We start from the raw sequence: 144,179 nt of genomic DNA, 5'->3' as shown, positions 1-144,179 counted from the left end.
CCTCTGATGGGGCAGGAGACAAATGCTGAGTAAACACTTGGAAAGAATTCACTGGGCCCATTCTCACAGTGATGAGAAAGGGCCGACTCTTTCTTACAGGCCCAAAACTGCTCAGCCCATTAAAGTACGCCCCATGTCCCGTGAAAGAGGGGCCTATCGATGATGAAAACATGGATTATCTCATTTCACTCTCCTTGTATCAAACAACTGCGTACATTCTGAGTGCACTTGGTCTGACACGCAATTACAAAAACAAGGAGGTTTAGGGAACGCGCCAATTGTTCCTGACATTTACAGATGACCTTGTTCTACTGGGAAAAACATTTGTTTCTGGCATTTGGCCCCTTATCTTGCCATTCGGAAAAAAACTCTATTCAAAAGGCTATTGTGGTGGATTGTAATGGCTGGGATCTGCCCGTCTGACTTTACACTCATAACCAATAATTTGAAAGGACACTAAGCAACACGCAGTTAATAAGCACCACAAAGGGCTAATTACTAACACATTAAATATAAACATTGACCGAAGCTATATTTTATAATTAACAATAGAAATGATATAAATATATATATATTATGCAACTGTTACCCAAAATCTCCCAATCGCCATAGTTGCATGATAAATAAAGTGAAGCGCTGTTTAGGCCACGCCCACTTTTGCTACTTTTCTCAGGGAACGCTCCAATTTAAATATTCGAAAAAGTGTAAACAACATGGTCTTAAAATGATTGTTCTGTTTGAAATACAGACTTCATAGCTTTATTGATACACACAGGGCAGTCACAACACCGCGGAAGTGGGAGAACTAATGTATAAAAGTGAAAATTTGTCCGTCTGTCTTTCTATATAAATCCACAGTTTACAAGGGAAGATTGTGAGATTTTACATATGAGTGTATTAAAACACGGCTGGGGCAACTAAAAAATTCCAACTCAAAATGAATTACTGTTAATTTTTTATGAATTCAAAACCTAAATTTTTGCTGTACGCTCATTGTGGGGCCTTACGGCATATGGATAGGGCCTCATAGTGAGCGTTTTGTGTTGTCATGTTTTGTCAGGCTTTAGGGGTATATTCAATGATTTTTGCTCGCTGTGACAGCGAGCAGTGCTGACTGCTCGCTGTCACAGCTCGCACAGTCAGTATTCAACTGACCCCTTGCGCACGGCGTTTCCATGTCGCTAGGTTTTTGCAGCGACAGAGAAACTGCATTTTTGGCCATTAAACAGCGAGGCTCGCAGCTAAATGCAGCGGGCTCCCTGCATTAGCCGCGAGCCTCACTGTTTTGGGGAATCCTCGCTGTCCTCTGACAGTGAGGATTCCCCCGAAACGTAGAATAGGGTGAGCGGCCGGCGTGGGGGTTAAACGGCGAGGGTCATTTGTTTTCGGCGATCCCTGCTGTTTAACCCCCTCGCCGGCCGCATTGAATACGGCCCTTTTCCTGGCATTCTCAGCTCTCTACTATACCAAATTACGCTTTGAGATTGGGGGTTGTATGTAAACAAACTTTGTTACATACATATTACTTCAGAAATGATTTTCACAATGTTCTATTGTTTTGAAAATGTAGCGAAGATTATACTGTGTGTTTCATATTTAAATTTATTTTTGTAAACAAACATTCTTAAAATCCCAGGCAACGCAGGGTACTCCAGCTAGTTTGGGCTAGATTCGGTAAAGCAAAAAAGCAAGTCATTTTGTGTCTGGAAGACGCCATGTTGCAATGTAAGGCTGGTTTCACACACTCCGGCTCCTGCCGGACGGTGAAATCCCGCACGGCCAGGGAGCCGTGCCGCACACAGTACTTTATCATAGAGGGGATGGCCACAGCCCGGCAGCCGTCCCTTCCAGTGGTGGGATCCGGCTGCAGCCGTGCGGCCGGGCCGTGGCCGTCCCGTGTGAATGGACACAATAGTGTCCATTCACAACTAATGTGTGCGGCACGGCTCCCTGGCCGTGCGGGATTTCACCGTCCGGCAGCAGCCGGAGTGTGTGAAACCAGCCTTAGGGGAGAAAATGCATTTATACTGTTTCTGTGCAGGGTAAATACTGTCTGCTTCTGCATGTAGCCCACAGTTATTAGACAGCTTTATTTTTACACTTCATACTTCCCAACTTTGGCCGCAGTGGAATCATGACCTGCTCCACTAGAGGTGCGTCAGAGTCCGAAGGAGTACGTGGCCTCGAGAGGGGTGGGCGTGGCCTTGAGTGGAAGAGGTGTAGACTAACGCAGGACCCCCATTTTCATCATTTTGGGGGCATGCCACCACTCTGAGAGCCAGATGTATCAAGCTTTAAAAAGTGATAAAGTGGAGAGTGATAAACAACCAGCCAATCAGCTCCTGCCTGTCATTTTTGAAATGGCTGCTTATCACTGACATCATGCCCCCGTGGGGGGACTACCCCAAAAATCGGGTGTCTCCTGGAGCTTCTGGGAGGCTAGGAAAGTATGGTGAATCTCATTGATTAACATGGCTCTACCCAGTGGTTCAAAAATATAATTTGGGCCCCCCTTCTTAATTTCAACCCAAGTTCACAATATGCAACATGGCAGTGGGTGACAGGGAGAGGCAGAGGATGACAGGGAGAGTCAGGGGGAGGCAGTTTGTGACATGGAGAAAGAGTGGGTGACAAAAAGAGGGTGACAGGAGTAGCAGTGGGCCCCCTAATCCTCCAGGGACCAGGGCTCTTCAACTGCTGCACCAATCAGGGCCGGATTAAGCCTTCAGGGGGCCCGGGACACTTTAGACGGGGGGGGGCCCTCCTACTTGTCAATACTGGCCGCAAACTGATAATATTACACTGTCAAAACACAGAGTAAAGGCAGTATAAACTTGGTCAATGGGTAACTGCAGGGGGGGGGGATTAATATATATATATATATATATAAATAAATATATCTCTAGGAAAACGGAAGGACAGGGGGGGCGCCTCATAGTATATATATAAAATATTACATGAAAAGCCTGTGTTTTGTGCTTCTGTACCTTACTCTGTAGGAGCCCTGATAGGCCTCTGATTAAAAGCCCTCCCATGACGAGGCCGCTGCTGCTATCCTCCAAGGGCCTGAGAAGCATATGATGAGCTCCACCAAGCAGAGCTCAGCACAAGTCTCTCAACCTCTGACCTCTTGTGCAAAGTCTGATGGGACTTAGTGAACTCCCAGTAATGCACTGCACACTTGTGCAGTCAGTGTGCCCTGGCTCCTTGTGCTCAGCACCATTAATCATTGTCACATTGGCAGATAGATGAAGCTGCAGCACTACCCCACTCCCATGCTTGAAACCTTTAGCAAATTTTTTTTTTTAAAGTACATGCCAACCACAGGGGGCCCAGGATAGAGGAGGGCCCAGGGGTACTGACCCCCTGTATCCCCCCCCCCCCCCCCATTAATCGGGCCCTGGCACCAATGGTAGCTCCACCTCTGTCTCTGCCCACTGCAAGCTGATGCCATAAATTACAGCACTGAAAAGCTGGGGGCACTGCCCACCTGTGACTGTCCTCCAAGTTCTTTCTTTGATCATTGTGACTATGTTGGTAGTATGAGTAAAACACACACTGTCACACTGTGAAACGTGACATGAAAACATATTTATGTGGTCTCAGATCTCATTTCTATCAGTTCATGTACATAATGTCCCTTATTCTGGTTCACTCGCAAAGGCAAATTCCTTCTCTAATGGAAAAAACCATGTGCACTGCAGGTGGGGCAGATGTAACATGTGCAGAGATAATTCGATTTGTGTGAGTTATTTTGTTTCTGTGCAGGGAAAATACTGACTGCTTTATTTATACACTGCAATATAGATCTCACTTTGAAGTAAAACCCCATCCAAATCTAAGAAAGAATTTGCCTTTGCGAGTGAACCAGAATAATAGTCTACAGTATGTGTGGCCCTATAACAGGCCACTTCAGTATTTATCTTATTGATAGGATTAGAAAGGAGATTGTGATCTTCAAAACCACTTTTTATCTTTTAAAATAAAAAGTTTTAACGTTATTATTATTATTATTATTATTGTTATTATTTTTATGGATTTGTACCATTGTGAAAGGTTCCCTGAAAAATAATGCACGTCCAGTGACTCTTGGTTTCAACCCAAGTAGAGAGCAAGTATGGTCCCGTAAAGAACTGGGCAGTGTGTGACGGGTGGCTCAGGTCATCTGACCTGTTAATAGCCTATGGCGAGCCTGCTCACCAGCTATTGGAGATGATGTCAGAGGAGGTGTCGCTGCAATATCCCAGGTTCAGGTTGCAGTTTGATTGTGTTTTAAGAAGGCTTCAGACCTGGGCCGGCACTGCCCATATCAGCGGGAGGAGCCTAAAAATAAAAGTGGAATTACTACAAGATAAATAACTCAAATGCAAACAAAAATAATGTATAGAAAAGATAAATAAGTTTAGTAAGGTCATTTTTTAATGGTCTTAAAGCAGAAAACTAAATATAATAAAATCAACTAAAAAGTTACCTTTTATTGAAATTTCTATATTTATTAAAAAAAAAACTCTGAAAAGGTAAACACAAAACTGGAGTATGAAAGAGCAGAACAAAGTCTGATTTAATAGTACATAAAAACAACTAAAACCCAGTAACCATCATTTCCACAGAGCAAACATGCAATTTTCCCACCCGTGTGTCTGGCATGTGAATCTCAGGGTAAACAAATGCAGTTTAATCTCCTAATGCTCTATTAAAAGGCTGCCATTCAACTCTCCAGGTCACATTACCTTTCAGACGGCAGTCAGGTTTGACATGTCTGTGTAAGTGCTGTCAGCCATCTACGTCCGATTCAGCAAATGTCACATCTCCGACTCTCTGGAGATGTTGCTCTGTGTCACAAGTTCACCTTTAATAAAACACAATAGATGCTAAATAAACCAGAGCTATAAATTTCTTAATGTAGAGTAAACTAAGGCAACCTTTGGCTTTCCAGCTATTGTGAAATCGCGAGCCCCAGCATGCTCTGCTAGCTTACACCAGAGGTCAGCAACCGGTGGTCTTTGATCCTTTGGAATGCTGGGAGTTGCAGTACCACCAGAAGCAGCATTGCCATTGGTGCAGCAGGTGCAGTGCACCAGGGTCCCTGGGGACTTATGGATCCACTGCTGCCCCTCTCACCCTCTTCCTGTAAACCACTGTTTTCCCCTGTCACCCTCTGCCTCTCCCTGTCACCTACTGCCATTTTACAAATTATATTTTTGCACCACCCACAAGTTCCACCACTGAGTACAACCACAACAGCTGGAGAGCAACAGATTGCTCAACATCCTTGAGAAGTTATCCAGTTAGGGGACCCACACTTATTTTCAAGGTAAGGTGTATAGTCCATACTCGCCTGCAGGAGACATCAGGTTTTTCAGGAAGTCCCCCAAAACCCAAATAGTGTGCATCGTGTGTTTGCCACTGGCTTCCACCCTATAGTTCACATTGGTGAAGAAGCCATGAAATGTTTTAATTATCGGTACGCCCAAAAGCAACTAGAGGGAAGGTCTGAATGACTGAGTCAGTTCGGTAAAGGAACGGAGACCAGTGGGACTTATAAGGTCTGACAATCTTTTAATACCAGCCTTGGCCCATACGGAGAGAGATGATTAAGAGATTGAATTTGGCGGTAAATCTGGGTGAAATTATAAGTGCATGGGTAAAGAAAATTGGCTAAAGGTTGATAAATACATTACATATACATTTTCCAACAACGCAAAGTTGGGTCTAATGTTGGGTGTTTGAGACGTGGGATTTTTAGGAGCCATGGGAGTATATGAGAGCGAGGGTTGTAGTGGAGCCTGCGATCAGTGGCCACTGTTTAACAACAGGGTAACGCGACATTTCAATAACCCCCCCACCTTGCCGCTGCCTCCTCTAGCATCCTCAAAAACTGTCCGCAGTATGGGGGCAGCCATTTTCCAAGTGTCACTGTTTTTAATTAGCAGCAGTAGCTGGGAGAGCCGGGACCCGCAGACAAATGCGCCAGGGGCACACGGCAGTGAGTAATAATAGCCCCGCAGACAATCCCCCCCCCCCCCGCCGGCACCCACACCTTCTCAGCACCTCCCCGCCACCGCGGGGGCTGCAGGGCTATAGTTACACCACTGCATAGTAATAACTGATAAGGTGTGGGAGTTGAAGAACCCCCCTCTTCCCGTCTTCTGATTAAGATTGATATAGCCAGCCTATGACTTGTTGTAACCCAGACAAATCGATCCACCGTGGCCTGAAGCTCCCTGAAAAAGGCGTCAGGTATGGCGATGGGTAGTGCCTGAAGAAGGTACAGGACCTTTGGTAATACATTAATTTTTACAGTGTTAACTCTACCCAACCAGGACAGTCTGAGAGCTGACCACTTATTAAGATTTGTCTTAAGCTTATGTAGTAAAGAGAAGAAGGTGAAGTCTATAAAGATCAGCAACATCGCGGGACAGAAGAACACCCTAAAGTGCGTTGGGTGCCATATAAATAGAAAGGGTCTACGGATCCCCTCTATCCCGTGTGGTGGGGTGGATACATTTAATGCAATAGATTTAGTTTAATTGATCTTGAAATTGGGAAGGGCGTTAAATCTAGTGAGTTCGGACATAAGTGCAGAGAGTGAGGTAACAGGCCGCAATCATTTGCACTTCATATATTCTTTAGTGCCAATGGCGAAACTCCCGCCAATGGAGTCATCTGCCGCCGGGCGCTAGCCTTAAAGGGGGCACTGTCTCCATTGCCTCCCGATGTTCCGTTGTCCGCCGGGACCCCTATGCTGTGCCAGGACCCGCTCATTCATTATACACTGAGCCGGGTCCCCGCTCATTATATAAGCACGGGCTCCTGGCTCCTTTCTCACTGCTGCTGAAGCGGGTCCCGGTGCAGTGCATATTGAATAACTATTCAGATTTAGAGGCAGAGAACCAAGGGTTGGGGGGGGGGGGGGGAACCAAGGCACGTGCCCCCCTGTCATTTAGGATTTTTTTTTTTTTACCAAATTATCCCGCCCGCTGAATAATGGACTCTGCCGCTGGCTGGCCGCCCATCTACCCAGAAAAAGGTCTGCACATGGTCTCTGCTGCTGAGCTCCTGGGCACTGTAATTAATTGTAAGTAACAGCCCCTGAGATGAGGTTTAGACGTAATGTTGTTGGCTGGCTGCTGGGGAGGGTGCAGGGGGGGGGGGGTTGAGAAGTGCCTTGGGGATATGGGGGTGATGATAGAGGATCAGAGCTGTGGGTGCAGGGGGGTGACAGATAAGCAGTGCAGGGGGGCAGAGAATGGGACAATGGAGCAGACAGCGCTGTAGGGAAGGGAGTGGGACAGACTGAGGAGCAGTGCTGTGGGGCAGGGTGGGGGGCAGACTGAGGAGCAGTGCTGTGGGGCAGGGAGGGAGACAGACTGAGGAGCAGTGCTGTGGGCAGGGAGGGAGACAGACTGAGGAGCAGTACTGTGGGGCAGAGAGGGAGACAGACTGAGGAGCAGTGCTGTGGGGCAACGAGTGGGACAGACTGAGGAGCAGTGCTGTGGGCAGGGAGGGGGACAGACTGAGGAGCAGTGCTGTGGGGCAGGGAGGGAGACAGACTGAGGAGCAGTGCTGTGGGCAGGGAGGGAGACAGACTGAGGAGCAGTGCTGTGGGGCAGGGAGGGAGACAGACTGAGGAGCAGTACTGTGGGGCAGGGAGGGAGACAGACTGAGGAGCAGTGCTGTGGGGCAGGGAGTGGGACAGACTGAGGAGCAGTGCTGTGGGCAGGGAGGGGGACAGACTGAGGAGCAGTGCTGTGGGGCAGGGAGGGAGACAGACTGAGGAGCAGTGCTGTGGGGCAGGGTGGGGGACAGACTGTGGAGCAGTGCTGTGGGGCAGGGAGGGAGACAGACTGAGGAGCAGTGCTGTGGGGCAGGGAGGGAGACAGACTGAGGAGCAGTGCTGTGGGGCAGGGAGGGAGACAGACTGAGGAGCAGTGCTGTGGGGCAGGGTGGGGGACATACTGAGGAGCAGTGCTGTGGGGCAGGGAGGGAGACAGACTGAGGAGCAGTGCTGTGAGGCAGGGTGGGAGACAGACTGAGGAGCAGTGCTGTGGGGCAGGGTGGGGGACAGACTGAGGAGCAGTGCTGTGGGGCAGGGAGGGAGACAGACTGAGGAGCAGAGGCAAATTTTCCACCATGCAACCTAGGCAACTGCCTAGTGCCCAGCAGATCCCAAGGGGCCCCATAAACATACCCTGGTCATCAGAGGAGCATTGCGCAATTACCGCGTGAACATTGTGACATCACATAGACCTGACCACACTCCGAATGTACTTTGATAGGATAAAAAATATTTGGACACAGAAAATGATTCACTGTATGTGGGCAGTCAGGTTACTTTATCAGTAGACCCTGCACACACCAAGGCCGATGCTGGCTGCAATCAGCAGCAAAAATATAGTGCTACAGTGGTTTGAGGAGGGCCCCAAACTGGTATCTTGTCTAGGCTTCCATGAGGTTTTAATCTGCCTCTGTTCCTGTGTGTATGAATATATCACCATAAAGCTGTCACTACAAGGTATAGTATATTGTGTGCGTGTGTGTGTGAATAAGGGGGGGGGGGGGTTTATAAACAGTCATCGTGTATAGTCCAAGATGCACGGTGTGGGTGCGAGGCCACCCAGATGCATGCGTGCAATGAAAGGCATGCTACTGTGCACAAGTGCTAGAGCCGTAAAGTGGGCTAATGAAGATTTTGATAAAAGTCAGTGGACAATGAGTTTATGGAACAAATTTCATATAATCTCCTGTATACTGAGCTGCAATGGGCAAGCCCTATCTATACTGCTGTAAATTTAATATAAATATGCACTTGCACACAGGGGAGCTGAGAGGCTTGATGTCTCGGCCTGGCGGGGGTCTGGGTCAGCTGCTGAAGGTGACAAATGCCTCCCTGATTTCACCATGCCGCAGTACCTAGGCCCAATTACGCTCCCAGTGACCCTATTTGCATTAGCCTTGGTCAGGCATATCCACACTATAGCCCTTCAGCTGTTGTGAAACTACACATCCCAGCATGCCTTGCCATAGTTTTAGCATTCCCTATTAGAAAAATGGTGGCAAGGCATGAAGGGACTTGTAGTTTCACAATAGTAGGAGGGCCATAGTTTGGACATGCCTGCCCTAGGTTGACTTGGGGATAATCCACCTCTGGTCCGCGGTGGGACCATCACTTTACTTCCATCTTTGGACAAGGCATAGGAAAGCGATTTGTGGTAATGTAGCCAATAGACTGTAACATCTAGCACAATCTAAAGATGACCTTAACCCTTGGGACCCAGTTACGAAAAGAAGAGCTGTTCTGAGCTTGGCATGGTTCATCATTATGCAGCCGCACTTTTATTAATTATGCCATCTTATGCTGGCCACACACCAGACCAACTTTTCATCCAACCGTCCAACTAGATGGTTGGATGGAATACAAATCTGCTACTGGATGGGAGCAAATGACAAAGAGCAATTTGCTCACAAACCCAAGAAAATGGACAAAAACATTCAGTGCAATTAATTAAATCAAACAGATCAAACTACATTACTATGTCTGAGCGACAGGTTTTGTACCAGATTTTTATTCCATCCAACCAACTAGTTGGATGGTTGGATGAAAGTTGGTCTGGTGTGTGGCCAGCATCAGAAATGAGTTGCTTGGTAAGCCCTGCATAGCCCGGTCTCAGTGACGGTATGCAGTCATTAGATCTAGTGTCTAGGTTGACAGTCATAAGGGCGACCACTATTGGTTGACATGGAAAAGGTTGACATGTGGTTTCTTTACACAAAAATGTTGCCGACATGTGTCGACAGGCGGTATTTCATACCCTGCCATCTACTACAGCTTGGAGGGAGAATATAATAGTGTGCCGAGCGCAGAGAGGCACCGTGCACAAAGCTTGGCGAGCCAGGCAAGGGGACGCAATACACTTAGACGGTGTCCATAGCAACCTATGTCGACATAGACACCAGAAAAAAAAAAAGAAAACTCATGTCGACCTTTTGACTGTCGACCAACAGTGATCGATCTTATGACTGTAGACCTAGACATCGTAGATCTAGTACAGTGGTTCTCAACCTTCGGTCCTCAAGGACCTCCAACAGTGCACGTTTTCCAGGTCACCCGGCAGGTGCACTCATTATTCACTGACACATTTCAAAGATCTACAGGTGGAGATAATTACTTCACCTGCGACTCTGTGAGGAGACCTGGAAAACATTAACTGTTGGGGTCCTTGAGGACCGAGGTCGGGAACCACTGATCTAGTATTACCATAACCCTCAGTGACACATCTACAGCCACGGCAGCGGCGTAACTACATTTTGGGCGCCCCCCCCCCCTGCCGTTGAAGGGAGGGTGCCCAGTCACTCACCCGCCCCTCCGCCCGCCGCCCCAACCCCCGCAGTCTTACCTATGTTCAGTACGCGCTGGTCCCGGCTCCCTTCTTCTGCTATGAGGACCACCACAAAATGTCTGCCCCCATACAGCAGACAGTTTCAGAGAACTGAGTGCTATATGGGGGGCGGCCATTTTGTGGTGGTCCTCAGCAGAAGGGAGCCGGGACCAGCGCATACTGAACACAGGTAAAGACTGGGGATGGGGGGGTTTGCGGGGGTTGGTGCGGCGGGCGGCGGGGTGTAACGTAACTATAGCACTGCAGCCCCCGGCGCCCGCACATGCATAGCGCCCCCCGCGGTCGCGGGGGCTGCGGTGCTATAGTTACACCACTGAGCCACGGACAGGCAGTACAGAAGTGACCTTAGTATGTGACAATAAGTTACTGTAACCCGTATCCATGTCCAGCTGCAGGCAATTTCTGTAACTCTGGATTCCCAAGATCCATATTCAGTTCATGTGACTGACTCTGCGGAATGCCTGACAACTCGAAAACCATCACCTACTGCTGCCGTCCCAGACTGAGGTGGCCAGTGTAAGGACTGCTTACTCAGTGTGGTTCCCATGCTGATCACACAGCACACAATTCATCTGGCCAACGCTGTTGTTTTAGAGTGACTTTATGAATACCGTAAGGATGGGAAAAGACACATTGAGGGTAACTGGGCCGCAGCCTGTCTCATTCCTCCTGGAAACCCCCGAACATTTTGTTCTCTGGTAAACTCAGCTTTACGGCTACTAACCCACTGAGTGCCAACATCTATGAGAGGTGCAAAATATCCGCTAAAAAGGCCAGCGTCGCTCACATTTGTTACATAAATTCAATTAGGGGTGAAATTTAGCAGGATTAGAGATTTAGAAAGTGAGGGATTTGGTAAGAAATCTCCAGTTTTTTTACAGCGGCAATCATTTACATTGCAGAACTAGATTGTTTTTTTGAAGTGTAAATGATTGCCGCTTTAAAAAACCTGGAGATTTCTTACCAAATATCTCACTTTCTGAATCTCTCATCCTATTAAATTTCACCTTACAATTTTCAAACCTATTTGAGAAATTTACTTGGCACTCTAACACCCCTTTCACACTGCACTTGTTAAACGGTATATTGCCGTTTTTTCCCACTTCAAAACATTTAAGGCTGCAGTGGGAAAGCGCCAGAGTTGATTTACCGGTTAAAGATAACCGGTATTTCAAAACGTTTAAAAAGCAGAGTCCTACACGTTTCAGAGCCGTTTCTTATGCAGTGAGAATGGCTATTAAACGGTATTTAGTAAAAACAACAGATTACAGACCTGTGATAGGCTGTCCCCTGCATTCTGCCTTGAAACGTGTTCAGAGGATTAAACGGGTTGACTCATGTGAATGGTACTTAAACGGTATTTAAAACGGTAATCTAGTGCAATGTGCAGGCTCAGACCCGTTTTAAATTCCGTTTCAAAATACCGGTTTTTGAAACGTTTTGGCAGTGTAAAAGCGGTATAACATTTCTTTTGACTTTCAATGCTTACAGTATCTTCTATTATGTTATTTAAAGCAGTAAATGCTTCTTCTTAAGATTTATTGTAATTATTATTTAAAATAAGTCATAATGAGAGGTTAATCTATCTATTTATCTATTTTATTCCATAAGATTGGGACATTCACTGTTTTGTCTGTCTGCCTGCCTCATCTATCTTGTACCTATCTTATCTATTGTTTTTTATCTATTGGGTCTGTTTAATAAGCTTCAGGGAGAGATACAGTGCAGAGAGATAAAGTACAGCTCCTAACTGCCATATTATGGCTGCGTTTGAAAATTGACAGGAGCAAATAGGTTGGTACTTTTATTTCTAAGCACCTTATCTCTCCCCAAGGCATACTTGCCTACTTTCAGTTTCCCCAGTTTCAGAGAGATTATAGTTGGTTATAGAGTTTTGCAAAGCGCCCCATTGAGGGGGCATGTCAAGCTCCACCCAAAGGGCATGTCTAGTTCCATATATGGAGAGATTGTGAAAAGAGATTGTGAATGTGGCACCTGCTACATTGTGGGGTGTACTGCTACATCTGAGAGGAATCTTTTATAATTACTTATATAAAATGTAGCTGACCCCAAAGCAGTTAGTAAGAGCTACTATACTTGGTAAAGTGCTGGGAAATGGTGCTGATGATTCAATGTAAATGTATCTGTCTCTCATTCCTTTTTTCCTCAAAAATGTAACAGTGTAATGTGGGCTAGGTGAAATGAGGGAGATTGCTAGACTAATGAGGGAGAGAGGGAGATTGCTGCTATTTCAGGGAGTCTCCTGCAGAATGCAGTGGGGGAGGTAACTATGATGTAAAAGTGTAATGTACTATTGTAAAGCGCAACGGAATCTGCTGCGCTATATAAGAAACTGTAAATAAATAAATAAATAAATAAATAATGTGGGCTAGGTGAAATGAAGGAGATTGCTAGACTAATGAGGGAGAGATTTCAGGGAGTCTCCTGCAGAATGCAGGAGGGGAGGTAACTAAGCCCCAAGGCTTAGTAAATACCCCTATGTTATCTATCTATTGTCATCCCAGCTGCACTAATATATAATATCGGAGGTAATTCAGATTGACTTTTTAAGCAGCGAAAATTTGCTTATCAGCAAGCCTTCTAATGCCGCATGTGAATGCACGCCACTTGCTGCGTTCCAAACATCCCCACTACTTAGCGAATTAATGTTTTCCCCGCCTCCATCCTGCCATCCCCCCTCCGCATGAATGTCAAGGCGACTTGCATAGTTGCCCGCACCAAAGCCCTGCACATGCGCATCGGTGCCTATATATGTGGGACAGAAGGAGTCAAAGGTTCTCTTTAGGGACAGGTGCAGCCGTACCTTGCATCCTGGGTGGCACCAGCAGTTGCACCGTCCTGGGTACCACCCGGTCTCTCTCATCCTTCTCATATTTATCTATTTACCTACCGATCTCCAGAGAAGTACCTGGCCCTCTAAGCCCCTGGGCATGCCAGACAACAGTAATTTGATCACGTAACCATTAATATATACATCACATACATAGATCTCTATCTCACATGGATCTCTCTATCTCCTATCTATCGATCTTGCAGTAAAATGACACAAAGACACAACATTCCTTTCTTATCCCACAGATCTGCTATCATCAAGTGTGTTTACCTGGCAGATTAGGCTGACAAAGTATAAGTATATTTTTAAGCAATTCTAAATGAAAGTCTCTTACTCTGATGACTCAAAGCTTTTGTCTGATTTAAAACAACATGACCCTCTCCAAGATTCTCCAGGAATCCTGAGGTCTGACAGCTGCCTCGCCGCTTTCTCATTGTGTTTGCATACATTTTCCTACCAGTCTAAGGGTGCATACACACTGTGCAATTTTTTTGACCAATTTGGTTGAAAGACATTTCCATTGAAACCAGTGTCCTGGACTAAAGATGTTGATGAAAGATATTGACAACAGACGAAAGAAGAAAGATCTAGCTACAGTTTATAGGCTCTTTTTGAAAGATATTCAAATTGAGCTGCATGAACAGTTGACGAACAATCTTGATGAACAACTGGCGGGTATGTGCATCATCATTCATCGTTTGTTTGTTGACAATATCTTTTGTCAACATCTTTAGTCCAGGACACTGGGTTCAATGGAAATGTCTTTCAACCAAATTGGTCAAAAAAATTGTACAGTGTGTATGCACCTTAACTGCTATGCACAGAAGTCCACTTACAACCGTGGATGACGAAGGAACACTGCAACCTCCTCTCCTCAGTACTTTCTGGGGGTTATCGCAGCCTTGCGAATCCACCAAACACCGCCCGCCTCCCCTCGAAGCGTGTGTTGCCGCGCATAGGCTGCAAATGGATGATCAACATAAACCCTAATTCGAATGCTGCAGGTAACACCCACTACTTTTGATGGTCAATAGATGTGGAAGGTGCACGCACATAAAAGTGACTTTCAAGTGACTTACATATGCGTGCACGCTGGGATGGAAATGGGCGGGCCCCCCGCACCCGCCATGAAGCGCTGGGCGTTCCCATATGGTGATTGGGCTGCCCGGCGCCCCACGCCTGCTATGTTGGGTGCATGCACCTGCGCAGAAATGCGCACTAACAAAACATCGGTCCCCATGCGAACAGACTAAAATAAGGTCCTCTATACTATCTCAGTATGTTCTGCTGCTGTTCCACCTTATTTCTATTATTTGAGCTTGCTGCAATGTGCATGGAATATGTTGTTTATTTATTATATAGCGCACACATATTCCGCAGCGCTGTACAGAGAATATTTGAACATTCACATCAGTCCCTGTCCCAGTGAAGATTACAATCTATATTCCCTACCACATATACACGCTCATTCAATCTAGCGTTAATTTTTGTTAGGAGCCAAATAACCTACCAGTATATTTTTGGAATGTGGGAGGAAACCGGAGTTCCCGGAGGAAACCCACGCAAGCACGGGGAGAATATACAAACTCCGCACAGTTAGAGCCATGGTGGGAATCGAACCCATGACATCAAACAATGCCGTTTGATGTCCTCCATTATCTTTACATTCAGGAAAATGGGGGATTTAATTAGCGCGAGCCACGGGAGGACATTAATATCATTAACAAATGTTGTATAGCAATATCGGTACTTATGTACTAACTGGGCTGCCGATTTTGAAATCGGGTCCATCGCATCGCATCGGACCATATCGCATGCGATGGACCCGATTTTTCCATAGGATTCAATGTTAAAATGGACTGAGTCCATTTTAACATGGAATTCAATGGGAAAAGGGGTCCTTTTCATACCCCTACTATCCAAGTGGGCATGGAGTTGGATATAAACCTGTGGTGAGCGTAGCGAGCCACCGAGCCCGAAGCGTGGCGAGCGGACACAGATTACCGTCCGCTCGCCACGCTTCGGGCTCGGTGGCTCGCTATGCTCGCCACAGGTTTATATCCAACTCCATGCCCACTTGGATAGTAGGGGTATGAAAAGGACCCCTTTTTCCCATTGAATTCCATGTTAAAATGGACTCAGTCCATTTTAACATTGAATCCTATGGAAAAATCGGGTCATCGCATGCGATATGGTCGGATGCGATGCAATGCGATATCGCAGTGCCGGCGCTACCCACTCAGCAGCTCCTGCAAAGCAGGGAGGCGCCATGCTGAAAAGGCGCTGTCTCCCTCCCTGCTCTGCTAAAGCTGCCTCAGTACTCACTGTCACTGCCTCCTGCATGCCACCCACAGTGCCTGTCTGACAGCAGGCAGGCGGCAGTATAAACAGCTGTTCCCTGCACGTGAGTGTACACAGCCTGCACGCCGCCCACAGTGCCTGTCTGACAGCGGATGGCAGAATGGAGAGGCTGAGCTGCTCCCTGCACCGCGCACACACTGTCCTCCTCTTGCGACCTGCGCCCTCTTCCTCACGGACACTTGCGCTGATGCATGTAGCGCTGTCTGTGAATGCCTGGATGACACGATATGTCCGGATTCGCGCCTGTCAGCTGTCAATCAAATGACAAACAGGCAGCAGTGCCGCCTCCCCTTCCTTCCCTCTTCTCAATGTACTGTGCCAGTGCCACATACTTTTTGTACTGCTTTCGGATCGCATTTCACACTCATTGCATGCATGCCCATAACGTATGCGATTCTCGCACTGTGTATGGGCACCTTTAGTGCCTGCAACATTTTGTGGACACAGCACTGAGATGGTGTATGCATACATGTATGTATATGCACCCGAGATCCTCCTTAGGATCACATGTTGCATACGCTCACACAATCGGGCTGCAGCTTGTTGCAATGGCAATGTGAAAGGGCGCAAAATGTATGGTTTGCAGGAGGGCGCCGGTCACCCTAGCACCGGCCCTGCGATATCGCATCGCATCTGATTGTATGCCTTAAGTTAAGGCATACAATCAAAAAATTGGCAGCCCAGATAATACATAAGTACCGCAATATCCACTATTTGTGACGCGGCTGGATGCTAACAGGCACATACAATCATTAAGACCGGACAGACAGGATGCGAGCTCAGCGGGACTGGAAACCATCCCAATGCGGTTCGTCACAGGGACTTCGTCCGCGTCCCGGTGACCATCATGGATAGTGGGTGTTGCTATACACTCCTGCGGTGAATACCATTCATGCTGATTTTTTTAAAGTAATGTGTATGTGAGCTTTTTACCTAAAGTAAATTAGCATTAAAATATTGCTCATTGCGCGCACCTTCTGTTCTCTTTCCACATAAAATGCCCACTTGGGCGCTGACATCTAAGGTGAAGTACCGCTAGTCTCGGCAGACCAAATTACTCCTCAACCGAAAGTGAAAGCAAAATTAATCAGTGAAGCCACAAAAAGAATAAGACAAAACATAGTCAATGATTCATGGTCAGGGCAAGCAGCAAACAACTTAATCACACCAATCAGAGGAGCCTTCCTGATGGTTTGTGTCCTCTACTGTTTGTATCATATGCCATGTCATCTTTCTTTCAGCCATGTTCCGGTTTCACTCTATTGTTACTAATTGTTTGATTTGCGTTTAACTTATGGACATTCTACAATACAAATATATATATTAAAAAAATAAATCAGATGTCAAAAACAAAAGCAAATTAATACAACTGTATCCTGGACCCTCGTTGCCTATTTAAAGAACTATGACCCAATCAAACACCACCCAATCAGGATTGAATGTAAAAACAGCAGTTGACTCATTGGGGGTTGTCTAAGTAATCATGAGGAATATACAATGGTTCAGAACTTTCTTGTAGCGATAGCATTGCGCTGGGCGTCGGTGTCTGAGGTCTTGATGAGGTAGGAGTCATAGTTTGAAATGCAACAGTCTTCCGTACCCTAATGCAGAAAAACGTACACTTAGGAGGAATTTTATTAAGAAGGCCGATTACAGCCGTTTCGTGTATGAACGAGTAAGACCGTAATCGGCTCAAAAATACAAACAGAGAATACAGCTGATTTACAAAGCTGCCGTTTTCTCCAGATTCATATTTTCCAACCGTGAAGTGATTCGCATTTGGCTGCCATGTTCCCCAGCAGCCAATAACGGATGAGCACAGGGATGCCTGCATGAATCTGACTGATCTGTGCAGGCTTCAGCCAAATATGTCTGGAAAATGAGGTGTATTTTCAAATCAGATTTCAGCCGAATTCAGCAGTACGAACGATTGTAAATTATCCGATCAGATAAAACTCTATGACCATATATGGCCGAGTTCTATCGATGGTGTATTCATTTGTACAGCCAAATTCGACTGTTTGTAAATTTGCCGGGCAACGGGTCCCGGCCGTAGATCAGATCGAATGGGTATGAATGGGTGCATTTGTACCAGTTCGATCTTAGTACATTTTCACCTACAGATGGGCGGGTTGGTTGGTTGGATGAGTGATTTGAAGAAGCTTTGATGCCTTCAAACAAATGGTTAGGTAATATTTTAGCAGAGACCACAGAGTGTATTGTGTCCAATGAATATTGTCTGCAGTACCGTTTCAGAGGCTTACAATGTACAAAGAGCATCAAATATATAGAGAAACTGATGCACCAGCCTGTTAATCCTAAATACCATCACGGGTCCTTTGAAACCAGACAGTGTTCAATTATATCTCTGTTTTACGCACTTCACTGACACGGCCTCCGAGCCAGCTCTAGAGTAATTGCAGACTAACAAGAGCCTCATTGATTCAATAACATTTTAGCAGCGAGTCTGAAAAAAGCCCCAGCAAGACTCTTACAGTATTGTCCAAATGACCTCACGTTAAGATCTTTTTTTTTCCTTTTAATATTGTCCTCAGACGGCAAACTCAACCTGCATTTCTAGACTGACACAATATTGAGGGTAGTGATGACAGCTTCCAGTTCAGCTCAGGAATTAAGTGGCATATCTTAGTTCCAAACAGATCCATTCACGCTCTTAAGGGAACAGGCACATAACATGATCCTAAAGGTCACTAACAGACCAGGCACAAGCGCCTTCTTACATATTAGAAATCAAAGTACATTATTAAATAGACAAAACAAATTAACAGGGCCCTATTGTTGATTCCTAAAATTCGGTTCCCAAAATTGGAGTCAACCAGTTTATATTCACGGTTTAGATCAGGCATGTCCAACCTGCGGCCCTCCAGCTGTTGTGAAACTACGCATCCCAGCATGCCTTGCCATAGTTTTAGCATTCCCTAATAGCAAAACTGTGGCAAGGCATGATGGGACTTGGAATTTCACAACAGCTGGAGGGCCGCAGATTGGACATGCCTGGTTTAGATCAACACATGGCTCCATATTTCCATGCTGTATGGTGGATTCCATAGCATCTGGGTAAGTTCAGGCAGTTTATAAGCAACTCGTTCTTTGTAGTATGCAACTCCAAATTAATAGGCAGCCTATGGGGCTCTGAACAAAATCCCTATGTCCGATGGTACTTTAAAGTCCTGCACACACTGGACATTAACAATATAGTCTACAGCCACGAGCTACAGAGTGTACACGCTGAACATGCGAGTCGTTGGTTATGTAGCCAAAATCGTCCTGCACGTTCAGCCAGAATCAGGGGTTGCCAGCATCATTTTGCGGGCGAGCTAAGCCAGTGGCTGCATACTTGGATGCCATTGGCTGCCCGCTGAAGCCTTCCTTTAATAATGCACAACATTGTCAAAAACACAGTTCTCACACAGCACTTAGTAGAACAGTTTAGGAAAACTGGCCGGCCATTAATTGTGGAGGATAAATGTCCTGCCCGGCAGTAATGCTATTACCTTCTGTATTAACCTTGTACATTTAATTAGGTCGAAATGACCTTTTTTTCACAATATGCCATGGCGGCACACATATTGAGCACATATGGTAGTGCTGACATTGCAAGTTTTTCCTTGCACCTCTATGACTGGATGCAGAGTTGAATGTACGCCCATTGGCAGGGTGTATATTGCAGCCTAGGGCCAGTAGGTTATGTACAGTGAGGGAATGCTGATGGGATTGCAGACTGTGCAGGCAGCCTTTAATGTACATACAACTGCAGACATTTTCCACAACAAGGATAGTCTGGTGCCATGGGCACTGATGATAACAGAGGGTGTCACACCATGGGAATAGACTGGTGAAGTTCCCTTGCAGAGGTGCACATCTCAGCATATGAACACATAGCATTTAGCATTTAAATGCAATGTATGTAGAAGAATCGATCGGTCGTGGATGAACAGGCTCAAGGAAACAGAACACCATTGATGCTATATATCGTTACATCACTACAGGGCCTGATTAATGGTTCTAGGTGCCCTAGGCTAATATACATGTAGCTCATGCTGCTAAACACACGTGTATGGACGCTCAGGGACTCGCCAGTCATACTGCCCATGTGCATGTATTGAAGGGTATACACCTGGCATGTAGGATCTAATGCTTTTGGTCTGGGAAGGAGACTTTGGCTTTAGGCTGCCCAGCTAGCGCTGTAGCACAATGTACATAAAGTATTGGTTCCATCAGTAAGTTACATTGGTACAGCCATCTGGTGGCCACCGTAAGAACTTTACCTCCACACAGTACATCGGGACAGGTGATAGCCAACAAGCATGGAATATTTTAGGCCTTCATTTTATTCCTCGACTGTCACCTGCAGACCTGGTGCCCTAGGTTGCAGCCTAAACAGCCTATTGGTTAATCAGACACTAGTTAGGAGCTGATTGGCCGCTGTGTTATCACCTTCTACTTTATCACTTCACCAGAATTAATAAATCTGCCTTCAGGCCTCCATACACTGCGGCGACTTGTCCCCACACCGCATGTGAGAAATCACACGCAGTGTTCCCTTGATCTTCCCTTGCTGGGATTGCGTATTATATATTGCATGTGACCCAGACACCAGGGAGCTGCAGGGTCACTTGCAGGGGTATCGCACGCAATGCTAGCATGCGATACCTCACACAAGGGTATGAGGGCCTTATATCCATTAATTATTTTCTCATGACAAAACGATGCGTACCTTATAGTCATATACATTTATCAGTCACAGAGAACCCAATATATCTGATGCGATAGATGAATCAATGAAGACAGATATATATATATTAATTGATTGAGAATCACCAGCAGATTGACACAGTACAGTCAGCACAGCGAGACCCAGAACAGGTGAGTGACAGAAGTGCAGGTTCTAGAACTTAAAATTCTTCAGTGATCTGCAGTCAGCTGCTTTAGCAGCTGGGGTACTTTACCAGCTTCTCCATTGTTTGACAAAGGGATTTAAGCTTTAAACCTTTATCTTCAGGGCCTTATGAACAATAGTTAAACTACTTCCATTAGTAGCCTTGTCCATTAGTGCTAGCACTGCTCACTGCCGAAATATAGAGGCAACGGCTGCTACTTTTAACCTCTCGGTTGCCTAAAAAGCATTTAAAAGGTTAGGGATAACCGGTGTTCTATTTAGCAATGCAAAGGTGAGTATTGTACATTCTGCAAACAGGCAGAAAGGAAGAAACATAAAGGAGAGATGGACGGTGTGACTGCGTGTCTGCTAATGGCCTGTGTCATTCTGACATAGAACATCACCGGTCTTATGGGAGCATAGAGGACGTGTAGCCAGGAAGCCAGGGGATACAGTCATTGGGTCTCCAGCAAGTTGTTAGACAGTCATTAGGTTGACATGTGTCTAGGTCGACATGCAGGAAGGCCGACATGAGTCTAGGCTGACATGGGTTATGTCGATAAGGTTATTAGGTTGACATGGGTTAGGTCGACAGTCAAAAGGTCAACATGGGGGTTTTCTCTGTTTTTTGAGTTGACATGTGCCGACAGGCGGTATTTCATGCCCTACCATCCACTAGGGCGTGGTGGGAGAATAAAATAGTGTGCCAAGCATGGCGAGCGCAGCGGTGCACTTTAACCTGTGTCCATGTCGACTGTGTCGACATTCGGGTAAAAAAAAAAAAAGTGACCTTTTGACCTAATGACCCTGTCGACCTAATGACCCTGTTAATCTAGCCCATGTCGACCTTCCTGCATGTCGACCTAATGACTGACTAACAACTTGCTGGCGACCAACTGATCCACACTCGAAACTCCGATATACTTTATTTGAAACAGTGATTCCCAAACTTAACACTAGGCGGTGATGTAACCTACATGAGTGTTGGTACAAATGTAATTAACTGGCATACTTTTGATAACTGGCAGTACTATTGATTGACGTATTCAATGGGTGAGATTTAATAGGATGCGAGATTCAGAAAGAGAGATTTGGTAAGAAATCTCCAGTTTTTTTAAAGCGGCAATCATTTACACCAAAACTATTTTGATTTTGAAGTGTAAATGGTTGCCGCTTTAAAAAAAAAGATGAAGATTTCTCACAAAATCTCTCGCCCTATTAAATCTCACCTAAGATCTGACGGTATTTCCCAACAGGAGAAATATCTGCACTCACCTATTCAATGGTGCTGTTAAGGACAGCATTGAAGGGTGTCAGATCCAACTTTTTTTAAAGCCGGATCCATTTTGTCGGAAAAAAATTGTAGATGGTTTTTTGACAATCCACGGCCGTTTTCACCGAGCCCCAGAACTTTCCGACACTCAACAGCCGGAACATTGAATTCCGACTGCAGAATTACTGTCGGAACACACAAAAATGGTTCAGGGTTCCGACAGTCGAAATCCCATATTAAATACCCCCCTACATGACATGCATAGTTTTTAACTTAAGGTAGTATACACAAGAGCAATATTAGGATGATTCACTGTGTTGGAACGCCAGGGGCGAAATGTAATAGGGTGCGATTTTTAGACTAAAAAAAAATCGCACCAAATCGCACCTTTAAAAATCGCATTTTTTGCAGCGAATTCGCATATGTAATGAGATGCGAATTAGCGGCAAAAAATGCGATTTGCCGCGATTTGCCGCGATTTTTAGTCATGAAAATGTGCGCATTTTCAGTCATGAAAATGTGCGCATTTTTATAAATGCGATTTTGTGCAAAAAAAAAAAAGTTAAAAAAAAAACGGCGTGGGGTCCCCCCCTCCTAAGCATAACCAGCCCCGGGCTCATTGAGCCGGACCTGGTTCCAAAAATACGGGGGGACAAAAAGCATAGGGGTCCCCCGTATTTCTGAAACCAGCCCCGGACTCTTGGACCGGTCCTGGTTCCAAAAATACGGGGGACAAAAAATCTGGGGGTCCCCCGTATTTTGAAACCAGCACCGGGCTCCAACAGCCCGCGGTGTCATGCCACAGCCGGGGGACACTTTTTATACAAGGTCCCCCGGCCAAAACATGAGCACCGTGGCTGGTCAGCCTTGGACGGGGTACCTGGAGGAGTGGGGACCCCCCCAATAAAGGGGTCCCCCCCCAGGCTTCACCCGTCCAGGGCTGAAGCCCGGGGCTGTCACCGGCGTCCGTGGCCAGTGGACGCCGGCCTGATAGGGTTAAATCCATCATACATATCATTACATTGCTTTTTACCGGCGAACTACAAGTGCCAGCAGACCTCCCCCGCATGCTGGGACTTGGAGAACCACAAGTCCCAGCATGCAGGGCATTAATGGGCCCGCTGGGACTTGTAGTCCACCTGTAAAAAGAATGTTTATAAAAAACACACACACAGAGAAGTACAAGTTTATTACACACACACACCTCAATTTTACACCAGCATACTTACCATTCCTGGATCCAGCGCTGGTCTGGCTGCTTCACAGCCGGCTCCCCCCGCACTGACAGGCAGCGGGGAGAACCGGCTTTCTCCGTTGCCTGTCACCGGCTTTCTCCGTAGCTTCTGTAGCGCTGTCCCAGTGCTACAGAGGCTGAGAGCGTGATTGGCTGAGCTACAGTATGCGTCTCCATGGAGACGCATAGCTCAGTCCTGATTGGCTGAGCTATGCGTCTCCATGGAGACGCATACTGTAGCTCAGCCAATCGCGCTCTCAGCCTCTGTAGCACTCGGACAGAGCTACAGAAGCTACGGAGAAAGCCGGTGACAGGCAACGGAGAAAGCCGGTTCTCCCCGCTGCCTGTCAGTGCGGGGGGAGCCGGCTGTGAAGCAGCCAGACCAGCGCTGGATCCAGGAATGGTAAGTATGCTGGTGTAAAATTGAGGTGTGTGTGTGTAATAAACTTGTACTTCTCTGTGTGTGTGTTTTTTATAAACATTCTTTTTACAGGTGGACTACAAGTCCCAGCGGGCCCATTAATGCCCTGCATGCTGGGACTTGTGGTTCTCCAAGTCCCAGCATGCGGGGGAGGTCTGCTGGCACTTGTAGTTCGCCGGTAAAAAGCAATGTAATGATATGTATGATGGATTTAACCCTATCAGGCCGGCGTCCACTGGCCACGGACGCCGGTGACAGCCCCGGGCTTCAGCCCTGGACGGGTGAAGCCTGGGGGGGGGGGACCCCTTTATTGGGGGGGTCCCCACTCCTCCAGGTACCCCGTCCAAGGCTGACCAGCCACGGTGCTCATGTTTTGGCCGGGGGACCTTGTATAAAAAGTGTCCCCCGGCTGTGGCATGACACCGCGGGCTGTTGGAGCCCGGTGCTGGTTTCAAAATACGGGGGACCCCCAGATTTTTTGTCCCCCGTATTTTTGGAACCAGGACCGGTCCAAGAGTCCGGGGCTGGTTTCAGAAATACGGGGGACCCCTATGCTTTTTGTCCCCCCGTATTTTTGGAACCAGGTCCGGCTCAATGAGCCCGGGGCTGGTTATGCTTAGGAGGGGGGACCCCACGCCGTTTTTTTTTTTATAAAAACACTTTTACACATTTTTATTAACAGAACCATGCACAGATCTCAATGATCTGTGCATGGTTCTGTCAAATTCGCCTGTCAGAACCTGGTCTATTTTTTTTGCGATTTTTGGTAACATTGACCAAAAATCGCACCCTATTACATTTGCGAGTTGTATACTTTATAATGGGAAAACATCTGGATGCGAATTGAAATGTGACTAAAAATCGCACTTCTAAAAGTGCGATTTCGCGGTAAAAAGTGCGATTTTTTACCGCGATTTTCAACCTATTAAATGTGCGATTTTCGGAAAATGTGCGATTTCGGCCGTTTTTGACCAAAAATCGCACATGTCTAAAAAATCACACCCTATTACATTTCGCCCCAGGTGTCTACATGCTCTATTGTGTCCGCACAATTGCATGCCCTCCCAGGTCTCATGCAACATCTTCTGGTCAGCCACGGTACACCGGCCAATCAGACGATATCATATGCAGGGCTGACCATTGTGATGAGGGAAGGGACCAGGTAGCATGTGCACAGACAGACAGACAGACAGACAGACAGACAGACAGACAGACAATCTCACATGGTCCACGCCAAAGGGAATTTGGCCCAACAAATGGGAATGTGACTGGTCTTCGCTCTAATATTTACCCAGCCTTAGAGATATACTGCATATATACCTGTCCCTCCCGCTGGAGGAGTCTGTGTGATGTGGCTGTGCCGGACCGCCTAGAAATAAATATCACTGACGGTGTAATGGTTAGCATTACTGCCTCACAGCACTGAGGTCATGGGTTCAATACCCACCATGGCCCTTACTGTGCAGAGTTTGTACAAGGTATATTCTCCCCGTACTTACGTGGGTTTCCTCCGGGTACTCCGGTTTCCTCCCACAATCCAAAAATATACTGGAAGGCTAATTGGTTACCAACAAAATTAACTCTAGAATGTCTGTGTGTGCGTGTATATGTGGTAGGGAATATAGATTGTCAGCTCCACTGGGGCAGGGACTGATGTGAATGTGCAACTATACTCTGTAAAGCGCTGCGGAATATGTGTGCGCTATATAAGAAACTGTTAATAAATAAAATGTTACACAGACTTCAGTGGTCCCAGCATTTAATTACAGCTGTGCCACTCATTTAGCTTACATCACCACCTAGTGTTCACTATGGGAATCTACATTTAAAGAACACTAAAAAGCTTCTGCAGATCTGGTTTCGTGTTCTAACATTTCAAAACCATGTAACAACCAAACGCTCAGAAACCTCATTAGATTTGGAACATTTGCTAAAAACAATTGTAGATCGTGAAATTCCATTTCTGGCAAAACTAACCATCATTTATTGCAAGTTAAAAATATATTTTATATAGAAAGGAAAATGAAACAAATGTAAGCCCAATAAAACCCTAGGACTCTAGTTACACAGAACACTGCACCCACTAACCACAGCATTGCGCATGTTTTAGTTTGTCTTGGACAAAGGTGTGAAACCGAATATATACCAAGCGAGCATGGCAATTATTAGGGATTTTAGGAGCGTTGCCCAAAGCTTGTAACCAAAAAAGACAAGACTTGGGAGGTACAAATGGTCCGCATGTGGTTTAAAGTTATATGCACTAAGCTGTTACTGAAGAGCGGTGGCGGTAGTAATAATAATAATTTTATTTATATAGTGCGCTTTCTGCAATAGGACTCAAGGCATTAACAGATAGAATGAATGTAATACAGTACAGGAACAATGAAGTACAGAAAAGCTTTTCATAAACTACACTTAATGGAATTACGGAAATGCTTGTGAAAACAGGAAAGTCTTGAGTCTTGTTTTCGAAGGACTCTAGAGTGGGGGTCTCTGGAACTGTGCGGGGAAGTGAGTTTCACAGTATCAGCGTAGATATTTCCAAAAGGAATGAAAAAATTAAATATGAAAAGCTTAGAACTACCATTGTTCATGGTATCCATGGCTGACAGAGGTAAATTTACTAAGATCGGAGTTCTATTGAAGATGAGATGTTGCCCATAGCAACCAATCAGATTCTACTTATTTATTTAGCATCCTCTAAAACAGGGCTGGGCAACACCGGCCCTCCAGATGTTGATGAACTACACATCCCAGGATGCTTTGCATTAGTTTTGCTATGTGGCCATGCTGAAACTGATGCAAGGCATGCTGGGATGTGTAGTTCATCAACATCTGGAGGGCCGGTGTTGCCTAGCCCTGCTCTAAAAGCTAATAGATAGAATCTGATTGGTTGCCCATAGCAACATCCCATCCTATCTTAGTAAATATACCCCATAATGTCTAGGTAGACAGGTCAACATATGGCTGACATAAGCAAATAATCAACATTTAAAAAGGGCGACATGAGGATTTTTTCGATATTTGGGAATATTGTAGTGTACTGAGCGCAGGCCACGTGACTGGTCGGGGTACACTAATTGGGGTTCCACATGCTCAGGTGTCAGCATGGACACAAAAGAAAAAGTGTCCAAAACATATGTTGACCTTTTCGTGTGTTTATCTTTTTCCGGTGTCGATAAATTGGGGTCAAGGTAGACACTGTCAATCTGCCGTACCACACAAATTGTACACAAAGGGCTGGATTCACTAAGCCTTTGCCTCTCACTGGGGTTTAACCTTGAAATTGGAGTGCACACACCCCGCACCCATTTAACGATACTCACCTCTCCATTGGTCCTGCACCAGGGGTGCAGCGCAAGAGCAATAAAGGTGTCCCTGGGAATGTGGCACAGGCGCCATTTTCCTGGAGACCTGCACAATACCAGAGTCTCTGCACCATCGGTGAGGAGGGGGACCAATCAGAAACCTGCACACAGGGCCACGCCTCCCTTAAAGCGTCTCTGTTTGCACCTAATATTAGTCATGACAGGATTAAGGCCTGTGGGTGTCCCCAGGGCAAAGTTGCAGGGGCCCTTATCAATTACAGGCAGCTATGCAGCCTCAGACCTAGTCGTCACTCCGCCAATCTATTTTTGAGGCTGTACAATAAAAAAAAAAAAAAAAGGTCACCTGGAAAGGAACATCTGTATGGCCCATTTTAGAACTTCACTGCCTCCAGATAATTGTTACATTGCTGCTGTAAAATAACTACTTTACCCAACATTTCTCTACTCAGGGTGGTGCACACTAAAACATGCAAATTAGCCACTTTAACCAAATCACCCCACTGTACTGTCTCTGGCTCCTGTCATTTAAGAATGATTTTCTACAAGCCAATGATCAGACTCGTGTTCAGAGGGAAAAGATAAGGGTCGGTGCGTGTGCCTCAACAACAGTCCACGGCCCGCCAAGCAACAAGATATACCACCATACAGTCACCCCCAAAACATACCCTCTGGGAATGTTCTCAGTCCCTAGAAAGTTGGTGGGTTCTTCAATATCAGCACTGCACCTTCATGACACAAGCACGCACACATGTAGGGCCCACCCTTTTGTGCATAAGTAATAGCCCAGTAATAGCCCAGTGGTACTACATGACAAATAAGAGGTTTAGTGACCGACTGCTGCGGTCTAAGCAGAGAGGACAGAGGAACGTGAACTGGCTTACCCCAGTGTGCTGGACAGAGACAATAGAGAATAAGAGTGACCCCATATATTGCACTACAGATTTCTTGTTTGTGACAAGACATGTGGTCGGTATAGAAAAAGCTACGCAACTATGTGATAGGCTACGCATGTTGCAGACACCCCAAAAACTCATTTGAAAGAAATGGGTAATTTTAATCAACTAGATAGGACACCCGGAAAACAGAGACTTATCATAAAAGCTTTGCAGATTACAAAATCATACATCATCATAAAATTGATCTTATATATAAAACAGCTAAAACAAATAAAAACTCTAAAACAATTGAACATTTTATTTTTTTGTACTGAAGAGAATTGACAGAAATATTTCCACAACCGACGATAAACAGTCATGTATGGAGATTCTACACCCCAATAATTTACTCAATAATAGTGTTTTCACCTGGAAGTCCTATGTAGCTGTACAGATAATGGAGGACACTTCTGGCCCAAAAGAATGGTATAAAAACGGCAATGTTGCACATATTAACCAAATGAATGCATGTATTATTCACTGAATAGTAATACAGTGAAGTACATTGTTGGTGTGGATTATAGCACCTGTCCTGCAGTTCCCTGCACTTACTAAAACCCCCTAATAATTCGTCTTCTATGATTTGTCAGCAAAGTTCCGTTTCTCCACTTCTCCTCTCAGACACGGCAGTGCTGTGTTCCTGAAACATGTATCTTGGCCTTAATGTAGAGATTTTACTGAAATATAAAAGTGTAGAAAAAGTGGAGTTTTACATTTAACCATTGTGTCTAGATGGTTTGAGAAGCCGAACATGTGCAGAGCAGAATCGATTTACCTCAGCACGCCTGAGTATTTACAGAAATGTTCTACCTGGGTCTGTAATGCCAGAGAAAACATGTTCCCGGTGACTATTATACAGGTCTACATGGCTGAAGGTGAATGTACAAAAATGGTTTATACATACTCAAGTCACACACACACGAATAAGCTCCAAAAACAACATTATTACATTTACAGGAGACGAACTGAAGAGAAGCCAACTGTGACATCCATAGAAATGATCTTAATTATGTTCCCTTAAAACGGTATGTGTTTGTGTATGAAACAGAGGACTAGGAGACAGATATAGGACAGGCACTAGTCCTAAGTCAGCGAGCCCCGCGAGGGGACGCGGAATACGAGCCCGAAGCGTGGCGAGCCCCGCGAGGGGACGTGGAATACACTATATAAAAATTATAATGGCATGCGATGCGACGCAATGTTAAAATTGTATACTCAGCCCGGGGAAAGTCTGAAATCGGATCGCGATGGGAGCCGTGATAATACACAAGTACCGAACATTTCATTGGGTACACATTGCCTACAGAGTGCAGGCAACTATTTTGTGGTCTGGACCATTAATAAGACTAGAAAAAGTGACATCACCGAGGCATACTAAGTATTGGGCCTCATGCCTTAGTACGGATTAAAAACAATATTCAAAACAGTTTGAGACAGACTGTGCCCAACTCATGTTCTTACAAATTCACTCTCCATTTTATTTCATGTAACATAATTTAACACAGAAATCCAGCTTACAAACAATGTATTGATTACAATAACTGATCAAAGGAAATTAATCAGTCAGAAGTCTTGTCCAGCAATAAATTAGACTAAAACACATACAAAATAATCAGGACATTGCCTTTGCAACCTGAGGTTAAGAAGATCCAGCTTTTACACCTACAGCCCTCGGGAATCACTATAAGACAACAGGTAAAATCTCCCCCCCCAGGTGAAAATCTGCCACTGTGTGAAGCCAGATGCAGTCAGAGAGACTGCACAGGCTTCACTGTGACTGGCAGTAACTCCTATTGGAAGTCTGACCTGCCAGTCACCCACTGGGTGGTGATTCCTCACATTGGGAGGTGTTCCCTCCCTCCCTCCAGGTTGCCTCTGTTGAGCCGGATGTGATTATTGGGTGAGTCACCTACACACTAGGAACTAGCGATCCTACTGAGGCTGAAGACACAAAGTGGATGTCCCAACACTGCGTCGGAAATACAGAAATTTAAAGTATTTCAATTATTTTTGTGAAACCCTGTGCTTCCAACCTGTGCATTCTTCTAACATGAGTATCAAACGAGAACAATTCTTAACTTAAAAGAATGAACAGGAGCTGATCTTATACAATGGCAAGGAAGACATGGCAGTATGACCTTACATTACCAAAACAACCTGCCCTTATGAATAATGTATCCGCCCAGTTCTGGTAAAAATAGTGAATTCATGGAGGTGTTTGGATTGAATCTTATTTGCACATAGATCACAGGTGATGATTCATGTTCGTTTAAAGGGCACCTAATCCCCAAAATACACGAGTTGGTCGATATCAGAGAATAGCAATTAGCTCCTGCAACATAAATTGGGAAAGGCAATGATAAATGACAAGACACTGCCAGCTTAGGGGGGTATTCAATTATTGCTGATTTTTCAACCTATTCAATGAAAGTGTTTTCATGGTAAAAAAAAAATAAAATAACATGGATCGGCGACTATCCGCTTATTTAGTTGAAAACTCTGATGTTTTCAACTATTTCAATGCCGATTTTACAAAAATGAAACGGCATCGGTGGAAATACGCCGCAATTGAATATGGAAAGTCCAGTTTTATTGGGTAGCCGGAAAAAAAAAACCAGACTAATTGTATACCACCACCCACCCCTTTAAACTTCACACTCTATTGTCCCTTTAAGACAGACGGGCTACAAGATCAATCAGGGGTGTTACAGATGAAAAGTTAGGAGGGAATAGAAACCACGGACCCCGTAATCTGAAAATCTTGTTGTAAATGCCTTATTTGATATTAAAATGGCAAAATCTGCATCTCATTAGTAGCTCTTTTATGTCAAATCATCTTATCTTTTAGGTATAGTGGTCCTCTAAATATCCAGGTGACTGGCCAGTATCTTACATAGATTAGGAAAAATGGGTCAAAGATTCAGACCAACAAGTATAAATTAATGTGATTAGTCAAAGATTTTTAAGATTTTGTAATTTACCAATCTCCCCAATGCATCACCGATCACCAATGTCCGCTACTTTTTTTAAAACATCGATCGGAACTGACAGAACGGGGAAATCACAGCTCTGACAGATGGCCTGCGTTGGAATGCCAACCTTTTCTCACCAGAAAGTCACTGCATTCTAAAGTCGCACATTTTCAAAGTACAATCACGATGTGGAGCCGGCAGTTCCATGTTACACATTCATTTTACATAAGAGAAGCAGGCATTGTCAGATGGCTTCACAAAATAGCCTGCCAGACAATTAATGAGCTGCACCTAAGAACAGGAAGACATCTCAGAGAGTCACTGGTTTCTCTGGGGTAGATGTATGAAACAGTAAATAGGAAGAAGTGAGCCAGAGGAGTGGCCCGTGGCAACCAATCAGTACTTGAGTAAGATCTATCGTTTGCATACTATAAAATTATACAGAGCAGCTGATTGGTTGCCATGGGCCACATCTCCTCTGGCTCACTTTTCCTCCCTTGTCACTGCTTTTTACATCTAACCCTAAAGGTGCCCATACACGTTACAATTATTGTATACAATATCGCATCTCGGTTTTGCGATGAGATCTAGTACAAAAAGTATGTGCTGCACATGAGATCTAGTACAAAAAGTATGTGCTGCACATACTTTTTGTACTAAATCTCATCTCATCGCAAGACTGGGATAAGATGAGATACGATATTGTATACAATAATTGTAACGTGTATGGGCACCTTATTGTGTGATTAAGTGCTTGTACATTCTATGCTGAGAAAACAAAGAACATGGAATTAAGTTACAGTCGGTTTATTTTAAAAACGGTGTGCATTGTACACATTGCTATAAAAGGCCTAACGAAAAAGCCTTTATGAATCAGTAGATATGACACTTACACTGTTACATGAACTAAGATTGGTGGCAGGAGTTGTTTAAAATAGATCTCAAGCCTTTACATAATGTGCAAGGTTCCAACAGGATGGTCATAATAATGTAAATATTTGAAATTGCACAACAAAGTTTTAGGTGTAGATAATGTCTCCATGTAATAGGGGCAGCCATATTGGACGCCCGATCCAGTAATAATGATCAAATGAACCGCTTCGTGAGAACGCCACCCAGCGATGTTACTTTTCCACGGCACGTGCTCATTGTTGTAAATAACCTAGCTAGGATCTCTTGGAGCACCCATTCAGACCACCCGAATGCTGCTACCGCTGTGTGTTGGTGTGCTGCAGTGGGTGTGCTGCAGATGAGCTTTCATCTCTCTGCACTGGAGGAACGGAAGAGAACAGCATCCCATGACTTATTGTAAAAAATTATTTGGTCAGTTTTGCAATAGTAATAAATAGATGAGGTTTTGTTAGATGTGTAGATTAAAACCCCGTTACTACCAAAGCTTTGCTATGCATTGGGAAGGACAACACAGCAAGAGGCTCAGTTATAGGTGGGGAACAATGGATAGAAACCTGCAGGCTGAAACAAGTAGACACAAGTGACGTAGATGTAAACAATACATTTAAACCCAGAATTACAGTGTTTCCAATATAAAATAAAGAATAGAAAACAAAAACAAGTATATATGAAGTAAGCACAGGACACACTATATGCCCATATGACTTGTAAGTATCTCCGTGGAACCTGGTCATCCTTCCCGGTCAAAGATTTCTTGGACTTTTAGGAACACCTGGAACAGAAAAGTGGGCAAGAGCTATAACACCGATGTCATTGAGTCACTAGTCACATTATCCACCAACTCTACCATTGACTTTCACATGTGGCCCCAACACAACAGCTGGACAAACACATGACAATCTGGTTGTATGCACAGAGTGGTTCAAGTAAGGTATAGTGTAACGCTCTCAATTTCAATCATATTCCTACTAGGCCACAGAAGGTAGATTACTGCTTCCCCTCACAGCCACTACACTGCACCTCATGTCCGTCACACTGCGCAAACATCATTTGTTAAGACGGCGGGGCTGGAGGAAACATGCTGCGTAGTAAGACTTGAGGTACACAGTGATAACGCCATGTCAAGGAAACAGTGCTGGCTTTGGTTCACTGCCTGTGGCCAGACGGATAGTTGCTCATCTGTCCTGTCGTTATCAAAGGCAATGCACCGATCCCAAACCTGCTTCTGCTCTGGCCTGAACAGTACACAGGTGGGAGGCTTTGTTACCTTACTTGAAGTTAATTTAAAAGTGGCACTTACAAAGAGAAAAGCCAGTCATGCCTTACAATTAATGTTAGTGGCGCTTTAAATTTTCGCTTCAAAGCCGCTGCATCATAAACACAGCCCTAAAACTACACAACTACGGCCTTTACATTCTAGCAGTCTGTACATTTCACAAACACGTTAACAATCTTCAGACAATGACATAGAAGACCAGAAAACAAACAGATTTGTCACTCCGAGACAGATGTACTAAGCTTCAAAAAAATAATACAGTGAAGAGTGCTAAACTACCAGCCAATCAGCTCCATTTTCAAAAGCAACATGTAGCATTACTGTTCAATGCTGGTTGGCTGGCAGTTTAGCCCTCTCCAATTAGTACATCTGGCCTTTGTCTTTTTACTTACCTGATCTACAGAATGGGAGGCATCAACTTTCCGGACTTTTCCCCTTTTCTCGTACAGGTCTATGATGGGCCGGGTGGACTGAAGGTATGTCTGTATCCTGCAGCAAAGAGAAGGAGACGCTTAGTTATACATGAATAGGTTTATTCTCAAACATACATCTCTACAGGGGAATCTGGATAATTGAGCACACGCCATGTCTAGATTATGGCATAAAATAACAGCATGCGCTTATGGGGCCTACACACGGGGAGATTTCAGCCCATTTTCTAAAGCAATCTGATTAAATAGTTTAGAAAATGGCCCTGCATCGCTCCATAGTGATAATGACAGGCAGCGGTCACTGGACAGTTCCCACCAGGGAACACTGACCCATTGCTCAGCACACATCGATGTGCAGCGGAGCAATCTACATCTACTCAAATCGCTCAGCAGTCACTCCGTGTGTAGGCCCCTATTAGAATGATCTATATGCAGATCCCTTAGAGATGCACCACTTGCCTATATACAGGTGGGTAATTATTTATGGGCTAACACAAGATAGATAAATGGCAGATTATCACTTCCCCAATACATCAATAGTCTCAAAACTATTGGTTTAGGTCACAACAGGGCTTCCCACACTATGGCCCTAATTCATACTTGACCACACATGTTTTTTCTCAAATGGGCAAGACCATGCTGCATTGCAGATGGGGCAGATGTAACATGTGCAGAGAGTTAGATTTGGGGGAGTTATTTTGTCTCTGTGCAGGGTAAATACTGGCCGCTAATTCTTACACTACAATTTAGATTTCAGTTTTTAAACACTCACTACCCAAATCTAACTCTCTCTGCACATGTTGCATCTGCCCCACCTGTAGTGCAGCATGGTTTTGTCCATTTGAGAAAAAAAATGTGCTTTGCGATCAAGTCTGGATTAGGCGCAATGTACAGAGCACAAACTCCTTAATAAGGAACGTGACCAGCTGTAGTTACCGCTTTTCTAAGCTCTCCCTGTTGTCATCACTTCTTCCGCTGCTCTTCCCTCGTTCCAAACAGCGCCCGATGCAAGTCTAAAGGTAAAAACACACACATAAGCTGGTTCAGACATTACTAGAGGAAAATAGAAAATGTTAAGCAAACACCAACCCTGTTGGAGCATGCAATTGATCCATATAAAAGTTACAAAAAAGTATGATCATAGCTTCCTACACCTTCCAGGACAGATAACAATAACTCAATTATACAGATCTTATCTTGCCTGATCAAGGTGCTATGAGGCTTGATCTAACCCAGTGGTGAGGGAACTCGGTCCTCATTACCCCACGCAGTGCATGTTTTGCAGGTCTCCTCACAGAATCACAAGTGAAATAATTAACTCCACCTGTGGACCTTCTAAAATGTGTCTGAGTAATTAGTACACCTGTGCACCTGCTGGGTTACCAGCAAAACATGCACTGTGTAGGGTAATGAGGACCGAGTTCCCGGACCACTGCTCTAACCCATAGGCTTCTAGTGTTTACATGAAAGTGCAGAGAATTTGGAACACTCATCCAGAGCCAACGTACAGAACATTGGGCCTTATTCTGGTTCACTCTTAGAGGCAAATTCCTTCTCAAATGGGAAAAACCATGTGCACTGCAGGTGGGGCAGATGTAACATGTGCAGAGAGAGTTAGATTTGGGTGGGGTTTTACTTCAAAGTGAGATCTATATTGCAGTGTAGAAATAAAGCAGCCAGTATTTACCCTGCACAGAAACAAAATAACTCACCCAAATCTAATTATATCTGCACCGGTTACATCTGCCCCCCTGCAGTGCACATGGTTTTGTTCATTTGAGAAGGAATTTGCCTCTGAGAGTGAACCAGAATAAGGCCGATTGGCACAATGAGGTCAGTTCCTGCAGGACACGGCGAGCACGTATCCCACGCACTCACTCACTTCGTCGTGAAGATTTATCACTGACCAGCAGGCGGCTACCTTCGCCCAGAATGTAAAAGGATTTGTTTTATGGTGCCTGTTCACATTACAGTTTACTGTGCAGCTGTGTTTAGGTGACATGTATTGTCCTCTGAACATGCTCACGAGATCCATCCATTCAGAAGCTGCACTACCATCCACCTGGCACTTTGCTCTCACATTCACTGCTGGGTTGTCCAGAGACCTCTCACCCATACAGACAAACCTGTTACCCATCATGACAGATCAATTTCCAATCTGGGTGTTGAAATCACTAAAACTGGACAAACCCATGTGTGACCAAGCATAGAAAAACACCCTGAAAAAGGTGAAGATCTTCTATCAAGTGACATTAGATCACAATGCTTTGAGGCATATTATAATATCTACAATTTGCTAAACCATAAGCTCAAGAGCTTTATTTAAATTGCAGAATTTGAAAGTTCCATGTTGTTTAGATTATCAAAAAAAAAAATGCAGCAGCTAAGAACACAAGTAGCTTTATAGACACAACAAGCAAGAACATTAACAATGCTTCCTTTCTTCTGGCATAGCAGACATCTAGTAACTGCCAGTCGGTGGATATACCCAGATATTACACAGCTCACACTAGAGAGAACAACCAATTACATGAGATCCATGCTGGTGACTCTTACATGCACATTTGCATATTAATACAAGGTGCCTCTTCATACTTGTTAAACATGTTTTGGTGACCAGCTAACATTTATAATATTCATAGTCCAGAAACTGAACTCTAACCACTTGTACAACTGAAAGCCTTGCTGTAAGACCCCATTGCGGCTTGCTAGACAGCTGACCGGTTAAACCTGAAAATCTGTGTATCCTACCTCATTATCACAATCAAAGAAGAGGACAAATGACACCTCTGCCTTGCCAGTCATTGTCCTGTCCCAGCCTTGTAAGTTGTCCTCGTTTCTGGGGAAACCATCGATGAGGAATTTATTCTTGTCGGCATTGGTTGCCATGGTCAGCTCCATTGCCTGCAAGGTAAAGTGAGTGTAAGGGAACAACTTCTGCTCTACACTGTATAACTAGCAGCCTAAACTTAATTCAACAGAAAAATGTACAGCCATTCCAGAAAAGAACAGTCTGGCAGTCATTTACCAATGATCGCATTTGTAATACAACCCAGGGCACTAATAACGTGCACAGATTGCACCGCATAATGCGATCATATCGAGTGAAGTCTCACCCATCACCTGAAGGGACTGGGGCTCCGAAAACAGTCTGTCCCTGCGATGTGTTGAGTGCAAGTCCGGGGCTTTTCCGCATGTGTGGTCATGGTGACCACCATGCACAGGGGCCAATTACGGCAGAGGGATACTAGGGAACATTGCCGGAACTACATATTTACAGTGTTTAGCCCATAGACAATGGGCTACTGAAATTTGAAGATTGTGGTAGCCTACACCAGGAAAGCTTCACATTCCAGATATTGTAGTGTTCATTCTAGCACCCGCCATCTTTGAAAACACATGCAGTTCCTCTTCCCTGCCTGGGGTGTCGCTGTTTGCGGTGGTGTTTCTAGCACAGGTCTGGTTGGCATCAGTGCTGATATACAGACCACACTGTGCTAGAAGCACTACAGCAGACAGCGACACCCCAGTGAAGAGGAACCGCATGAGTTTGCAAAGATGGCGAGTGGTAGAATGAACACTATATTGGTAAATTGGGCAACACCACATCCCCCACAGACACATAGGGTTGCTGCTGTGACAAATGGCTACATTGTGGCTATACAGAATATGTGTGTGGTGTTTTCAGGCACAAAGCCACATATATTGCTTGATAAATGGGCCCCTTAGGGAGCATAAAATGATAGAACTACAAGGAGATACACTGAAAAGAATGGTCATATGGTTTCTCTTCATAAAGAACATATCCATAGAACAGTTTCAGCAGATGACGAATGGACTATTCCACTTTCTGATTTGTGAACCGCGTCTACCTGCTTTACAAGTCTAAGCATGCTGGGAGTTGCAGTTCGGCGACACAGACAACTTCATCTTCTCATGGTAGACAAAGACACAATCACATTTGTTGTAGATAACAGGGAAAAGAAGCACGTTCACCTAGATGGCATAGCTGTACGGAATACATGGAAGGTCTTACTGAAAGCAGAAGTGTAGGAGTCATGTTTAGCAGCTATAAAAAGCCTCATGGAAAGAGGACGCAAATGTCTTGGGAGCGTGAGGTAAAAGGCCTTTTATCTTAATGTAGAAAGCAAACTTGGCTAACCCATGACTTTCCCGTATCAATCTTCATCTGTAGGAGCATAGAACATTGTGCTGCTTCTAGATACTGGATAACGATAATCAGAATAACATTCTATTACAGTCTATTTGGGAGGACCATGAAAAAGCATGAATGTGATAGAACAAAATATGGGGGTGATTCAGGTTGGTTTGCAAAAGCAAACTCCTTTAATGGACAAAACCATGTGCACTGCAGGTGGGGCAGATGTAACATGTATAGAGAGAGAGTTAGATTTGTGTGAGTTATTTTGTTTCTGTGCAGAGTAAATACTGGCTGCTTTATTTTTACACTGCAATTTAGATTCCAGTTTGAACACAAATCCACCCAAATGTAACTCTCTCTGCACATGTTACATCTGCCCCACTTGCAGTGAACATGGCCTTTGCCTACTAGAGAGAGATTTTGCTTTTGCGAGCCACCCCGAATTAGGCCCTGTGTGTCATGTATTATAGTGAACTATTTAGGGATATTTCTATTTGTTTGTCATCTGTGTGAACATTTTTGTTTTAAATATATTTAGAGCAATTTACCAACATCGGTGCAAAAACTCTTAAGAGCCGGACATTTGGTATCATTGTTCTAAGCCCTCAAATGTAATGTGAAGCTGGGTACACAGCAAAATAAATTGTTTAAATGCAAATTGGAACAATAGATTGTATGGATGGTGTAGTGTGTATACCAGATCCTGCATGCATGGGGGTCATTCATGGCATCTTTCCATCTCACAAGCTGCACGTCAGATGAGATGATGTAAAGACTGATGGCATACAGTTTGTAATGATGCATTGCGCCATTATATACCGGATCGCAGTGTTTTCAGCGGCACATCGTATCGTTACATTACAGAGTCTACGAGACACATTTTTCTAGTGTGCACTCAACTTTAGATAAGGGCATCGGATCCTTTGACCACGAGTAACCTGTATCACATAACACGGTCTTAAAGCAGAAATATACAGCACAGAATTCTTCTCCTGTACCAATGATCACACAAGAATTGTAATGCAACAACTGAAACATTTCTATAGTTAAACCACTAATGCGGAAGGTTCTTCCTCTCATTATCCCCTGTATCCAAAATGCTACAGCAACTGGGACTTGCAGGGTTTGAGCTGTGAAGTGGTTACAGACAAGGATTCCCATCCACACAGCCCCGCCAGTCACCCACTCCAGTAATTCTTACCCTTTGCAGCAAGCTGATTGTAATCTCAACCGGAACGATCTTCCCGTCCTTTATGTAGGTCTCAATGAGCTCTCCATACTGAGAGCCTGGCCTTTTCCTTTCATCACGGAGCAGGTCCCCGGCCGACAGATGGGTATAACCGTACTTCTACAAATTGACAGGAGTTTAAAAAATAAAATGATCATAATGTCTTAAAGGAAAATAAAAATATACACAAAGGGCCCTGCAGCCATGGACATCAGAATTATGCACCAACAATGTAAGTATTCCCATTTTTCTGCCACCCCATCACAACAACTGTACTGTGGGAGAGAGGGGGGGGAAGGGGGATCGTATGTGCGACAGCAGCCTGAGTTAACCTGACCTTACACAGACTTGTAGTCTGGGGGCATTGTGATACCAAGGAAACTGCAAATGCAAAGTAGTCCTTGGCCTTACCACACCAGGGAATTCAGGGCAGCACACCACCCATACCCCGCGTACATTGGTATCATTGGTACAGCTTGTGATAGACCCCTCAAAGTCAATGTGAGGCTGGGTACGCACCAACATATAATGTTCAAATGCAAATCTCAACAATAGATAGTATGGCTTGTATATTGTGTATACCAGATCCTGCATGCACGGGGGTCATTCATTGCACCTTCTCATCTCATGTGCTGCACGTCAGATGAGATGATGTATGGGTTATTGGGTAGTCACTATGAATGTTGACACATGAAATAGGTCAACATTGCTAAGGTCGACAGTAGAGATTAGTTTTTCGTGTTTTTTTAACCCAAATTTAGACGTAAATGGACATGGACACTATCAGTGCCCCGCATCACCTTGCATGGCTCGCTGCACTCGACATGCTTCAGACACTACTATATTCTCCCTCCACACCCTAGTGCCTTGATGGCTAACCATAACACTCAAGCTGTTGTTGAACTACACATCCCAGCATGCTCTGCATCAGATTTAGCATGGCCAAATAGCAAAACTGAAGCAGAGCATGCTGGGATGTGTAGGTCAACAACAGCTGGAGTGTCAAGGTTAGCCATCAAGGCCCTAGTGGATGGTAGGGTGCAAAATACGGCCTGTTTTTTTTTTTTTTACGTGAAAATTCATGTCGCTCTTTTGAGTGTCGACCTAATGATTGTGTCGACATTCCGACCTTAGCCATGTTGACCTATCCCATGTGTCGACCTTTAGTGGTATGTCTACCTAGCGACCATATACCCCTGGGCGTGTGCAGTTTCTCAGGAAAATGTGGGTTGGCTTGCACAAGCGATCCAACCTGAATAAGGCCCGTATTTGAAAATATTAGTGTTCATCCTCACACCCTGCAATTCATCAGATAGAAAGGCAGATTTTAATTTTGAATGCAAACATTGTAAGCGTGATGTATTGCTTCAGCTACTGTATAAAGTTCTGCTCTTCAAAATTAAACATGCAGCTAACATTGGGCCTTATTCTAGTTCACTCTGACAAAATCCTTCTTAGATGGACAAAACCATGTGCACTGCAGGTGGGGCAGATGTAACATGTGCAGAGAGAATTAGATTTGGGTGGGGTTTTACGTCAAAAGTGAGATCTATATTGCAGTGTAAAAATAAAGCAGCCAGTATTTACCCTGCACAGAAACAAAATAACTCACCCAAATCTAATTCTCTCTGCACATGTTACATCTGCCCCCCTGCAGTGCACATGGTTTTGTCCATCTAAGAAGGATTTTGTCAGAAAGAGTGAACTAGAATAAGGCCCAGGGTGCTAGAATGAAAACTAATCTAACATTTGCTCAAGTGTGGTATATTATTAGGTAGATAATAGTCTAGGAAGGGGAGAAAAGGTTGACCGGCACAAGCTCAACACAAAAATGGCTACACATGAAGAGATCGACATGAGGTTTTTCCTATTTTGTTTGCTGTCAATCTGTAATTTTGAGCTCGCGTTCCGCTTCGCTCACCATGATTTGGGTCTGGTGCCCCTCTCGGTGAACGCTTAGATTAAAGTCTCTCCCTGCTTCTGGGAAATGTGGCTTTTCCCTGTAATTTGCACATGCAAACGGTTTTCTTTTATGTGTTTCATGTGGCTGCAGCACCAGACCTGTCATTAGAGTCTGAGGATGAGACAGGATTTAACTTCCCAGATTCCCACATCTAAAAATGGGCTTTTTCTTCTCAAGAATGGAAAACGTTATGGGGCTTACAGATCCCAGCAGCCGTCGACACTGATTCGATATTGACGGCCGCCGGTAGCGTATTGGTGCATCGCTTTGCTCGGCCATGCTTCGGGCACACTATTCTATTGTCCCTCCACGCCCTAGTGGATGATAGGGCATGAAATACCGCCTGTCTGCCCCCCAAAAAAAAAAAAAAAGGTGAAAAATTTATTTTGACCTTTTGACTGTCCACCTTCCCATTGTCCACCTTCCCATTGTCCACCTAATGCATGTTACATCTGCCCCACCTACAGTGCAACCTGGTTTTGTCCATTTTCTAAAAAAATAGCTTTGAGATCAGGTCTGAATAATCCGCAATGTTCGATAGTGTGGTGTGTACACCGTGCAAATTCAGAACCAGCGCTGAAAGTACCAGGCGGGCGTAGCAGCACTGCTGCCACACACATCCCAGTATGTTGTCAGTAAGTTCTCTTTTGCCAAGTGTTACAAAGTTACTGGCAGTTACAGTATATCCAGCTGCATGGAACATTCACTTGGGAGTTGTGAAAATAAGGTTCTATGGCCTAAAGCAAATTGTACTGCACTGGCCAGAATGAGTGCTTGTAGTATGTGACAACCAGGCAGATTCGTGGCTGATTCCACTGCTTCATGACAGGTTCATGTGTCATTCCTGACACACCCTGCTGTCTGCACAGAGGATAAAAGTGAACTTTGCAAGCAGGAATTAGTGCTGAGAAAACTGATGGCTTGATAGCTGCAGCCCTTACAAGTGTGTTACTGTAAACGGTACTTGCTAATCTTTGCTGACACCGCTTACGCTACGGAACTTGTGTAGCACCACTGTCGGTTCGCCTGAACTTTACTAAAGGTAATAGATGGTGGCGTTGACACAGGAGGGTGGTGTACTTCCTCGACAAAAATCCTTACTTAGCGGTTAAGTAGCGGCTAACGTAACTGGTGTAGCGATGGCCGCAAAGATGAGGAAGTGCCCTATAAACTACCAAGTGACAATGTAAAGATAATTAAAGGAATACTCTTTTGCATTACGCCGTTTTGCTTTGTTATTTAGTGTTGTTTTGATCTGATGCACGTCATTATAAAAGAAAAAAAATGGAGACTACTTGAGTATTGTTGCAAATATCATTAGCCATGATCATTTAGAAAGTAATTTTATAACCAGTGCATGATATAACCTTTGTGAACCGTCGGCATGGGAGCCGGGTGGTAGTGTGTGGGGGGGGGGATATGCTATAAAAGGCTTTGGTCAGCATATTTATTGCAAACTCAGGGGACTAGGCAAGACTTGTATATAGGTCACTTTGCATGTCAAAATCCCATTATTATTATGCTTTATTTATATGGCGCCACAAGGAATCCACAGCACCCAATTACAACGAATAAGCAAAACAGTGACTTTCAGGTAAAATTGATATGTTTTAATGTTCTGAACATGTTGGATAATGTTCTGAAGCAGTTTAGTTATGTTAACCCTGGTGGTCCCATATCCTGAACTTGAACAGAATCATATACAGCCATATAGGAAGCACATGCACAGAACCAGCCCCTTAGGGATGATGACATATAAGCTTATGACATGGCACTGCACACCTATGCAAACAGCCATGACATCATTGGCACTCAGACCCCATAGTGGATGAATTAATAAGTATCATTATTTTGTTACAATTGTATGAAATGAAGTTTATTGCACTAATGACTTCCATTATGCAGCTGCCAGGGAGTGCTGGGACTAGTAGTTCCCCAACAGATGAGACAGAAGGAGCTGTATATGATAATGGAAGAGAGGGATAGTAATTGGGAACCAGTGACCCCTCTATTGCTCACATGTCACTCACCTCTACTATCTTCTCACACTGGGTGCCCTTCCCAGCCCCGGGACCTCCGAGAACGAACACTACCAGGGGCTTCATGACAGCGCTGAGCAGAGAGCGGGCGGACAGTGAAGGAGGAAAGCGGGACAAGGCGCTCAGGGCACGGAACAGCATACAGAGGGAGGAGAAAAGCCGGCTGCCTGCTGAGGTGTCAATGGCAGGAAGTGACAACTACAGCAGACCACTGGCCCCGCCCCCACTGGCTACTTTTCGACCTTGATTGGTAGACTCGACTGTCAATCATCTTAGGTGGCACTTTCAGACAGCGCCATCATAATTAAGGGCGTTTGCCAATCCTGTGATCCCGCAGAAGCCATGTTGGTAGCAGTAATTTGCCCTTCCACCATGTCAGAGGATTTGGAAAGAAATTAGAAACTCATTCTGAATGTTTTCAAGAAAGTATGTACAGGTTTAAAGTTAAATAAATTTGACATAAAAAACACACTTTATTATTGCATTTATTGATGTCTACAGCAAGTGTACAATCAGTTTAATTGTTTTGTACAGATGACACTTTATTGTTCAAAAAATATTAGATTAAATGGTACTTCCTCATCTTTGCGGCCACCCAGTGGCGTAACTATAGCACCGCAGCCCCCACAGTCGCGGGGGGGCGATGTGCAAATGGGGGCGCCGGGGGGGCTGCGGTGCTATAGTAATCCCCCCGCCCCCCATGCCCCGCATGCTTACCTGTCCGCGCGTCCCGGCTCCCCTCCTGTTTTCAATCAATGCTATGGAGACGGACCACGATAAAATGGCCACCCCATAAAGCAGACTGTTCTCTGAAACTGTCTGCGGTATGGGGGCGGCCATTTTATCGTGGTCCATCTGCATAGAATTTATTGAAGCCAGGAGGGGAGCCGGGACGCGCGGACAGATAAGCATGCGGCAATGGGGGGAGGGGGCACGGGCGGCAGGCACGGGGGGCACAGGGGGCCGGACGGGCGGGGAGGCGCCCCAAACAAAGCTACGCCGCTGCGGCCACCGCTTACGCCAGTTACATTAGCTGCTACGTGAATGGTGATTGTCCCATATCTCCCAACTGTCCCGTTTTTCGCGGGTCCACCCCAGTTTTGTGGGATGGTTTTGTGGTCCCACCTGGGGGGCGGGGGCAGTTGGGAGTCCCCCTAACCTATTTCCAATCAACAGAAGTTGTGAGGTATGTTGTCCTCTTGCAGGCACGCTTTGCTCACTTCACTTTGGGCTGAGTGGCTTGCTTTGTTCACCACAACTTTACTAGGGGTAATAGATGGTGGCGTGGACCCAGAAAATAACCTCTGTGGCTCGCCATATGCTACGTAAGCAGTGGCCGCAAAGATGAGGACGTACCAATTATAATTTAATCATAAAGCATTGGGACTAATAAATCCCTCCGTCAATAGCTAGAAACCCCTGTCCTGACCTTCCATCAAACGCTAAGGTGGGTAAACACTATATAATTTACATTAACAACTAGGTGATTCATCGCGCCCTATGGGCGCTCTTCACACCGACGTCAGGGGCTCTGCCCCCATAACCTGTGAACGCGTGTATTACGTGAAATATGGTTTGTTACGGAGGGGTGGGTGTGGTATACTGCGCCCCCTTAACCTGTGAACACCTTTATTGTGTGAAATATGGTTTGTGTGGGAGGGACAGGTGGTGAAATACTATGGATGCGGGAGGGGTGGGTGTGGTGTTTTTACATGTGGATGTGGAGGCGATGTGGGTGGTGGAGTGTCGATGGCGTGGGTGGGTGAGGGTCGGTTGTATCGGTGTGGCTTTTGTGATGGAGTTGTGGGTGTGTGAGGGTCAGGTGCATGTGATCTGCATGTGGATGTAGGCGTACCATGTGCACAGTAGGTGCAATTGCGGGGTTGGCGTGGGTGGGAGGAGTGTTCGCACAGGTTGGGGAGTAGTGGGTGTGAAGCGGGTTTGTGCAGGTGCGCTGTGGGTGGGTGAGTGGTGGGTGCAGGGGTACTGCAGCTGTGTTTGGCTTAGGTGTGAAGTAGGCGTTGGTGGGGGGAGAGGCGCGTGTGAGTGTGCTGCGGGTGGGGGAGAGGTAGATGCGGTGCTGCTGGGGGTGCAGAAGGGTGTCCAGAGGTGCTATTAGTGAGCTGGGCTATGTGCACGGTGTGCAGGCCACTACTTACTGCGCAAATCCTGTGGTCCAGGGCAGCCACTTTTTTTTTAAGAATGAGGATGGGTTTGGGGATGTTGTTGGCGGAGCACTCAATCTGGTCCTGCAAACAGTCCCAGGAAGTGTGGTCTGACATAAGGGAGCCTCATAGGCAAATGGGAGGCGCTGGCATGGTCAGAGGTGGAGCTGCCAGCTATGATTCCTCCCATGAAATTGGGCACAGCAAATTGTACCCGAGTAAGTCAGTGGCGTAACTACAAATATGGCTCCCCCTTGCAAATAAAAGTTAGTAGTGTCCCATGCACCTCTAATATCCTGCAGTTTTTCACTCCCCCATGTAACGTTTTAAACCTTTACTTTCCAGAGTGGCATTTTGTTGTACCTCATTGTTGGGGTCCTGCAGTGCTGTAATGTACATGCTGTAAGCTACATCATGCCCCCCCTCCCCTGCCCGCAGACCCCATCAGCGCTGGCTCCTATAATCCACTGTGGGGCATAGACTGGAGTGGGCATATTACAGTGGGTGGCAGGCAGCCGTGAGAAGCTGCGGTGGCTGTGGTCACTAAGCTCCCTCATCCTGGTCCGTCATATTAGCGGCACTACTGAGCCTGCTGTGCTGTCTCCGGTAAAGGCAGCTGCAGGCGCATGGCTGGTGCCTGGGCCAGCGAGGCCACACTGACAAACAGACGCACAGGAAGTAGCAGGGCAGTGCTACAGCATGCAGACGGCTCTGCCCCCTGGGTTGGAGCCTGTCCACGGAGCAGCCTAAGTGATGAGGGCACTAAGGAGATTGGGGACCGCTGTGTGCTGCTGCCTGCAGGTGTGCAGGCTTTGCAATTGGTGGGCGAGGAGGGGGCGGATCGCGTCTGGACCCTTCATTTCTGCAGGCATCATCTGCCTGCCGGTGTTTGGCTCAGGCTGCCGTAGAGCCTGGCCTGTGTAGAGAGAGGCTGTGGGGGGCGGCCGCGGTGTGTAGAGTGGGCATGGCTAGTGGTGGGACAGGAGGGGGCGGATCGTGGGGATGAGGCTGTCAGACGCAGCGTGGTCTGGCAAGAGAGAGAGGCTGTGGGGGGGGGGGGGGGGGTGGTATGTATCAGTGGGGCGGTCCTGGGAGTGGCGGCCGAGGAGGGGGCGGATAAGCTTGTGAGTAGGACGGATGGTGTGGGGGGTGCGGTGTGTAGCCGTGGGGCGGGGTTTGGACTTGTATGGGCGGTGGTGGTGTGTAGGACAGAGCTGGCGTGTAGAACCTTACAGCCCTTGGTTTGCAGTGTGGATAACGGTGGACGGGCCTGTCAATCACCCGTGGAACCCCGCCCACCTTTCCCTACACTGCTTTGAGTGACGGATCTGGCTAAATATATAAGAGATATGCATGATAATGATATCGTTCATGATCTCATCGTGCATATCATTCAGTGTATACCCACTATATTGTTAATGATGTACACTCCCACAGATCGTTAACAATAGCCTCTATCATCTGGACATGCAATGAAATCTGACGATATAGCCAGTGACTACATGTTTGGCGGGGTCCTGGTGACATCACTGAACAATGATATTGTTCAGTGTTTAACAAGTGAATCGTTAATTTCTCGGCACTGCCAATACCGTTAATGGCATTGGATGTACCGCATATCTAGGGTGGCACATCCCGGGATCGGGATCGGCAGGATCCCGGGATTTGGCCACAAAATGTCCGGGATTTCAATCCCGGGATTGGACTATCCAATCTAGGGATTTCGGGATTAGACTGCGCATGCGCAGTCTAATGCCGGGCACCACAAGTACAGAAAAAATTGGTTTAAACCTTGCGCTAAAGTGTGGAAGCTGCTGGTCTCCTAGGGAAAGGTTACGCCCAACCTAGAGAGAAACTTTAAGACAATATACACAGGTGACCAGCGCTGGGAGATGACCAGTGAGAAAACCTCCAAGGATAGTGATTTTCCTTAAATCTTCTGAATATGTCAGAGATGTCCTTGTGTGTAGGTGCCAGAAGGAAGTCAACTTACTTTGAAGTTCTATTCTGGCATGCACATCAAGGTATCTTTGGCAAATATATGCTTCAAGGGTAAAACAGGATCGTGAACTTACTTTTTATTTCTGTCCCGAGTTCCCATAACGGTATCTTTGTCCAATCCGACAAAAGACAGGTGGTAAGGTCAAACAACAGGTTTATTTCCAGGACAAGACAATTTCCAGATAGTGAACAAATGATACGGTTAAAACAATTTAAAAAGTGCAGGGAGATTCGGAGGCAGCTGCGGCGGCGGTGTCCGGCTCACAGTACAAGCGCTGCAGACGCTGTGTCCATGTAGCTGGAGAGAGTGTCCGTGTGAGCTGCGATCTCCGTAGCGTGTGCGTGTGCTGCTGCTGCTGATCTCCTCTGCGCTCACGGCTTGATCAACGCTGGGCACCATCTGAGCAGCTGCTTAGATGCTGCCCGGCTGTTCTCGAGCTGGTGTGTGGCCTGGGCAGCGTTATTCGGTCATAGGTCACGCTGCGCAGGCTGCAGAGTGGCATCCCCAGCATCCGGAAGACGCTCGCCGTCGGGCCTATACCAGCCTCATGCGTCATACCCAATGCGCCTCCCAGCCTCCGCGTCATTCCCGACACCTGCCCCCACACCACTGCCGCCTGCCCCTGCACCTCTGCCGCCTGCCCTCCTCCACAGCTCCAAAAACGAAAATTATGTGGGGGGGTACAGCGGCAATATTCTTTTAGGGATGCCAATCCCGGGATCCCGGGAATCCCGGGATTGAGCATTTTTCAATCCCGGTTACCGGGATTGAAAAAAATGCCCCGGGATTGGCATCTGTACGCATATCATATCTTATAGTGTTTATGACGCATTACTTTTAGGAAAACAACCCACTCCCAAACCTGGGACTGTCCTGTAAAACTCAGGACACTTGGTAGGTATTAATTATGCTTTGAGACAGGGAAAAGAGGGATTCCACATGGGACATATCATGAAAATAAGGAAAATCGTAGGTAGAACGTACAAATACAGAGAAAATATGAGACACTTCAAATTATAAACAATATTGGCCGAATGCTTTGGAGTAGAGTATCAAAATACTCAAATATGGGTGATTGGGGCAGTATGGACGGTGTAATGGTTAGCATTACTGCCTCACAGCACTGAGGTCATGGGTTTAATTCCCACCAACTGTGCAGAGTTTGTATATTCTCCCCATACCTGAGTGGGTTTGCTTTCGGTACTTTGGTTTTCTCCCACATTCCAAAAACATACTGGTAGGTTATTTGGCTCCTAACAAAATTAACCCTAGAATGTCTGTGTGTGTGTGTACATGTGGTAGGGAATATAGATTGTAAGCTCCACTGGGGCAGGGAAAGCGCTGCGGAATATGTGTGCGCTATATAATAAACTGGTAATAATTGCCCAGTGTGTATGGACCTTAAGTGGAATGCTTTTGTGGTCAAAATTGGAGGGTCTTAAGCAAAAATCAGATATATCTGCTGTAATCCCTTCAGGTAAATCATCTGGATATTTATTAATGTTTGCATGTCCATAGACCGCATGCAATACTGCCGCCCAGATCTCAGGGGGGATTGGCTGGCCATACACTGCTGTGAGAAGTCGCAGTAGTGTATGGCCCCTTTTATATGCAGCACGCGCTATCTCCAAGTCCAAGGAGGCTGAGAGCCCCATACACTGCGGTGACGTCTACCCTTGGAAAAGTCGCTGGAAATAACTGCTTTAGCTGCCTGGGACCTTCCCAGGTGGCAGGATCGCATGCGATATATTGTACGTGGTCTTTTTGCATGCGATATATCACATGCGATCCCAGCCAAGCCTGCCCGACTGCAGAAGCCATCCAAGAGATTGTTTCTGCAACCGAAGCAACGTGCAGACTCTGGTGCGATGCACTCGGGGCTGCGCATCAGACCTGCTGTCATTCATCTGCAATTTGGGCTCCTTGGGGCGATCAATGAAGAGCCCAAATTGCAGGTGAATTGCATAGTGGGGGCCGTTAGGCACATACAATTTAGGAACTTTTTCACACGATTTATCGCAACGATCCTTCAGAATCGGGTGAAAAGAGCCCAAATCGTATAGGTCTGGGGTAGCCAACCCTAGTCCTCGAGAGCTACCAACAGTGAATGTTTTGCAGGTCTCCTCACAGAATCTCAAGTGAGCTAATTAGCTCCATCTGTGTATCTTTTAAAATGTGTCAGTGATTAATGAGTGCAGCTGTGCAGCAGCTAGGTTGTCTGGAAAATGTGACCTGTTGGTAGCTCTCGAGGGCTAGGGTTGGCTACCACTGGTAGGTGTATGGTTTTGGCCAGCTCTCATACGCTCCAGTTCAGTGTGATCACGTGGTCTCCCTCCCCAATTACACAGCGCGTTCCAGAATCAATCACATGAGTGGACAGAATGCAGCGTCTGCACTGTTGCTTGGTAACCAGAATCCAGTCACTAAAGCACATGCGCAAATCATTCCCACTCTCGCCTCCCTTCTCTGCTGCCGTTAGCTGCTTTGAATTGAAGTGATACGATTGGCTGACAATTTGCCGTGTCGTAATTGTTATTGGTTGACTTCGTCCGTGAATCGCCACTGATTGGCTTAGGGGCGGGAATAGCGTCCCCGGGCCCTTGGGATGTACTGGCGCCATATTAGCAGCAGTGCCAGCTGGTGGATTTGGTGTGTGAGGGTTACCGGTAACTGTCACTGTATATCACGTAGACCCCTCCCTGGGGATCTGCCGCCAGCCTTACCGCCCAGGAGCGCTGCCGTAGTGACCTGTAGCAGCAAGGGAACCAGCAGACAGGTGACTGCATCCATGCTGAGCTCCAGGTGAGTGCTGGGTTATATGCCGTGATCGGTGCAGACGTATGTCATACTTACTGGGGGGTACCTGGTGAAGACGTATACTATCTATACTGGGCATCACTGGTGGAGACGTATACTATCTATACTGGATATCACTGGTGCATGTGTTTGCCATCTATGCTGGCCTGGGCATCAATGGGGCACGGTTATACCAGCTATACTGTACTTGGCATCACTGGGGCAGGTGTAGACTAGCAATACTGGAGTTCACCAGTGACCAGTGCTGCTAATATGTACTATACTGGTGACCACTGGTGCATATGTGCTATTTTTATACTGGTGCAGGTGTGTACCTTTTTTATATACCAGTGACCAGTGCTGCAGATGTGTACACTGCTGACTAGCACTGCAGATGTGTAACTACACTGACCGTCAAGTTTTGTGACACACTGGCAGGTATTTAATGCGGCAGAGGGGGGGTAAAACCGTGAGGATTGCAGAAAACCAGCGATCCTCGCTATTTAAACCCCGCGCCAGCCGCTCGCTCTATTCAATGTTCTGGGGAAATCCTCGCCATCACAGGACGGTGAGAATTCCTCAAAACAGCGAGACCCGCGGCTAATGCAGGAAACTCGCTGTATTTAGCCGCGAGTCTCGCTGGTTCAGCAGCCGCATACGCCAATTCCCCCTCGCTCAAAAAATAGAGCGAGGGGGAATTGGTGTATGAGGGGGCTGCGTTGAATACTGACAGGGTGAGTGGTGACAGTGAGCAGGAAGCTCTGCTCGCTGTCGCCGCTCACCCACAGCATTGAATACCCCCCATTCTCTGTACTGCATCTGCCCCAATTGTGTTGGGTGAGGACTCTGCAATCCATATATCCCCTGTTTTAGCCTCTTAGCGTGGCAGATTATCTTCATTTATTTTCCATGCTTCATATCAAAGGACATGTCCAAGACTGAGATGATCATCTTCCCACCCTCCCTCACATCCCACAATCTCATTATCTATTGATTGCACAACTATCACCTCTAGCCCCCAAGTATGCTGTCTTGGAGTAATCATTGACCCCCCCTCTCTCTCTCTTTCTCCTTTCTTTTTTATTATTTTTTCAAACCACATATTCAGCACCTCCTCTCAAAAATATTTTCAGAATTAGACCTTTTCTCACTCAGGATGCCACTAAGACCATTATCCACTCGCTGATCATATCCAGGCTGGACTACTGCAATCTCCTTCTAACTGGTATCTAGGGATGCCAATCCCGGGGCATTTTTTCAATCCCGGGATTCGGGATTGAAAAATGCTCAATCCCGGGATTCCCGGGATCCCGGGATTGGCTTCCCTAAAAATAAAAAAACACCCTGGCCGCCCAAGCGCTGGGCGGGTGGGTGGCAGGGACCGCTGGGTGGGAGGGCGGGTGGGTGGCAGGGACCGCTGGGTGGGAGGGCGGGTGGGTGGCAGGGACCGCTTGGTGGGAGGGCTGGTGTGTGGCAGGGACTGCTAGGTGGGTGGCAGGTACCGCTGCCGCTGGGTCCCCGTGAGCGCTGGGTGGGTGAGCGGGCGGGTGGCCGGCCGTGAGTGCTGCCGGCCGTCAGCGCTGGGTGGGTGAGTGGGCGGGCAGGTGGCCGGGAGCGCTGGGCGGGCGGGCAGCCGTGGACGTGCGGCTGTGCCCTGCGCAGCGTGACCTCGCAGCGTGACCTCGTCACGCTGCGCACTCGGGGATTCGGAGAAGCCGGGCAGCGTCTGAGTGCTCAGACGCTGCCCGGCATTAAACTGCGCATGCGCAGTTTAATCCCGAAATCCCGGGATTGGAAATTCCAATCCCGGGATTGAAATCCCGGCGTTTTGGGGGCCAAATCCCGGGATCCCGCCGATCCCGATCCCGGGATTGGCCACCCTACTGGTATCCCTAACAAATGCCCGTCTCCAAACTATGCTCAATTCTGCAGCACGACTCATCTTCCTCACTAAACGCACTACCTCCACCTACTCTCTTCTACAAGGCCTTCACTGACCTCCCTTCCCTTTCAGTATTCAATTCAAACTTCGCACACTCACTTATAAAGCCCTCACCCACTCCTCTCCCATTTACATCTCTGACCTTATATCCCTTTAAGGTGCATACACATGGGCTATAATCGCTGTCAATATGGTCGCTGAACGACCATATTGCCAGCTATTGGAGTGTGCACTGGCGATAAATCGCCAGGTGCGCGCTCCCGATTTCAGCCCCCTAATGGTCGCTGGTCGGAGGAGCATGCTCCTCCGACCAGCGACCTTCCCTGCCTCTTCTCTCGGCAGTGTGACCTTTTCACCAGCGACCATCTCTGGTTGCTGCTGAAAACGGGACACTGAGCAATTTCCTCTGCTAACACCCGTCAGCTCTTCTGCTGACTTATTGCCTCCTCCCACCACCAACATTTTTCACGTGCTGCTCCCTTACACTGGAATTCTCTACCTCTCCCCCCTCAGACTCCCCACTTCCATACACAACTTCAAACGGGCACTTAAGACCCACTTCTTTACCAAACCCAGCAAACTGTCCTCCTAACCTGTTCCTCGCCCTGTCTACCCCTCCGGTGTCACCCCTGTCTGTCTGACAAGTCGCCCCCAAATTCCCCCTGAGCTTCCCCGGCTGCTCCCCGGGGGAGCTTGATTAGATTGGCACTTGATGTGCCATTTTTTACATGTGATAAATCGTCTCGAGACTGGGGGCTGCTGGTGGGAGCAGGGGGGGCTGGGGACGCTGCGGGGGACACAGGCGGCATAGAGCCGGGAGCTGTCAGTGCTAGAAAAAAAAGCCTATACAATGAATGGGCAGCCTGTGATTGGCTGAGCGCTCTCTCAGCCAATTGCTGACTGGCTGAGAGAGCGCTCAGCCAATCACAGGCCGCCCATTCATTGTATGGGCTTTTTTTTTTATTCAGTACGGATAGCTCCTGCCGGCTCCCCCATCCCGGCTCTATGCCGCCTGTGTCCCCCACAGCGTCCCCAGCCCCCCCTGCTCCCTCTACCGTCGCGCCGCCCCACTAGGTCCCAAGTCGGGTGGTCGGACGTGCAGCAGGTCCGACCACCCGACGCAGATCCGATGCGCACGGGACCGCGCATCGGATCTGAGGGGACATCAAAACTAGCCGATTTTGGTCCGATTTCGGTCAGATCCGACTGATCTGGCTGAAATCTGACCAAAATCGGCTAGTGTATGGGGGCCTTAAGCTCTCACGAGCAGGGACCTCATGTGCTTATCCTTTCTTACTTCAGCAGTCTTCGACTGCACCAAAGCACGCTGTTTTCTGCCACCTGGATACTTATGTTGCAGTAATCAGCTGATGTTCCTATAATCTTTTACCCTGTATTGTCTCCAACTGTAAGCTGTTTTGATTATGTGTACTCTGTAATTGGGCGCTGTGGAACCCTTGTGGTGCCATATAAATAAAGGGCGTTTCTATGAAGCCGGATTTGGTAATGTTCTTTCTAATCTGTGATTGTATACATAAAGGTGATGGAGATCCGTCCTGGTCCACATCAGTCGCTAACAACCACGGGTGGAAATGATGCCAGTGGCTGGGTGGTGACTTTGTTTGTTATGGGTCTATTTTGCTCTCCAATAGGTTGTTCACCTTTCAATACTGTATATACATTTTGAGTCAAATTCAGTTAAATGTGAAACCCTGTTGCCCGCTTAGCAGTCTATCTGTAGTACATACAGTTGCTTAGTTTTTGCTCACACCTCTGTAGACCTGCCCACAGGTTTACAAGCTTTTGTATCCTCACGCCTAGACTGCTGCAATGCCCTCTACCTTGGTCTCACAGTAAAATAATTGCACTGCTTACAGATGGTATAAAATACCATTGCCAGGCTATTAACCAACCAGCCCTGCTCCAGCCACATTACACCCATTCTCTACTCCCTTCACCGGCTGCCTGTAAAAGGAGGAATCACTTTTAAGATTGGCTTAGTGACTTTCAAAGCACTTCATGACCAGGGCCCAAGGAACTTGATTCCTTACTGCCCAGCTCGATATTTGCAATCTGCAGATGATGGACTATTAACTGTACCTAGAATCTGCCTGAACTCTTCTGGGGGTCAAGCTTACAGGTTTGTGGATTTGATTCTATGGAACTCTGTCTCCCGCATATTGCTAGAGGCCCCCACTGTAGAATCTTTCAAAAATAGACTCAAGACTTTGCTGTTCTCTTAAGCATTTCACTAATATCCACTGTTAAGCTTGTGGGGGGGGGGGGTTGTGCTATAAAGGCAAATTTTAAAGCATTTTTGAGTCCTATTTGAAGAAAAGTGCTATATAAATAGTATTATTATTATTTAGGGTAGCTCCCTGCACAGCCTAGCTGTGAACGCAGGCACTAGGCCACCATGGTTTGGGTAGCAGCGGCTGCATATGCAGCCGCTTTGGTCCACCCCGCAAATAGTCTGGATATGCCTGCAATGTCTGGAGGGATCCTCCGCTGGCCTTAAGACTACAGATGCATTTTCCAGATTGCAATGGCAGTTTAAGGGCTCATGCGTGCTAATGATCCTTCTAGGATCAGGGCGTTGCTGTACAGGGGGCAGCATTGGCAAGCCAGGCCTGGCAACATCGCCTCTGGGACATACCTTTCATCTACGGTAGTGCTGGGCTTCCCCTGGGCACACTGGTTTATGTGAATAGATGCTGTGTGCATGGCATCTAGTCACGCGGGGACAGATTTGGCAGAGGGAATTGCGCACTTTAAAAATCAGGGAAGGGCGCTGCTAAAACAGGCTAGTGAAAACACCAGTGCATGCACTCTACCACCTAAAAGCGATTGTTGCTAATTGGCGACTGAAGTTGAATTAGCCCCACCATTGGAAACTGTAAATATCTCGTTAAGTGGAAACCATGATTAAGCAGCTTCCCGTTGTATTTGCATATGACTCTATCTTATGTTTTAAGGACACAAATGCAAAAATGAGTATGAAGAGATTGCAGTACCACAAGGAAGGGAATCCCACTCACAATGAAAATCAGATTAATATGAGGTAAGACGTTTATTCTCTGGCAATGCTGGTAAATGTGCTTGTTTATACCGGCTTGTGGGCCTTTGTGTTGCATAATTGACCTACAATGTCTATGATCACCATATGGATTACACGCGGTGACACACGTTTTTGGGGGTTTTCACTTGTTTTACCAACATCTGCTTGATTCACTATCCACGTGGCCATCTATTGGTAAAAGTAACCTGTGACGGGGGTAGCAGAGTGAACCGCCTTGCCAGAAATGTGGTAACTACCAAATTATACTAACTGTGATCATGTAATTTGGAATATACATATGGCCTTAAAAAACTTGTTGGTACTTGTGTATTATCATGGTGCCCACTAAGCAAGTAGCTTAGTGGGCTATTCTGCATAGGAAAATCGCATCGCGTAGCGTGTATAGTACGATGCGATGTCAATATTAAATGCACAGGAGTGCTTATACAATGAAATATTGCATGGCACCAAATGCGATGCGATTATTGTATTGTACATGCACCCATGTGATGGGTGCTTACTATGAGATCACCTATGGCATTGTTTTGCATCACCCCCAGTATCCACGCCACCCCAAAGCGTGGCGAGTGCAGCGGAACGCGTCCTCCGACCTTTTCATACCCCTCACTATCCACGTCGGCGTGGAGTTGATTTATATAGTGTGGTGAGCCACCGAGCGCGTTTGGAAGTTGGGGAAATTGCAGAGATGGTAGATATAGTGTAGTCCTACAGTGGCCCTGATTCTGGTTCACTTGCAAAAGCAAACTTTTTCTTTCACAGACAAAACCATGCTGCACTGCAGGGGGGGGGGGGGGGGCAGATGTAACATGTGCAGAGTTATATTGTTGCGTTATTTTGTTTCTATGCAGGGTAAATACTAGCTACTTTATTGTTACACTGCAATATAGATATCACTTTAGTACAAGTACAAACCCCACCCAAATCTAACTCTCTGAACATGTTACATCGGGTGTGGTATGCGGTTCAGACAGTCGGGATCCCGACAGTCATTAGCTCGACATCGGGATCCCGACTGGCCGGACTCAGACAGCGTGGCCTGCGCAACAATGCCCCTTGTGGGCTCGCTGTGTTAGCCACGCTGCGGGCACGGTGGCTTGCCACCTATTCTCCCTCTATGGCTGTCGGGAACCCAGCCGTCTGTGTTTTTAACAGTGGGGATTCCGATGTCGGGTTAATGACTGTTGGGATCCCGATTGTCGGGACCCCATCCGGCACCCGTTACATCTGCCCCACCTGCAGTGCACATGGTTTTGTCCATTAAAGGAGGAGTTTGCCTTTGCGCGTAAACCAGAATCAGGCCCATCGTGTAGAAACATGCACCACAGTGTCTCTGTGTGCTGGGCACCATTACTGTGTATCTGAGATCATCCAGTAAGTGGGCAATACCCTGAAGAGTCTTAAAAAAAAAAAAAAAAAGGCATTTGTATTTATTATTGCAAAGGATTACACTGCGACAAGAGATTCTTGGGGACAATACAAACTCTTAACAGGACTTTCTACACTCATAATGTATTCCCCCTACTGTCGTTTGCAATATGGCTATGTACGAATGTTGTTTAGTGTTTTGGGTACTTGTGTACTAGCACGGCGCCCATCGCATCGCAGGCCATAAGCTATGCGATGGCAGCCAATGTTATACAATTTTGAATTGTATACAATCGAATTGTATGCCGTTCTATCGCATATACAATGGTATACGATTTATAATTGTATAAGCACCCTAATGGGGGCTTACTATGTTAAATGCACCCCCCACTATGAATGTGAACCCGTAGCGAGCCTGCGAGGGGTGGCGGTACTAGCACGGCGCCCATCGCATCGCAGGCCATAAGCTATGCGATGGCAGCCAATGTTATACAATTTTGAATTGTATACAATCGAATTGTATGACGTTCTATCGCATATACAATGGTATACGATTTTAAAATTGTATAAGCACCCTAATGGGGGCTTACTATGTTAAATGCACCCCCCACTATGAATGTGAACCCGTAGCGAGCCTGCGAGGGGTGGCGGTACGCGTCCTATGACCTTTTCATACCCCCACGTCCGCGTGGAGTTGATTTTATATAGTGTGGCGAGCCACCGAGCCCGAAGCGTGGCGAGCGCAGCATGGGGACGCGTAATAAATGTGAAGTAGTACGCGTCCCCTCGCGGGGCACACTGCGCTCGCCACGCTTCGGGCTCGGTGTCTCACTATGTAAAATCAACTCCACGACGATGTGGATAGTGGGGGTATGAAAAGGTCGTAGAACGCGTCTCGCCGCGCTTCGGTTTCACGTTCATAGCGGGGGGGGTGCATTTAACATTGTAAGCCCCCATTAGGGTGCTTATACAATTTTAAAATCGTATACCATTGTATATGCGATAGAACGTCATACAATTCGATTGTATACAATTCAAAATTGTATAACATTGGCTGCCATCGCATAGCTTATGGCCTGCGATGCGATGGGCGCCGTGCTAGTACCGCCACCCCTCGCAGGCTCGCTACGGGTTCACATTCATAGTGGGGGGTGCATTTAACATAGTAAGCCCCCATTAGGGTGCTTATACAATTAAACAGCGTATAGGGGGCTTATACAATTTTAAATCGCAGTGCATCGGGTGTATGCCATGCGATTATGTGTTGTGCGACCAAATATCGTGGGCGCCGTGCTAGTACATAAGTACCGTGTTTTGTGTTGCCTAGTAGTATGTACATATTGTATTTTTTACTGATCTTTATATCTTGTTACAAGTTAGTTTATGAGTTGTTGGACTAGTAGAGTGTTTAGTGGGTGGGACTAAAACAACCTGTAGCCAATCAGAATAGTCACCAAAGTAGACGTGCTGCTGATACTGTGGGTGGGTGTGACAGCCACATGGACACTTGTACCACTGCAGGCTTTGTTTATAGTGTTCTGGTCCATTTAACAAAAAAATGGAAATAACTCGCCAAGTGATCTGTATGGGAAAAGAGCCAGGAGTTTGAGGGAGTTTTATGTCAGCATGCAAACTGCTGACATTGTTTTCTTATACCCCTTTCACACTGGAAAGCGCTTGCATGTCTGGTCCAAAATCCCAGCTTGCAAGCACTTTTACACTAGCTGCCTGACTCTGTGTAAAGCCGGGTGGGTGACGTAATCGGGAAGTGGCGCTGGGAGATGTCCTAACTGCCCCTTTACAGTGCAGTCGTCCCCAGATACCTGTGGCCATCCCAGGTCCGACCCGGGATAAAATCCCGTAATGTTGAACCCTGGACAATCTTCCAGGATCCTTTCACACTGACCAGTTTCCAGGGTTGTTGCGCATTCATGTGCAATAACCCGGGAAATATTTGTCCATGTGAAAGGGGCATTACTGAGTCAAAACTGTTGTGTGACCATTCTTCAGACAGAGGGCAGAGCTGTGTGTGATACGGGCAGCGCCATGATGCGGAAAGTGAATTGGTTCTAAGCGGCAAGTGAGAGGTGTAGATTTGTCATTATGGAAGTAGGAAGCCTGCTGTGTCTCGCCTGTATATGACGCCAAGTTCATAATCCAGATTTTTCTTTGTCATGACTCATGACATTGTAATGGGGATGCTAAATGGTCTCATTATTCATGTCTATGAGGTCGATCCTATTGGCTCCAAAGTATGTGAGGTGCCATTTAAATGCTGGCATCGGCACCTGTGGTATCTGCTAGATGCCGCTGCTTAGCTGACAGTACTGGATGTATGCGAGTTCTATGCGATATTTCTGGCACCTAAACACTTCCACTCCTTACCTAGCTATAAGGTAGTCCTTGTTTTGTATCGGTAATGGTGACCATACACTGTCAGATAACACTGGCGGTCAGTCATTAATAAGCACACATGCTGAAAACCTATATCCCGGCCACATACTGTCAGATATTTAGTCTGCCTGAGGATTGGTAATTATCCACCGTCAGATTAATTTGTATGTAAACTGGTGGTTGTGTCCTATCCAAGCCCAAATGATCTCATCGGTCAGGAATGCTGGAGAACATTTCATGGCCGACAGAAGGATAATTGGTGCTTGTTTTCAGCCAATCACTTTGCATTAATTGGCTTATCAGGCCGGTTAGTGCACTGAGTATGGTCACCTTGGTCTGATATGCAATGACGTGTCAGTAACTCCTGTTATACATGTCATCAGTATATGCTGTGGGTGTGAGAACACAATGTCTAATTGGTTAGCTGTTATTACCGCACTTGTGCCCCAGACAGATGGCGGAGGCCTCTTCACTGCTGGTCACACCCCCAACACCTGTTAGTGGGGTCTGTAATCCTATATAATGGAGTAATATGAGCTGATCACTTCACCTCTCATCTACTTCTACATCTATAAATTCATATTTTAGAATGATCTTAAATTGTATTTGTTTCTTCAGGAATATGGCAAATAGGATGCTGCCTATAAACTTCCCTCCAACTAGAACTGTACTCTGGGATTCAACACCAGTGGGAGATGCCATAGGATTACATTTCAGCTATTACAGGTAGTTATGAGACCATATTGCCAATTAAATATTGAACTGATGGCAGCAAGTTTACTCTAAAGCTGGGAATGCCCTAGGACTAGGTGACTTCTCAGAGAAGTCTCCAGCCGCCCATTAATCCTATGTGGTCCTTTTGCAGACAATATATTGCATACAAAGCCTGCCTGACTGAAGTCATCCAAGGGTTCTCCCCCTACTAGCATTGCGACTCGCAGGCTCCCATGTGATGCGCATGGAACCCCACATCGCGTTGGTCCAGCTGTTGAATACATGGCATTTTATGTGATAGCAGCAATCGCATAAAAAGTGACCAAATCGCATGTTTGTGGATGGGCACCTTAAGTGCACAGCTCTGCCCTGGCTCATACAAGAGCAGTATGTGTGCCTAGCTTGGCACCAAACCATCTCCTTAAACTCCCCATCAGTAACGCTTGCACCAACTGTAGGTAAATAATTCTCGAAAGGGTCGGGAACTAAATCCGTCAGTCAAAAGGCTGAAAGTGGTATCCCAACGTACCCCATTAAGTATTTTAACCCTGGTTCCCCCTCCCATAACTGCAGCCCGACCCTAGCCCCGTTACTTACTAGTGTGATCTGTCGGGATTCTGGCTATTAGGATTTGACCACATCCCCTCTCGATTGCACCCAAATCGGATCTGTCCTATCTAAGCCTAGACCAGGTACGAGGAACCTTTGGCACTCCAGCTGTTGAACTACACATCCCAGCATGCCCTGCTACAGTTTTGCTATTTGGTCATGCTAAAACAGTTACAGGGCATGCTGGGATGTGTAGTTCAACGACAGCTGGAGGGCAAAATGTTCCCCATCCCTGGCCTATACAGTTCATTGTTGTGTGACCTGCATCACAGATTAGCTCCGAATTCTTCATTTAGTTACATATGTAATGCAAAATCCTGATATCGGAATGGGCATTTCCTAAGTGACGGCTCATCGGGTTGGCACTAATGATTACCCATTTTTATTTTTATTTTTGTGATTCCCTGCTCAGGAATCCTCGCGTGCTGCTGTCGGAGAAAGCTTTGCGGCTCTCTTATCGTCACGCAAAGAATGAAAGAAGATTGTTCTCTTGCTTCTTGCTTGGATCGTTCTCAGTGGATGATGGTCAGTGTCACTTTGTATTACTGCTTATTCCTTCCGTCAGTAATTCTCTTATCTCTCACAACCGCTTATGAAATGCTGGTATTTTTAAAAAGGTTCTTTAGCTAAATGTAAATGCCGCTGTACAACCGTACAGGGCTGTAAGTGCTAAATTGTCATTTGGCCTGGCTTATACTGTACTTTGTTGTCAGTTAGGGAACCATGGTTGTTGGATCATCATCCTAGCATCACTGTAGAGTAAGGTCTCTGGGATCTGTAACATAGTAACTGCACTGTTCCACAATACACCGCCATTTTCGAAAAGGTGCTTCTTGCCCGCCCCCAAACAATCGCATTCTGCCAATAAGGCTGCAGCTTAGGTGACACTGCATGCAATCAAACATGGAGTCTTGTTTTTGCGCATTCCACCCACCATAAGCACTGTGCGCAATTTTATCTGAATCAGACCCAAAGTTTCTGATGGGGGTATATCTGATTAATGGGAAAGTATTGGTAATGTTAGTGATGGCTAACCTTGACACTCCAGCTGTTAAACTACACATCCCAGCATGCCCTACTACAGTTTTACTGTTTAGCCTTGCTAAAACTGATGCAGGGCATGCTGGGATGTTTAGTTCAACAACAGCTGGGGTGTCAAGGTTCGTCGTCACTGGGTCCTCCTGACAGCTATTCCCTTTTTAAGGTTTATTACTGAGAACTATTGTTCTCCATTGGATTCCAACTATGTATTAACTATGTCCAATTGGATTACAAGTATGCATGTTTTCCATTTCATTAACATTCCTCTAATGAGACCCTTCATTACCCAGTAAGTGGGACTGATACAAGCCGCCTTCCATGGCATTGAGAAGAACGGTGTGGTTGTCACGGGCAACTTCTCCAATCAGCTATTACATCATTTTAAAGTGCACTTTTGATAAATGTTGCTTCAAAGCTGATTGGATGCCATGTGCAGCCTCGCCCACTTCTGCAATTACAGCCACTTTGCCTAACTCACAATCAAGTCATAAATGCATAGGACAGAATATTCCCTTATAAAGCAAATAGTGTTCCTCCTATAGGTTATTTATAGAGGGAAAATGCTCCCTGCCCTTGTAGCAGCACCCCAATGGAAAAAGTATGCCCTCTTCTGTACCACAGTATGTGCACATCATCTACAGGTACACCACTGATTTTCCGGCATGATTGGTTCCAATGCCATGGCGGATTATCGATTTTTGCCGGATTACAGAAGGATTTCTAGTTTTTAATAATTTTGCACCTTCAGTACATTTCTAAAGCAATAAATAGTCAAATATATGCTACAGCATAATATTAATGAATGAATAAACACAGTAGTGTATGCAAAACTGTTTATTTCAGTGTACTATGTGCTGTATAAGCAAAACAGGTATCAGGTATATTTTGAACAACCATTAACAGTAAGTGCAGTATGAATGAAAGTCTTGCTGGGACCTTGGATGCCATATCAGCCCCACTGCTGCCTGCTGTGTCACCTGCAGTGTCCTTGGAAGCTGTACCCAGTGGTTCAGGTTCATCAACCTCTTTTAATCCAGACAATTTACAATTTTGCTTTGTCCGGTTTAAAGGAGGTCCCTAAACTCCTTTAATCCGGACAAATCAAAAGTGTCCAGATTAAAAGAGGTTCCGGACAAACGGTTGCCGGAAAATCGGTGGTCTACCTGAATTAATTATGGAGATCATTGGGGCAACCTAGTATGTCTGAAAGTGCTGGGCATGCCACTAAGGTTGACACGGTATACGGTTGTATTGCCGACAGTCATTGGGTCGACGCGGGAGAAGGTCGACGTGGGTTAGGTCGACAGGTTGGAAGGTCGAGATGTGTTTTTTTTATTTATTTTTTTACTGTTTTTTTTGAGCCATGTGCCAACAGGCGGTATTTCATGCCCTACCATCCACTAGGGCGTGGTGGGAGAATAAAATAGTGTGCCCGAAGCATAGCGAGCGATGCGAGTGGCTGCGGTTGACTTCAAACTGTGTCCATGTCGACTGTATCGACATTCGGGTAAAAAAAAAGAAACCCATGTCGACCTAGATACCTGTCGACCTAAGTGGTCTCAACAATACGATCCATACCTGATTTGACACGGGGGGGTGCATGCCCTGAGACCACACCCCCTCCCGTGATGGCTACTTGCACCTTTTGGCGTGGTTAGAGGGTACCCTGCGAACAGTTCACATTACCTATGACATTTCCTTTTACAGTTGCAGTATGCAGTGTTCTTTTGTCAGGCTTACAGTACTATGCAAGGGCTTCTTGTTTTTATTGGTTTAGTCATGTGTTTGTGTTACGATTATCTGCTTTCTTATATCTCGCTTTTTCCTCTCTTAGATGAAGAAGGTATAACCTTAACAATTGACAGGTTTGATCCTGGCCGCGAGAAGCCGGGCAGTGCCGGAAAAGTCCCATCTACCCTCTTGCCTGGTGATTTCGCTGTCCCATGCTCTATTTCATACAAAGAATCTGGAGGGAATGTTCTGCTACACTCCCCCGAGGATTTTACATCCTCATTCATGGTAATTCTTTTAGTTTTCAAAGAAATATCTATTTTTATGTTTCTTAATTTAGCATATATATTACTATTGGTTATATAGGCTAAATGATCCCACGTTCATGAATTGCAGGTGTTGGTCAACAGGATGCACTCTTGAAACTTTAATGTCGGCCACTTATCTTCATATTGACTTAACGTGTGCAGACAGTATTATACATATACTTACCATAAGTGTTCTAGAGTCCCATCAGTTGTTGGTATTTCAGTGCCTTTGCAGCATGTTTTCTGGATACATATTTGAATTAACCACTTATATATTTTGGAGCCCAAGTTTCCCGTTTTGTAGTAGAAGTGGGAACCTGTTATTGTGTGATTGACCAGACACGGCACTTTAACCCTTGTGTGGGATGTATTTAAATGCCGGAGGCAAAATCGGTATAACAATCTTTCATGAAACTACCCAATGGTCAGTATTCTGCTGCAGATTGTACAACAGCGGTTCTTTTCTGCCATCAAAGTCTGTATGTATTCTGTACTTACACACGGATGAATTTATAATGTACAGTATGTGATGATATATAATTGGTGGCGTCACCCACTGTCCTAGTATGTGGAAGTGGGTAAACTACTTAGAATGGGTGTCGGTTGTTGGGTCTACACCAACTAGGTCGACGGGCAGCAATGTTGACACAAGCATTAGGTATAAAGTCAAATGGTCGACATGGGTTTTTTCACTTTTTTTTTTTTTTTTTTTTAACCCGAATGTCAATCAACCAATCAAATTCTAGCTATGACCTTCTAGAGTGCTTGATATGTCGGATTTGGCTGGCTGCTATGGGCAACATATTCCCTTTTTCAAAATACTTTTGACCTGTTTCCAGTCTGGTCAGAAAGGCGTATTAATGACTTGTGAATTGTAATGTACAGTATGCTCTCTAAAGATGTGAATTACATTACTATTCCCATAAGGCACATTCTTGGTACCATTGTGATTTGGTGGCTGTTTGTTGTAGAGGTGGGGGTGATTAGGGGAGGGGGAGCGGCTGTCTGGCTGCTGTTGAACTACAGATTGCAGCAAGCCTTGTCATGGTTTTAACCTGTCTGTGTAATATAACAGTGGTAACTGCGGTTGAAGGTCCGGGAGTCTCAAGTGTCTGCTGGAGATAGGACAAAGAAGCCACAGCAACACAGGAGAGGGATCTCCATAGATTCCTCATTATTCTGCAGATTAGGATAAAGTGCAGACTGGCGTCCTGTTGAAAGCAAAGAAAAGCCTTGTATTTTTGTCCTCAGCTGCTGCTTTACTTCATGTGTTTTTCGCTCATTGTAATGGCTGACGGTCTGTACTAGTGAGAGCTGCTGTCATTGTTTTTCTGAGCGCAGCAAAAGCTTGCACCATTGAATCTGTCCCTACTTATTTATTTAGACTGAACCTGCAATGGAAACTCTGCAAAGAGATTATGGGCCAATGTAATGGGGTGTGAGAATCAGACCCCCCACCAACCACCATTTCTTTAATAAAAGCTATGGGAAAACTCTGAATCTCTCACTTTCAGATGCTCGCACCCTATTATGTGTCCTGTTGTGCGGCCTAGCGTGCAAAATGTAATCTTGATACTGCAGACAATGAGACTCATCTAGCGCCAGTGATCATATGTGTTACTGTCATTGGGATCTGTAGGCTCCAGCCATGGTCCTTGATAACTTCTGCAATGTGACCATAATCTTGTCCGGTTGTGACCAAGACTTCGTTCCCTGTATTGTCTGCATCAGAAGAACCCGATACACCAACGGTTTTAAGCGTCCCAATATCCTTGTTTTGGTTATTCTGCAGCCGTTTTTCATAAGTTGCCCTCTGTGATTGGACAACAAGATTGTACCAGATTGTACCAGATGTTAAACTGTATCCATGCTTCCTACTTCTTATGGCCTTGGATCTTTTGCACCTAATAATAATAATTCATGGATGCATATCGGGCTATAGGGAAATAATAGCTTTTCCCTATAGCGACGCTGGAATAAATGTTATCTTTAATGCCTTTATAGAAGATCACTATTGTGGGTTGTTGCTATGATCTGTCTGTCGGAGGGTTATTTCACTCTCTCCCGCTCCATCTTACCTAGTCCTTCTGAATGTCAAGTAGTAGGAAGGAGTTGGGGAGTTACCGCCGCGGGGCTTTAATTGTATTGTTTTGCAGATGAAAAGAAATTCTTGTATTTTTGTTTTAAGGGTCTGCAGAGCCATCTTCACAGCAAAGAAGCCTTGGATCTCTCTAAATTGCTGACGATGAGAGCTCATATCACTTACTCTGAGAACATGGACAATCTTCACTTTGATCTTCGCTGGGCGGCTGTCACTGTAGCGAATACATTTGAAAGTACTCCCATAAAGCCTGTCCCAATTATACCCACAGCCCTAGCCAGGAACCTGAGCAGTCCCCATAATATTGCACAGCTTCAAGGCACACACAAATGCGGGTAAGTGTTCTTTAATGAAATCATAATGGTGTGTTTCCATAAATGCTTGTCCTCCTGTCGCCATCGCTGCCGAGTGTTTTGTCAAGCACTTGTTTTGTTTCTGTTTCACTAATTTTTATGTATTTTATTTCATTTACTTGGAATGGATGGGAACAAACTTTTTGAAGTTTGGGGAAATAACAATTTAGATTAATCAAGAATAATATTGATTGTCTCTGAGCTAGGCTTAATTTATATCGTATTAAACTTGATGGAATGTATTCAGTGGGGGAAAACTCTGTTCTAGACCACGTCCGCGTAGTTCCGCTGGAACGTTATTGTCCCCAACATCAGCGATAGTTCCTTGCATACAATAAGGGTGTGCAGGAAAGTGGTGATTGCCTTAATTCTCAGAAGTAGGCTGCTGAATCTTATACCCCCTTCCCCCTCAAAATAGTTTGTTTCTCTGACATGCAGCAGGGACCACTGGAATCACATCGGGTATTAGAGCTGGGAATGCTGGGAGCTAGGCACTTCTTAATATTAATTAGGGGATACTGGCTCCTCCCCTCTAAGACCCACAATCCCCCAGTGAGAAAATTGTGCCAGGGAGTTAGGTCACAGTTTTTCTGCTCCTGCACATTTTTTCAAGCTTTTTGGCTATATATATTTTTTACAAGTACTTTTTGCTTGGTAGTAGTGTGAATCCCTTCCCCACCTATTGAAAGTGGTGGGTCCGGGTATTCAGCGCCCCTGGAGATCCAGGTCGTCAGTCAGGACCTCGTTAAAGGTGCCTGCCTGCACGAGTTCCGTGCTCCTGCCGCCCCTCCAGCAAAGGGGACGCCAGTCACGAAGTGGAAGCCTCCGGTGGTGAGTAGGCGCTGAGCGCTCTTTCCACACGCCGTCCCCTGCTCCCCGCCTGCCGCGCTGTACGCGGTTCTCTGCAGCGTTGTGAGGCGCCGCCATCTTGAAAACGGCGCGTCCTCGTGTACAGGTCTCACGCGGCAGTACTAAGTGCCGGTGCCGTTACACGGAGGAGCGCTAGCAAGCGGGTGGCTCTGGGCGCTGTCAGGTCTGCACTCGCTGGCTAGGTAAGAGGGGACACGCTGCTCAGGGAGGCGGGCATGGCGCGGCCATTACGCAGATACACAGTAAGGCTGACTCTTTCCTGTTCACAGGTGACTGCAGCTTAGAAGGCTCTGAAAGATATCACTGACACAGTGTTTTGCGCTGTATTGGTCTTGGTGTAACAGGGCTCATTCTCCTCCAGGTCTCACAGAACCCTGAGGTTTTTGGCTTGTGAGAGGTGTATCTGTACTCAGTGTGTGTGTGTGTGTGTGTGTGTCTGTAAGATCCTGTATCGCACACGGTATTGGACCGGGCGGGCAGGGATCATGACGGGCAGGTCCAAAGCCTCTCAGAAGGTTTTCGCTTGTACTGTTTGTACAGCAAAGTTTTCTCAATACACTGCTGAGGGTAATGCCACTGTTTGTCAGTCATGTTCAGGTGCTGAATCTGCATCACTGGCGGGGTCTCAGGCGCCCCAGTGGGCCTCAACCTTAGTGGGTACTATGTCAAAACTCACTTCTGAGTTGGCGCTGGCTTGCAGAGCTGAGCCTTCGTGGGCTACAGCCCTAGCAAGGTCTGTGGAGGGGTTAGCTAGCTCCATGAACAGACCAGAGAGGCCTTCCACATCCAGCAATAAGCGACCTTATCAGGCTATTATTGTGGAGGATGATTTAGAGGAGGAACAGGATCCATTTCACGAAATGGAGGATGGTGAATGGGAAGAGGTTCAGGATGTCATTCCTGAAGGAGAACCGACTCCTTTAGGGATAGAGGCTCTTATTATGGCGGTAAAGGAGGTTCTTCGTTTACCGGACGATCCCAGACCAGAGCCGCAGGAATTTGATCTGTTTGGTGGGGTTCAGAAAGCATCAGTAGTTTTTCCCTGCCCAAATCAGGATCAGCTTGTGGCAGCATGGAAGAACCCGGACAAACGGTTCCAGATTCCCAGACGTTTTACTTCTCTGTATCCCTTTGAGCCAGCCGCCTTAAGCAGGTGGGAGACTCCGCCTCCGGTGGACACCTCAGTTTCCCGGCTTTCCAAAAAGACGACATTGCCAGTCCCGGGGGCTTCGGCCTTGAAGGATCCCTCTGATAGAAAGATGGAGGCTACTCTCAAGGCCATTTATGTAGCAGCAGGGACTCAACTCAGACCGGCAATAGTTTCGGCCTGGGTAAATAGGGCAAATGTCAAATGGGCGGAGTTAATCATCGAGGGATTGGAGGCAGGTATGCCTATGGATGAGATACGATGCTTAGCGGAACACATTAAGGAGTCTGCTATGTTCTTAGGAGAGGCGGCTAAGGATGTATCCTTGATCTCTTCTAGAATCTCAGCAAGCGCCATTTCAGCGCGGCGAGCCCTCTGGCTTCGCTCTTGGCAGGCGGACGCGGAATCTAAGAGGGCTGTGGAGGGTCTTCCCTTTTCTGGGGACATCCTCTTCGGTCCTGAATTAGATAAATGGATCTCGCAGGCGACGGGGGGGAAGTCGGCTTTCCTACCGTCTGCAGCTCCTCCCCCTCCTAGGCGACAGTTCGCAGGTCCGTCTTTTCAGTCCTTTCGGACTCAGCGTCCCTTCCGGGGCAGAGGAAGAGGCTTCCAGTCATCCAGAGGTTCCAGAGCCAGAGCCCGTCCTCAGGCTGCTCCAAGAGTCCAGGAGCCTAAGCCCCAGCAGAAGCCGGTGGCATGACGGTTTACCAGCTTCCATCAACAGTTTACCGGTAGGTGCCCGTCTGTTGGCCTTCAGAACCCAATGGTTCTCCCTTTCGGAGGATCCTTGGGTTCGCAGGGTTGTCTCAGACGGGTACCGTATTCTGTTCGATGCCACTCCTCCAGTACGGTTCTTCACAACGGCTCTACCAACATCTCAGGAAAAGAGATAGAGCCTGCTAGAGGCCATTCGGATCTTGCTGGAGGCTCAGGTCATCATGCCGGTCCCAGCAGCTCAGAGGAACACAGGGTACTACTCAACCCTCTTTGTAGTTCCCAAGCCGGATGGGTCAGTCAGGCCCATTCTCAACCTAAAGCCTTTGAATCTGTTAATCTCATATCAACCATTCAAGATGGAATCAATCCACTCAGTGATTGCTTCATTGGAACCAGGGGAGTACATGATATCCTTGGATATCAAAGATGCTTACCTACACATCCCGATTCGGATTTCTCACCAGGCCTTTCTCCGTTTTGCCATAGGTCGGGATCATTTTCAGTTCAGGGCTCTGCCCTTCGGATTATCGTCAGCGCCCAGAGTATTCACAAAGACTCTATCAGTAGTCATAGCATACCTCAGATGTCAGGGGGTGATGATAATCCCCTATTTAGACGATCTCCTAATCAAGGCTCCAACGAGGGAGCTACTGGAGAGTCATGCAAGGTTAACTACTCAGACGCTCACCAGCCTGGGGTGGATCATGAATTTCAAGAAATCCTCTCTAGTCCCATCCAGGAGGATCTTGTTCCTAGGTCTTTGGCTAGACACAGAGACTCTGAGGGTCTTCCTGCCGGAAGACATGGTCCAGGCGATTTTGCTCCTAGTTCACAGGATCTTACTTCCACAGAGGATCAGCCTCCATCTGTGCACGCAGCTTCTAGGGAAGATGGTGGCAGCCTTCCCAGCTCTGACGTGGGGACGGTTCCACTCAAGACCTTTTCAGTGGGATCTTCTCAGAAAGGGTGCGGGCTCGCACCTGAATCTTCACAGAAGGATCCACTTGTCGGCCGAGGCGAGACATTCTCTACTGTGGTGGCGACACAGAAGGAACTTGATAGAGGGTCGTCGGTTTGCAGTCCAGGACTGGATTGTCTTGACGACGGACGCAAGCCTCCGCGGCTGGGGTGCCGTAGTGCTTCACCTCTGTCTCCAGGGCAGGTGGGGACCTGCAGGAGAGTCGCTTGCCCATAAATGTGTTGGAGATCAGAGCCATATACAATGCTCTGCTGGAGGCTCAGGAGTTTCTTCAGGGTCAACACATAAAGATAAGGTCGGACAATGCCACGGCAGTCGCCTATGTGAACAGGCAGGGCGGCACGAGAAGCAGCATGACCATAAAGGAAGTAAGGAAGATTCTTCAGTGGGCGGAACGGTCAGGAGTAATTCTGCTGGCGGTATTCCTTCCAGGCCGGGAAAATCTAGAGGCCGATTTCCTCAGCAGGGAGGACCTACACCCAGGCGAGTGGTCTCTCAACCCTGAGGTGTTTCGGAAGCTCACCGACAGGTGGGGAGTTCCCGAGGTGGACCTGATGGCGTCTCGGAAGAACCACCAGCTACCAGCATACGTGGCACGTACAAGAGACCCTCAGGCCATAGCGGCGGACGCTCTGTCAACTCCGTGGGAGTTCAGCTTCGTCTACCTGTTTCCTCCACTTCCACTTCTGGGCCAGGTACTGAAGAGACTCAAGAGGGAACCAGTGCAGGCTATTCTCATAGCGCCCTGGTGGCCTCGCAGAACATGGTTCTCAGACATCCAGAGGTTACTGGCAGACGAGCCAGTTCGATTGCCCCTCAGACCGGATCTGCTCCTTCAAGGACCCTTCTTTCATCAGAATCTGCCACAGCTACATTTGACGGCGTGGCTGTTGAGACCGAGGTCTTGCGGGAGAGGGGAATTCCAAGAGCGGTAATCCCTACGATGTTAAGGGCCCGAAAGCCGGCCTCAGCAGCGCATTATCACAGAATATGGCGCTCATATGCGGGCTGGTGCGAGTCTAAGGGCTGGCCATTCCGAGTCTTCAAATTGTCCCGCCTTCTATTGTTCTTACAAAGAGGGTTGGACGGGGGTCTGAGACTGGGTTCTCTTTAGGTCCAGGTCTCAGCCTTGTCTGTCCTTTTTCAGAGGAGATTAGCCCTCATGCCTGAGGTACAGACATTTTTTCAGGGGGTTCTTCGAGTCCAACCTCCCTTCGTACCTCCCACAGCTCCTTGGGATCTGGATTTGGTACTAGCCTTCTTGAGGTCTGAGACCTTTGAGCCACTGAACAGAGTGGAACTGAAGTTCTTGTGCTGGAAAACAGTAGTTTTGCTAGCCCTTGCCTCAGCTCGCCGGGTTTCGGAGCTGAGTGCCCTGTCTTGTAAGCCTCCATATTTAATTTTCCACGAGGACAGAGCAGAACTGCGTACTCAGGCCGGGTTTCTTCCGAAGGTGGTATCCTCATACCACATTAACCAGCCTATTGTGGTTCCGGCCTTCCAGGGAGATTCTCCGGAACAATCCTCTTTGGATGTAGTCAGGGCTCTTCGGATTTACGTCAAGAGAACCAGGTCTATACGCAAATCAGATTCCTTATTTGTACTCTATGACTCTTTCCGCAGGGGGTGGCCTGCGTCAAAACAGACAATTGCACGATGGATCAAGTGGACGATCCGTAGTGCTTATCTTCATGCGGGACAGGTGCCTCCTGTCTCCTTGACGGCGCACTCCACCAGATCGGTGAGTACGTCGTGGGCCGCTGAGAGAGGGGCTTCTATCTCTCAGCTTTGCAGAGCGGCCACTTGGTAGTCTCAGAACACGTTTGTAAGGTTTTACCAGTTCGATACCTTTGCAGCTTCGGCTTCAACTTTTGGTCGTCTGGTTCTACAGAATCCTCAGCACTCTCCCTCCCGGGGCTTGGTCTTTGGAACCTCCCCGATGTGATTCCAGTGGTCCCTGCTGCATGTCAGAGAAAAGAGGATTTTGGTACTTACCGGTAAATCCATTTCTCTGAGATCAGCAGGGACCACTGGACACCCGCCCGGCTGTTGGATTCTGCCTGTTGTGGTTGCTGTTGCGGCCCGGTCCGGTACCTGCGTGTTGTTTGTATGGTTATGTTGTTTATGGTTTTCTGTAACCCTTTCCTCTGGTGGGCCAATTTCCTCACTGGGGGATTGTGGGTCTTAGAGGGGAGGAGCCAGTATCCCCTAATTAATATTAAGAAGTGCCTAGCTCCCAGCATTCCCAGCTCTAATACCCGATGTGATTCCAGTGGTCCCTGCTGATCTCAGAGAAATGGATTTACCGGTAAGTACCAAAATCCTCTTTTTTGTTTTTTCTTCTATATAAAATATCCTGTATACTAATTTGTTTAGTAGATAACTTATTTTTATTTGAATGCAGTGGATTAACGTGTTACATAAATTTTTTATTTATTTTTATAAAGTCGCCCAACAATGCTGATTTTTTTTGGGTGTGATTCACGAACACTCGTAACGGGGCGAATACGGTTCCAATGTCTGGGGGTCTGTTCAGACCCCAGCATCAAACTGTTTTGGTGAGTACTAAACCTGCCGGGCCATTCGTTCCAGGGAGGGGCGGTGGCAGCGTTGGACCATGGAAACGGCCAGCGGTTTTTGGTCATCCCCATGAAAATTCTGGACGGTCTGATGCCTGCCAAGGGTAGGCAGATGACGTCACATGACAACAGACACCCGCCCCATCTTCGGCGTTGTGCTCATAAATGAAGTCGGGTTTCACTGACTTTATTTGCGAAGGCAGGAGAAATCATTTGTTGGTCGGCGCACATGGGTACCGTGTACCGTGCATTTGCACGCCCTTTGGAAAATCCGCTCCCAAACATGCCCAATCCAGTAAAATATGTAGGGGAATCCACAAAACCTTCTGGAATACTTCATACTTGTTGGAGGGTTGGGAGGCAGATAAATGCTAGAATTTGTATTCATCAGGATTTTCCTCAGATTTTCCACTGCTTTCTTCTTACATTTTATTCTTGTCATTCTATGTAAATAGATACCTGACAATGGATCAAACCCGAAAACTGCTCCTTGTTCTCGAATCCGATCCGAAGGCTTATACGCTGCCACTGGTTGGAATGTAAGTTTCTTTGTGTGTGGCGATTTTTTTTTTTATTTGGATTTTGAGTCCATTTTAAAATTAATGACGTAGTTTTGCATTATTGTTTTAAATGGATATAGGTAGATTAAATTAGGCATGAAAGCCACCACAACAGGTCCCCTTGGCTGCAGAAGGCACGTTCTACTCTGTGTGTGTGTGGGTGTGTGTGCGTGTGTGTATAGATAGATATAGCAAGAATAAAAAAAAAAATCAACTATGCTGCTGGTCATACCATGCTGTGCTGCAGGTGGAGCAGATTTAAAATGTGCACGTATGAGATGTGTGTGTCAAACGCGCCTCTGCAGTGTAAAAGTAATGCTGGGTACACACTTGACAATATATTGTGAGCGCTGTCAGATCTCCAAACGACCTTTTTCATGCATATCACGTCAGTTGTGCAGCACGGCCGATGCCAGATCTATGGGGCCATGTGACTGTGCATATCTGCAGGCTTCTGTACACTTGTTGCGTGGGCTGACCTCTTAGTTGGGCCGGAAAACTCCATTGCCCACCCAACTGTGGATCCTGAGTGACACATCAATATGCCGTTTGGTAATTGTGTATGCTTTGCTCGATCGGTAACTCAGTATACCAGTTTTATAGCTGTCCAATGTTTATCCGGTGCGTGCAAAAGCTGCTAATATTTATGCAGCATGCAAATTACATTCAATTTTTTTTTTTACTGTGACAAGGATCACAAACACTGGTACTCAGATAAAGAGTTTGATGTTTATTTTGAACAGCAGGTCACAGCATAGCAGGTTAAATCCATATGCAGTCGGTATTACAGACCGTAGCATACATGTACTCTCAGCATAACAGACTCTTGAAAGGCTCCAATGGTCCCTACAATGACCCACACCCCCCCCCCCAGCCTATTGCTTGGGCAGCTCTTCCACCATCAAGAGCAAGGTGACTCTGCCCTGGAAATCCTTATATCAGGAAATCCCAGGTGCTGTTGATTACACTGCTGCTACTGCTTCCAAAACCTGGTCTGGATCCTCCACATTACTTTCATATAGGGAGATGCTGTCTCTGCCACAGTACATGTACTTTGCATTACAACATGGTTTGTCCAGGTGAAAAAATGACTTGCTTTGCTCTTAATAATGAATTTACTTCTTCATGTAGTAGTGGTGGTGGTACCTCTTGTATCTCAGAAGTACAGCATAAAGTGACGTTCATGAATAAGAGCAACATAGGTATACTGTATATGTACTAAAGTGCACATTTTTGGGTGTGACAAATTCACCTATATCAGGGGTCCTCAAACTATTTGCTCTGGGACCCCATCAGACAATAGAAATGATTACAGGACCTTCTGCAGTAACTTGCTGGGGTCATCACATCACCTGTGTACTCAGCAGACAGCACATACATGACAGCATTGTGGAGGCTCAAAGTGATGGGAGGAGTCTAAAATAAAACAGACAATTTAACAGATTTTTCAGACTTGAATCACTGACTGAGATTACAAAAGTCATCAGCCTGATGGTCAGCAACATGGTGTCACAATCCCATACTGAGCAGGTCCGGACCCATTTTGGGGTCAGGACCCACAGTTTGAGAACTGCTGATCTATATACTTATGTCTAGTGTCTGTGTCTCAAACACAGAAGGTGGTAGACTTCAAAGCTTTTGCTTCAAGCGGGTTTACTAGTTGTGGTATATCTACTTGTGTGTCACCGATGTCACCCTCATGCTACATGTATGTGCATTAGATCTGTCCCCTTTTCCTGAATACGTTGTATTTCTTTCCTTTTCAGTTGGATGAGTGGGATTACTCACATCCACAGCCCGCAGGTCTGGGCTAGCTGTCTGCGCTACATGTTCAGCTCTTCAATTAAAGAGAAGTGAGTAACACTGAATGGACCATTCAGAGCTCTCCATTGTAATTCAGAGTCTAGTAGATGTCTGGTTGCTGTAGGTTACGCTTTGCATTTGCAGGAATAAAAGTTCTTTATAATCAAAGCAAACAAAGTTCTCTTGTGATTAGGTGACTTTAGGACAGATGTATCAAGCTTCAAAAAGTGATAATGTGGAGAGTGATATACAACCAGCCAATCAGCTCCCACCTATCATTTTTCAAACCCAGCCTGTAACTTGAGTTAGGAGATGATTGGCTGGTTGTTTATCACTCTCCATCTGTATATTTATATATTGTGTTAATGTTTTCCTTACAGGGTACTTTCAGAAGGCGGCAGCTTCCTCATTGTCCTCTATTCGCTCACCCACAAGGAGCCGGAGTTCTATGAGTGCATTCCTTGTATTGACCATGATCCTCTTGGGTTTCAGTTGATGACCTGTGAGGATGGGTTGCATCTGTTCAAAGTGAGTTACATTTCGCGGTGCCTTGCAGGGGCAAACGCAGGATTTTCAGAAGGGGGTTTCCAGAGGGGCGGAGCAAAGCACGGAGATGGACACTTAGGTGACCCAGTATATGCCGGGTCAGTTAAAGTATTATAGATAGACCAAATGTATATAAATAATAATAATAATAAAATAATATATATATATATACACACACACACACATACATACATACATACATACATACATACATACATACATACATACATACATACATACATACATACATACATACATAGGCGTCAACAGCAGTGTAGACCCCTGGGCATAGCAATGTACTAGGGCCCCTACCAATCCTCCAGCGGTAGGGGTGGGGGAAGCTTTGATGTCCCGTGGGTATGGTAGGGGGTATTATATCAACCGCTCAGCATGTAGGGCCTGGGTCAGTAATTTCCACTAATTACCCCTTTACTGCACAGATGGTGGGAAATGGGGTGGGAGAAGGGGGCATTGGGCTGAATGAAGGGGCACTGATACATAACTTCCAGGGTGGTAGAGGATGTTTAATATGCAAAAGAGGGGTGTATAGTGGAGTGGGCTTATTATTCATAATTTTCTGGTGGGAGGACAGCTTGCTTGACTGTAGATATCTCCAGTTTCCGGAAATAGATTTCTTAGATTTTAATGGAATAAAAAACTAGAGAATCCCACCTACCAAATGGTGTTGGGGACTAGGGGATCAGAGTTCAGGAGGCAGAGCAATCTGCCAACGAGTATATAAAACTACATACCAGGTGTGTGGAGCTGGAGCAGTAAACAGCTGCTGGAAGGCTGATATCTCTGGTTCTGGGAACAGTAGAGACCAGCTTCTAGTATCCTTTAAAGAGGGAGAGTCCCTGCTTTTGGAATATACCCTCAGAAAAACTCTGTCAGAAAGAACCTGAAATATCTGACTGGGAAGAGCAATTAACAGGCTTGGATGGGGACCACTGCTTTGAAGTCAGATAACTCCGGTTCCCAAGGTCCGATTTTAAAAATTCTTGTACTCATGGAAAGAGGGGACCCTCAGCTTTCAGACTCAGGCCCTTAGACTCCTGGGGGGGTTTCTGGGTACTCGGAAACCCCCCCTGCGTGCGCTACTGCCTTGATTTATTTTAGCCGTGCGTTCCTTGTAATACAGCCTGTTGTAAAATGCCTGTTTATTTCAGAATGTGGAATGTACGAAACAGTCCTATCTTCAGTACGAGCTTACAGCTCAGAGCGAGAACTCAGAAGCCAGCTTATTTAACGAAGTTTCCAAGACTACTCTGTAAGTTTCTTAAACCTCATATTGAAAGCTTGTTTCTTTGCTGAATTCTGTCAATGGGGCCGATTCAGAGCCATCTGTAATGGGCCAACTTCATCCCCAATGGTTCAGGTTAGTGAGAATATGCACATGCGTATACGCCAAGAGTGAACGGGTTCGGTGAGTTTCACACTCGCCAGGTCGTTTGATCCAGGAGGGGTGGGTAGGGTGCTGGAGTAAGGGAACGCCCAGTGTTTTATGGGTGTGCCAAAAAACACCACTGGGCGTTCCTCTGCACAAGTCAGCACTCGCCCTGAATTTGACCATCTCCACCCCAGATATAAGTCTGTCTACCAGTCACTGAACCAGTGGTTCTCAACCTTTGTCCTCAGGACCCCCCCAACAGTGCACATTTTCCAGGTCACTCGGCAGATACACAGGTGCACTCATTAGTCACTGACACATTTGAAAAGATCACAGATGGAGCTAATTATTTCACCTGCGATTCTGTGTGGAGACCTGCAAAACATACACTGTGTGGGGTCCTGAGGAACGAGATTGAGAACCACTGCTCTAGACTGGCTTATCTGCGAACCGGGAAAAAAAATAATTCAATGGTCATCGACGCGTGTAAGCGTACACCTCATTCCCGAGCACAGGGGAGGTTACCTGTTCGTTATGCTTCGAGCATCTGCAGCCTACTAGCGAATCGGGCCCTATGGTTTCAATAATGTAGCTGCTCAATCTTGTAAAAAGATCATTGATTTTTAATCTTTTTATTCTATAGTCCTCTCAATACACAGGAAAGAAACTGTCGCTGATCGCTACAAATCCCTTGTTAATTGTTGATGTGTGAACCTTTTTCATATTCCGTCTTACAGATTGAAACCAAATGGATCTCCCAGTAAGTTATCAGTAAGTGACCATGATTCAGGAGTGGAAGATGAGGATTTTTCTCCTCGCCCATCTCCGCGGCCTCACCCTTCTTTCCAACAGGTAACCATGACAGTGTGTGGATAAAAATAAAAGATGTTCGGTTTTACTCTGCTAACATCCGGATCCTATTGGCTATCTAGAACATGTGACAGCTGATGAATCCGCACATCTCTAATAAAAAGTTATTAGAGCGATACTAAATATGTTTTTTCTTAATGATTTCTAGAAGGGCAGTTTCTCCTTTTCAAAACTTTTCTGGAAAACAAACAAAAATGGCTTCCAGACAGCATGTTCACGGTTTTAAGCATGTTCTGCTATAGCATACAGTATGTGGGACCACTCATTTGTTTTTTTGTGGGTATACTGTTTAATTAAATGTAATATTCAAGTAATATAGTTTCACAGATGGCCCTTATTCCTTTTTATTTTTTTATTTTTTTTTAGGGGGATCTTTAAGTAAACTTACTGACGTGCATGCATTCAATGGGCGGTATTCAATGTGAATACCGGCGACGTGCAGCGAATCCTGTTTAGGATTCGCTGCACATTCGCCACTGCTCGCTGCGCCACTGCTCGCTGCCCCTGACCGGCGAATTTGAGCTCCTGCGGCGGACGGTGGCAGGCAGGGAGATGGAAGTCTCCCTGCCTGCCCCAGAACGTTTGTGGGGGGAGGTGGGCTCCCCGGATGCCAGGCAGCACAGGCTGCCCCCCGGGGGTGCCAGCAGGGGACCGGGTATATTCACTACACCCGATCATGAATATGTAATAATCGGGTGAAGTGAATATATGAATATCTAATGAGCGTCTCAGCTCTGGCCCTCTGCTGGCTGGTCTGTGTAAAAAAAAAATATATATATTTATTATTATTATTATTATTATTATATATTTTTTTTTTATTTTTTTTTTTATTAAATATATATTCATGTGCTTACAGCATGCCCCTGCTCAAAATAAAAATAGCATGCCCCTGCTCAGAATAAAATTCCAGATTTTTTTTACACCAATTGTAAAAAACAAAACACTTTATTTTAAAAGTTCACCTTCCACTTCACCATAAAAAGATAGTGATTGCTACTCGGTGAATCATGGCGAAAAAACCTTGAAATGTATTCGCCATCTGGTCATTGAATAGGATGATTCACCATTTTAGTCAGAAATTCGCCTTACAGCACAAAATCGCCATAAAAACCTGGCGAATCAGCCTCATTGAATACCGCCCAATGGCTTCATACTACATTAGGTTATTTACATTTTCTATACTCCATGTGTTTTCTTGCAATGTGTATGCCTTCATTCTAGATAGGTAGCAACAGGTAGTTTAAGACGCCCAAGGGTGGTGTGGTGGTGTTGTTCTTTTTCCCCAGTCTCTCTCTCTCTTTAGGTTAAGCAGACAGGCAAGTAGCATTTTTTTAGTATCAAGTTAAAAGGCTTATCTTCTCGAAAGGGTCAATGCACCACCCATACTGCAGAATTCAAGACGGGACTGTCTACCAGGTTATACATTCTGCTGCCTCAGGAGCAGTTCATATGGCTTAAAAATGTCATATTTCCAAGTCAGGATACTTTCTGCTCGTGTGCCCGCCAGATGTGGTACACCAAGGTGAGACCGCAGTAGCAACCACTTATGGCGCTGGGACCTGCTATTCAGTCCGAACTTATATCCAAAATAGCTCACAGGCTTATGCATAAGCCCAGTGGTGGCACCTACCTTTCTTTAGGAGGGTGGCTGCAGCTGGCCTGATCCTGCTCACTGCCACCAGGGCGCGCTCCACAGTCCAGAGGCCCAGTGCATGTGCAGTATCGGCGACGGTACTGCACATGCGTATACCCCTGGCTTTATGGGCTGCATCGGCTGCAGCCCATAGAAGCTGGCTAGAGCTGCACAGTGAGGCAGGAAATGTCTTCCTACAGGAAACCAGCTCTTTACCTATCGTGCTGTGTATATGTGGTAAGCGGCTTGGTACTAATAGCTGTATGTGCTGTATATATGCGGTAAGTGATTTGGGAGGTTATTCACACCTGATCGAAAGGCTGCAAATTCACACGCCGGGCAATAATCGATAGACTGCATATGGCTTGTATTACGCATGTGCAAGGTTATCCTCAGAGAACATCCATCTTCTTTCATTGCTGGCCTCCACAAGTTGATTGACAGAAAGCCGATATTTAGGGGGTGGTAACTGGACATTTTTGGGAGTGTCAGGGAAAATGCAGGCGTATGAGGGGAAGTCCTGTTTCTATCGCAGTCACCGAGTAAGAAATGGGCTACGCACACACTGGAACAATCATTCAGGGCTGTGTGGTAGCGAATAGTGAGTGAGGGCAGCGATCCAGTCTGAATAACCCCACCACTCGGTCCTAATAGCTTTAGATCTTGGAAGCTATTTAAATGTAGTAAGTGACTTGGAATGAATAAGGGTACGTCTTGGCAGCCGTGTATATTTTGATGTCTGTATTTTATATCAATAAATAGTACTGAAATTCATTTTGTTATTGCAGGCAACAAAAATCCACCCATCTGTTCCTGAGCTCTCTTTGGTGTTTGGAAGCGCTATGGAACCAAAACATGGGGCTCATAATCCAGAGAGCAGCAGTAAGCAGGTCCAGCCGTGTTCCTCCACTCCCAAAGTACTAAGTCCGTTTATGAATGCACCCCCACAACACAAAAATCCACACGGGAAAACGACGTCTCTGAAGTCCATGGGGGTTCCATTAAAAAATAGTAAGAGCCAAATGACCAAACCGTCCAGAGGGAAGTGCTCTGCTGGTGATAAGCTACCCACTCACGGGAACTCCAGGAGCTCCACGTCCTCTGCTTCCTCCTCTTCTCTGTCCACACCTCAAACTGGCACATCCCCTGACTCCTCTGGTCATCAAGTCAGAGGCTCGTCTGATCATCAGCTGGGCTGCAATGTGACTGGGTCATACCCGGAGCAACCAACCATGATGCCCACATCTTATCCTAGACCGTCCTCTTTGCTGCTGTCTCCGAACCACAATGTGACCTTTCCTCTTCAGACAAGGCAGATTGCTGAATCTAACTATCCCTCTTGTCATAAACCCAATGTTTGCAACTGCTGTCACAGTATTGGTCCGATTCAGTGCCATTCTAGTCAATGGCCGGCAGTGAGTTACATAAACCATTGCGGCATGGAGAGTCCATCAGAAGCTCCTGGAAATGTCATTCCGCCTTATCAAAACATGGCTTGCTCCAATGTCTGCTGCAGTCGCCGAACAAGTACTGGGAGAGTACGGAGTTGTTCGCCTCCAGTGGACAATGGAACGTCACCGGGCAGAAGGGATTCTTACAGCTCTCACCCGTGCCTACATGCGGTGTCTCCAGCGACGTCTTCCCCCAGCGGGATGTTAGGACTGTCCACTGAAGCTTACCAGCTCTTGGCAGAGCAGGACAAACAACTGAAACTACTCCAAGCTCAGGTTGGTGGAGGTTATACCAATTCATTTTATAATCTGGGTACACACGAAGAATTATTATCTGTGAAACACGATAGATAAATATGAAGAAATATGGCACGGCTGGAAATCCTCAATATATTGTAATCGCACATAGTGGTACAGAATAATATGCACAAAAATAGCACTTTGCCAGAAGGCTGTAAATATTATATAACTACACACAATACAGTATAGAAATAGTACACCGATTTGGAGGCTTATATATTACCACATATATTTCAAAGAAATAGAAAAGAAAATGCCATAGGAAGCAAAGGAACCTGGGGGTCGTCACTGCAATTATGTAAAGTTAATGTGCAAACTGTATGTGTGTGTCCACACGGTATCACTGACCGCTTGTACGGTTTTCAAACCTGTTGAATTGACCCTAGGTTTCGATACAATGCAGATCGGTGGAACTGTTAATGTCTCTTTTTATAAAATATGTAATAATTATAATAAAGATTAAAGTTTATAAAAAATAAAAAAAATTATCTGCAGATCAATTGATTTGCAGACTGATTGGGCATCGCGTTCTCCATTCACACTGCCCGATTTTGTCTGAACTTACATCTAAGTAGGCGATACACCCACCTACTGAACTGTCAATCACCGGCAGCTCCCGGCAGGCAGTACAGGCAGACGGATCGACAGGACACGCAGCATGACGTTCCTGTATCTCTAGATATATCGGGCATTGGCTCTGTTGCACAGCCGGCCTGAAATATCTGTGAATGACGCCGTTCACAGAAAATCGCTCGTACTCACTGGCCGATGGTTTATCGAAATATCGGCCAGTGTGTGCGCACCTTTTACAGACCAGATTTTTTATATCCATGTTTCAGTACCGGTTGAGTATCCCTTATTCGGATGTACAAAAACTTTAAATATTTTGAAAACTGTAGGATTAGCATAATACTGAGCATTTACACATTGTGGTTCTGTTACTTTTGTATGAACTGTTGCATTTTTTTCAGTAAGAAAAAGCTTGGTTGCAGCTTTGTTACGATATTTGTGTATCTGTGTTTTTTGTATGCATTTTATATTTATTTATTAAAATTAAGTGTTCTACAGACCATTTGATCATTAAGGTAGGAGAGTGCCCCAGCTAGGAGAGTACTTTCTTTTGTTTTCATATTGTCTACGTGTTTTGGGTGCAACCCCACACTTAGTATTCTCCATCTCTCGTATTGTGTGTTGTTGTTATGGGATATACCTACTATTCTCGCTGATGGTTTTATACCAGTGCTCCAGTCTCTCACTAATCCCCTTCCCCTCCATATACTTTACAGGATGTGTTTGTAAAATGACAGAATCTGATTGGTTGGTACTTGATCTCTCTCCATGCCTTGATAAATTGTCCAATGTGGGGATTATGCAATAGCCCGCGAGATGTTGACTATGTTGGATTCTGGTAAGTAGGCCTGTGTTTTTAAAGCGGCAAGCCTTTACAAGGCCAAACCAACCTTGTGTTGCCATGTAAATGATTGCTACTTTAAAAATATGGTTGTACTTGCTGGAATTCCTGCACAGCTTGTACCTCTTGGCCTATTACATAAACTCCTATATGTCCTTATATTCTGTAATAGTGCATCCTATTGATACATGAACATTTTTGTTCTATACTCCATTCAGTTGGGTTGAAGGCAATCCTGTAACGAAGGCATCCTTCTTCCCGTTACATAGGATGTAATTGCACACAAGGAACGCGAATACACTATATGCCTATTATTCTGCATTTGATTTATTTTTATGTTGTTCCTGTAACTGTTGGAAATGAATATGAAATCCAGACTCTGTATTAATCTGTCTTCTCTTTCAGATTCAGCGCCTGTTAGGAGCCCAAACATCCCAGGGGGATTCCAAGTGTACACGTTCCACGCAGCATTGTGCAGAATCCACATCTGCTGCCGCAGAAACATCTGAGCACACGAGGAAAAGCAGTGTGAGCATAGCCGTCGGCACAGGTACTGTCCCCACTAAGTACTTTTAGGGCACTGATAGAGCGGGCAGCAACTTAAATAGGGCAGTGCACTCAGGATGCTGCGAGACAAAGTAGGGGAGATCTTTTAACTTGGGAGATCAATCCCGTGGAATTTTTTGAATTCCAGAATTCGGCAAAGCCCTAACCGCCCCGCATATCAACTAATGTGGGCGGTAGCGAGGCAGCCTGACCTCTGACCAAGGCGCACCTCTGATGTAGAGCCAGGAACTGGAGAAGCAGGGTAGTGTGTGTGTGTGTGTGTGCGCGCTCTGATGCTGACCGGCTTTAGACTACGCATGAACAGTCCTAATGGCGGCAGTTTTGGGGCCAAATCTCAGGATCCTGCCGATCCCAAGATTGGCCTCCCTACCTTTTAGCATATACTATACATATAAAGCTGGATGTGACTGGTAACCTCTAACCCTGCATCACATGTAGAGAAGATAACACTGTCCCACTGCTGCCTGGGAGACTTCAAGTTAGAACATTATCTAAATAATAGTTAAACCGTATTACACATTTAATAAGAGCTTTAAAATATGCCCAAAATAACTGGTGTGGTTATACAATTTGTGATCCTGTATCGATATTATCGATCTATCATTGCCATATCCAAAGCGATACATAAAAGTATCTCTAAAATAGTATCACTGCTTCTAAAGCCTGATATTTGCTTAAGCTCAGGGACGCAGACTGTACGTGGCCCCGCCCCCAGCATCGCATCCCTCACATTTTCACATGAACTGGCAGCTCCTGTCAGAGGCCTGCAGCTTGGAGCGGAGGACACCTGTAGTAGAATGGGCTGTCCTCCCAATCCTCCAGTCATCAGTAGCCGCCCGCCAAGCACCCGCAGCGTGGCAGAAACTGGCACAGTGTGTACTTTCCTGATGCTTGTGTCCTATTTGTTACCTTTTATTGCTGCTCTCTTCCTTACCTCCAATGGCTCCGAACTGCACCTGCACACACAGTTCTGACCCCTCATGGCTCCAAATTTTCCCATCTGCGGCCCTGATCCATCTATCATTAAAATGTTCCCCTCACAGCCGCACACTGTCCCCACCTCAGCACCATCCATGACCCCTCTCCTCAAGCAGTTTCCCCTCACAGCTCCAGTCCCCACTGTGGCACTCACGACCCCCCCCCACCTCCACCTCCTCAAGCAGGTTCCTCTCACAGCTCCAATATATGATTTCTTTTCAAATCATGGGGGTAACGTTGGCGTATCTAAATATATTTTGGGGTAAAAGTCTAAAGTTCCCTGGCATAATGGCCCATAGCGCTGCTTCATACATCTACCCCAAAATCTGTTATATTGATTTAATTTTGGAATATGGGTTACCAATGTCCATACCTACTCCAGGCATTCCCAACCACGGTCCTCAAGGCACACCAACAGTGCAGGTTTTAGTGATATCCAGGCTTCAGCACAGATGGATTAATCAGAATCCCTCAGATACTAATTAAACCATCTGTGCTGAAGCCTGGATATCCCTAAAACCTGCACTGTTGGTGTCCCTTGAGGACCGTGGTTGGGCATGCCTGTTCTACTTTATACCTGCAGCATGTTACAGCAGATTCCTCTGACCAATCACAATGGGTTTAAGTGATCATTCTGCAGGATTTGTGCAGAATGTTTTGCCTTTTGCACACAGGCGGGGTTATTGATGTCATGGTAACGGAAATAACTGCAAGGTTCGGTACATCTCCGAAAGTGCTATACATTTAGTGTTCATTCTAGCACCCGCTATATTTGAAAACCCATGCAGTTCCTCTTCCCTGCTTAGGGTGTCGCTGTCTGCTGTGGTGTTTCTAGCACACGTCTGGTTTGCATATCAGTGCTGATATACAGACCACACTATGCTAGAACCTCTACAGCAGTCGTCGCTGGCAGGGAAGAGGAACTACATGGCTTTTCAAATTTTAGCGGGTGCTAGAATGAACACTAATACATTATTGAATGCTGGTTATCTGTTATGTATGACTTTTTATACTCCTTATATGTTCTCATGTTGTCATTTCCATTTAGCCATAAATAAATGTATGTTCTTTTACATGCATTTGGCCTAGCAATTGTATGTGGGTTTCAACACTCTTGTATGCTTTTTTTTTTTTTTTTTTATAAGTGTATAGGCTTGTACAGTGGTGCTCAAACTGAGTGTCTCTGGGCCCTTGGATTGGTTGTTTAAGTTACAATTTAATAATGTTGTGGTCACTGTAAAAAGCTAAACAAATGTTTGTGGCTTCCAGTCATAATATATGACCAAACTGAATATATGGCGAATCCTGTCCCTCACATAATTGAAGAATGGCATATAAACATAATTTAATAATGGAATATTCTAAATTTCTCAATAATATGCTTAGTCTAGGGGTGCTGTTTAAAAAAAAAAAAACAAAAAAAAAATGATACACTAGAGTCAGTAATTCAAACATTTATGGGAACCACTGTACTAGTACAAGGGTGCGCTTATGGTGACTGGTATCAAGAGAAGGGCACAGAACGCAATATCCCACAATGATCTGTACAGCTCTGTCAGCCTCTGACTGTCTTAGATTTGTTATCTATTAATACTGTTTTAATAGTATTGTTTTAATAGTATTGTTTGCATGGCTTCCTCTGCTAACATTAAAGGTTTAGCAGATTTTTATTGTAACTGGAAGGTGGCAATATGCATAATGGCCACCAGGTGGCAGTATATTGCAAATGGTATTTAATTCTCTAAATAGAAAATAACAGCTACTTGAATAGTTACCAATGTATACGTTTTGTTTTTATTTGGGGGATTTAGTGGTATTGTACAATGGGACAGATGTACTGTGCACTGCGTTTGTGTGAATCCGCACAGAATTAAAGAGAATATTATTAGAATAGATAAGTAACCAACATTAGTTATAATCTTGTAAACACATTTATATTTATCTCATGGTTGGTGGCGCTTCCAGGACATGTTCAGAAAACTCAATTGAGATGGGGGGCCTTGCCAGCAGAAACAAGAAAAGACTGCGTACGTCTCTTCTGGGGCACTCTTTATTGTATTATATCATTATTAATACTGTTTAATAATGAATGGTGCAATAAAGTGCCCCAGAAGAGACGTACTCAGTCTTTTTCTTGTTTCTGCTAGCAAGGCCCCCTTCTCGACAGATGGACTATTCCTGATAGTGAAATCTGCCCCAATGTTAGGGAGGTGTTTGTTTGGGTGCACTGTCAGGAATAATGTTGTACACAAGGTAGATTTGTTTGGTTTGGTATACAAATAATCAGTCGACCCCCAATATGGTCGTCTGATTTAAATGTTTTTTTTTTTTTTTTTTTTTTTTTAATTCCATCATACTTTACCATCCCCGTGGACTTGGGAATAGTACCCCTGTCGAGTACAGTGGAGCGTTGCAAATGACGTGAACCCTCAAAAGTACATGTTTGCTGTTAATTTGGCTTTACATGATTCACCATACAAAATGACACCCAAAAGAAAATTAGTGAATTTCTGTGTCAACCTTTTCACTGTTGACTTTTCAGGTGTCCACCTTTTTTTCATGTGAACCAATTGACACTTGATAATTGCGTGTTGACTGCGTGTTGTGGATTTAACGTAGTGACTTCCTACCACATACAAGTTAGCCTAATGATCCACTCGTGTTTCATGCCACTGTGATTGGCTGCAGCCTTTTATTTGACCTGCACATTTTCTATTGCCTGTTTCTGGTTGTTAACATTTACTTAACGTTTAAGCAGACCGGTGAAGTGATTGGGGTAGTTGGGTATTGTAGTGAACAGCCCTACAATGAGCATGGCTGTGTGTAAATGCTGATGTGTGTATGACCATTCTGAGTTCTGGAATGATCCATTTTCTGTTTGTACTTCTAGGTGCGAGCTTGTTTTGGAATTCTCCTCCATGTCCTGAGGAAGAGGAGTCTCTGAGCAAACAGGATGAGTCTGAGCTTTGTAATGAACTGAGCGCTGCTGTGAACAATGAACAAGATACAAGTCGCACCAGTATCGCTTCCTCCTTAAAAGCTGTGGACATTTACAGCTTTGCAGAAAGCAGTCAGCTGACGGACTGTGGTAGCCACTCGCCACCAGTGCCTCTGCCGTAAGTAACCTCTTTCCGACCTCCTTGTGTGAGCAGTCTTTGCCCCCAAAATTCATTTCCACATGGGGGCTTCTAATACCCTCGCCCGAGTTTGGTTGTGCAATTAGCATTACTTGAACTTTATCCTTTTTGTTTTAAGCTTAACCACTCGCCGTACCCATGGTGTGACCGGCATACACCTGTCTGTGGTGGACTCCCACATCTAACCACATTTTTTTTGTGTTTTTTTTTTTTTATATGCAACTCTTTGCCATATCTTTCGTCCCTGACTCACTTTGCTGTGGCCGGACCCCTTTTTTGACCCCAAGGCCCCCGGCGGTGACGGATTGCGGGGGTTAGTGCCTGTCGCAATCCATGTCCTCTACCCCCTCTGTTATGCATATTTACCATTTGTTGCTTCCCTGACCCAGTGTGTGTAGTGGCTGTATCCCTTTTTGGGCCCCCACAGGGCTTCTAGGGGTGTTTTACACCCTACAGTATTTTTTTTTCAAGATTGTAAGTCATATGTGTACCAAATTTTGGTGTAAATTGCTGCAGGCATTTCAGAGTTATGCTGGAACGTACTGGCATCCATTTATACATCGATAGATAGATTTGTGTGTATGCTCCAGCATAAATCTAGAATGCCTGGAGCAGTTTACACCAAATTTGGTACACTTATGACTTACAATCTTGGAGAGAAAAAAAATTATATTTATTAAATGTGTATATGTACAACTTCAGAGTTTTTATGTACAGGCGCATTTAATCATACCATGCTTGTATGAAACACCAGTTAATTCTTCTGTAACTTTACTGACATGGCTAACTAGATTTATAGGCCATTCCACTGCACAAACATGACCAGTATTAACATATATAACTTAGTTGAAACCTGACACAATGGTTTGTTTGATATTACACTCGCCTGCTAAACAGGAAAAAAACAAAGTGCGTTACTAGCCGCTATTTTTTAGGAAGGGGGTGGGGAAAAAAATATTTTATACTCAACATAATATAAAATTTAGTTGTATGGGATAAGTTCATCCCTAAAGTCCAAATTAAGAGCTGGTGTTTTGTTTTCTGAAAACATATGAGAGAGAGATAGAATTTTACATGCAAAACTATTTGTAGTACGTGTGTGTTTTTGTAGTAGTACAGGTGTGTGTGTGTGTTTGGTTTTTTTTTTTACCTCACGGAGAGGCCATTTACATACGATTTTAAAACTTGTTCATTTTAAAGTTTTACCGTTCGTTTGTTGGTAAATAATCTATGTGTGTGTGATATATAATTTCTCATAAGCTTTCCCGATTTTATATTTTTCCAGTCTCTTTTTATGACATACCAATTTAAGAAAATTAACTATTTTGTAAGGGGGTTTTTTTTTGGGTGAAAACTTTTTATGCAAACACAATTCTTGTATTTATTCAAATTAAACAACTGAGAAACAAGTGTTATACCTTTTTTGGTGCAAAATGTTAGAAGTTTTGGTACTTGTGAGTTATCTGGGCGCCCGATTTTTTGATTGTATGCCTTAAGTTAAGGCATACAATCAGATGCGATGCGATGCGACCATCGGATGCGATGACCCGATTTTTCCATAGGAATCAATGTTAAAATGATTCCTATGGAAAAAGGGGTCCTTTTCATACCCCTACTATCCAAGTGGGCATGGAGTTGGATATAAACCTGTGGCGAGCGTAGCGAGCCACCGAGCCCGAAGCGTGGCGAGCGTAGCGAGCCCCGCGAGGGGACGGTATTCTGTGTCCCCTCGCGGGGCTCGCTACGCTCGCCACGCTTCGGGCTCGGTGGCTCGCTACGCTCGCCACAGGTTTATATCCAACTCCATGCCCACTTGGATAGTAGGGGTATGAAAAGAACCCCTTTTTCCCATTGAATTCCATGTTAAAATGGACTCAGTCCATTTTAACATTGATTCCTATGGAAAAATCGGGTCATCGCATCGCATCCGATGGTCGCATGCGATGCGATGTGCCCGATCCGACCCGATTTCGAAATCGGGCGCCCAGATAACTCACAAGTACCGAAGTTTTCTTTTTAATTATGACACTTGTAAATTTTTACATTTTTATCCTACGAGCCGAAGGTTCTCATTGAGCACATTTCCTTTCTCCTTCCCCTGCAGCGTTTCTACTGTGCAGAACAAATCCCACTCTCAGTCACAAAGCGACAGACGACTGTCTACCAATGTCAGCATGGAAGCCACGTCGGCGGAATATCCCGAGAGCACGGACACTGCGGATCTAGGGATGTCTATGCCCAGTTTGCCCCCGGAAAAGTTTTACCAAGACTTACTTGTAAGCTTAACACATCGTCCTTTTTATTGTGCTATACGGGAGATGTCTGCAAGCACCAGCTAAACTGAATTTTGTGCTGAGAGTTTTAGGCTTCTGCTAGGTTTTTATGGTGAATGGTTTTTTGTTTTTTCCTCCAGAGCCAAGTTAATCATTTGCTGAAGACCTCGTCCTCTGATCATGACAAGTCTTCCGAAAATGGTTCCAGAGCTGGATCTGGCACATGCGAATCTCGTTCTGACAAGACCAGCGAGCATTTGTCCTGTAACACCAGCCAGTCTGAACACGGCAATGTACTTAGGGCTACGCTTAAGCAACTGAAGTCATTTGGAGTGGATATAGACTCAGATCCTTCTGCTGTGAATCAAGAACGCTTGGATTCTGGAGACAATGCATGGTAACTCAATGACTGTGTGTCCGGTCTTATCTGTTTGTTTTTCAACATAGAGAAAACAGAAAAGGACTCTCTCTTTTTTTGGGGCACAACTTGTGTGTAATATGAATTTTATTTAAAAATTAACTTTTATTATTTTTTATTAAAATATGAGCCAACTATTAACACAGTAAACCCTCATTTATACTTGTTCCATCAGGAATGTCAGGTACACATAACCGCTAGAACTATGAAATATTCACATTAAGTGTAGCCTGCGTGTCTTAATTTTGTTAACAATACTTGCCCTTTCGGCACCGCGTAACCTAAATGTGTAGCAAGTAGCCATTCACAAAAGTAAATCAAGGCTTTGGGACTTTGTTATACTTCACTATAAAGGTTTAAATTAATCAAAATGTTGGGATTTGGATGGAATATCGTAAAATAATGCAGGGTCCAGGCAAGAAGAGTTTTTTACAGAATTATTTCAAAATGGGGATAGGCCGTAATAGAATATTTTGTTCTTTAAGGAGGGGTACGGTTCTGTCAGTGCAGATCAGACTTCCTATCTGCAACCCTAGCAGTGTAAATATGTGAAACCTATGTTGGTGGTTGCTCTTTTCTGGGGGCGAACTAGGCATAGACATCCCTAGATGGTGTTCGTGTTCCTGGAATATTCCAGGCAATGTGAACTCCGTGCTCACATTGGTAGAACCAGTTGAACAGATGGAACTATAGGATGCTGCAATTGACATTTGTGCTTTTCTGCAGTTGTTGTTCGCCTAAATGAAACCTGCATATTTCTTGCATTAATTGTTCTCTTTCTGCAGCATACTTGCATGTATCAGCCCGGAGGCCGTAATCCCAAGACTGAATTACACGTCCTTTTCCAATATTGGCTTAAGTGGTCTTGTACCCAATGGCGTTGACTTAAGCATGGAAGCGAATGCCATCGCCTTGAAGTACCTGAGTGAGGCCCAGCTCACACAGCTTTCTCTCAGTCATGCCAACAAAAATAAACCTCCAGAGTTGTCGTCCTTTCACAATCTCTTTTCTGGGGCCACTGAGAAGACCATGGTTGGCCTTAGTTTAATTTCTTTAAACAACATGTCCTTTGCCACCAAGAAGTACTTGAAACGTTATGCCTTGATGGAGAACACGGACAGCAGTGACGATGAGCCGGAGCTGCCAGATAGCGACCAGCTTGATAGCTTTAAGAGTGAGTCTTCTGGGCCACCTGACGATACACGCTTGCCAAACCCTAGAATTTCTGAGAGAGAATCTCTTGAATCTATTCGCAACCAGGAAGTGAATAAGTTGAGAAACATCACAAATGAGATGTCTGGAAAAGCCCCTGTTCAAGCATCTGAGGAGACCTCTATGTGCTTTCTGAAAGATCTCCATACTAAGACTAAATTTACCTCAGGAAAAGCCCAGTTCACTGGGCACCCCGAAAAGGAGAACGGCAGAAACTCCCCACACTTCAACGCAAAAGACTCCAATTCATCTGGTAAAAAATTCACCGGTCCTGCGGGTTCCTCAGGGGACATCTTGGATGTCAATCGCCTTCGCCAGCTTCCCAAACTATTTTAAGTAGTTGGTAATCAATAAATCTACCGAATGACCAGTTATTGCAAAATTTCCTTCCTATGGAAGTCCAGCAAATGTGATAATAAGTTGCTATTTAAAAATTACTCAGTATACCTGTTGCTGCAGACCTAGGATGTAGTCAGTTGCCGCAATGACGTTCCTGGTAGTGGTTATCTGAATTACTGGTTCAGCACACAAAATATTTGCCTCCACTTTGTATAAATGGCAGGAACACTTTAGGAGAACCTCAGTCATGACCTTAAGCAAGTTAGGTCGAAAGGAAAACCTTTTTTTCCCTTCTGTTTAACGTTCGGATTTACAAGCTCAAGTTAGCAAGAGGCTAAATACGTTGAGGATATAAACACTTCTACTTTATACAAATTTGGAGTATATTCAAAAAGTACCATTCACATAAACTGTAGCATGTTTGCTGAATCTCTGGTATATAAAATTATTCCATTTCCCAGAAGCCACCGGTTTCCACCATAGAGGTAGCGAGCTCGCCAAGGTTGACGTCTTTACACTCACCCATAAAACCTAACCAAATTCCAGTTATATTAATGATGTAAGGCTGTATTTCCATGCTTAATAACAAAGTGCACTTGTATTTAGGGGTGTGTGTGTCTTTTTGTGTGTGTGTTTGTGTGATTGACATTTTATACAAATGGCAATGTTGTGATATCTTGTAAATTTTATTTATTCTGTTTTTATATTTGTACTTGTGTATGAGTTTTATATATTTTTTAATAAAGGTCTAAAATCTTTTTTTATTAAATGAAAGAAGTGCTGTATTTGAGTGGCGCTATTTTATGGGGAACTCAGAAAATAGTATATGATTGTTAGGGGCAGTCAACTGCAGAATTCTTCATCCACTGATTCCTTGAATATGAGCTGTGGCTTGTAATGTAATATATCAAAGTAAGCAAAAATAATAGGTTCTATGACATTACTGTATTAGTTGAAGTTCTCCAACTACATGGGAAATGGAGCTTACCAGCAATAAGAATTAAATACTTGGAAGTAAAAATTCAGGTTGAGTATCCCTTGTCCAAAAATGCTCGGGACCAGAAGCATTTTGGATAACATTGTATATTTCAATTGAATATCTTGAAGGAACTTGCATCTATGTTCTCTAAACACATGAAATACACACTTATATTTTATTTGTACATGAAACAAAGTTTGTGTACAATCTTAATGGCATTTTTCATAGGATTACTGCTTTGGAGACCTGTGTGGGTAACAGATTATCCAATCCGCATAGACTTAGAAATGGAGTGCAAGGGTCCGCTTGCATCAAAATGTCGATGTACCAAAGAAAAATCACATTATTTTGAATTACATTCCGGGGGGGCGGCGTTCTGACCACACGTCTCCAATAATTACCCGCTAAATGCCCTGTTTCATAAGCAGTGTGTGTTTCTGTCATTTGCTGTAAAGATGTGTCCACCTACATCTTGCCTCTCTGCATGTTAATATGCCATTCTATTTATGTCACAGCAGGACTTTGTCGCACCGGGTATCTTTCCATGTGATTTTTTTTATTTTATTTTTTGCAATGCGAATTGGACACACAAGCAGCTTTAGCTGATTAAAATTATATACGACATGCCTATAGTCTGTGTGCAGCTGTATCTGCATAATGAATTGTAAACACTGATGTAGTGTTTCATATGCAAATACAGCCAAGGTCGCACACAGAACATAGGCATGCTGCATATCATTTTAGTAAGTTGCTTGTGCGTCTTATTCATATTGCTCTGTGAATACCATGCATTTTAATGTAAAAAGTTGCATGCAAGACTCGCTGTGCTACAGAATCACCCGGCGCTCATGCATTGTGATGTCAATGGACACATCTGTGAATGGGTTATCTGGTTGCAGTGTACATGTAATTAGTGTATTGCGGATGGATGTGGCCGCGCTTTGCGTCTCGCTGTACAAGTTGCGACCTTTCTGCATCCCATGTACGGATCACTAATAGTTACACTGTTTCTTCGACAAATAACCTGGAACCTCAGAATCCATTGTATATCTTGTAATTGCATGTAGCTAAACAGCAGGTCTACAGTAGGCAATCGCTGGCACCAATATACACGATTTAGCTGCTGTTGGTATTGTATCTTTCAGGAATTTATTCTTTACCATTCTAAAAATACATAATTCCCTGCAGATAACAGGCTCCCCCCATCATTAGTGACAAGGTCGCACACTCATTTAAACTCCTATTTGAAGGCATGAGGCTCTGTAGTTAAATATTGCTTAATAGCTTATGGAAAATCCTCCCAAATAAAAACCTGATTGTAACGGTCAGCTTGTAAAGTCTTTTAATCTAAAAATAACACCCACTTTACCGTCCAGGTCTGTTCCATCTCTAGCGTATCCTGTTGGGCAGAGGAAGTGGGCTGGAACAGATAGTGTTTCCTGGATGTAACCTAAACATCAGAAACGCTCGCTGGTGACCATGCTTTATACTGTAAATATCCTTTCCTGCTTTGTAGCCTAGGACCAGCGTTCTGTTTAGTAAGAAGGCAGACAGATAAACCTGTACCTGAGACATGTATTACACCAAAGAGATTACACAGAGCGGAATGGACAGAACAGAGTTGGGTAACCACCACTGATTACAATGCTTGTGATAATCCACTTATCTCCCGACTTTGTGGCAATTCACTACTTCTCTGACAATCACATAAGGCTATATTTACTAAAGGCTGCTGTTGGTTAGTTGATTAAAAATTGGTGTTGGGCTAACAGGGCTAAAACAGACACATTTACGGACAGACCTGTCGAACTAATGATGTTATAAGTTTATTCTTACTGCTGCCCTGGTAAACTTATTTATTCTTATGCAGGGGTTAAATTGATGGGGAACGAGGTGGAACTGAGTTCCACCTCTAATGGTGTTGGGGAACATTTTAACCTCCACATGGCCAATAATTCTGCACAGTAATTCTCACACAAAAGCATTCTAGTTTGCAGGGGGATGCCAGAAACCCTACCACTGGCCCTGTCTCTGCCTAATGGGGTTGGGGAAGGGGGGGGGGGGGTTAATTGGGTGACATAGAGAAATGAGTCCCCCACCTCTGCATGACCACTTTAAGCCCTGTTCTTATGATTCTTTAAAATTAACTGGCTCTTAAAATACTTATTTCCTAACACCATTGATACATAGGGTGATCTGTGGTATCGATAGAACCCCCAGCCGCATGTCGGATAGCTCCGAACTCGCAGTGTTTTTTTCAGTCCTGTAAAGCTGTGCCCAAAACCTGCAAGATGTGTCTGCAGGGTGGGGGGTGAATTCTATGTTCCTCAGAACCAGGGCCGGCGCTAGCCACTCAGCAGAGCCTGCAAAGCAGGGAGGCGCTGCGCTGGAGTGCGTGCCAAGAGGGCGCAAACTTTTTTTTCGCAGGAGGGTTTCAAACACCCTAGAACCAGCCCTGCTCAGAACCCCCAAACCGTTCCTGTTTTCCAGGTATCCTCATATAATGGCTAGTGAAAGAATAATGGCCCCCATCCACTAGGGCGAGGTATCGTGTGAGGTACCATGCCAACTCACCCAGCAGCTACCGGGAGGCAGGATCGCACATGATACATAGTATGCTGTCCTTTGCATACAATGTATCGTATGCCATCAAACAAGGGCTCCGGGCTGCGATAAATATTCGTGTCAGCCCATAGGCCCTGCGAGACTGATGCGAGGCACGCGGGAACGCGCTTTGCAATGTCAAGGAAAATGACAGGCAATGTGTCACTTTCCATGCGAGCTGTCACAGCAATGGGTCGGTATGGCATAAAATGTGGCCATATTGCACTAGTGGATGGCAGCCTTTAGTTCCATCTGACCATGGGTAATGGTAGTTGAACTGGAGACTGTACTGTTTGGGGTAAAAGGACTGGGTTTGAGAACCACTGCAATAGATTGCCTCTGAAAAAGGGGGAGGGGGAATCCCTGATACCCAGAGTGTCCATGGGTGCCGTGACCCTGTAACACCTAAATCTGTTAACATTTCATGGATTTTGTGTGTTAACTCGTGTTCATGTTCGTTATGTTAATTCAAGGTGGAATTAAAACAAAGCATCTGGTGAAAGGGAGTTCTGTAGAGCCACTTGTGGCTATCTCCATTTTTCACCCGCGTGTAATTGAATTCTACCTTTTTAAATATTTTGTTTAAATTAACAATTTGTGTGTGTGTATATGTATATATATATATATGTGTGTGTGTGTGTGTATTTACTGTATTTACTGAAGGTCTGTTTTGATCGATGTCCGATCGATTTAAAATTGATCTTAATTGATGGTGGGCTTCCATGGCTAAAACACACATTTATTAAAATTTAATAACTACAGGTTGAGTATCCCTTATCCAAAATGCTCGGGACCAGAAGAATTTTGGATAAAGGATTATTCTGTATTTTGGAACATTTTTATATATGAATGAGGTATCTTGCATCTATGTTGTATAGACCAGGCATTCCCAACCAAGGTACTCAAGGCACACCAACAGTGCAGGTTTTAGTGATATCCATGCTTCAGCACAGAATCACTTAGGTACTAATTAAGTGTGCTCAAGCCTGGATATAACTAAAACCTGCACTGTTGGTGTGCCTTGAGGACTGTGGTTGGGAATGCCTGGTATAGACACATAAAACCCATGAAATACACACACCTATTTTAACATGAAACAAAGTTTTTTTTTTTTTGTACTATCTCGGCACTGAATTTGAATGCCAAGCAATCATGTCCTTGCACATAGTGCCAGTTACATGTTACTTCCCCAGTAGTGCCAGTTACAGATTTATTATTTATTTACAGTCTCGTATAGATGTAGCCAGTAGGTTTTTAGCAAAAAATAAAAGTACATTTTAGAGATTATGGTTTTTGGAATAATTTGGATAAGGGATAACCTTTACTGTTAAAATTTAATCTTTTTAGTAAATGTATGTTTTAGCCCTGGAAAACTAACATTGATTAAAGCCCCATACACACTAGAAGATAAAGTGAAAAATATTATTCAGAAAAGGTTTTCCGAACTATATCGTTAATGATATGCGTTGTCGGGCATTGTTATCGATGACTGATATCTACCAAACATGCAGGTCAATTTGGCAATATAGCCAAGCAACCTGCATGTTGAGCGGGCCTCAGCGACGTGACCAACAATCTTGACATCCGGTATCGTTCAGTGTGGACACGCAATATCAACCGGCCATGGACGATATTGTTAATGATGTCAGCCGCGGTCGTGTAGTGTGTATGGGGCTTTAGATAGATACTAGTCGATCTGGCATAGATTAAAATCGAGGTTTAGTAAATATACCCCTTTTTGATATCCTAAATGTTTCCTGCTTATTGTCTTCTTCTGCTTTCTGGCTACAAAGTAAATGTTTTTTATTTTAATTTTTTTCCCTTTATCCACTAAACTGAACATAATCAATAGATGAAAGTTAGCACATAAAAGGTTGCATCTTTTGTTTTGCCAAAACTTTAATGCTAGGGTGCAGCTAAATTTTTTAATCTCGATATCTGAGCAACTGTCAACGTTTTCCGAGTATTTAAGGTGAGCCATAATTGAGTGTCACACTTCATTACTATTCATTACTTTTTGGAGGAATATCTGCTATGTCAGACTGCTGGAGAGGCTTCTTCGTGTTTAATTTTACCTCTACTGCCCAAGCAAGGAAGAGTAGAAAATTGATAGAATTTGGTGTTCCAGTCTGAAATGGTTATTTTTTTTTTTATTTTTAATCTCCTGGCACTTGAGAAATAACCTGAAAATGGTAGATAAGAACTTCTAAAAATGTAGTCAGGGATCCTGGTGTGACATACCCCGTGCATATACACAACCAAAGCTCCGTATCAACGTGACATCACAGGTAATGTAGGGCCTTCACTGTACATTTAGAAGAGGTGCTCAGGGATTGACCTGAAAATGCAAAGGTAATCTAGTCTTTCCGTTCTTTAAGCTAAACTGTATTTTCATAAAGTATTTTTATTTTTCTAATGCATATTTTAAAGTTGATTGTATTGAATAGATAACTAAAATACTGCAAGGTGTGCCTAAGCAACTACTGTGTATGTCTAGATTTGACCATCAGGGGCAGTTGATGTAGTCATTTGTTGATGTACTTAGACATTGTGCTTGAGGACCAGTAAATGTAATGACAACTGGGGCCTGATTAAAGGTTCCAGGTGCCCTAGGCTAATACAAATGTAGCTCCCCTTGTAATGCTGCGAACACACATGTATGGGCGCTCAGGGACTCGCCAGTCATACTGCCCTAGTGCATGTAAGGAAGGTTATAAAACTGCCATGTAGGATCTAATGTATGTTGTGTATGAGGAGACTTTGGCTTTCGGCTGTCCAGCTGGCGCTGTAGCACAATGTACTGTTTGGAAAAACAGACCTGCTCTGAAGGTGCAAAAATAAAGATAAAGCTGTATCTTCAGACATGGAAACGCGTCAACAGTTATTGAACCAGAACTTTATTTCAATGGTTCTATCAGTAAGTTACATTGGCACAGTCACCTTAAGAACTTTACTATCACCCCTCCCACAGTACATCAGGACGAGTGATAGCTAACAAGTTATTAAATTAGGTCTTCATTTTATTACTCTGCTGTCACCTGCAAGGTCCCCCCCCCACCTGCAGCCTGATCATCCTATTGGTTAATCAGGCACTGCTGACATCTTTACACACTTGCACGTCTGAGCTCCGACTCTGTTCCACTCCTGGAGACAGGGAACAGGGTTGCATGCCATCCTGACACCCAGAACATAGTAGTGCATGGCCAATTTAAGAGTCCGGATCCCGATGCTGGAGGAGAAGACACTACTTTTGGAAGTTGAATAATTACTGACTAATAAGGCTCATTGTAAACTTCTAAATGCTTAATTAGTCCTCATGGGAGTGTCAGTGGGTTTCCAGAGCAAGTCCTGGGTGATTTTTCCTAAACTTAATGATGTTTGGAACAACAGACCTGCTCTGAAGATGCAAAAATAAAGATAAAGCTGTATCTTCAGACATGGAAACGCGTCAACAGTTATTGAACCAGAACTTTTTTTCAACCATCATTGACTGCAACCTACCGAACTAGCCAGCCACCTTCTCATCCGTTGGTCTTCCATTGCTATTCACACCAATCAGCCCATTTGTCCTTTGGTCGAAACTGAACACCATTATCTTCTACTAAACCTTGGATTACAAATTGTTCCGGACCAGGCACCATACCGCAATTATTCTTCTAGATCTTTCTGCTGCGTTTGACACTGTGGATCTCTCACTTCTACAAACACTACACTCCCTAGGTCTTAATGATACAGCCCTTTCCTGGTTCACATCTTACCTATCTGATCGCTCTTTCAGTGTTCGCTTCTCTGACTCTACTTCCTCTTCACTACCTCTGTCAGTCGGAGTTCCGCAAGGCTCAGTCTTGGGTCCTCTGCTTTTCTCAATCTATACTTCCTCTCTTGGCAAACTAATCAGCTATTTCGGATTTCAGTATTACTTGTATGCTGATGATACTCAAATCTATCAACCCCAGAGTTGTCACCAGTGGTTTTGGGCCGAGTCTCTGAATGTCTCTCTGCGATCTCATCTTGGATATCTTCTCGCCAACTCAAACTCAATATTTCCAAAACGGAATTACTTCTATTCCCGCCAACTAAGAACAGTTACCATATTGATATCTCCATTGCTGTTGACAACTCGACAATCTACCCTACCCCACAAGCTCATTGCTTAGGGTCATCCTCGACTCTGAACTGTCCTTTCTTCCCCCACATTCAATCTGTCTCCAAATCATGTTGCATGCATCTAAAAACATCCAAAATACGACCGTATCTCACACAAGACACTACTAAATCTCTTATCCATACACTCATTATATCCCACATTGATTATTGCAATAGTCTCCTAACTGATCTTCCCAAGAACAGACTCTCACCACTGCAATCCATTTAAAATGCTGCTGCTAGGCTGATCTTCCTAGCAAGACGCTCATTGTCTGCTGATCCGCTCTGCCAGTCCCACCATTGGTTGCCTGTATCTTACCGTATTCAATATAAAACACTTCTACTCGCATATAAAGCTATTAACCATACTGCACCAGCATATATCTCCTTACTTATCACAAAATATCTCCCATCTCGACCACTCCGCTCTGCACAAGATCACTAGCTCCCATTCACTATTACAGGACTTTCATCGGGCTGCTCCCACCCTATGGAATGCCCTTCCACGCACAATAAGACTCTCAACCAGCTTCCAAACTTTCAAGTGTTCCCTGAAAACTCACCTCTTCAGGCAAGCCTATCATATTTAAGTTCTACACGCATAACCCTCTGAGGCATTTATTTAGCTTCCCTTCTGGACTTGTAACTTGGTGGGACTGCTATGCTATTACTGGTGCCTGTCCTTGTGTTTCCCTCCTATGTCTCTATAGATTGTAAACTTGCAGCAGGGCCCTCTAACCTCCAAGTCTGTCTGTCTGTCTGTCTGTTACCTTGTTTGTTTTATCACTGTCTACTATTGTAAAGCGCAACGGAATCTGCTGCGCTATATAAGAGACTGTAAATAAATAAATATTGAGGACAATGCTGCAATGCTATCCGACTGGATTACCTACCTCTATCATAATATGATTTTTTTTTTCACTTCCATCTAATTATTAATGGCAGCATAATAGCAATGGGACATTGTTTGCAATCACTTTGCACTTTATGGTCGGAGTCCATTTATTTTACTTGTTTTTACGAATATTATTTCATGATCATGTAAACTGTGTAATAAATTGATTGTCTTTTCATCATTCAAGCGCCACTTCTTTGTACATATTTGTCTTGTTGCTAGTGTGGGACTGGCAATCCCACCTCTAGGTCCATACGCACTGGGCAATTATGCCCAGCATGTATGGACAGCCATGATCGTTGTCATCGCTGCCCGGCACTGTCAGCGGGGTGGATGTCTTTCCATAGCGCAGCACTATGAAAAGCCGTCCACAAAGCCTATCATCTGCTGGTAATGCCAGCAGATAAGTGGCGTCCGGCAACGATGATGCAGGAGCGCGCAGCGTTCACTGCTTATTGCTGCCCTGTACACACTGGGCGGCTTTCATATTGAAAACCGCTCAGGTGAGAAAACGGAGCGGCTTCCACTTGAAAGTTGCCCAGTGTGTATGGGCCTTTAGTATGCTTCTCCCTCTTAGGGTCCCTTCATCTGTGTCCGTGCCGCACAAGGCTCTAGCAGTGAGCAGGAAGTTAATGAAACAGGACAGGGGACTTAGAACTTAGTGGCAGGTCACTGAACCCTCCTGCAATCCAGACCAAACTTCAGACTCTGAACTCTTTCCTGTTTCCTGCTTGTGCAGCTGCAGATACAGAACTACTTAGCACCTTGCAGCTTTCCTGACATCCTCCACACATGCTGGAAGTGGCACACAGCTCTGGCTACGTGATCTGTTCTCACCTTATTATGGATCTATTTATCCTCTGCTAATGGGGCCTATTGTCACTTATTTCGCAAGCTATTTAGATTGCACTGACCCATTACGCAGCACTTTGCAGAGAATAATACCGGCCCATTGCCAGGTAAAGTTTACATTCTATGTAGGGCCAGATGTCTCAAGCTTCAAAAGGTGATAAAGTGGACATTGATCAACAACCAGCCAATCAGCTCCTTCAAACCCAGCCTGTAACCCAGGGTTGCCGACCCTCCCGGAATCACCGGGAGGATCCCGAAAATTGGGTCCTCCTCCCGGCCCCCCGGAAAGGTGGGCAACCCTCCCGGATTCCGGGGGACCCCCACGCCACCCCTCGATTGCGGCGTCTTCCCCATACCTTTGGATTGAAATCCGTCAATCCGCGGGTCTCAGAGGAGGGGGCGGAGCTAAAATCGTGTCATTTTAGCCCCGCCCCCTCCACGGAGATACATGAATTGGGGGTTTTACCATCCTGGGGGCGGGGCTTAATGATGTAAACCTCAAGCCCCGCCCCCCGAACTGCAGCTGGAAGTCTCCTCTCCGGGCTTCTCCCGGAGAGGAGACAGAAAAAGTCGGCAACCCTGCTGTAACCTGGCAGTTATGATCTGATTGGCAGGTGGTTTGTCACTCTCCATGTTATCACTTTTTGACATCTGGCCCTGAGTCACTCTGTGTCAACACAGAAGCAAATGAACTTCCCAGTATGGCAACAGAATTGCAAACCTTCCAACTTTTTAGTTCTGACGTAGCTGCTCTTGAAAAAGTGGCATCGACCCATGCAGAGGGGATGTGACCTTGTGCAGAGGGGCATTGCCTAATACTGTGGTTCCCTTGTTATGTCACTTTGGGGGTCGTCGCTGTATATAAAATTATATTGGGTAAGAATGCTCTTTGTGCTGCTGTCATACCCGCAGTGTAGGTCATGAGGTCATTAGGTCGACCACTGAAGGTCTACATGCCTTAGGTCAACACCTGAAATAGGTTGACATGGGTAAAGGACGACACAGGCATTAGGTAGACAATGGGACGTTCACCAGTCAAAAAGTCGACTGGAGTTTTTCACTTTTTTGGAGCTGACCAGCGGTATTTCATGCCCCACCGTCCACTACGCCAGGCATGTCCAAACTATGACCCTCCAGCTGTTGTGAAACTACACATCCCAGCATGCCTTGCCATACTTTTAGCATTCCCTAATAGCAAAACTGTGGCAAGGCATGATGGGACTTGTAGTTTCACAACAGCTTGAGGGCCATAGTTTGGACTTGCCTGCTCTACGCTGTGGTGGGACAAGGCTCCGTGCCTGAAGCATGTCAATTCAAGCAAGCCATGCGAGAGGATGTGGACAGTGTCCATGTCGACTGTGTTGACTTTCGGGACAAAAAAAAGTGTCAATCATGTTGACCATTGACTGTCGACCTTCCTATTGTTGACCTAATACTTGTGTCGACCTTCCGACCCTGTCAACTTATTTCAGGTATCAACCTTCAGTGGTCAACCCAATGCATGTCTACCTAAATTGAATCAACCCAATGACCCATACCCGATAAAATATCATAACTCCCAACTGTCCCGCTAAACGTGGGAACGTCTCGTTTTCTGGGGACGTTCCCGCATCCCTCCCGCAGCCGGCAGTGTCCCGCAGGGGGGGGGGGCAGTTGTGATCCCCCCCCCCTTCCCCCCAATCTGACAGTATAGACGCAGCGGTCTATTCAGAGGCACAGTGGACGGAAACGGGGGCACGGCCCTAATTTGCATATGCCATGCCCTGATTTGCATAAACCACGCCCCTTTCCGGGTGCTCGAGCGAGTGTCCCTACTCTAGATATGGAAAAGTTGGGAGGTATGAAATATGCTAATAATAGCATACCTCCCAACTGTCCCGGTTATCGCGGAAACGTCCCGGCTTTTTGGGACATTCCCACGTCCCTCCCGGGGCCAGCAGTGTCCCCATGTATAAGTGGTCAGTAATAATATTAGAGACAACCGTGGCAGACTGGTAATACAGGAAAAGCTATAGTCTGGGTGCTGCACTGGGGATAATCAGATGAATGCCAAACAAAATAAGATTATAAGACAAAGTATGTGGCAGCCCAGAGCCCCCAGACAGCTTGTCCTGTGTCCTTTATGGGGCTGGAAACAGGAAAACATTCCTGAGCGAGAGACCTAAGTGGTTTTGAACGTTCAAAATGAAAACAGCAAGTGAAGCCATTACTTTAATGATGGCTTCCTGTTTAGCAGGTACAATGTGCAACACACACAGGAAGTGAGGCATTCGGGGGGTAGTAATATTGCTGGCTGTTGTTTCAGTGACAGAAAGCCCCCAGTGATGCCTGCAATGATAACAGCGGACTATTTGCCATGTTAGCATGTTATGGTATTGCACTCACTGGCTGATTAATATTCATAGCTGCCTACCCTCCTGCATTCTGCAGGAGACTCCCTGAAATAGCAGCAATCTCCCTCTCTCCCTCATTAGTCTAGCAATCTCCCTCATTAGTCTAGCAATCTCCCTCATTTCACCTAGGCCACATTACAATGGTACATTTTTGTGGGAAAAAGGAATGAGATAGATACATTTACATTGAATTATCTGCACCATTTCCCAGCACTTTACCAAGTATAGTATTTCTTACTAACTGCTTTGGGGCTCATCTACATTTGTATAAAAGTAATTTTAAAAGATTCCTCTCAGATGTAGCAGTACACACCCACGCTTCTAGGTGCCACGTTCACAATCTCTTTTCACAATCTCTCCATATATTAAACTAGACACGCCCTTTGAAAGGAGCATGACATGCCCCCTCAATGGGCTGCTGTGCAAAATTCTACTACCAACTATAATCTCCCTGAAACTAGTTTTCAAAAGTAGGCAAGTATCTTAATATTACCCTCCCCTGCATTCAAGTAACAGCCTGGCTTATGCATCATTGTAATGGGTTCATACTTGCCTACTTGACCCTCTCCATAAAGGAGAAAATGCTCTGTTCCTGCCTGGACTTCCCTGGTAATGTATGATTGCTGTCATCTGTGGTGAAACACCTTTCTTATCAATTACCCAGTTCCCCACAGGTGATGGCAATCATACATTACCAGGGAAGTCCAGGAACAGAGCATTTTTTCCCTCATGGAGAGGGTCAGGTAGGCAAGTATGTAATGGGATGATCATCATTATTAGAGAAACCTGGTTCCGATAATGACAAACACCACATACATCACAAATGCAGTTTTGCTATGAATTATTGCAAGAATTGCATACCTCCCAACATGACCCTCTCCAGGAGGGACACAATGCTCTGTTTCTGGACTTTCCTCTTAATTAATGACTGCCATCACCTGTTTTAAACAGGTTAATGGACAAGGCATTTCACCACAGGTGATGGTAATCATAAATTAAGAGGAAAGCCCAGAAACAGAGCATTGTCTCCCTCCTGGAGAGGGTCATGTTGGGAGGTATGAAATTGTAGTGGTTAAGTCTGTGCAAGCATAGGTCTAGCTGTAGGTGGCACCTGTTACCAATGCAGGCATTGGACCATAGTTGCCTGCCCTCATGCATTCTGCAGGAGACTCCCTGAAATAGTAGCAATCTCCCTGAGTCCCTGAAGAGTCTAGCAATCTCCCTCATTGTACCTTACCCACATTATGCAGCTGTTACATTTTTTTGGGGAAAAATAAATCTGCTTTGTGGCTCATCTAAATTTGCATATAAGTTATTTTCATACCTCCGGTAGATGAGCAATGGGGTGGATGGCTATCCATAGTGTTCTGCTATATAAAGTCGTCCACCCTTGGGAAAATCACAAAAACGGGCAAAAAACGCTCAGTGTGTAAACTATTTTTCCCATTATCGGTCAGCATACACGCTGGCCAACATGGCCCAGTATGTATGGAGTCCGGACCTTTAAACCAGTGGTTCACGCCCCTGGTTCTCAAGTACCCACAAAAGTGCACATTTTCCAGATCTCCACACAGAGTCTCAAGTGGAATAAGTAGCTCCACCTGTGGAACTTTTAAAATGTGTCAGTGAGTAATTAGTGCACCTATGCACCTGCCGGGTGACCTGGAAACCCTGACCTGTTTTGGGTACTTGAGGACCAGAGTTGGGAACCACTGCATTAGACTCTTCACAGGACTAGGTCAACCTTTTATCCAGTTAGGGATTAGAATGTAGAGATGTCTAATTAGTGTTTATTGCAAGTTATTTCTGCAGTATGAAGTAATTACTTCCCCATCTGTCCCTTCACCACCGGAGTTTACAATCTATAAGCCTGTGGGTATTATACCCCTTGGCCAGGTGTCACTCAAGTTGCCCAAGACACCCAAGTGTTGAAATGCTTTGGGAAGTCACTGGAGTCATCTTTACTTCCATTTGCAGAGGATTCAATGAATTTCCAGAGATAGAAACATCCTTATTATTCTTGGTGACTGCTGTAAGGATCCATTTTTTTAAACTCATTCTAATACTACTGTTTCCCCTGTATGGTTTGATGTGATAATAAAGTTGTTTTTCATTACATACTGATCTATGGGTTATACTTGTCAAGTTGTCTCTCAGTACTATGAGATGTCATCTGGTGTGTCTAGAGAAGATAGATAAAAAGAAACCTTTATATACTGTAGTGTGATTTGTCCGCTTTATATAAGTGCGAATGTGAGTATAATTTGATTATACATCAGCCCAGTGTAATTGCTGCAGTCTGTAATTAACCATTTGGTCTAACATGAAAATGATTAAAGAAACCTTTATATGAATGTGAACTTTGTCCTAGGCCTGCAAATTCACAGCCGTGCGATCACGTCTGCATAACCCACTATAATCATCTTGCAAACGGATAGCGATATAAAAAATAGCAGCATTTCTTTGTCGATAATCGGTCAGGTCTGAATAAGACCCACAATACAGGAGATTTAATATGTACAGAACTAGACAAGTCACACAGACATAAAAACAACACCTTGAGCGCACAGTAAGCATAATGCAGGATTGGTAATAACTTCTACGGGTCATGCATCTTGGGCACATTACGTAGAATTACCCTGGGTAGAATAGGTTACTCATAGAAGAAATGACACAAAATGGGATGACTGGAGCATAGAGTAGGGTCCTGACATAACCACCAGGTCCATGTATTTTTCATCCCATCCATCCAGACCATGTACCAGATGAGGCAGCCATGTTGGGAGCACTACAAAGGTTACACTGTGGGCCTTATTCTGATCGAGTCGAATGGCTGCGTGTTTGGTCGGACGGCCAATGTTTAGTGTCTGTGCATGTGCAGAGGCGTTTCTGCGCACGTCCGAATACGGCGTGAATTCCATACAGAAAATGATCATACGGAACCATCCGAGCAGGGGGTGGAGAGGGGCGTGAAGGGCTGTTTGGGCTCATTACCATATGCATACGCCCAGCGTATTATGGGCGTTCCCATGAAAACGCTGGGCGTACGTATGGTAATCCGGCCGTAATGCACGTGTGGGGGGCGGACATCTGACATAGCCGGATGCCAGCTGCCTGCCCATATCCCTGCTTTGGCACAGAGAAATGTTCGAGTGGTCTGGAGCACTCGGAGCTGTCTGACCGTTCGGTCCATCATTCAATGGTCGGCGACCATCGGAGGATGGGGGAGGTTCCCACAGATGGAGGAGGTGTTCACATGAAACATCCACTCGTTCACTCGGCATCTTACCGCATTCGGACGGTGTGAGTGATCCGTACGGTAGGCGGGGCTAAGAACACTCGGTTCCTGTCCGAAAGTACGCATCCGTCCGAGTCAACTAGAATAAGGGCCTGTGAGAGGTGAGCCATACAAGGGCCCAATGCAGTATGATATACCCTGCATGGAAACATCCATACTGCCTGCTGCACATTCTCCTGTACTGTGCGCACACATGATCAGGCAGTGCAAAGTTGGACACATTCTTATTGAACCTTAATGTATGCCTGGAGAATCATAGTTAGGCTATAATGCGATGTTCCGGGGAAACGCAACGTTCAGTGCATGACAATGTGTTTGGGGGCAATGCAGCGATGCACGGAAGTGTTTTCTGGTAATGTCCATCTAGTATAAAGCTGATGCAGTAGTATAAAGCTGATGAGGGGTGGGCCAAGGTGCAGAACTATACTTTGAGCCCCCTCCTCTGTCTCACCCCAAACTCATAGTATGACACATGGTAGTCATTGGGTCACCAGCATGATGGTTGACAAGCATTAGGTCGACATGCATTTAAGTCGACATGACTTAAGGTAGACATGGTTTAGGTTGCAGGGTCATTAGGTCGACATGTTTTTTTTTTTTTAGCAAAAATGTGCCAACAGGTGGTATTTCAGGCCCTACCATCCTCTAGAGCAGGGCTGGGCAACACCGGCCCTCCAGATGTTAGTGAACTACGCATCCCAGGATGCTTTGCATTAGTTTTGCTATGTGGCCATGCTGAAACTGATGCAAGGCATGCTGGGATGTGTAGTTCATCAACATCTGGAGGGCCGGTTTTGCCCAGCCCTGCTCTAGAGCGTGGTGGGAGAATAAAATAGTGTGCCAAGCATGGTGGTACGTTTCGGTGTCCATGTCGACTCGACAGGTGGCATTTCATGCACTACCATCCACTAGGGTGAGGTGGGAGAATACAATTGTGTGCCAGCGCAGCAAGACACCGTGCCCGAAGCATGGCAAGCACAGTGGTACTACGTGTTATGGTGCGTACACACGGGGGCAATTATTGCAAATATTGCTGGCAATAAGGTCGCTGAGCGACCATATTGCCAGCGATGGGAATGTGCACCAGCGATAAATCGCCGGGTGCGCGCTCCCGTTTTCAGCTCCTGAATGGTCGCTGGTCGGAGGAGCTTGCTCCTCCAACCAGCGACTTCCACTGCCTCTTCTCCCGGCAGTCGCAGATGAAAACGGGACACTGAGCAATATGATTGCTGAGCAATATATTGCTTGCAATATATTGCCAGCGATCATATTGCGCCGTGTGTACGCACCTTTAGTGTTTATGTGGACATTCCGTCACTCCGGTCATTCCGGTTAAAAAAAAATTCTACTTTTTCAATGTCGACCTTACCCATGTCGACCTAATGACCCTGTCGACCTAACCCTTGTCGATCTAATGACCCTGTCAACCTAAGGTCATGTGGACCTTCCCGCAAGTCAACCTTAACTCATGTCAACCTAAATGCATGTCGACCTAATGGTGTCAACCATAATGCTGTGACCTAATGATCCATACCCTCAGTGAAAGAGAGATGCGTGGAGTGACAGAAAGAGGGTGACCGAGGGCCAGATGCACTAAGACTTGAAAAGTGATAAAATGGAGAGTGATAAACCACCAGCCAATCAGCTCCTAAGTGTCATTTTTTTCAAACCCAGCCTGTACCATGACAGTTAGGAGCTGATTGGTTTATCATTTTTCATTTTAGCACTTTTTAACCTTAGTACGTCTGGCCCATAGTAAGGGAGTGGGCAGGGGCGGATTTAGGGATGAGGGCGCCCCTAGGCACAACAATAATGTTTACTAAGTAGGACAGTTTATAGGGGCAGTAACTACATGTCCTATCCGTTTACACTCTATTTAAGATGGAATATAGTACAGTACAGTGGATATTTTGCAGTTATTGGTACATTTTGGGCTGACAGTACTATCACAGGCATCCAAGTGCCGCCCCCAAACATGTGCCGCCCCTAGGCACGTGCCTCACGTGCCTAATGGAAAATTCGGCTCTGGGAGTGGGTGACAGGAACAGTGATATTGTCTGTGAATCATGGCAGTGATCACGTGTGCTGATAGGACGGATGTGGTATATGGTCCCGACAGCGGGATCCCGACAGTCATTAGCCCGACGTCGGAATCCCGACTGCCCGGACTCAGACAGCAGGGCCAGCAACAAAGCCCCTTGCGGACTCGCTATGCTCACCACTTATTTAATTGTCCCTCTATGGCAGTCGTGGACACCCACGAGGGAGAATAGCCGGTGGCCGTTGGGACCCCGAGTGTCAGGGTTTTGACTGTCGGGATCCCGACATCGGGGTAATGACTATCGGGATCCCGACATCGGGGTAATGACTGTCGGAAAACTGTCTGGCACCCAATAGGACTCCCCTATTAGTACCGCTCAGATGGCAGACTCATGAGGCTGCAACGCGGGAGGACGACAATAAAAAGGTCAACAGTCAATAGGTTGGCCACTGTTGGTCTTCAGGCCATAGGTCGACACACGAAAAAGGTCATCTTACATGAGGTCGACATGGTCAAATGGTTGACACATGTAATAGGTCAACTTGGGAAAGGTCGACATGTGTTTTTTTTCATACTAGCGTAGTGGACATTAGAGGTAGATTACAATAGTGTGCCTGCCATGTGAGGGGAAGTGGTACACTTATACGGTGTCCATGTTGACGTATGTTGACACAGACAACAAAAACTGTGAACAACTCACGTCAACCTTTTTCAAAATGAAGGTCGGCATGACTGAAGGTCAACATGAGTTAGGTCAACAGGTTCCCCATGTTAACCTACTGCTGGTGTTGACCTAATGACCTGTCGACCTAACCCTAGTCCTTCATGCATGTCGACCTTGAGTCATGTTGACCTTCAGTGGTCAACCTAATGCTTGTCGACCTAATACTTGGTGACTTAGTGACCGTATCCCCCGTTTTCATGCCAACATTTTTCCATGTCAACCACACTCTTTGTACATTAGAACCAAGCAAATGCCAAACAGACACAGAGGACACACATTCCTTGTTTTCCCAGCCCCAAAACTACCGCTGTACCCTTTAAACTCACCTCCCGTTATAATATCTGCTGTTTGTTTTTTCTATTTAAACAACACAAAGGGCGTTCACCATACACAAACTGCGCTGTTCTCCCATTAGTTGGCTCTCAATAACCATGTGTCCAGGAAACCAGGTCACTGCAACCGGCCAATATAGGGTTAATATTTTTTTTTTCCATGTTCAAGTTCCTGCCAAACAATGACCATTATCCACCATGGCGCTTTTCTGCCTTGTAGCTATTATGACAAAGAATACAAAACATAATATTTAACATCAACTGTAGAACAATGATGTCACTGATTACTGATAGCGATGATGTCACTACTGCCTATTTATATCAGTATAAAGGACAGCTATGTTTTCATATCTTAGCTTTACACTCTATACACTAACATTAATATTATTCTCAAACAAAGGGAAATTTACCAAGATGCTTCTATTTCAGATGGGATGTTGCTATGGGTAACCAATCAGATACCATCTATTATCTTCTAGAAGGTGCTAAATAAATAAGTAGATTCTGATTTGTTGCCCATAGCAACCACCTATGGGAAATAGAATCCCATCTTAGTAAATTTTCCTGAAAGTATCTATAATCCATTTCGCCATAACGTAAAATTAGGGGTTCCCTCTAAAGCAGGGATGGGGAACCTTCGGCCCTCCAGCTGTTGCTGAACTACATATCCCAATGTGACCTGCAACAGTTTTAGCATTGCCACATAGCAAAACTGTAGCAGGGCATGCTGGGATGCGTAGTTCAACGGGTTGGGATCGTTTGGTCTACACAGCATGTTGGTCGATAAGCATTCGGTCTACGACGTTAGGTCGACATGGATCTAGGTCGACATGGGACAAGGTTGACATGGGTCTAGGTCGAAATGGGTTTAGATTGACAGGTCAATAGGTCGACATAAGCATTGGGTTGATAGTGTCTAGGTTGACAGTCAAAAGGTCGACATGGGGGCATGCAATATCGCCTGTCGGCACACATCGGCTCAAAAAAACAGTAAAAAACTCCATGTCGACCTTTTGACTGTCGACCTAGAAACCGTCGACCTAATACTTGTGTCGACCTAATGACCTGTCGACATAAACCCATGTCGAGCTAGACCCATGTCAACCTTGACCCATGTCGACCTATAACCATGTCGACCTAGAACCATGTCAACATGCTATAGACCAAATGACCGTATCCCAGTTCAACAACAGCTGGAGGGCTGAAGGTTCCCCATCCCTACTCTAACGTTTACCCCCCTCCCCCCCCCCTCCCCCACACACACACACACCACACTCTCCCCTCATCACCCAAATATCTATGAATAAATAACATCTATATACATTTCAGCATTAAATATCAGGCCTGATATGTTCTAACAACCAGCCAATTGACTGTAACTCATTACATTTAATTAGGCACTGGGTAGGTGTTCCTATATTTAATAAAACACACAGGATAATAACCCAGCAGTGAAATGAAGTTTAGAATTAGCCGTTTGTCATGGTGCATTTTAATAGTGATATTCTACAGTGTCTTTCCCTAACAAGCTGCAGAGAGAGAGGGAGAGAGAGGGAGAGAGAGGGAGAGGGAGAGAGAAAGAATCCTGCAAGGCATCTCTTCCAATGCATATATCCCTGCCATATTTTCCCTCCTTCCTTCGATAAAATTGCCAAATAATAATGAATCATTTCATAAATAATGGGTTTAGGGGCTTATCAGGGCAGGCTGGCCACTGCAGCCTCCTTATCTCTCCTGGACACATTGTTGAAGTGTTCCTCTCTCCATACTAAATAGGAAGCCAGACTAGCAGGGGGATTAGATCCAATTCTGCAACCACCCAACTACTCCCCTGAAATACACCCACAGCAGCCATGAATAGGCCACAAAATGGCTTCAGTCACTTTTACAAATGAAAGGCAAGCGGTGAGTAAATCCTAATGTCTTTTGTTTTTTTGGAAGTGGTTGGTGAAGGGTGCTGTGATCTGGTGGGTGCAGGGGGTCACTGTAAGAAAAGGGGGGGGGGGTGTATGTATATTAACCACAATATTGCAGATAGATGCTGGAGAAATGACATTTTATTCTCCTTGTATTATGTGTGTTGGTCATGGTAGTACAGGGTAGCCCTGAGCACGTTCTATGCTGGCATGTATTGTATGTGTCACACATACATGACACAGGCATGGGATTCTGCGCTGTGTATATATACTGTATGAACTGTACATATCAGACCGGGATCTGAGGGGTCTCATCCATGTTAATGCCTCCCACAGATAATGGTTTATTTGCTTTATACAGATCTTACTCGTATATATAAGGGAACACGGACAGAAAATACAATTATTATTCATTGGGAGAAAACATAATCATTGGTTTACATGGTTTTACTTATGGAGAACAATTATCACCTATAGTAATGGATAATTATCCATTTGTCGGCTCTGTATATGCCTGGACGATAGTTACAATTATTTTGTTTTTCTTGTAGTACAGCAAACAGAAATTCGATATACAATAAATAAATTAAAAAAAAAAAAATATATATATATATATATATATATATATATATATTGCACATATATTACTCTCTCACACACACGTATGTGTGTGTGTGTGTGTAAACACAGTATGCTTACACACACACACACACACACACACATATATATATATAATGTTTCTATATATATATATATATATAAAATGAAGAAATGTGTATATATATACATATACACACACACATCCATATACAGTATGTTTGCAGATATACATTTTTATATAGTTTTATTTATTTATTTTATTTATTATACACACACACATTCATATACAGAATGAAATATATATATATATATATATATATATATATATATATATATATATATATATATAATTTATTGTCCTCATATTTATATTTAACAGGGTCGGTTGATCTCAGGTATTTTTTAAATATCGCATTGTTTGATAAACAAGGTTTTCCAAAATGTATGCAAAAAAAAAAAAAGATAATTCAAATAAGAAAAGAATATTGCTCATGGCGTTTAGGTAATTCAGATAGCATAGAATGAATATTATTAGTGATCTGAACATATTATGAATATGATTATAAATATATAGGTGTTATGATAGCGGCGTTAGCTGTGGCTATAGGGAGGTGCTGTCTGATCACTGTTGCCCTTCATGTACTGGTGAGGGCGGACGGGGAGCTGTGAGATCGGGGCAGTTTTCTTATTGTGCGTTATACAGATAACGGTACGCTGCACCCCAGATAGATAGATAGATATATATATATATATATATATATATATATATATATATATATATATATATATATATATATATATATATAGTGCACCATTGCTCATTTTTACATCCCTTGCTCCCAACGTTATTGAATCCCTAATTTAATCTATTTAGCTCCATAGAATGTATTACTTAATGATCAGAAATAAAGTATATTTATCAATAACAATAATAGTTACATTTAGTTACACCGGATCCGTTACGTATATGCGCACAATTATTTTGCAATGTCAAATGAGATATTTCCAAAATGCTATTGAGATATTGCCTAAAGTCATTTCTATACAATAAAGGTTATATTTCTTTTTCATTTGTTTTAACCATTTCACTGCCACCAAGAAAGCTCCTTAAACAAAACAGGGTCGGGGGAGGGGCTGCTGTGAGATGTTTCCACGGGAATTACTGTACATACACGGTTAATATACAGGGAGCCCCGTGTGACTTCCCTGTGGCTGGGAGGACGGGCTGCTTTTACTGATTAATTACACGATGTGAAATGCTGCGACAAATAACAAAATTACAATAATATAGAAAGTTGACACAATGAACATAATATACAGAATTACACGGTATATTTTATTTTTAAGGGTTAGCGGATCAATTCAACCCTGTCCAGTATTATGTGTATGTTTTACATATAATGTCCAATATGTAGTGCTATTCCTGGAATATTATTATATAAATTATATCCATTTGTAGTACTGCATCTAGTATTATCCATGTACAGTACTGCATCTAGTATTAGCCAGGTATAGTACTGCATCTAGTATTATCCAGGTACAGTACTGCATCTAGTATTAGCCATGTATAGTACTGCATCTAGTATTATCCATATATAGTGCTGCATCTAGAATTATCCAGGTACAGTGCTGCATCTAGTATTAGCCATGTATAATACTGCATCTAGTATTAGCCATGTACAGCACTGCATCTAGTATTATTCATGTATAGTACTGCATCTAGTATTATCCATGTACAGTACTGCATCTAGTATTAGCCATGTATAGTACTGCATCTAGTATTAGCCATGTATAGTGCTGCATCTAGTATTAGCCATGTATAGTACTGCATCTAGTATTAGCCATGTATAGTACTGCATCTAGTATTATCCATGTACAGTACTGCATCTAGTATTATCCATGTATAGTGCTGCATCTAGTGTTAGCCATGTACAGCACTGCATCTAGTATTAGCCATGTATAGTGCTGCATCTAGTATTATCCATGTACAGTACTGCATCTAGTATTAGCCATGTATAGTACTGCATCTAGTATTAGCCATGTATAGTGCTGCATCTTGTATTAGCCATGTACAGTACTGCATCTAGTATTAGCCATGTATAGTGCTGCATCTTGTATTAGCCATGAACAGTACTGCATCTAGTATTAGCCATGTATAGTACTGCATCTTGTATTAGCCATGTACAGTACTGCATCTAGTATTAGCCATGTACAGTACTGCATCTAGTATTATCCATGTACAGCACTGCATCTAGTATTAGCCATGTACAGTACTGCATCTAGTATTAGCCATGTACAGTATTGCATCTAGTATTAGCCATGTACAGTACTGCATCTAGTATTATCCATGTACAGTACTGCATCTAGTATTATCCATGTACAGTACTGCATCTAGTATTAGCCATGTACAAATACTGGACAACGTATAATAAACGTTCACAAACACAATATACTAATGCCCTGAGCTAATATCTAATGTATGTATGTATGTATGTATGTATGTATGTGTGTGTGTGTGTGTGTGTACACACACAGTATATGTGTGTGTGTGTGTGTGTGTGTGTGTGTGTGTATATATATATATATATATATATATATATATATATAATATTCAAATGAAGCTAGCATCTCTGCATACTGTATACCCTAATGGTCGAGTAATATATATGCAATGCTTACTGTGGGCGATACTGGGAGGGACCCAGAGCCTGACCCTGTCCTCGATGTTGATTTTTTTTTGTGTACCACTGGAATAGTTTGGCTCTAACACCAGTGTAGTAGCAGTGGTAATACTACTGCTACTACTACTACTGCTGCTGCTACTGCTGCTGCTGCTACTAATAATAATAACAACTACAGCAACAACAACAACAATAATAACAACTACAATAAGAATAATATTTCGGTTGTTATGATTATTATTATTATTATTATTATTATTATTATTATTATTATAGTAGTTATTATTATTATATTATTATTATTTTTATTGTAGTTATTATTATATTATTATTATTTTTGTTGTAGTTATTATTATTATTATTATTATTATTATTTTTGTTGTAGTTATTATTATTATTATTATATTATTATTATTATTATTATTATTATTGTTGTTGTAGTTATTATTCTTAGTTGTAGTAGTGGTAATAGAGGTATTATTAGTAGTAGTAGTATATTTATTTATATTAAAAACAGCAACAATATAAAAGTCCTTAATTCGTGATGGCAATTATGTATTTTTGTCTGAGCATATTAACTCCAATTAATGTTCGGAAATGTAATCTGAGCCTTTATTTGAGTTTGTGTTTATATTTAGTTAATATTTTACTATATTGTATTACTATTATTATTTTGTTTTATATAGATAGATAGACAGATAGACAGATAGATAGATAGATAGATAGATAGATAGATAGATAGATAGAGCATACTAAGTCCACACTGTTTAATGCCACTTTCACGTTTGGCCCTAGTACTGACATTATTGTAGCTGGGGGTATGGGCGCATTTGCGCTGACACGGAGCAGCATCTCCGCTCTCCCTGCATTACCGCCCCCTGTAGATCTCTGACTTGTGACATTGTTGGTATAATAGGTATAATATAGATAATATATACAATAGGTATAATATGGACCCACACCGTGCGGATACCTAGATATTATTGGTGATGTGGTTTAAGGATAACTAACACAATTAACCTGACGAACAGATGCAGACAACCAGTGGAGGCTCTATAGCTGCACTACAAGTTCCAGCATGGCATTGTGTTTTCACAAGGGCTGTAAACTGGCGTGTTGCCTAGGATATAGTGATCATTTCCAGGTGACTTCTAACATATATCTGTTCATTTACAGCATCTCATGGATAATACTGCACAAGACCTATGTCTTATAGTACAGTAGTATTTACAGTGACGTCAGAATACGTCCAATGTTTGCCTCAGAGATAACGATTTTGGTTCCATGGTCTGAATATGGCAGTCACATACTGTATATAGGTATATAGGAATAGAGTATGGCTTTGTAATTACTATTATTGCTTATTAGGAGAAATGAGGATTGGTTGGGGGGGTTGGATGATGGGGGGGGGGGGGGGGGGGTAGCTGTGATGTAGCAGCTCTGGCAGTGGTTATAGTGGTACTGTAGGTACCAGGGATATGTATTAGGTGGGGGGAGGGGAGGAGGAGAACAGTAATGGCAGTGGTTATAGTAGTACACTGACACTGTAGGTACCAGGGACATGTATTGGATGGGGGGTACCTGTGCAGGAGCAGCACGTTCAGTGATTATAGTAGCATAGTAGTACAAAGGCAGGTACCTGTAGGCAGCAGTGATATGTATAGGGGGGGGGGGGGGTTTGGGGGGTACCTGTACAGGAGCATCACTGGCAGTGGGTATAGTAGTATACATGTAGTGACACATGTGCAGGTAGCAATGACATGTGTAGGATGGGGATTGTAGTAGTATACATGTAGTGACACACATGTGCAGGTACCAGTGACATGTGTAGGATGGGGATTGTAGTAGTATACATGTAGTGACACACATGTGCAGGTAGCAGTGACATGTGTAGGATGGGGGTTGTAGTAGTATACATGTAGTGACACACATGTGCAGGTACCAGTGACATGTGTAGGATGGGGATTGTAGTAGTATACATGTAGTGACACACATGTGCAGGTAGCAATGACATGTGTAGGATGGGGATTGTAGTATACATGTAGTGACACACATGTGCAGGTACCAATGACATGTGTAGGATGGGGATTTTAGTAGTATACATGTAGTGACACACATGGCAGGTACCAGTGACATGTGTAGGATGGGGATTGTAGTAGTATACATGTAGTGACACACATGTGCAGGTACCAGTGACATGTGTAGGATGGGGATTGTAGTATACATGTAGTGACACACATGTGCAGGTACCAGTGACATGTATAGGATGGGGATTGTAGTAGTATACATGTAGTACACATGTGCAGGTACCAGTGACATGTGTAGGATGGGGATTGTAGTAGTATACATGTAGTACACATGTGCAGGTACCAGTGACATGTGTAGGATGGGGATTGTAGTAGTAGTAGTAGTAGTAGTAGTATACATGTAGTGACACACATGTGCAGGTACCAGTGACATGTGTAGGATGGGGATTGTAGTAGTATACATGTAGTACACATGTGCAGGTACCAGTGACATGTGTAGGATGGGTATAGTAGTATACATGTAGTGACACACAAGTGCAGGTACCAGTGACATGTGTAGGATGGGGATTGTAGTAGTAGTATACATGTAGTGACACACATGTGCAGGTACCAGTGACATGTGTAGGATGGGGATTGTAGTAGTTTACATGTAGTGACACACATGTGCAGGTACCAGTGACATGTGTAGGATGGGGATTGTAGTATACATGTAGTGACACACATGTGCAGGTACCAGTGACATGTATAGGATGGGTATAGTAGTATACATGTAGTGACACACATGTGCAGGTACCAGTGACATGTATAGGATGGGTATAGTAGTATACATGTAGTGACACACATGTGCAGGTACCAGTGACATGTATAGGATGGGTATAGTAGTATACATGTAGTGACACACATGTGCAGGTACCAGTGACATGTGGAGGATGGGGATTGTAGTATACATGTAGTGATACATGTGTAGGTACCAGTGACATGTATAGGATGGGTATAGTAGTATACATGTAGTGACACACATGTGCAGGTACCAGTGACATGTGTAGGATGGGGATTGTAGTAGTATACATGTAGTGACACACATGTGCAGGTGCCAGTGACATGTGTAGGATGGGGATTGTAGTAGTATACATGTAGTGACACACATGTGCAGGTACCAGTGACATGTGTAGGATGGGGATTGTAGTAGTATACATGTAGTACACATGTGCAGGTACCAGTGACATGTGTAGGATGGGGATTGTAGTAGTATACATGTAGTACACACATGTGCAGGTACCAGTGACATGTATAGGATGGGTATAGTAGTATACATGTAGTGACACACATGTGCAGGTACCAGTGACATGTGTAGGATGGGGATTTTAGTAGTTTACATGTAGTGACACACATGTGCAGGTACCAGTGACATGTGTAGGATGGGGATTGTAGTAGTATACATGTAGTGACACACATGTGCAGGTACCAGTGACATGTGTAGGATGGGGATTGTAGTATACATGTAGTGACACACATGTGCAGGTACCAGTGACATGTGTAGGATGGGGATTGTAGTAGTAGTATACATGTAGTGACACACATGTGCAGGTACTAGTGACATGTGTAGGATGGGGATTGTAGTAGTATACATGTAGTACACATGTGCAGGTACCAGTGACATGTGTAGGATGGGGATTGTAGTAGTATACATGTAGTACACATGTGCAGGTACCAGTGACATGTGTAGGATGGGGATTGTAGTAGTAGTAGTAGTAGTAGTATACATGTAGTGACACACATGTGCAGGTACCAGTGACATGTGTAGGATGGGGATTGTAGTAGTATACATGTAGTACACATGTGCAGGTACCAGTGACATGTGTAGGATGGGGATTGTAGTAGTAGTATACATGTAGTGACACACATGTGCAGGTACCAGTGACATGTGTAGGATGGGGATTGTAGTAGTTTACATGTAGTGACACACATGTGCAGGTACCAGTGACATGTGTAGGATGGGGATTGTAGTAGTAGTATACATGTAGTGACACACATGTGCAGGTACCAGTGACATGTGTAGGATGGGGATTGTAGTATACATGTAGTGACACACATGTGCAGGTACCAGTGACATGTATAGGATGGGTATAGTAGTATACATGTAGTACACATGTGCAGGTACCAGTGACATGTGTAGGATGGGGATTGTAGTAGTAGTATACATGTAGTGACACACATGTGCAGGTACCAGTGACATGTGTAGGATGGGGATTGTAGTAGTTTACATGTAGTGACACACATGTGCAGGTACCAGTGACATGTGTAGGATGGGGATTGTAGTAGTAGTATACATGTAGTGACACACATGTGCAGGTACCAGTGACATGTGTAGGATGGGGATTGTAGTATACATGTAGTGACACACATGTGCAGGTACCAGTGACATGTATAGGATGGGTATAGTAGTATACATGTAGTGACACACATGTGCAGGTACCAGTGACATGTATAGGATGGGTATAGTAGTATACATGTAGTGACACACATGTGCAGGTACCAGTGACATGTGGAGGATGGGGATTGTAGTATACATGTAGTGATACATGTGTAGGTACCAGTGACATGTATAGGATGGGTATAGTAGTATACATGTAGTGACACACATGTGCAGGTACCAGTGACATGTGTAGGATGGGGATTGTAGTAGTATACATGTAGTGACACACATGTGCAGGTGCCAGTGACATGTGTAGGATGGGGATTGTAGTAGTATACATGTAGTGACACACATGTGCAGGTACCAGTGACATGTGTAGGATGGGGATTGTAGTAGTATACATGTAGTACACATGTGCAGGTACCAGTGACATGTGTAGGATGGGGATTGTAGTAGTATACATGTAGTACACACATGTGCAGGTACCAGTGACATGTGTAGGATGGGGATTTTAGTAGTTTACATGTAGTGACACACATGTGCAGGTACCAGTGACATGTGTAGGATGGGGATTTTAGTAGTTTACATGTAGTGACACACATGTGCAGGTACCAGTGACATGTGTAGGATGGGGATTGTAGTATACATGTAGTGACACACATGTGCAGGTACCAGTGACATGTATAGGATGGGGATTGTAGTATACATGTAGTGACACATATGTGCAGGTAGCAGTGACATGTGTAGGATGGGGATTGTAGTAGTATACATGTAGTGAAACACATGTGCAGGTATCAGTGACATGTGTAGGATGGGGATTGTAGTATACATGTAGTGACACATATGTGCAGGTAGCAGTGACATGTGTAGGATGGGCAGTGTAGTAATATACATGTAGTGGTGACACACATGTGCAGGTACCAGTGACATGTGTAGGATGGGGATTGTTATATACATGTAGTGACACACATGTGCAGGTAGCAGTGACATGTGTAGGATGGGGATTGTAGTATACATGTAGTGACACACATGTGCAGGTACCAGTGACATGTATAGGATGGGGATTGTAGTAGTATACATGTAGTGACACACGTGCAGGTAGTACCAGATGTGTAGGATGGGGATTGTAGTAGTATACATGTAGTGACACACATGTGCAGGTACCAGTGACATGTGTAGGATGGGTATAGTAGTATACATGTAGTGACACACATGTGCAGGTACCAGTGACATGTGTAGGATGGGGTCACACAGCTAATGCTATGAATGGGGCTATGGGCAGGTTACTGATCCCCTGCCTGGTACATTGGTTACATGATGTCTCTGCTTCCTGCCCCCAGGTAGGGTGTGAGTGGGAGCTGACAGCTGGGATATGACTACTGCCCACCACTGCCCTTGCGGATGATGGAGAGGATGGCCTCCGATATGGGAGACTCTCAGGAGGTCACATCCCCCCCTCCCCAGGACACAGCTGAGGCGGAGAGCACGCGTGGTGTGGATCTGAGTGGGGTGAAGGAGGGGGCGGCCCCCAGCTCCCCCCCTCGAGCTGTGCCGGTGATTGAGCTGCTCAGGAGGGGGGAGGGATCGGCCAATATAAAGACCAGAGAGCAAGAGCTGAGACTGCAGAACCTGAGGACCACTAAACTGTGCAGAGCCCCCCTGACTCCGACCACAGAGCTCTGCAGAGCACCCCTGACTCCGGCTACAGAACTGTGCAGAGCCCCCCTGACTCCAACTTCAGAGTTGTGCAGGGCCCCCCTGACTCCAACCACAGAGCTCTGCAGAGCCCCCCTGAACTCAGCGCCGGAGCTCTGCAGGACCCCTCTCCTGGTATCTGGACCCCCTCTGACTGCTACCACCGAGCTCTGCAGACCCCCTATTCCGCTGCCTGTGGCTGGACCTCCAGCTGAGCAAGTGACTGAAGCCCGGATGGTGCAGCTGAGCCCCCCAGCTGCTCTCCCCTTGCAGACGGCCGGCAGAGCCATGCTGTACGGACTGAGCCAGCCCCTGGCCCCGGGAAACAGGTACATATATGTCTCATTATAATCCATTCATTGCAGATCCATCTGAGTGTGATCACAGTGCATGCACAAGCAGTGTCACCTGCAGCAGCTCCACATGGCAGCTCCCACTACCCCATCCCCATCTCTCTGTATCCCTGTCATCTCATGTTCTTACTGATAACTCATACGTCTCTCCCTCCTACATCATTTGCAGAGCTTCTCACCTAATGTAACCCAAAGGATCTGATCTGCAGAGCATCTCACTATGCCCACCCAACAGTTCAGTTGGCCCAGAGTGTCAGTATCTGCAGGAAAACATTTCACCATAAGCTTCTCTATTTCCCAACCTGCAGAGCATGTCACTACTTAGCACCTAGCTGTTTGTATGTTGTATATTGCAGAACCTCTGACTAGCACATCACACTCAGCCATTAGAAACTTGCAGTGCTGCTACTGCATTATTACCAGGTCAATTTCATACAATATATCATTATCTTGCCGAAATTCTTATTTCATACCTATTTTTCTATGCAGAGCTTCTCACTTCACCTTGGAACGATGGAACATTTTAGCACATCCTCAAAAAGTACCTTTACTGTAGAACACCTTAGTAATTATATATTATATATCCTGTAGCATTACAAGGTCATCAATATTCCATATTATCTCATCAGAATCCTAAAACAAAACATTTCTTGATGCATAGAATATTATTGGAGGTCACCACAACCAACCATATAGAATGCAAACTGCCTCAGAACGTATAGTCTGTGTGCCATGTTTATGTCACCGTTTCTGTAAAACATCTCCATACATTACTCCCCACCTGCCTATATTGATATAATTATTCAGTACTTTAAGTTAGTATAATAATTATACAATCATCTCATTTCACACAATTTCAGGACACCTTTCTAAGAACATAGATATCTGCACAAAATGCTAGCATGCCCTCTTATAACCAATGTATCATCATCTTCAGAAAACCTACCATGGTTATTACCACATGATCCCACAGAAACCACCTAACCCACACCATGTCTTAGTACATCCTGCCAAAACCGACAGACACTACATACCTTTCTGGAATCATTCTTCTACCACATCAGCTATGCAGGGGTGACATTTAAAAAAAATGTTACTTGTTTTCTGTAGAAGTATAATGAATGATTTGTAGTTTACTGCTAGATCTAGTGAGGATTGTGTGATAATTAATTGCCTTTTATGACACAGGGGGTATAGTGAATTTCTGCACAACCATGTATTATGCCCAGATAGCTGTGGGTACATCAGTTTATTGGAAGTCATCAATTTGAATCTAAAATCTAGAACATAAATGTTAGTTTTCTACTTGCATTGTGAGAGTCCAAGCAGTAGCCCTATGGCTGGTAGGGCATACTGGTACTTTCTGTTCTCTAAAGCTTGAGATCCAAAACATACATATTCCTTACTTAGAAGAAGGTACAGAGTCACTGTAGGAATGTCATCTAACATTTGCATTTGTTATGTTCTGTCATTAAGGCATTGTTAAATGTATATTTAGGTGTGAGTTCTTTAGGGCAGTTTTTGGTGGTTACAGGGTAAATTAACAAGAGCCGTGTTCATCAAGTTGGAAATGTTGATGAACAACATCCTTGTTCATCAAGATGGAAATGTTTAACATGATAAGCACCTTTATAGTACTGCTAATTGTCCAATAATAATTGTCCAATACTATTTTTAATAGTGACACCTATCTGTCAATTCTCAGTTACTGACAATTAAAAGGTGTATACTGCATCGCTAAAAATAATTAGATAAAAGTGATAATACATTTCTTTATTAAATCTTTATTTACTACACCATGCCATATCCTCTTCCCATGCGGACTCTGTGCTACTTCCTCTATCTTTGTAATTGTATCCTTTTTTTCCTGTTCACTTTCCATTTCCTAATATATCCTTAATGATTCCCTGTATTACTTCTCCCGATATTCCTTTTCTCCATCTCTCATTAACCCTTTGTTTGCTACAATATTTCTGCACATCCCCAGTAATGGGAAATTTTCATATTCCCAGTTCAGCCCCCTGACTTGTCTTATACTGTAGTTCTATCAATGGATATATTTCTAAAATAAAAATATGAAGAATATTCAACTTGTAAACACACAGAAACATATATTTTTGTACTTGTCATTAATTAAACTTAAATATATTATATTCACATATTGCCTGCAATCCTGTATTACAATATTATATTTATGTGTATAGCATTGTATTTTGTTCTGTCTACAGTAGTCCATTGTGATGCTGCTAAAATGCTAAGGATTTTAAAAGATAAAACGCAATTCGGCGTTTAAAAATTTGATTGACATTAAAATCTGCCGTGATCACCGTAGCAATTATTTCAAGGCAGTATTAATATATTTCTTTGCATAACATTGCGTTACATGTTCCTTCCGTATCGTCCTCTTGTTCTCCATTTTGTTAGTCATTGTAAACCTCTTTTTCTCCCTCATTCTTTGTCACTGTCTCATGATATTTTGCTGCCTGAAATGATACATCACTGTAGAAGCCATATGTTTTAAGTAGCTGAGGCACAAATACACATTACATGTACAGTATAACATATGCCTCAAACAAATACTGAATTTATAAATATTGCAGCCCAGATAGATAAGATACCACAAAATGGCCGCTGTATCCTGAGGAAAATGCTATATATATATTTTTTTTTAATAGATTGAAAGTCGTAAATGACAGCAAATGTATATTTTACTAATATCTGATAAATGTTTTTATATAATTGATAAATGATTTTATATGAAATCAAACATTTCAATATTAGAAAATACTGTATACTAAAAAGTCATACATTTGTATTATTGCCTTATTAAAATATGTGTTCTATAATTATTAAGGCTTGAATAAAATGGGCTTAAGGAAATTATAATAAACAAATGTTTATTATCAGTTTATTAATTTTTTTTATTGGTAATTAAATATCTGACGATGCATTCACACTTTCTATCCCCTAACCTGCTGAAAGGTCTTTTATTAAGCTTGGGGATATATTAATGGGTGTCTAACTATTTTTGCAGTGGCTACTTTGGGGATCCTGAATCCTTCCCAATGTACAATAACAATGTGAGGACCAAGAGACGGTCAGGGCCCTATGAGGTGGAGGTCACCGAAGGTAGGTGCTAGTCCTTACCTAATATTCAATTGAAAAACAACTGCTTAAATGGCAACGGCTGATGTGGTGTTCCTATTGTTGTGCTTATTGTGGCTGCAGTGTTGAACATCAGCCCGTTTGCAGAGCGCATGTTGTGTGATCCGCTCTGCACCTGCGTCAGAACCCCAGGAGTGAACCCCATAGTGCTAGGGACTTGCTCGAAAGAGGTGACCTTAACGCGGTCGGCCCGTACATACCTTTTTTCAAATGTATGCCAACAACCTCCTAAATTACATATAAAATGGAATAAATGTTAGCAGTAATGAGAACATAGTGCACCTGCAAACCCCCTCTGTTTTGTACTTAGAAGCATAATGACAAGATCTAAAGTACCAACCAATCAGCTCCTAACTGTCATTTTTCAAACACAGCCTGTAACGTGTCAGAAGCGGATTGGTTGGGGCTTTATCTTTCTCCAAGTTTCGATACATCTCCTCCTGGGTTTTCTTCCATAGGCTAAGTTTCGAGATGGCACGTCAACAGAATTGTGGTCTTTGCATAGTTGCTTTCCTTTAGTTCCGTGGCTGCAATGTGGGGGCACGCAACTCTACATAAGGCACCTTGGGGCAGATGTATTAAGCCTGGTGAAGAGATAAAGTGAAGATAAAGTAGAGATAAAGTGGAAGGTGATAATGCACCAGCCAATTAACTCCTAACTGTCCTTTTTCAAACATTGCTGGTGCGTTATCAACTTCTATTTTATCTCTTTACCACCAAGCCCGACGGTGGTAAATAAAGGAGACAGTTGAGGGCAGATGCCAGCCCTGAAGTGGGCACGCTGGCCTTCTCCATTGCTCCAGGTTCTGCTTTATGCACCCAAGAGCAGGAATAATACAATTGTGTTTATATTTATACTAGTTTGTAATACATAATAACTTCCATTTTCTTAGTATAACCGTTATCCTAAAATTGTCGTTTCTAATTGTAAATCCTGATGAATGTTTTTGTTTTAATTGCAGGAGGTCCTCACACAAAGGTGGTCCGTCGTATCTTCACAAACAGTCGAGAGCGATGGAGGCAGCAGAATGTAAATGGGGCTTTCGCTGAGCTCCGTAAGCTCATCCCCACTCATCCTCCAGATAAAAAGCTAAGCAAGAATGAAATCCTCCGCCTGGCCATGAAATATATAAACTTCCTAGCCAAACTATTGGATGACCAAGAGGAAGAAGGCAACCAAAGGAGCAAAATAAACAAAGATAATGGCATGGTCCAACAGGATCTTCTGCAAGATATGTTGTCTCCAAACTCTAGCTGTGGAAGTTCTTTAGATGGAGCACCCAGTCCTGACAGCTTCTCAGAAGATCATGATACAATGGACTCCAAACACAACAGAAATATCCACCAAACTATGCTCCCTGTAGAGAGCAATGGACAACGATGACAAGTTCATGGAGAAAGGACTCTTTGATGATGACTACTGACTGTCCAGTGAAGATGACCCAATGGTTGGGTTATTTCATTGGTTATCTCAGTGTATTTACATACTTGGGATGACAAGACATTATTTATCTTTAGGTACTCTGAAAACACCCCAGAAACTCTGCGCATTTGAACCATGGCTGCAATGGAGGAACAAAGACAGTGGAAGAGGTGTATTTTTAACTAATATTCTATATTGCGTCACTTTTAAGAGGGCTTAACATTTAGAAATGTAGCAATTTGGTAAAACTGCACAAAACTAAGGGTTGCAGCTGTGCCATCTTCCGGCTGCACTGCCGATGCCCCCCCAGCCAATGTGACATCATCATGCTGCAGAGAGAAGGTTGTGCACAGGAGGCTGGGCAGTGGAGTGCCTCTCCAGGTAGCCCACACGCTGTAGACCAGTGCTGCTGAGACAGCAGCCATACCACCACCTCAGCCATATACCTTGGGTGGAAGCAGTGATTACGCCGCCCTCGGTACATGCCTGGAGACTAGTATAATGTGTTAAAGTGTTCACCCTGTTTAGCTGAATACGACAAAACTCAATCCTCAAATGAGCTACACAAATATATATTTTTAATTTGACAGAAATGTAAGTGCTTATGAGAAGAACATTTGTTCAATTTGTCAGAAGAAAGTAATAGTCAGGTGAAGGGTCGGTCATAAACACATCACCGGTGGCAAAGCCAAGAACTGGGGGCTTGGACCCTCCAAGAGCTTACAGATGAAATTATTTTTGTGTGGTACCTATTAGAAAGAAGGTACAGTATATGTAAATACATTTATTTCAGAGGTGTTCAGTTCTCCCCAGTATGTTTACTACTTGTAATAGGTAATAGACCGTCAGATGATGTTTATAACATTTTATGAATTCATGCTTTCAGGCAACATTTGTTTTTATACTGGCAAAAATGTTACCCACTGCCTTTGTATGGGGCAGAATGTCCTGCTCTTTTTCCCAGCCTGACCTCAGTTTTGTGTTGACTTTACAGCTGCCCCACATGGTCACAATGGGATGTATCTATGAAATAGTGATTGAGGAAGTCTGTGAAAGATAATACTATTACTCCTTAAGCCCTGTATGTACTGGGCGAAGGGAGTCCTGCGCTGAGCAATGTACAGATCTCTCAGCACACATTACTGGTACAGATCGCTCAGCACACATCACTGATACACACGTGATGCACCAGCGATGTGTTCTGAGCGATGTGTGTGGACCAGTATTCTCTGGTGAGAACACTGGCGATCTGACTAGATTTTGACTACATGCAGTAGTGACACACGGGACCGCGCATCGCCACAGCTCTGGGGTGTACACACGAGGCGATGTGTGCTTAATATCTAAGTGATCTAGTCAGATCGCTGGGAAATAGCACTGAAATCGCCCCGTGTGTACAGGGATTTACAGTTGCCAATTATCCAATATTTCCAGAGAGTGTATTCACGATGACTAACTTGGTTCAATACATCATTCTAATATTCAGTAAACAGGTCTTGATAGCAGTTTTATTGCAATAAGGCACAGTGGGTTAGATGTATTAAGCCTGGTAAAAATGGTGATCAAGCAGGCGTAAAGTGGAATGTGATAACGCATCAGCCAATGAGCACCTAACTGTCATTTTTAATACATAGCTCATTGCTCCTTCCACTTTGTTATTCATTTATCATTTACTCACAGTTCCTTATAGAGCACAGCATATTCTGTTGCGCTTTATAATTGGAATCAGCAGTGATAAGACAAACTGTGTAATCACAGACAGACATAGAGGTAGGAGGGCCCTGCTCGCAAGCGTACATTCTATACTACTTTATCACTGTGCCAGCTTAATACATCTGCCCCACTGTATGTAACATGCTCCGATTAGCCATTATAAAATTGTTAAATGTTGGCACCTGCATAGACAGTGATACTTTGCAATTGCAAACAAGGGATCAATGTGTGGAGAGAGATAAAGGGGCATTTATCAATGAGTGATAAATGGTGCTCCAGCCAATCAGCTCCGAAATCCTAACTGTCATTTTTTCAGACAAATGACAGGAGCACTATTTATCATTCTTGACAAGTGATTACAAGATTATTACTGGTTGGTACATCTGCCCCAAAGTACTAACCAATCAGCTTCTAACTGTTTACAGGCTGTGTTTGAAAAATGACAGTTGAAGTGGTTTAGCATTCTCCATCATTGGTGCAAATTCCCTATGATACTGCATGTTGGGAATTGTATTACTCCAAAGTCCACCAGTACTGGAATTTTGTTTGTGCAATTCATAAAATGCTAGAAATAATTGGATTGGCTGGTTGTTAAGGGTGACATCACCTTGTGTTTTCATATATGTCACACATAGCACCTACTTAGAAGGAAGGGCAAGTTGAACACCTGTGTTGTAACCCATAATAACTAGTCAGTCAAACTGGTAAAAATTGGCATCCGTTTGGTTGGCATGGCTCAAAGCTTATTTGTGGTCTATTTATTATTATTTATTGTTTAGAGAGAATCCTACTCTATACGAGAATACTTAGGATTCTCTAGTATAGGATAAGATAACTTTCACCAACTATCTCCAGTATTAGGTTCCCCAAGCAAAGCAAATCTCAGGCATCTGGGAATAGAAAAAAGGTTTCATTATTAAAATTGCACATTTTGGGGCAGATTTAACAAGTGATATTTTTGCTATCACCCATTATGTACGTTAAATGGTGCATCAACCAATCAGCTCATGTCATTTATCAAACACATGACAATTAGAGGCTGATTGGCTGAAACAACATTTAACATTAATGGCAACATTTAACATTAATGATGAGTCCTAACAAGACTGTCATTCGTTATTGTTTGCTACGTTTATTAAAATAATATATATTTATTTTATCTTTGAGAATGCACAGAATCCTGGGATGTCACCTTTGGGTTAATTGGCGATAGGACTTTTTTGTAGCTGCTATTTGAAAAAAAAAAATTGTAATTGTCCTTTGCAGGATGCTATTGCAAAAACTGCAGCAGTTACTGCTAACCCTTTAACAATAAAGGAATATGTTGGAATTTGATATGTTACCTAAAACATACTTATCAGTCTAGTTACTAAGCTGTTCAGTGAGTCTGGGCGGAGATAAAGTACCAGCCAATCAGCTCCTAGCTGTCTTGTAATAGGCTATGTTTGAAAAAATTACAGGAGATGATTGGTAGGTCTCTGTCCACTTCATCTCTCTCCAACGCTAAAGATGCCCATACACAGGTCCGATTTGGGACGATTACACCCAATTCTGACGGATCTGGCCGATATATTGGGTTAAATTGGCCCAAATCTCATCTGTTTGACATGTGATTGGATCCGATGCACGTTCCCATGCTCATCAGATCGGATCCCGCACTGCATGTATGATCTATTGGAATCCGATCATCAGCAGGACATCGCGGGTGCTTTTTAGCACCCACAATGTATCGCATCCGATTCCCCTTGAACTCCCCCAGAAGCCCCTCCGGAAGGGGAGTGCCAAGTTGGAAGGAGCCCTACCGCGGAGCTGCCGGGGAGAGCTCAAAGGAAAACAGGTCCGACATGTCCCTCACACAAGTCGGACCTGTGTATGTGGACCTTAGAACACAGACCCCTAAATCCTCTGTATAGAGCAATACTGAGGAAGTCTTGTCTTGTAAATGAACATAAACATATTACAGCATATTGTGTGCAAAGAATATAACTACCTTTATTTTTTTTATATTTTTGATTGAGGGATGCAGCGATGTAAAACCCCCTAAAATATGAAATATACACATTATATTGCTATGAATTCAGATTGAGGTCTGCAGTTGCTACTAGAATTCTAGATACATAAGGGCAGCAATTGGAAATAAATACTTCATATATATTTTTGATTGCATAATGTACGTACGTGGACTTTACTTTCCACTGTTTTTGAGGTAAATATGAGATTATTTTAGCAGCAAATTAATGTGCATTTGTCACTTACAGTGAATGCAGCCAGTTTGTGGACTGAACCAAATTTCCAAACCAACCAATCATTTTGCTACGAGTAACTGTTTCCTCGCAAAGTTTCAAAAAGAATTTGCTTGCAAATGTTTCCTGTCATATCCCCACCACATGATTACAATTATACATTTATTGTAAGTTTTGTTGATGTCATGCTTTTATAAAAAAAAAATGAAAGATTCAAAGTACCCTGTCTTGAAAGAAGACCAATAAATGAAGGTTCTGTTATCTAGTGCATACTGGGTAAAGCTGCACGGACTCTAATGGTACAGCCAATATATTGCAATGGGGGCATATTGTCTCGCTAAACAATAGTTTTATTAGACTTTTTGCAATGTTTCCTATAATTACAGGCATAGTCAAACTATGGCCCTCCAGCTGTTGTGAAACTACACATGCCAGCATGCCTTGCCATAGTTTTAGCATTCCCTAATAGCAAAACTGTGGCAAGGCACGGTGGGACTTGTAGTTTCACAACAGCTGGAGGGCAATTGTTTGGACATGCCTGCTCTAATAGGAATCCACTGCCAACATAGATGTAGAAATCCACAAGACTTATCAGATGTGTTCTGGGTAATAATCATACCTGGACTTTTATGCAGAAAATGCTGTCTCCTTCCCGTAACTGAACAACCCGAGGTTCGCATGAGTTCTCAATTGTTTTAGAAAAGGTACACACGCATAAAAAAAAAAAAGATATATATATATATATATATATATATATACACATGCTCTTAGGCTTGTTTTGGATCTCGATGTAAATTAGAGCACTTTCCATTTATGTCGTACTGTTTGAGTTACGTCTTGTTTGTTTTCTGCATTTTTATTTTACAGATATTAAGTAACCAGGCCTGGTACCTATTTAACCATTCCCCTACTCATCCAGCAGGGGAAGGGTTATGTTTGTAAAGCCATTTTGGCGATTCTGTCTATGTGCTATTTAGAAAACACAATTTTTTTTCTTGTTATATAATGTAATATTGAAGATGTTCCTAAATAAAAGTTATATAAATAATATAATATTTGTCTTTGATTGTATCTCCAAAATAGAAATGTAATCCTGGGTACGCACTGCGGAATGTTACCCAGCGCTGTCACGGTGGGGGAAGCCATCACCGGCAAGTGCATGCACGCTTGCCGATGCTGACAGCAATAAAGCAGGGGGGCGGGGTCTATGCTGCGTTCCACAGAACGTGTGATGTCGCTTGTGATGTCCTCTTTCGTAGCTAATGCACGTGGGTGCGCAGCCGTGAGTGAACCAGGACGTACTCTGTGCTGCGATGGCCGTGGGGAGAAGGAGGCCGCTGCTGACATCAGCGGCCCTCCCTCCCAACGGCCGGTGAACCCCTGTGTTTTCTGTGACACTCCCAGAAAACGCAAGGTTACCGCCCCTAAACAGCCTCAGGGTGTCAATCACCCTGAAAACAACCAGCGATCGCTATCCATCGCAAGGTCATTCGATAATCTGAATCAGGCCCATAGTGCGTTCATACACACTAAACAATATGAAGATTTTGACATCAGAAAAATCGTTCATATTATTATTATTACATAATGCACACACAGGGCAATCATGCTACATACAATACATATACTTACAATATATTCAAGTTTTTATCTTAGGGAATAATAGGGACAGAAAGAAGGAAAGATCGTTAGTTATCAGAAATTCCAATTGATTATTCACCCCTATTTTATTTACTAATAGTTCCGATACAAACTGTATTAACATTGGACACAGATAAAGCAGCTCGTAATGACCATGTTACATGCTAAAAGTAATACCTTAATTGGGATAGGTGTATCTAATAGTACTGCCTTTATTGGGATAGGTGGATCTAATAGAAATGCCTTTATATGGATAGGTGGATCTATTAGTAATGCCTTTATTGAGATAGATGATTTAGCTATCCCAAGCAAGTTTCTTCTGACCAGGAGAGAATCCCAACTTGACATCACTTGGTTGCCTTACTTTGCATTGTACAAACAACATTCCATTTTGTTTGTAAAGATTTTTGGGGAGTAAATCAAACTAAATGGTTCTTGACCCTATAGTTGCGTCTGAAGGCTGCCATAGGGACCCATAGTTAGGAGATGGGGGTTGCACCTCTGTTCGTCTCCATGTTCACTTTTAAAGACATTAATCTGCAGTGAACCCTCATAGGGCCCCTTCTAAGACTTTGGAAGAACGCAAAGCACATTTATTACCCTCTGATATCACAGAATCATTAATTAAATAACTCTATACCGTAAAATATTGTATTTACAGTATATATAATGGGAATATATACGTGAAATATTCTTACCAAAAATATACCATTTGCAGTGTACCACTTGCTGGGTACTAACTGTGGCAACTCATAGCCCATGACACCTTGATAAAGCCGCGATACCGGTGAAACGCGTTGGTAGACAAGAGGGAATCTACTATCCAGTCACATTTAAATTACTGCTACCATCTGTACCAGATTCCGGACCAGCCTCCTCACCCACTGTGCCTACTTTCCAGCATCCATCATTCTATTTCCCCACAAAAGGGCCACTTGTGCCCCAACCTGAGCGGAGTTCCTAAACAAGCCAGGGAGTGCTATCCCACATAAATAACCTTACCGCGGGCTATTGGGACTCACTCCACAATAACACCGTTGGCTGGACAGCACAAAGTTGTTTTCAACATCATTTCCACTCTAGGAGGCATCATAGGAACGGGCTTATTCCATACAGGACTCCGAAAATACGGTACCGTATAGACTGGTTCAATTAGCAGTTCCCTCCGTCATACTGTTGACACTTTTTAACATGTTGTTATATGTCATGTCTTAGTGTTTATATGTATTTTATTAAATGTTATTGCACTTTTACACTTAATTGGCACCACATTATTTAATTTATTCATCTACTGCAAAGCGCAGTGTGCCATCCGGCCTACCCACTGACTGATTGACCAACCATTATGATGAGTATATCAATATATCACATAGTATGTACCGCACATAACTCTGTTATTGTTTGCTGTTGATCTTCTGCGTTTTATACTTTGATTAATTTCAACCTAGAACCTCTCACCCCAGGAATAGTTTAAAGATCATTTACAATGAAAAATAAAAAAAAAGATACCGGAGGCTAAATTTAATAAGCCGTCCAAGAGCTCTAGCTCATGGTGTCCTTCTCTAGCAAGACAATGCAACTGCCCACAAATTTAGGGAAGTTGTGGATTTTCTGGCTCATGAATGCATCAAGTTAGCATTGAAAAATGTTGGTTTGTTTATTCTGTAAAATATTTTTCAAAAAGTTTTATTCAGTGCTCAAGCATACATAGCGGTATAAAAGTGCTTTCCCCAGCCCCTTCCCCTGCAGCAGCAGCAGGCCGAATCTCCCATGTGCTCCCCCCAGGCCCCCCCAAAAAAATAATATATCAATGATACTGCATCCAATTATGATTTCTGTGTGCACTGCCCGTATCCTTCCTGGCTGCTGTCTTTTGCCACAGCAGCGCACTGTGGAAAGGCATCCAGCACTTCTGGTATCCTTTTAGCACTACCTGGATGGGTTGGGACCATTTACACCGCCCACGACCCAGGTCCAACCAGTGTTCAACCCTGGTCAGGACCTGGGTAGGAGACCAGTGTTACTGGACCTGGGTTGACCCCTTTTACACCAACGTTGACCTGGGTCCAACCTGGGTTATTCCTTGGTGTAAAAGGGGTATTATTTATTATTAACAGCTTCTTAAATATCGCACACATATTCCGCAGCACTTTACAGAGAATACTCACATCAGTCCCTGCCCCAGTGGAGCTTACAATCTATATTCCCTACCACATGTACACGCACACACAGACATTCTAGGGTTCATTTTTGTTTGAAGCCAATTGACCTACCAGTATAGTTTTGTATTGTGGGAGGAAACCGGAGAAACCCACGCAAGTACGGGGAGAATATACAAATTACGCACATTTGGGGCCATGGTGGGAATCGAACCGATGACATCAGTGCTGTGAGGGAGTAATGCTAACCATTACACCATCCGTACTGCCCAGAAGACATAACTGGTCCAACTGCACCAAGTGGTTTGAACACATGTAACTTTGTATAGACTTCTCTGGTGAATACTATGAAAAAAGGTAATGTTCACGTTGTTTGTAAATATAATGCTTTCTGTACATCTGGAAACTTATAGCACACCCCTCATAATGCCTAGTACAAGTAGTGGAAGAACTTAGTGGACCCAGTGTTCTTTGCCCCCTGATTTTCCTACTACCATTTTAGGCCTAGTGCCAGTTTAAATTTTGCATGTACCCGACAGATTTTATTTTTCTCTTTTTTTTAATAACAATAATAATATAAAATATAAAGGTTGCATGTATTGTAGTCATCAATGCAGCTCTTTACACAAACATACCTCCCACATAAACTCACCTCCCACAATTACACTATCTATTGATGGAACAACTACCTCTTCTAGTCCCAAGTACACTGCCTTGGTGTCCTTCTTGATTCCACCCTCTCCTTTAAGCCACACATTCAACACCTCTCACAGTCCTGTTGTTTCAATCTCAAACATATTTCCAGGATCAGACCTTTTCTCACCAAGGCCCTCATCCACTTACTGGTCATCTCCAGATTGGACTACTGTAATCTCCTCCTATCTGTCCACCCCGACTAACTAACTAACTAACTAACTAACTAACTAACTTACTAACTAACTTACTAACTAACTAACTAATGCCTCTCTCCACACCAATCTATTCTCAATGCTGCTATACTGTTAATCTTTCTCTCCAAACGTACCCCCCCCCCCCCCTTGCAAGCCCTACACTGTCTCCTCTTCAGAATCCAATTCAAACTCCTCACACTCACTTATAAAGTCATCACCCACTCTCTCCATATCTGGCCTTATCTCTCTTTACACTCCCATATTACCTCTTCTCTGAAATCCATGCCCCTCTCCGGCCAACTGATTACTTCCTCTCATTCCTGTCTCCAAGATTTTGGCCCTTATTCTCCTGATCTCTGAAATTCTCTATCGCTTCTATCAGACGCTCCACCTCTCTACAAATTTTAAGCTCTCCAGACCCACTTCTTCATAGAACCCAACCATCTCTAATCCTTATCTCTCCCTCTTCTGTGTCACTCTTGTCTGTCTGTCTGTCTGTCTGGCCCCCCTCTTTTAGAATGTAAGCTCTAACGAGCAGGGCCCTCTCATCATAGTGATCTGTTTGGTTTTTGGAAGGATCATTATCAGAGCATGGGTTATTTTTAGTCTAGATCATACTGAACTTCTTCTCTAATAGTTGTTGGCTGGCATCAATATTATCTTATAGACCTTGGTCCAAAGAAGAAGTTTCGGCACATGGTCCATATATTTAGGACTCCATAGATGACTTCCTTACCAGTGTAAGGTGTCCCCATCTCAAAACCTCACAAGAGACCAGACAAATGTTTCTGCCACCACAATTACCGAGCCCTCACACCACGCCGCCCTTTATGGAATGTTTATGAACAGTAAGCAAAGACCTGGCTTTTTATACCCACATCTGTTGGGCTGATCTCTTTGTAAACAGTGATTAAACACAGTCTTTAAGTCACACTTATAGAGCTTTGCCAAAGAGCAAGTCTGTGTCATGGAAATCAGCAGCGTCCTCCCTGCAGCAGATGCGGGTAGGGCAATAAATGTTTCACTGACACTGCGGAGAAAGCCTTTGTAGGCCACTCGTGCGTATTCTTGTAGCAACACACACGTTAGCTAATTAATTCCATTGGCTAGAAGTGTCGGTCTTAACCCCTTTATCCCCAGAAAGGTAAACTTTGACATAAGAGGAATCTGTTTCTATACTTGTATTATGTTGAACTCAATGAATAAATATTTATGTGTTTAAGAGCTATGGCTTGTTAAGTGTTGGTCATATTCTGTATATCTATGTACTAAGCTTCGGGAATAGATAAACTGGATGGCGATAAAATACCAGCCAATTATGTGCATTAACAGCAGGTACATTATCTCCTCTCTCTCTCTCTCTCTCTCTCTCTCTCTCTCTCTCTCTCTCTCTCTCTCTCTCTCTCTCTAAGGGGCCCATTTACCTTAGCATTGCATATGCAATCCGATCTGGATCTACCACTTCACTGGGTGCTGGGAATCTGCACATGGGCAGTTATCACTGACCACAGGCTGACCACCCGGCCCCACCGGCAGTGCGGTCTGTAGCCCGTAGGCTACGATGAGCGACCACCATCTCAGAATGGCGGCAGCGGGACCTAATACGATGCTGCATGATAATGATATATCAGACAGCATCCTATCCTCCTGCTGTGGTAGAAGGGGTACTTAATATTTGCTGCTACCCCCACCCCCCCCCCCAGAAAAAAACTAAACTTGTTTTTGTGAAATTTCACAGCTTTGCACGTCATGTATGTGCCTCCCGCACGAACGCCCGCCCCCGCATGCACACCGACTATACCCGCATCATTCGATGGTAGCCGGCCATTGAGTGATTTTGCAAGCGCTCGCAGATCTAAGACATATCTATGGTGTCTTAGACCTGCGGCAGGGTTGCCGACTTTTTAAATCTCCTCTCCGGGAGAAGCCGGCGTTCGAGGGGCTGGGCTTGTGTGTGACGCGGGTAAAATAATGTGATTCTGCCACTTTAGCCCCGTCCCCACATCAGAGATTGGCCAATCCGTTTATTTAAATGCTGTGGTCAGGCGTGAGGTAGCCAGGAACAGGGGGGGGGGGGAGCGGGGGTCCCCCAGAAACCGGGAGGGCTACCCACCTTTATGGGAGGCCGGGAGGGGAACCCTGACCTGCGGGCTCTCTGTACGGGAATCAGGCTGGCAGCTGACTTCCGGACTTCCGCTGAGGTCTGCTGCCCAAACCAACACCCCCCCCCCCCCCGCACGTCACCGGCGTATTAACATGGGAATGCAGCCCCTCACCTCTGCCCCACGCCCGCACTGCTAGGTGCGAACGGGGCAGCGACCAAGCAACTCCTCGTGCCTGCTCGCACCAAGGGGCTGCCATGCGCATATACGTGTATGTGTATGCGCAGTTGCAAACTATCGCTCCCCTTTGCAAAGCGCAGGGGAGTGCATGGATCAGAATAAGGTCCTAAGTGTGAACCAGAATCGTCCCTTAGGGGTATATTAAGCCATGTATATACTGAATAACGTATTTGTGTGTTTTTATTTATATTCATTATATTTTCCAATTCTCCTTTTATTTGTGTGTTTTCATTTATATTCATTATATTTTCCAATTCTCCTTTTATTTGTGTGTTTTCATTTATATTCATTATATTTTCCAATTCTCCTTTTAACACTCAACTATCCTCACTTTATGCTGTAATGTCAACTGTTACATTTTAATCACAGACCCATATTTATATTCTTGTTTAAAATGAATGGTAGAAACATATTTTCTGCCATGAAACAGGGAAAGGTCCCTCGCACCAAACAAACTGATGCACAAAAAAAACAAACTTCCGTGTATAAGAATTAAAATCCCTCAGGAACTGTCACAGACCCCATCCGCTTATTCCTGATTTATTTAATATTGGCTGCTTGAATGAACTGTCTTTATCTCAGATTCCGGGGCAGATGTACTAAGAGTGAAAAGTGATAAAATGGAGTGTGATAAACCACCAGCCAATCAGCTCCTACCTGCCATGTCCCAGGCAGGGTTTGAAAAATGACAGGTACGACCTGATTGGCTGGTTGTTTATCACTTTCCATGTTATCACTTTTCAAGGCTTAGTACATCTCACCCTCCCAGTACTGTCATCATCAGTGTGTGAATAGCAATCATTGCTTTCAATGAGCTTATATGCATAGTGATGTTTATAGGACCCAGCTTACAGCCTCCCTAGAGTCCAGTTTGCTTCCCCATCCTTTGTGCAGAATGAGAATATATGGAGGTAGAGGAGTCTGGGCTGGGAGGAGAGACAGGAAGATAGGAACGGCTATTTCCCAAGTGCCCCTCTGTGTATTAATTAAATTAAGAGGCTGGTATCTTATCATTCAGAAAGGTTCCTAACACAGCTAATGGAGCCTGCACATACGGGGCGATTTTTGGGTATTTTCTAAGCGATCTGTGTGTAGAGGGGCCATTGCTTTCGCCCGCTGATTAATATCCAGTATGCCGGATAAATCGAATTAATTGGCGGTCAGGGCCAGTGTTCTCATCGGAGAACACTGACAGATCGCCCAGCACACAGGGCCTTATTCTAGTTCACTCTTTCTGACAAAATCCTTCTTAGATGGACATAACCATGTGCACTGCAGGGGGGCAGATGTAAAATGTGCAGAGAGAATTAGATTTGGGTGAGTTATTTTGTTTCTGTGCAGGGTGAATACTGGCTGCTTTATTTTTACACTGCAATATAGATCTCACTTTGAAGTAAAACCCCACCCAAATCTAATTCTCTCTGCACAAGTAACATCTGCCCCACCTGCAGTGCACATGGTTTTGTCCATCTAAGAAGGATTTTGTCAGAAAGAGTGAACTAGAATAAGGCCCTCAGTGCTGACACATCGCTGTATGCTGAGCAATCTTGCTGTGCGTTCTGAGCGATATTGCATAGCTCAGAACGCACAGCCGCTTCTCCCCGTGTGTAAGCGCCTTAAGTCAGCAACAGTATCATGTGTACAGAAAAACAAATACAATAAAACAAAGAAAAATCCTCTATTTGTAGTATGTGAGAAGGGGGTTTGTCGACATCTAAATACTTTAAGGGTCTGTTTATGAGTCACTTGATGCAGCATACGTGTGTGTCTTGTTACGGTCTTACCTCTGCGCCTTTGGACTATGCACTGTGTGATAATGGGCCTGATTCAGACCATATTGCTGCTGTGTGATACTGTACATGTGGGCCGTAGTACCCATGCTCGCCATCTGCTAGTGAAGAAATCCTGCTACTTTTTTCTTTCGCTAGACATTCACAAGGTGGTGGACAGGAACCGGCCGTTTGATGGTGGTAACCGGCTGTTTAGTGGGAGTGCTCCGAAAAATGCATGTGTGCCGGAAGAAAACATCAGGCGTGCCTAGGAAGCCACAAGTGTTCCCGTGCGTTTTATGGGATGGTGCGTGATGTGAGCTCCAGGCCGGATATCCCTGTAGCCAACGCAGCTGCTGTGTAAGTCCAGGGCTACTCCTAGCCTGCGATGACTGGTGCCCAGTGGAAAATTCATTAGATGATGAGGATTTCGTGAATTCTTCAAGCTGCGTTGTGGAGGGGTATGGGTCATTGGGTCAATCACTGACGGTCAATATGGCTTGGGTTGACACATGAAATAGGTCGACATGGCTAAGGTCAACAGGGTTGGAAGCATTAGGCCGACAGTCAAAAGGTTGACATGAGTTTTTCAGTTTTTTGGGGGGCCGAATATCGACATTGACTCCATCCAAGTACCCATGCTGTGCTCGCCATGCTTCGTAGTGGATGGTGGGGCATGAAATACCATCTGTCGGCATTTAAAAAAAATAATGTCAACCTTTTCACTGTCGACCCTGCCATTGTCAACCTAATGCTTCTGTTGACCTTAGCCATGTCGACATATTTAATGTTTCAACATAAGCCATATCGACCTTCCATGGTCAACCCAATGCATGTTGACCTAAATAGGGTCACCTAATGACCATATCCCCTGCGTTGATAATCATCACTTCAGGTGAGTCCCGCACTCACATATATTCCAGGACTAGCGTTTGCCCGCGCCTTTGCTGTCGTGGATGTCTGTTATCGCTAAGCAGAACTCATATGTGCACAGTGTAGAGAGCCTGGTTCTTTTCCATTATTGTTCATCTCCCTGATGTCACATCGAGATAATACATACCTCAGTTTCTTTCTAGGGGGACCATTTTCATTTATCATTTAGTATTTGTGCATAATTCCCCGAAAACACTAATTTTAGCTGCAAATAATTTATCATGGAGGGACCACAGCAGGAATCCCCGCTATCTGGAATCTGATTTAGGAGTTGAGCTGTGCACTCTTCACTCAATGAATCACTATATGATGACCGACTGATGTTAAACCACATAGCACCTTGTTTTCCCCAATTTGAAAGAAGTATAAGAACGCTTCTGAAACTTTGAAGAACAACTGATGGTGGATATCTTTCAAATCCACAATACCTAAGGGACCAATACACACTTTTGAGGAATCCCATTCCTACCAATAAGATTGTGTGGTCATCTCAACAAATTGATGTACCCTTTGCCCCTGATGAAGTCAACACCATGACGAAACGCGTTGGTAAAACCATTTTGTCTGATTGACTATTATGTGTATTTGATAAGAGGCTCATTTGTTATCTTTTTTGATTCACCGAACTGTACTGTAAAAACCTGTAAGCACACTGTTACTCTCTGAGGGCATTTTTATTAAATATTACTTGAATATATGTAGAAAGAAATTGGAGAAAAAGCGCAGATATGAGCAAAGTGTAAAACAAATTTTACTAAAAGTGCAGGCTCACATACATCATAGATAACAGCAAACAGCTTGCCACAGTGATATCCAACACGGTGCACCAACGACTTGAATAGTCGGGACCAGCCTTTTCGCCGCCGCCAGGGCCTCCGTGGTCAGGAACTCCAAAAGCACAGCTTTGTCAGTTTAGGCCACGCCCAACCGGTTTCGTCATCTGGGGACTTTGTCAGGGGGTGTGGCCATCCAAAGTACCGGTGTTATACTTATAGTAGGTCGCACAGCTGATATTGATGTGCTGACGGGCTGCTTTAGTCATGCTCCAAGCTCTCACTGATACCTATCAACATCGTTAAAGCTAATTGCCTAGCAGCAGTAATAAACCATTTATAAAGACACAAAGAAAGAAACAATATATGTGCCTCTAACACACATAAATAAAATACAATCAATACATAAAAATACAAATATAATACAATACAATTAATATACAACAATTCAAAAATACAAAAAATGCATATACATAGAAAATATAAATCTGCACACTATGCAGGTATGTAAAAATATCATAAAATGTTTAATGATTACTTTTTTTTAAAATTATGTAGCGAAGCATAAAGAGATACATATGCTTATTGTAGCAACTCCGCATTATAAGAAACATGCCATCATTATTCATGCAAGAAAGAGAAAAAGACTTTTATATATAAACAGGATTTGATATACTAACATGTAATCATGTATAAAAAAGAAGAATATATTTACTGAATATATTTTATGCTCTAAAGTTTAGCGCATATTTGTTGATATATATATATATATATATATATATATATATATATATATATATATATACTAGGTGATTCATCGCGCCCTACGGGCGCTCTTCACACCGTCGTGAGGGGTGAAGATTAATTTGTGAACATTTGTATATGAGAAAGATGGTTAGAATTGTATGAAAGATGCCTGTATTGCAACTTGAGTTATAGGTGAAATGTGTTAAATAGAGAGCATATGATGTGGAAGGGGGTGTGTATTGTTTTGTTTAATTAAAAAGCGGTTACAGAGTAAGATGTACATTGATAGTGTGGATGGTACAGTGACATTTGTGGGTGGGTGGGGGGCTGTGTGTGCATGTTGTTTAGATGTGTGTGTGTGTGCAATAGTATAGTAGGGTGTTTTTGAGTCAGCGGCTCCCTACTGGCGGAGGTCACGACACAGGAAAACAGGAGGCTGGGTAGTGATAGGGGTGTGTGGGCATAAGGGGGACTAAAGAGGAGAGTGGGAGATACTGTGCAGCTTCTGCCAGTGGGTGAGGGTCCAGCGTGGCAGTACAGGAGTACAGAATGGTGGGTCTGAGTCAGTGTCTCCTCCTACTGGGTGGGAGTTAGGGTGCATGAGAGCAGGAGGCTGGGCTATGAGGCATGATAGGGGCATGTGGGCAAAACAGCGTCAGCGACTCCCCAGTGGTGGAAGTTACGGTTCAGGAGAGCAGGAAGCTGGGTAGTGATAGGGGTGTGTGAGCATACGGGGGACTAAAGAGGGGCTTAGGGGTGCTGTGAATTGCGGGAGGGGCGTGCCATGAATCAAGGGAGGGAGGGGGCGCAGGTGTCCGCGAATCGTGGGAGAGGGCGGGGTTCCGCAAAGCGTGGGAGGGTGCGTGAAACGCGTGGGGGGGGTTGCAAATTGCGGGAGGGGGGCATGAACAGGGCCGGTGCAAGGCACTGGAGCGCCCCAGGCGAGTCGGGGTGGGGGCGCCCCAGTGCCATGCTGTGTGTGTGTGTGTGGGGGGAGGTACCTGTTGCGCCTTCTGGGGAGGAAGGGGTGTCTATTCCGGGATCTGACAGGAGCCTGCGCGGGTACCTGTCCTGCGACGCATTGTGTATAAACCTGGCGGCGGCGGGGGTCCCTGCAGTGAATAATAAATAACTAGCTCTATCCGGCGGTCGGGCAGGAAGCGCATCTGTTTTGAAAACACTGGCCGCATGCTGATTGGCTATTTTCAAAATAGAAGCCCTTTCCGCGCCGCCGCATAGTGCTAGTTATTTATTATTCACTGCAGGGACCCCCGCCGCCGCCAGGTTTATACACAAAGCGTCGCAGGACAGGTACCCGCGCAGGCTCCTGTCAGATCCCGGAATAGACACCCCTTCCTCCCCAGACGGCACAACAGGTACCCCGTGGCATGGGGGGCGAAATGGCGCCCTCCAGTGGCCGGCGCCCTAGGCAAATGCCTAGACTTGCCTAGTGGTGGCGCCGGCCCTGGGCATGAATCGCAGGAGGGGGGGTGCGCGTGGGGTCCGTGAGTTGCGGGATGTGGGGGGGGCACGGGGCGCGATGAATCACCTACTGTAGTTGGTTATATATTCTTGTAGAAGGATGGTAGGATGTTGCTGTCATTCAGAATGCATTTACATAAACAGTAATAGTAGCAGTAAAAGATCTGACTTAAAACACCTACAGTAAAACAGAACAGGTGTTGTATATTATACAACGTCTTGGTTGATGATGTCTAGGTTGACGTGCACATAGTTGGCACTGGAAAAAAAATTGCCACAAGAAAAAATCAACACAGAAAGGTCAACACATGTAAATGTTGACATAAGTGTGGCACTTCATTGGTGTCCATGTCGACACATGAAAATGAATATGAAAACATAAAAAAAAAGAAAAATAAATCTTCAAAAAGCCATGAATCGTGCGCGGGGGGGGATGGAGGAGGTGAGGGGTGTCCGCGAATCATGGGAGGAGGGGTCGTGGGTGGATGCCGTGAATTGCGGGAGGGGGGTCGCGGGGGGGTGTGTGGGTGCCGCGAATTGCGGGAGGGGGGGTCGCGGGGGGGTGTGGGTGCCGCGAATCGTGGGAGGGGGGAGGCGCGGGGGGTTGCAGTGAATCGTGGGTTGGTGGGTCGCGGGGCGGGGGTTGCCGCAATGACAGGAGGGGGGGTCGGGGGGGGGGGGGTGCCGGGAATCGCCATAAGAAAAAATCAACACATGTAAATGTTGACATAAGTGTGGCACTTCATTGGTGTCCATGTCGACACATGAGAATGAATATAAAAACATTCAAAAAGTGAAAAATAAATCTTCAAAAACTCATGTTAACCTTTTTCATTGTCGACCATAGCCATGTCAGTGTTTTGCATGTGCCATTTAATCGTGGGGTTGCCGTGAATGGGGGTGGGGGTGGGGGGTGTCTGCGAATTTCAGGGGGGGGGGGTCACGGGGGTGCCGCGAATTGCGGGAGGGGGTCTGGGTGCCGCGAATCACGGGAGGGGGGACGGGGCGGGGGCTGCTCACCTGGTGTGTCTGGTGAGTGGCTGTGTCTTTGCTGGGTAACATGGGGAGGCAGAGGGTGTCTCACTGGGCTGGTTCTCTGTCATGTGAGTCAGTCATGTGAGTCAGAGGCTCCACCCAGCGTTAGAGAGTCAGACACACTTTGAGTGACAGATGTAGCCAAATATATAAGATATATATATATATATATATATATATATATATATATATATATATAGCATACACGATGTGCGGCACTCGTAGCAAAAAATCACACGGAGTCAGAGATCAGTAATGACGTTTCATTCCTAGTGGAATTTCCTCAGATTACAATTTACAAATGCAATAATCTTACCTTATATCCCCACCCTGTGCACATAGTGCCGCCTTGGCGTCCATCCACGCTGCACGGCATCCCGATGACGTCACTGTGTCAGCGCCCTGCACCCGCGCTGGCGCACATCAGTGACCCAATCACGTCGAGATCCTCATAGCGTCTGGTTGCCAAGGTGACGGGGTCTGTGAAATTTAAAAAGCATACAAAGGACAACATGAATAATAAACATATTAATACTATAATGTACTTAATCAGTTCAAAAGATACATAGTTATATATCTAATCGTACACTGTGCAAACATCGCTAAAAAGTGCATGTTAAGTCAAAATAGTCGACATAAGCGACATGTTAATGAATATGAAAAACTAATCAGTAAAACTGCGGGAGAACAAAAGTGGGCATAAGCTAATATAGCAATCTGAGTCCCAACTTAATACTGCTATCGAGTTATCTAGCAAGTAGACATGATAATGGCATCATGTCATTTAGGCCTCGGGGCATAATGGTATCCAACTTGTGGATCCAGAATGCTTCTCTACGGAGCAACAGAGCATTCCTGTCCCCCCCTCGTTTGAGCGGGGGCACATGGTCGATCATGCGATACTTTAGACAGGTTAAGTTGTGGCCAGCTAGCAAGAAATGTCTTGCTACCGGCTGATCACTGGTTTTAGAAGCAAGAGCAATTTTAATTGAGGAACGATGGGTCCCCATACGTTCCTTAAATTTGCGGCTAGTTTTGCCGACATACGCAAGTCCACACGGGCAACCAATAAGGTATACCACGTGTGTACTCTCGCACGTCAGATGATGTCTGATGTTAAATTTAGTCCCTAATCTAGGGTGAAAAAATACATCTCCTGTCACTAAAAATTTACAAGTGGTACAGGGGCATTTAAAACAGCCAGGTTTCTTGTTTTGCAAAAAATGTTTGGGTGCTTCAATACCTCTACCAGTAATATCAGATTTGACTAAGATACTGCGAAGGTTTCTGGAATTTGAGTAGCAGGGCATAAGCCTCGTATCACTCAACCCAAGTGACTCATCCGTCTGTACAATATTCCAGTGCTTTTTGGATACCCCTGTGATCCCCCCAGATGAAGAATTAAATTGCATAACCCACGGTATGGTTTCACCTGCAACTTT

At 44.6% G+C, this 144,179-nt stretch overlaps 3 protein-coding genes across 4 annotated transcripts; 2 read left to right on the top strand and 1 right to left on the bottom strand.

Moving 5' to 3' along the window:
• Window positions 1-27,941: 27,941 nt before the first annotated feature.
• Window positions 27,942-42,886, bottom strand: CMPK1 (cytidine/uridine monophosphate kinase 1). The gene is made up of 6 exons (XM_083157354.1): window positions 42,682-42,886; window positions 38,662-38,808; window positions 36,050-36,202; window positions 34,235-34,311; window positions 33,260-33,356; window positions 27,942-32,363 (listed from the first exon to the last, which is right to left on the bottom strand). The coding sequence occupies exons 1-6, from the start codon at window positions 42,829-42,831 to the stop codon at window positions 32,322-32,324; spliced, it is 666 nt and encodes a 221-aa protein (XP_083013480.1). The 5' UTR covers window positions 42,832-42,886; the 3' UTR covers window positions 27,942-32,321.
• A 6,517-nt stretch (window positions 42,887-49,403) lies between these two features.
• Window positions 49,404-91,229, top strand: STIL (STIL centriolar assembly protein). The gene is made up of 17 exons (XM_083157353.1): window positions 49,404-49,659; window positions 54,571-54,656; window positions 59,052-59,159; window positions 60,169-60,281; window positions 62,632-62,816; window positions 65,025-65,272; window positions 72,038-72,121; window positions 73,909-73,995; window positions 74,326-74,473; window positions 75,661-75,761; window positions 76,619-76,733; window positions 79,173-80,111; window positions 81,952-82,096; window positions 85,982-86,207; window positions 88,333-88,504; window positions 88,642-88,898; window positions 89,705-91,229. Exons 2-17 carry the CDS (start codon window positions 54,586-54,588, stop codon window positions 90,465-90,467), a joined length of 3,762 nt encoding a protein of 1,253 aa, XP_083013479.1. The 5' UTR covers window positions 49,404-49,659; window positions 54,571-54,585; the 3' UTR covers window positions 90,468-91,229.
• A 19,090-nt stretch (window positions 91,230-110,319) lies between these two features.
• On the top strand, window positions 110,320-130,015 carry TAL1 (TAL bHLH transcription factor 1, erythroid differentiation factor). Of its 2 annotated transcripts, none has more exons than XM_083157351.1 (4): window positions 110,320-110,639; window positions 119,719-120,398; window positions 123,457-123,551; window positions 124,550-130,015. In XM_083157351.1, exons 2-4 carry the CDS (start codon window positions 119,776-119,778, stop codon window positions 124,969-124,971), a joined length of 1,140 nt encoding a protein of 379 aa, XP_083013477.1. In that variant the 5' UTR covers window positions 110,320-110,639; window positions 119,719-119,775; the 3' UTR covers window positions 124,972-130,015. The 2 variants fall into 2 exon arrangements, with proteins under 2 accessions (XP_083013477.1, XP_083013476.1); XM_083157350.1 differs by having other exon boundaries at window positions 110,321-110,639; window positions 119,715-120,398.
• Window positions 130,016-144,179: the final 14,164 nt, after the last annotated feature.

This window comes from Crinia signifera, chromosome 8, assembly GCF_055691185.1.
Source record: "Crinia signifera chromosome 8, ASM5569118v1, whole genome shotgun sequence".
Taxonomy (NCBI): Eukaryota; Metazoa; Chordata; class Amphibia; order Anura; family Myobatrachidae; genus Crinia; species Crinia signifera.
The sequence above is the reverse complement of the archived record's forward strand: the minus strand, read 5'-3'. Positions and strand labels throughout refer to the sequence as shown.

Coding starts and splice junctions, on each gene's coding strand:
- CMPK1 (XM_083157354.1), bottom strand. CDS start 42,831: ATGCTGTTCCGTGCCCTGAGCGCCTTGTCCCGCTTTCCTCCTTCACTG. Junction 36,203..38,661: donor CAATCAGCTTGCTGCAAAGG/GTAAGAATTACT, acceptor TTTACCTTGCAG/GCAATGGAGCTGACCATGGC. Junction 32,364..33,259: donor CCTCCCATTCTGTAGATCAG/GTAAGTAAAAAG, acceptor TTTCTGTTCCAG/GTGTTCCTAAAAGTCCAAGA.
- STIL (XM_083157353.1), top strand. CDS start 54,586: ATGAGTATGAAGAGATTGCAGTACCACAAGGAAGGGAATCCCACTCAC. Junction 76,734..79,172: donor CTCACCCTTCTTTCCAACAG/GTAACCATGACA, acceptor TTGTTATTGCAG/GCAACAAAAATCCACCCATC. Junction 86,208..88,332: donor TCGCCACCAGTGCCTCTGCC/GTAAGTAACCTC, acceptor CTTCCCCTGCAG/CGTTTCTACTGTGCAGAACA.
- TAL1 (XM_083157351.1), top strand. CDS start 119,776: ATGATGGAGAGGATGGCCTCCGATATGGGAGACTCTCAGGAGGTCACA. Junction 120,399..123,456: donor CCCCTGGCCCCGGGAAACAG/GTACATATATGT, acceptor CTATTTTTGCAG/TGGCTACTTTGGGGATCCTG. Junction 123,552..124,549: donor TGAGGTGGAGGTCACCGAAG/GTAGGTGCTAGT, acceptor TTTTAATTGCAG/GAGGTCCTCACACAAAGGTG.